The following is a 144,179-nucleotide window of genomic DNA, read 5'->3' as shown; positions in this document are numbered from 1 at the left end:
AGTGAGGGTTTGGAACAATGTATCAACTTCATAAAATGATCCACAGTCATCAGTAAAGATGCCAGGGCTAAACCTCTTTAACTACAGTGTCTGGGAAAGGATTTAAACTTCATGTAATACTGTGTGTTTTCTATCAAAAAACCACTTTGCTTGAATACTTTATTTAACTCTGTCCCCTGATTTCCTTGTCAACTGCCTGGAACTGGTCTTTCATTTACACACAGAGCTTACAAAAGGTCTGAATGTCAGAGTGTTCGACATAAGAGAGTAGGTTAGGGAACCCTGCAAGAGATATAGTAACTAATGTCTTCAAAATTTGGAGCTCTTCACAGTTGTGTAATCATTTATGTACCTAGAGTGACTATTACTAGCTGGAACATTGAATGGAGCAACAGGCCAGAGCACTAAGAATTGTTCTGTGTCCAAGGAATCAGATTCCTTCAGAAAACATTGCGTTCACAGATGGTATTTAGAAAGCAAATGGAGCCACTGCTCTGCTGCTTTTCCTGGGGCCTAATCCAAAGCCTGATCCATTGACTTCAATACACTTTGGATCAAGCCCTTGATCGAGACATTCTAGATTTTTGCACCAAAATCAAATGAATTGAATTTTACTGGACACCATTCCTAACTTTGCATGTTTAAAGGTTTGTATGACTGGACAAGGGGTTATAAGAATGAATGTGGACTGCACATACGATCCACTGGAGAATTAACCTCTCTTAGGGACGTCTTCACTACCCGCCGTATCGGCGGGTAGCAGTCGATTTATCCGGGATCGATATATCGCGTCTCGTTAAGACGCGATATATCAATCCCCGAACGCGCTCACCGTCGACTCCGGAACTCCACCAGAGCGAGCGGCGGTAGTGCAGTCGACGGGGGAGCTGCGGCCGTCGATCCCGCGCCGTCTGGACCCCAGGTAATTCGATCCAAGATACTTCGACTCCAGCTACGCTATTCGCGTAGCTGAAGTTGCGTATCTTGGATCGATCCCCCCCCCAGTGTAGACCAGCTCTTAGTTTCATCTATCCCCACCACTTCGCCTCTTCCCCCCCAACCTCCCAAACATTTGGATGCCGGATTCTTTTCCAAGAAATGCACTACTTTGCAACAGAAACAGAAGTCCAAGGGCCAAATTCTGCTGTGACTTAAATCGCTGTGGTTGGACAGGGCATAAATCAGGGAAGAATGTTGCCCAAATAATAAGGAATAAATCCTCCCTGTCCACAAAAATGTTTCAGCTAGAGATGGACTAAATTGGGCAGTGGCCCAGAGCTGTGCTTACTGAGATCTGATCCTTTTTAAAAATGGTTTCAGTTGGGGTCTATTTCTTGGTTCCCTGCTGTAAGTTATACTCTGGGGAGCAGGAATGGGAGTGGTGGGCCTCAGGATTTGAAGGGAACTCAGCTAAGGATCTCGCCCAATGTCTGTGAAGCATTGTGGGTATAGAACAGTAACGCCCACCGTTTCTGGTTACAAATTCCATCACTTTCAGTAAGTCCAAACTGAATGAGTACCTGTGATGGCGAGTCAGGGAAATGCAATGGAGCCACGTTTGTTTATTCGGGGCAGGCTTGTGGTTGATCCTGCTTTTTAGTAATGGCTGAAGAATGTAGGTTTGAGAGTGGTGGGTGGGGGAGTATTTCAATTCCTTTTCAATTAGATTTTTTTCTGGCAGGCTAGATGCTTCACACCTCTTGAGATTCCCCGTACACTCCAGGTACCTAACTGTAAACAGAAATACTCTGTAATAAAGACTCCCAGAGATGCACTCATGTAATAAGCAAATATTGATGTCGTAATTTAGCGCTGTGTCCCTGGGCTTCTCCTACAAGTGCTCTGGTTCCTGCCAGCAAAGATTTATTTTACGCCTACTAAGCTACTAAACTGTAATAATGACCATGTGGGTGATGCAGCTTTTAGTCAGGGATTTGGCTACCAGTACTTCTTACTCATACTGTATAGTGTCTTAGTCTGTTTTCTGTGCTTCCGTGCCTGGGACCAAACTGAGACACAGTGTAAGTCAGTATATCTTTATTGAGTTCATTGGAGTTGCACCAGCTTATACCAGGACTCAGTTTTACCCCTTGTCTACAGAGTTGGTCAAGGTCCAGTTGCTTAAAGATTGCATTGATTGTCTACTGATGTAAGCCAATGACCATTAATGTGGAGAAATATTAAACTTAAATGTACTTAACATTTGGTTCAGTTGAAACAATGTAGAAAATATGGCTAATTCTTAATCCTTTAGATATCAATTTCAGGCTGGGATTTTGGAAGGAGCCTGGATGAGTTAGGCACTCAAATCCCATTGGATTGGTACCTAATGGCTTAGGGTTTTTGAAAATCCCAGCCTCAAGCAGTTAACATTTTATTGCAAGTGTAGGAGACCCTTCCGTAGTGAAAATATAAGGGATATAATAAAATGACCTTTCCATTGACCTCGTGTCGAGTCCGGCTAGAGCTCTTTCACATGGCAAATACCAATGGGATTGGTTAGAATCTACCCCCTGCATGACAGATTTCCGCTCGTGTTGTACAGTATTGATTTTGCAGGTCTAGCTGAAGATGCCAGTGTAATGTGATAGTTTTATATTAAGGTTCCATTTATAAAGGGTTAATAAATGATTAACAGATATTACCAGCACATTACAGACATGAGGAGTATGTGTTGTAGATGGATATAAGCATATCAGAAGAAGTTGCTACTGATGGTTATAAGAAACCGATTCATCTGTTGGACTCAAACAATTAATCATTTATTCAGATATATTAATCATTTATTAACCTTTTATGAAATTTATAAATGGAACCATAATATATAGAGTCAGACCAATATTTCTGTACCTAAAGCCAGCAATAGATTTCCAGCTTTTTTTATTAGTAAATTACACTTCAGCAGCATTAGTGAAACCTGGGGCGAGGAGACTGTTGCAACGACATGTGGCTAGAAAGTTCTAACATTCTTAGTACTGGGAGTGGGGCAGCATGGTCCCCCCTGCTTCACACTGTAGCGTCCCCTTCATGTGCTACACACTGGGGGCTATTATGCTACAGTGTGTAGATACACAGAACTTAATGTTCTACTGTGAACCTCTGATAGCTCCATGGGGCCATGGATTTGGTAATGGTCCCTCTTCCTCCACATCAATCTCTGGAGTTGGTAATAATCTGGTTATGGCCTGACCCTTGGGACTGAGCAATTTCATTGATGTCTGTGTGTGTCAGCCACTGCAGGAAATACAGCATCTGGAACCGATTGGGCCGTCATTATGTGGTCATCCTACGCTGTGCTGCGGGCTGAAAGAGCTTCAGAACGCAGTGGGACATTTTTCTCAACGTTTATGAGATTATTTTAAAAAGACTCCATTGTGCCCTGGTGCAAATCCTGGGTAACCAGGCTGTGCATGGCAATCTCTCGCTGCCTGCATTGCTGAAGTACTGTACTAGGAACACTTCACTCGCCTGAAATCAGTAGCAGCTGCCGGTTGCACAGCCTCGGAAGGTCAGGCATGTTACTTACGTATCGATGACAGAGTAATCACCCCCAAGCGCTACACTGTGGCTGTTGTAAGAGATGGGGCCAGAGTCTGCACTACTCCGTGGTCCCTTTACACCACTCTGGGGAAAGGGGCCACAAAGTGGATTGAATCCCTCTATTGCAAAAGAGTTCTCTGCCCACATGTCATGGCGACTGTGCTGACTCCCTCGCAGGCCCTTCTGCAGGGGCATGCCAGGGAGTGGCTGGGGACAGGAGTGGAAGTGGTTAGTTGGACAGGGAAGGGAAAGGGACAGAGGTGTGGCTGAAGTGGCTCCATCAGAGCCAGTGTCAGTTAAAACAGTCTCAGGATTGCTCTGCTCTGGGGATCATTCAAGTCCCTGGCTGACTCCGGAATACAGTTGGCGTGCAGCCCCCTTGCTCCCCCAAATCCCTCTGAAATCAGTTTTGCATCAGCCCTGAATCACAGCCCTATGGTATTCTGATATCCTTCCTCCACAGGAAGTAGAGCAACAGTAGAACTATCCCCTGGTTGCTACAGGCCTCCTCACGGCTGTACATGTGTTTGTAATGTCTGCAGACACCACGCCTTCCCTGTGTGGGGAGAGCATATGTCAGAGCAACTAATTCACTGACCATGCTCTCAAGCCCCTTGGACAGTAGGATTGAGGGAGCAGCAATGGAGCATTGCTCTGCAACATGTGAGGAGCAGAGTACACAACTAATCAGTGGCTGGTTCAGTAACAAGCAATTCTGCTCCTTTTTGAAGCTTTCCCTAGCCTTTTTACTCTTATGTACACTCAGAGGCCTACAGCAGCATGAAACTTCAGTGGAGCTTGCAGATAAGGCTCTAGGGCTTACTGGTCACAAAGCTCGGTGCAGTGTTCATCTACAGGACACTCGAGAGGTTCAACAAACATTAAGGAAGTATTTTTACAATGAAGCTGGATTTAGATGTTGAAAGCTCGTGCTCTACCTACAGGGCCGGCTCTAGGATTTTGGCCGCCCCAAGCAAAAACAATTTTGGCCGCCCCTCCCCCCCCCGTTTTTTTCTTACCCCACCCCCGGCCCTGCCTCAACTCCGCCCCTTCCCCAAATCCCCAGCCCTGCCTCCTCCCCCCAGGCTCTCAAGCCTAGGAGGGAGGGAGGGAGGGGGAGACTCCGAGTGGCCGCGGCGCGCGTGCCGCTACTCCCCCTCCCTCCCAGGCTCTCAAACCTGGGAGGGAGCGGGAGCAGCGGCGCGCGAATCAGCTGTTTCGCGCGCTGCGGCCGCTCGGAGTCTCCCCCTCCCTCCCAGGTTTGAGAGCTTGGGAGGGAGGGCGAGTAGCGGCGCGCGAATCAGCTGTTTCGCGCGCCGTGGTGCGCGAGCGGCAGCAGCAGCGGAGGTGAGCTAGGGCGGCCGGGGCACATTTTTAGGGGCGGCAGGGGCGGCATTCTGGCGCCGGCCATGCCGCCCCTAAAAATTTGCCACCCCAAGCACCAGCTTCTTTTGCTGGTGCCTAGAGCCGGCCCTGTCTACCTAGTAACTTCATATCAAAGAATACAGCCTGTGCATAAGACACCGTCAAGCGAATACACCAAGGCTTTAACCTCAAAGGATATGCAGGCTGCATCTGCTGACGACCAGTTAATAAGAGGCTGACCACAAGCCACCCCTAGCAGCATGTTTCACAATACCAGTCTATAGGCCAGCTGATGAATGATTTAATTAGACTGTCATTGGGGAATGAAATGTTGACACTGTTGTGCAAGTCTCTACCTGCTCTAAGCTGGAAAGTAATTTCATTGAATTGACCATTGTCAGTGGTGAGTGTCAGTTAAGGGAGATACACATCCCTGTCTGTGGTAGAGTCCTCACTGCAGTGAGTCTAAATTCCAAACCCATTGTTGACTAACCATAGGGCAATTAATGTTAATATAGATAGATAGATTCCACAAACTACTCAGGCCTAAAGCAGAAACAAATCAAACTCCACTCTACTTTGATGCATTACACACACATACCACCCTTTTCACATGGAGCATGGCAAATTCAGACTGGAAATACACCTACCTGTCTTCTTAAAAAAAAAACAATGAGGAGTCCTTGTGGCACCGTAGAGATTCTATCTGCTACCCAAGATCCATAAACCTGGAAATCCTGGACGCCCCATCATCTCAGGCATTGGCGCCCTGACAGCAGGATTGTCTGGCTATGTAGACTCTCTCCTCTACCAGCCCTACGCTACCAGCACTCCTAGCTATCTTTGAGACACCACTGACTTCCTGAGGAAACTACAATCCATTCCATGGTGATCTTCCAGAAAACACCATCCTGGCCACTATGGATGTAGAAGCCCTCTGCACCAACATTCCACACAAAAATGGACTACAAGCCATCAGGAACAGTATCCCCGATAATGTCACGGCAAACCTGGTGGCTGAACTTTGTGACTTTGTCCTCACCCACAACTATTTCACATTTGGGGACAATGTATACCTTCAAGTCAGCGGCACTGCTGTGGGTACTCGCATGGCCCCACAGTATGCCAACATTTTTATGACTGACTTAGAACAATGCTTCCTCAGCTCTCGTCCCCTAACGCCCCTACTCTACTTGCGCTACATTGATGACATCTTCATCATCTGGACCCATAGAAAAGAAGCCCTTGAGGAATTCCACCATGATTTCAATAATTTCCATCCCACCATCAACCTCAGCCTGGATCAGTCCACACAAGAGATCCACTTCCTGGACACTACGGTGCTAATAAACAATAGGTCACATAAACGCCACCCTATACAGGTCTGTCTCATCTTACGCTGGGGTTACGTTCCGTGGTCAGCGCATAATGTGAAAACCACTTATAGTCAAAATTACATTGAGTGTAATGGCGGGCAGAATCGCCTGCACTACAGGAACAGTATTTAAATTGTTATTTTTCTCTCTTTTTTTGGTTTTTGTTTGGTTTTTGCCGACCGCATAAAGCTGAATTTGCGCATGTTAAATGCGCGTAAGATGCGACAGACCTGTACCGGAAACCTACTGACCGCTATACTTACCTACATGCCTCCAGCCTTCATCCAGACCACATCACACGATCCATTATCTACAGCCAAGCTCTAAGATACAACCGCATTTGCTCCAATCCCTCAGACAGAGACAAACACCTACAGGATCTCTATCAAACATTCTTAAAACTACAATACCCACCTGCAGAAGTGAAGAAACAGATTGACAGAGCCAGAAGAGTACCCAGAAGTCACCCACTACAGGACAGGCCCAACAAAGAAAGTAACAGAACGCCACTAGCCATCACCTTCAGCCCCCAACTAAAACCTCTCCAGCGCATCATCAAGGATCTACAACCTATCCTGAAGGACGATCCCTCATTCTCACAGATTTTGGGAGACAGGCCAGTCATCACTTACAGACGGCCCCCCAACCTGAAGCAAATACTCACCAGCAACCACACAACAAAACACTAACCCAGGAGTCTATCCTTGCAACAAAGCCCGATGCCAACTCTGTCCACATATTTATTCAGGGGACACCATCATAGGACCTAATCACATCAGCCACCCCATCAGAGACTCGTTCACCTGCACAACTACCAATGTAATGTATGCCATCATGTGCCAGCAATGCCCCTCTGCCATGTACATTGGCCAAATCGGACAGTCTCTACGCAAAAGAATAAATGGACATAAATCAGAAGTCAAGAATTATAACATTCAAAAACTAGTCGGAGAACACTTCGACCTCCCTGGTCACTCAATTACAGACCTAAAAGTCGCAATTCTTCCCTGTCCACACTGGCAAGGCACGTAGAGCGCTCTGACTCCACAGCTAGAGCACTCCTAGTACTCCACCTCGGCGAGAGGAATAACGTTTGCTGTGCCTTGGCTACAACGCCCGGGCGTCAGTGTGACTGAGGTGTTGCATTACTGCGCTCTGATCGGCCTCCAGAAACGTCCCATATTCCCCTTAAGTCAAGTGGCCACTTTGTCATTGTTTTGAACTCCTGTAGGAATGCGGAAATGCCCTTTCAAAGCTTCGTTTCTGACAGCCGGCATGCAAGCCATTACTGTGGAATGCTGTGTGTGAGAGAGAGAGGTGGGGGGGGGGGTCTGCTGCTGTCTGAACTTACAAGACAGCATGCTGACATGCTCTCAGCCCCCCACAAACCCACTCTCTCTCCCCCCACCAGGGCTGGCTCCAGGGTTTTGGCCGCCCCAAGCAGCCCCAAAAAAAAAAAAAAAAAGCCGCGATCGCAATCGCGATCTGTGGTGGCAATTCGGCGGAAGGTCCCTCACTCCGAGCGGGAGTGAGGTACCGTCCGCCGAATTACCGCCGAATAGCTGGACCTGCCGCCCCTCTCCGGAGCGGCCGCCCCAAGCACCTGCTTGCCAAGCTGGTGCCTGGAGTCGGCCCTGCCCCCCACATACACACAACACACTCCCTGTCACACTCCACCCTACCCCCCCCCATTTGAAAAGCACGTTGCAGTCACTTGCATGCTGGGATAGCTGCCCATAATGCACCGCTCCCAATGCCACTGCAAGTGCCGCAAATGTGGCCACGCCAGTGCGCTGTCAGCTGTCAGTGTGGACAGACTGCAGCGCTTTCCCTACTGCGCTCTACAAAGGTGGGTTTAACTCACAGCACTCTACATCTGCAAGTGTAGCCATGCCCTAAGGTGTCACAAGGACTCCTCGTTCTTTTTGCTGATACAGACTAACACGGCTACCACTCTGAGACCTGCTACCTGTCTTCTGCTGCTTGAGACATGAAAGGGAAAAATTAGTAATAAATAAAAAGGGTTTGAGCCTGCATAAACGAGTACCTGTTGGAGTGTGCGGAGCCCCTTGGAGCCAGATTTTTTTGTGATGGCCATGCCATATGCATAATGTTTTCACCCCAGGTGCACTGGTTATTCAATTAGCAACATTTTTTGAGGTAGCTTAACAAAGGAGAGACTTAAGGGACGTGGATACTGTCATTGTGGCATTTCCTGAGGTACCCAGGGTTGTAAGGCACCTCGCTACCACCTGTGCTTTGTGTGAGGAAGCCTTATCTGTGCCTGCTCCCCCTCTCCACTGGCCATGGGCAACACAAGCAGTCCCCTCTAGGCCTACATCGGCCCCGCTCTCTCTACAGGTTAGCATCTCCCTGGAGCATCCAGCCCCTGTTCCAACTGGACAGTCACCGTATTCATAGATTCCAAGGCCAGAAGGGACCATTGTGATCATCTCACCTGACCTCCTACATAACACAGGCCAGAGAACTTCCCTCAAATAAAACCTTGTCAGTGATGGAAAATCCTCCACAACCCTGGGGTGAAGGTTTGGGGCCAAGGGGATGCTTATTGCACTTCCCCTAGTGTACTGCTGCGTTGAGCCAAAGAAGAGGGATGCAGGTACAGAACTCAGCCAGACCTCTGCAAACTGACTTGAATTCAGTGTGAGATTTGTGCAAAGAGTCTCATTTGGTATTTTTTGCTAAATTTGGCTCCTCCATTCCTAAATTATAATCTGTTAAAGTGAAATAAATCAGATGGGAAGCTCCCCGTCTTTCATAGACTCTGCCTACTGTCCCAGATCTTATTCAGGTTGTATAATTCTAGTACATCACCTGAAATGCAGTATACCCTAGGGTATATCGGACAGGAAGCCCATTTGAACAAGCAAAATATTTCTCATTGTAGACAGAGAGCCAAAAACTGCTCTGATTTATAACCCAATGCTATTTCAATTAATTTGCCACTGGTATCATGGTAGAACTTGATTCCTATTCAGAGACACAAGAAAGGGAAAGCAATTCTGAGCTGAGGTCTATCTCTACAGTGTTATTCTGTAGCTTTGCAGTATATAGGGGTATGCCCCCCACCCTGAGATTTTTATGGGTAAAATATGCTGCCATCTGCCAAGATTAAACCTTGTAAATAGCACAAGAATCTGAACAGCAGCCTGATCTAATTTTCAGAATTACTACCTTCCAAGAAGACAAGTTTTAGGAATGTAATAGCCCACAATGAATAAAGTGATCCAGGAAGTGATTCAGTGTTTCTGCACTAACAAAGACTCCAATTCTGCACTAAGATCAGGCCCAAACTCAGAAGTTCATATAGGTATAATGATGAATTGTGGATGCTTAAACTGTAGGTCAATTCTTGAGTGAGGCAGATTCTGTAGGTTGCAACATTACTCTGCTTGTCTTCCTCTTTCAGAAAGACAAATAAACCCATGTGGTCTTCAAAGGGTGAGGGATTTTCCTTCGTATAAAGGGCATCTTGACAAGTGATATATCAGGTCTGCAACTCAGCAATAAATCTGTTATCAGGTTTAGAAACACGCTGCATTTGCAAGTCATGGAGTAAACACAGTTGTTAAAAACAGAAGATGTGTAGGAAGTTATAAAATCTACAGATCCAAACAAACATTAACCACCACAATGTCTCACTACCCCACACACACACACACAAAAAAAAGAAGAAGAAGAAGACAGAATCTACTCTATAGGGAAATGACGCACAGAACAATCTCTAAATCAGGAACACACCCTTGCAAGAACAGAGTTCTCCAACTGACAAGGGAACCGAAAAAATAAGATGAGGAAAAAGCCCTCAAACTTGCATTATCAGATCACAAGATATTTAGAATCCATCATAATATTACAGTGATATAATTTACAGTTAAACAGTTGAAATTCTAGCACTGTGTACAGGTATATACTGTTACAGTGCTGTGTGACAGTTCCCATGTCCTCATCAGTCATCACTTACTGTAGATCTGTAACATTGTATAAAAAAATACAACCGATCACACCAAGAATTTACATCAATTACCTGTTCCCAATGCAATTACTACAGCTAACAGTGGAGTGCACGTGAGAAACATTTGCATGTCTAACATGGTATATAGTTCTGTTATATGATTATTCCTTAAAATGCAGGAATTCACATATTAAACTACTGGTGACAGCCAGGAGGTAAAGAAAATGGAAAACAAATGTCATCAGACAAGCTCTCTTGCACTATTGTCTGGTATATATGATAGTTCAAAGTAATGTAACCACTGGACCTCTATAGGAAATACAATTTCCTTATAGAGTATTCTACTGTTTCTCAGTCTTAAAAGTATAAATTTTTGCCAACTGCTTGTACGTTTGACTCCTACACATTCTTTTGTAACTACTCAAGTGCCTGATAAACACTTGTGCCGGAAGAGTTCTGCAGGGAATACCCATTCGTTTACTGGAATGAGCCCTAGCACTGTGTCTACGTCGATCTTGGGGAGTTTCTCGGATTATGCTCTAATAAACTGTTTTCTCAGCTGCCATGAGCCACGTCGGGGTGTAAAGGAAAATTAATCCAGCCTTCTGCCACTTGACGGATGGGAGGGAGCAAAGCTGCCCCAAGCCTCCTAAAGATTACGGACTGTATTTGACCAGCTTTCTAAACAAGACTTTATTGGCATGCGCTATGTGACTTACATAACAATGTAAATGAGCAATTGCTTCCCTCTGGACCCTAGTGCAGAGAACAGCAAAGGAGCACAACAAGAGGTGTACAGGGGGCTCTAAAACAGCCAAAGGGAGGAAGCAATGGCTACATGCTTCAATCCCCACCTCCCTGTGAACTGCTGGAAATCCCTTCCTGGGAACAACTTGTCCTCGAGGATCTGCAAATATTGGATAGTGAGGCTGAGAAAAAAGGAACTGGATCTGGCTGCTGGGGTGGAGCTGGCTCTAAAAGGTGGATTGCAAAGCAGAAATCTGCATAGCAGTTAATGCTGCTCTTTGCATTTTGTAACTGCCACTCTGACTCTTGTTCTCCGAAACAGGGTAGTGATGGAGATGCCACTGAGCTGAGCCATGCAGTCAGGCCTGAGGTGCATGGCTAGCACATGACAAGGATCGTCTGGGATTTGAAGAAGTAAAAATCTATTACTTGCACAGGTTTTCTGGTTCCCCAGGGATGCATGGTCACTAGCTTATTCCTCCTGGATGGAGAATCCATTGGGCTTTCTGTGCTTTGATCCCTGCATGGTTTTACAGTCTGCTTTGTTTTTTGTCTTCTGATGGCTTTGAATGGAAAGGTAGAGTACTAGTAAAGTAGTTTAGTGTTATGTGAGGCTTGTAAAAACATCTATCGGTCCATTAATAGGAAAACGGAAAGATGTACATTGTTTGTTTATATTTACTGTGAAAATGGATTATAAATCTTAGCTTCCACACCCAGTTGCATTTCACAGATCACTACATTAAAGTCCAAAAGGGACCATCTAGTCTGGCCTCCTGTATAAACACAGACCACAGAACTTTTCCAGCTTCACCTTCCAGCCACTGGATCTCATTAGGCTTTTCTCTCCCATTATAAATCCCTCTAGCACAGGGGTTCCCAAACGGTGGTACCCTGGGGGTACACGAGACATCTCTGGGGAGAAATTATGTAATGGTGGATTTTATTATTTTATTTATTGTATTTTCATAATAGGCTACTCAGACAAAGCTTTAAAACTCTGTGGGAAAGTATCAGTGATGAGAAGGGTAGGAGTATGCGGGCAGCTGGTAAATCTGGAAGGGGGTACGCAATAAGAAAAGTTTGGGGACGTCTTCTCCCTGTGTAAGTACTTGTAGTCAGTGACCATGTTGTCTACTAACTTTCTGTTCAATAAACTAAGTAGATTAAGCTTACGTTTCAAATCGTAAGAGATGTTTTCCAGTCTTCTAATCAGATGTGTGTATCTCCTCTGAATGCTCTTCAATTTTTCAGCTGCTTGTTTAAAGTTTTAACACCAGAACTGGACACACTATGGCAGTAATGGTCTCACAAACGCCATATAATCAGGTAATACCACTTCCCTATTCCTATTTGATATTCCCCTGTTGTACACCCAAGGATCACATTAGCCATTTTAGCCACAGCATTGCACTCGAGTGGAAATTCCTATTCTATGGTTGTCTGCCATGACCCCCAAGTCCTTTTCAGGGTCACTGCTTTCCACAATACAGTCCTCCATCCTGTACATGTATCCTACGCTATTTGTTTCTAGATGTATGACCTTGCATGTAGCTATATTAAAATGCACATTAGTCAAGTGAGTCCACTTACCATCCAATTCAGATTTAACCTATCCTTATTTACCACTGCAATCTTTGGGTCATCTGGAAACTTCATCAGCAGTGATTTTATATTTTCTTCCAGATGATTGATAAAAATGGACAGAGAACTGGTCCCTCTGGAACCGCTCTAGAAAATCCCTGCCTAGCTGATGCCTCATTAACAATTTTCATCTGAGGAATCCTGAAGGACTGGGGTGTTTCTAGTTCTATTGGTTAATAAATTAACAATCACATATAAGTTATGATTAAGGCTAAGATTTTGTCATGGTTATTTTTAGTAAAAGTCACGGACAGGTCACGGGCAATAAACAAAAATTCATGGAAGCCGTGACCTGTCTGTGACTTTTGCTCCCATGGCAGCTGGAAGCTGCAGCATGACCATATTTCCCAAAGAGAAAATTGCACACCCCCAGCCGCTCGCGGGCGTCCCCCTCCCCCTGCATGAGGCTGTCACCCTTGGCTGGAACCCTGAGGAGGAATCAATTATGAAACACTTAGAGGAGAGGAAAGTGATCAGGTACAGTCAGCATGGAGTCACCAAGGGAAAGTCGTGCCTGACTAACCTAATTGCCTTCTATGATGAGATAACTGGCTCTGTGGATGAGGGGAAAGCAGTGGATGTGTTATTCCTTGACTTTAGCAACGCTTTTGATACGGTCTCCCACAGTATTCTTGCCGCCAAGTTAAAGAAGTATGGGCTGGATGAATGGACTGTAAGGTGGACAGAAAGCTGGCTAGATCGTCGGGCTCAATGGGTAGTGATCAATGGCTCCATGTCTAGTTGGCAGCCGGTTTCAAGCGGAGTGCCCCAAGGGTCGGTCCTGGGGCCGGTTTTGTTTAATATCTTTATTAATGATCTGGAGGATGGTGTGGACTGCACTCTCAGCAAGTTTGCAGATGACACTAAACTGGGAGGCGTGGTAGGTACGCTGGAGGGTAGCGATAGGATACAGAGGGACCTAGACAAATTAGAGGATTGGGCCAAAAAAAACCTGATGAGGTTCAACAAGGACAAGTGCAGAGTCCTGCACTTAGGACGGAAGAATCCTATGCACTGCTACAGACTAGGGACCGAATGGCTAGGCAGCAGTTCTGCAGAAAAGGACCTAGGGGTCACAGTGGATGAGAAGCTGGATATGAGTCAACAGTATGCTCTTGTTGCCAAGAAGGCTAATGGCATTTTGGGCTGTATAAGTAGGGGCATTGCCAGAAGATCGAGGAACGTGATAGTTCCCCTTTATTCGACATTGGTGAGGCCTCATCTGGAGTACTGTGTCCAGTTTTGGGCCCCACACTACAAGAAGGATGTGGAAAAATTGGAAAGAGTCCAGCAGAGGGCAACAAAAATGATTAGGGGTCTGGAGCACATGACTTATGAGGAGAGGCTGAGGGAACTGGGATTGTTTAGTCTCCAGAAGAGAAGAATGAGGGGGGATTTGATAGCTGCTTTCAACTACCTGAAGGGGGTGTACATATTGGGGTCCAGGAAGTGGGCGGGCGTAAGCCCGCCCACTGCTAAAGGGTCCCCCCCCAGCCTAAGGGGAGGACCCACAGGACCTAAAACCCAAATGATCACGGGGGACAACTAATGTAATAACAGGGACAGGAGTGCGATTAAAGGGTCAAAAAAAGGGAACCTGACGGGGACACCGAGCAGAGAACCCCGGACAGCGCCCACTGCTCCTCAAAGGTGTCAAGGGAGCCGGTGGACGCCGCCCAGAGGAACTCTGCCCGGATACGTGAACGGACAGAGGATCGGAAACAGGCCCCACAGTCACAGGAACCTCCATCGGCCAACCTCCTCTCCCTGGTTTTATAGATGGCCTGTTTAGCCAGGGCCAAGAGGAAGTTGACCAGGAGGTCCCGTGACTTTGTGGGGCCACGGATAGGGAGTGCATAAATGAGAAGGTGAGGGGAAAAGTGTAACCAAAAACGCAACATAATGTCGGTGAGGAGCCGGTGTAGGGGCTGCAACCTGGCACACTCTAAGTAAACGTGAGCCAGGGTCTCCCTCACGCCGCAGAAAGGACAGGTGTCAGGGACAGGGGTAAACCGCGCCAAGTACACGCCCGTGCTCACGGCCCCATGAAGGAGCCTGAAGGGGGTGTAGCAGGGTGGACACCTGCTCCTGCCTGGAAGGGCCTGAGATAGCCCAGGGAGCAGGCAGTGTGAAGGCTGAGCTGATTGGGGGAAGTGGCTGCAGCTGGGGCCACGCCCCAATCAGGCCTCAGCTGGCCCTATATAAGAGGCTGGGAGCCAGAAGCTCAGAGTCTCTCTCTGCGTTTAGGGAGAGAAGGGCCTGGCTGCAGGGAGCTAGACGCAGAGGTACCTGAGTGGAGCAGGGCTGGGGAAAGGCTGGGGAGCTCCAGCCTGGAAAGCCCCAGGCTGCGGCCTAGTATTAGGCCAACGGGTACTGGGGGTTGCAGAGGGCAGCCCAGGGCTAGTCCAAGGCAGCAGGCCCAAACCCCCTTTGCCAGTGATGAGTGGCCTATACTGCAGTCTGCCCCAGGGAGCGGGGGCTAGTTGGTGACTGGCAGTGGCCTAGTGCTGAGGCAAGGTGGGGATAGTGGGTGGGGGTTCCCCAGGGAGGTGAGACCCAGATCTGTGGGATACTGCCAGGGGGCAGCATCCCAGTAATAGGGGCACTGGGTCCTGGGAGGGACATGGGCGCCAGAAGAGGACAGGCGGATCACCGGCCTGCAGAGGGCGCTCCAGACGCTGGATTGAGCTAATTCCCCGAAGCAACCAGTAGGGGGTGCCGCAGGGGTGAGTCCGGACCTTTACAGGGGGTTCCAAAGAGGATGGAGCTCGGCTGTTCTCAGTGGTGGCAGATGACAGAACAAGGAGCAATGGTCTCAAGTTGCAGTGGGGGAGGTCTAGGTTGGATATTAGGAAACACTATTTCACTAGGAGGGTGGTGAAGCACTGGAATGCATTACCTAGGGAGGTGGTGGAATCTCCTTCCTTGGAGGTTTTTAAGGCCCGGCTTGACAAAGCCCTGGCTGGGATGATTTAGTTGGGAATTGGTCCTGCTTTGAGCAGGGGGTTGGACTAGATGACCTCCTGAGGTCCCTTCCAACCCTGATATTCTACGATTCTATGATCCTTAGGAGTCTGTCACCTGTCGCTGTAACCTTGCAGGGGGGCCTGTCGATGGAACCCTGCCAGGGCCCCACTGGCTGCCAGCTCCAGAATCCCGCAGCCCCTGGGGCTGAAGCGGAGAATGTCAGGGAGGTCTCTGGAAGTCACGGATTCCGGGACATAAACGTAGCCTTAGTTATTATAAATCTCTGGCTTATGCATATTATGTAAACTTTATTCAGCACTGCTCTGCTTTGAAAAAATCTGCTAGGGAATTAGTAATTTGCTTAATATACAGTGAGTTTGACGTGAAATGCACCCCTGTAATCATGCCTCTCACCACTACCAGAGCCCCTTCACCTGGCCAGTTGCAGTGTTGCAGGGGTTCTCTAGCGCCCCCTTTAGTTGTTCTGGTGCCACAATGGCCTATTGTTATATATGGCCTCGCCCTCTGGCCAGGTCACAGCCCAGTCTATTCCCCTTCCAAGGTTAATAGAAGAGTCCCAAATAGGAAACCTCAAAGTCTAATGGCTTTTGACTCCAGCCATCAGTCTCCATCGGGGACCCGTGAGACTTGGCCTCTTCTCCTCCTGATGCCTGTACCGTCCCTGTTGATCTGGGGAAGGGGGACCCAGGCCTGCCCTCTCCCCTGGGTTCTAGGCTAGATACCTGTTTAGGCAGCTAAGGATTGTTCTTTCAGTCCCTCCACCTTTTTTGTCTCTAGATTCTACTATATCACCTGGGATCTACAGGTCCTCACTACTACTTCTTTCCCAGCTACCTTGGTAGCCCCTCAAAGCTGCTCCCAGCCTCTCTCACTGCAGCATGGCTATGACAAGTAACTCCTCTATCATTTGCCTGGGGACTAGTCAGTCCTTCCCTCCTCCAAGCGGGAGTTCCCCCTCAGCCCTCTCTCTGGAGCTAGGGTTATGCCTTGGGTCTCTTTGCGGTAGATTAATCAGTCTTACCCTCCTCCAGACAGGGGTTCCCTCTCTCTGGAGCTGCGGTTGTGACTTAAGTCAGCTGCAAGGCTTTTGCCAACTCCCTTCAGCTGAGCTCCCTTTCAAATTAGCCTTCCATGAAGGCACAGGTGCTGGAACTAGGGGTGTAGGGAGGGCTGCTGCACCCCCTGGCTTGAAGTGGTTTCCATCATATGGGTTTACAGTTTGGTTCAATGGCTCTCAGCACCCCCACTGTACCAATTGTTCCAGGCCCCCTGCATGCAGGAGAGTTCTGCAGGTGAGCCTTCTCTCACCAATGTCTGCCTGCAATGAATGGGGAGGCAGCCTTTATGCTAGTCCTCTTCTCCTAAAACTCCTTCCCAGCTGGCTGGGTGAGAGGACCTTGCCCCACCCCTTCTGCAAGGCTTGGGGCCTCTTACATCTCCCTCAATATCTGTTGGATGCTTCCAAATCCGTAAGGGCCACGCCAGGTGGCAGGGTGGGCTGACCATTAGGTGCAACTGCTCTTGCTGGCAGATCACCCCATCATAACCCCTAAGGTAAGAGGACCATATATCTAAGTGGTTCATTTTGCCAAGTTAGACCCTCTTTTTAGTATTACTTCTTCCATTCAACTTTTAAACATTGTAAACTCTTTGGGGCAGGAACTGTCATTTTGTTCTCTGTTTGTCCAGTTCCTAGCACAATGGGCTCCTGGTCGACAACTGAGGTTCCTAGGCTATGATCATATAAATAATAATAATATGCTGGGCTCTGGAGTGGTGGAAGAGCAGGCTGAATACCCACTCTAAACTTTGAGTTTATGGGGGAGAGAGAAGAGATGATAGCCCCTAAGTAAAAAGGAAGAAACCATGCAGAATACCCTCTTAGCTTTTTAGCACTACTTATAAGTAACTAAGGGCTGAGAGCCTTGCAATAGAAAGAGAAGAGCTTGTGAAAAGTCAGAGAAGTGTTCTCCAATTCCCCAAGGCAGTGAAAACAGGAACAAAATATTCTGAAAGTCCAACCTCAGGAGCCAAACTCTGATCCAACACGGATGGAGCTGCATATTGTAGACAGGAGAGATTATAGTGCTATATAATTTCTTTCCTTATAATTCCTAGTATTTTTAGGGGCTGGGCACATATCCTCTATGTTTACATTCATTCAAGCAGATATGTACATAGCTATTGTGCAGAGACTGGCTTCTTTTGATAGCAGCAATGGGACCTTTTCACCCAAGCATTAGAGGCAGAATATGCTAAACCACACACTACTGAATTTTCTGAGCTATGTTATTGCATAATGAAGAAAACTGATGTAACTCAAGTTTATGGCGTTCAGTTTAACAAAGGAAATCTGTGTTTATTTTGCATGTTTATAAACCAAAGACTCCCATTTTTAATTCAGTTACAGAAATGTCAGCTGCAAAACTGACTAGGGAGCTTGTACGCAGACAGTCACACTTGTTGTGTGGAGGGAAAACCAAAGGCTGGCTGCTGCCATTGAGATCTAGGCCAAATTCCATTAACTTCAGTGGGAGCCGGAAATTGGCCACTCCCCACCACCGCACAGCCTGCCGCAATGGACTATGTGCTGGGGATATCCACGGAATCTGGAGGAAGGATTCCCACTGCTACGGCATGTACTTAACCCCTCAATCTGCAGTAGCCCATGTGGTTCCCATACAAGTACCTTCTGCAGGGGAGAGGAAATGCCAGTGGCGTAGCCAAAGGGGCACTGGCTCAGACCCTGGCCGCTCCCTTAAAAAAAATTAACTCCTCACCGAGCCATAATTTTTACAATGTAAAAATCTGCGTGCGCAAAGTCCAAGCGTGTACAATGGTCACCTTTAAAACAAATTGGTAGTTTTGCCTTATATCTCTACAAAATGATCTCACTATTTTCAGAGTCTCTCTCTCTAAGTTACCCTCCCCCCCCCGCGATATGCACCAGGAAATACTGCAAATACTAAGGTCACCTTCGCTATTTATGTAAGACAAAATTGGCAAACGTTGAACAATGATTATAAGAGCTCTCCGTCTCTGATGATCACTTTGTGAAAGAGAAAACTCTCTCTGCCAGGACAGACTGTATCTACACCAAGGAGAGTTGGTACAGACAGTTGTTAACAGCATGAGGTGACTAAAGCAGGAAATGGGAGGTTTTCAGAGTGATCAGGACACATCCATTTTCAGCTGAAAAAGACATCAGGCTATGAAAGAAAAGCAACACAACACACCCTTTGCCAGCTGTAGCCACACGGATAGTTTAGGCTGCTCCCATATGACAGAGCATTGGTGCCATTTGGCAGCAAAGCTCTTTAAAACTACGCAATGTGCAACAGTTTTCAATTTTATAATGAATTATGTAGCTCCAGAGAGAGAAATGATTAATGAAGCACCATACGCCCCACCCAGCACAGAAATGTCACATTACGCTAAGCTGTATTATTACTCTAAAACCATCTCTGGAAGTGCCACTGTAGCTTTGCTTATATCAGATAACAATGTCTTCTTACCTGGTCCTCTCCGCCTCAGTGTAGTCTTGCAATGGCGGATTAGCCACTGGGACAACGGGGCCCATGCTAAGGGGCCCTGGCCAACTGGGGGACCCTGGAAAAAATTTGCTGCCATTCAGCGCCCCCCACCCATCCCTGGCAGAAGCAGCAGGGTGGCAGGGGAAGCCCGTGTGCCCGACCCCATTCTCTGGCAGAAGCGCCGGACGGGTGGGAGAAGCCCCAGCATCCCAACCCTGGTCCCCCACAGAAGCGCAGGGGGTGGCGGGGGAAGCCCCAGCATCCAGACCCCCACTGTGGCCCTGGGACTGAAGGAGCTCTCTCTCCCCAGTGCACCCTGGAGCTGTGGGGCAGGGATGCAGCTTTTCCAGTCTTGGGGCTGCGGGGGGGGGGGGGAGGGGGAGAGGCAGAAAGGAGCAAAAGCATCTCTGGAGATATTTAAGAGTAGGTTAGATAAATATCTATCAGGAATGGTCTAGACAGTATTTGGTCCTGCCATGAGGGCAGGGGACTGGACTCGATGACCTCTTGAGGTCCCTTCCAGTCCTAGAATCTATGAATCTATGAAAAAAGGGGTTGTGGGGCTGCAGTGGGGGGGCGGAATGGGAGGGACCCTGGGTGGAACAGGGGTGGGCCCTGGGGAAGGGGCAGAAAGATCTGGGACTGTGGGCGGTGCCACAGGCAGAAGGGGAAGAATGGGGGTGGGGCCACAGGCAGAAGGGGTGAGGAGGGGCCCCCCACTTGCTCTGGCCCAGGGCCCCAGGAAACCTTAATCTGCCTTTGTCTCACTGACATACCAGGTATGTTTTTGTCACTATTTTCGACAATGCTGAGGATGTGATTAGTGATAGGTGTGAATGGTTCTTTACAGACCACATTAAATAAAAATGGCTACTGTTTGTGCTCTCTCTGTGCGAGCTAGTTAGGAACTTCTGGACTGAATGTCTTTTTCATCTGAACATACTGATTTGTTGAAAGCGGACTTTTCCGCAGGAACACAGCTCTTTGGATGAGGCTTTAATTGGAAATGTTTCTCAGGATGGATTTTGGGGAGAGGGAGGGAAGAGAGGAGGGAGAGAGACTACCCCAAACTAGCCAGGAGCCTGGTCAGTTATGGCACTCCGCTGGCTTGGGAGAGGTAAACCTAGGTCCAATCCCTGCTTTGCCTGAGTGGGCTTGAAATTGTGCCTCCTACATCCCAGGTCAGGGCCCTTACTACTGGGCTATTTCCCCCCACCCCCTCAAAGGGGTTCCGCACTGGAATGGAAATAAATAATCAAAATGTATTTCTTGGTTTCTAGCCAGCCCTAATCAGTCTCTATCTAAAAGCCGACAGAATTGAAGTAGACGCTATTGTCTTAAGCAAAGCTAAGCATGTGGAAAATTGCAACACTGAAAGAGTAAAAGTTAATTCTGGACTGTCCCTTTTGTGACACAGTGACTGGGTCATGTCTGGTGCGTCACAGACACTACCTCATGACTGACTACTCTGGGAGGAGTACTTTAACCCTACACCATGATTTCCAATGCACAGCAACCAAAGCTCAAATACATTTATGTGTTGCTAAGATACAGTATCTAGTGATTCTAATACGAATAGCATATAAAGCAGGACAACACACAGCAGAGCTTCACCTGAGTTAGCCAAATTGGAAAAAAATCAACAAACAGTTGAAGAAATCCTTAAGTTGTCTGTAGCCCACAGTGTGACCTTCACTTTATCTCCAGGGGCAAAACTTCTATTACTGGCGATGAGAATTACTCAGACACATGGAGCAGAATTGACCCTTTGGGTTAATTTACAACCCTACTGTGTTTGAGAGAGACCTAACTTCATTAAGGGGGTGCTGTACAGGTGAATATCTGATGTCTTTTTCCTGTCACCTCCCCTTTAATCTGGGTCGTCCTTGGCCATTCTGCAGGTAGAGAGAAAAGTACATGCACCATCTTTGCCCAGTTCAGTCATGGAGCAATATTAATATTGTTACTTCCAAGCCCACTTTCTGCTATTCTGAGAGTTCATTACATTATGTAAGACAGAAGCTGCTGTGCGATATGTAGTTCACGGCCTCTAGGGTCTTGCATCGCAACAACAGGTATTTAACCTCTTGTGGTTGCACCGTCGTCACGTGTGATGGAAGAGCCTGTTAAAGTGCAGCCTGCCCTGCTGTCCTTCACTTCTGGTTCTTTTAAGCATCTGATGCTGCTGCCTTCCAGAACATGGAACGTTCCTAGGATCGTTCCATGGGTGAGGGGGAAGGGCCTGAGAACAAAGTGCTGATTCCAGGGGTTCTACAGGAAGCAGGTCCCTTTGCCCTGATTCTGTGGCCCTTAGCCTGCCTTGTGGCTCCCTGACACCAGAGCTCTACTGACATCTTTCCTAGCCCTTGGTGTCCCTGGGATCTTCCTTTAAGGTGTTTCCCCAAGTGCAGAGGGGGCATGAAAGAGTTAATGCAACTTCAAGGCTCAATTCACTTTGACTCTCCCCCTGCCCTCCAGGCTGGGTGGGAGAGGATGTAAGTCTCTCCTGCCACTCCCCCGCCCACCCACAGGTCCCAAATCTTGCAGAGAGATCTCTGCTGGGGTATGGGTGGCAGGGAAAATGAAACCTGGGCAGCTGACCCCTCCGACTCTCCCATGTAGGAAGCAGGTATTGTATGTGGAGAAGAAGCTTTATTTATGTGATGCTGCGGGGGCAATTGGGCCCATGTTGTGAACTGGACTTGAGCAATAAATGACTCTGGTGTTACCAAGAAAAAAACTGGTTGTACAAAATGAAAAGTGAGTTCAGCAGTAAAACACTGTGAAATAACTTTCTACTGGGGCAGCAATTTACCACGATGAATTCTGTCGCTGTGTGATTCAGCTTAGAGGTGGTATTTATTTCTTCAGTCATAGGGTCGTCACCTTTTATCCATATTAGAATATATGGACAATATTTACATTCTATATTTCTCCTTAGCATGGTAGTACACTGTGTGAAATAGCTCAGGCTTGATTGAACCTCATGCTCCAGAAGTGTGTAGAGATGACTAAGGAAAGCCACTTCTGAAGCAGAAATTCCTTAATTTCTTCATCTTTCTAAAAGTGGTTGATGGCAGCAGTGGAGTGATGAGTTGGCATCCCGAAGCACACCTTGATGGGTTCACCCAGCAGTATAACCCATATAAAAAGAAAAAAATTAAAGGTAAGCCTTTACTGTAAATATACCCTAAATAAGCAAACTGCCATTTGAAATCCATTGTCAACAAGGTAATCCTCATTACATCACGCAGCTGCGGTACAGACGTTAGCTAACTCACTTCCTGCCCTCTGATGCTTCCCTGAACATAGCTGCATAGACATTGGTACCAACCTGAAAGCGCTCATATTCCCCAATCAGTTTTAATCAACTAATTTCTTAACAGATAACGTTTTTCTAGTGCTATCCCTGTATAAGTAATGAAAAATACTGCATCAAAGAGCCAAGAACTTCTGCTGTTCTTGCTTATCATTAAAGCCATTTTGTAGCAGAGTCCTGGGGTTGGGTTGGGACGGAGGGCTTGTTGGCAGGTCTGGTCAGGTCAGGTCGGACTTCAATAAGTCATTTTAAGGGTAAATTAAAGTCTGTCTTTCTTGAATATAATCAAAAGGATTAGAAGTCTCCTCCGCTTTATTCAAAACATTTCGGCTGCTACTTAAGAAAGAAGCAGATGAAAACAAACACTGCACAGTCTCTGGTTACAAGAAAAAACACTTAGGAGAATATCTGTTAACATGGCCAGTGAAGTAACTTCGCTCAGGGACTAAGGTTTTGGATCATGCCTGACGTTCCTGATAAGAATCCTACCCCACTGGCTGCGTCACACATTGCAACTATATTGTTGCTGAGGGTGTTGGGAATAGTTTCTTAGGGAGGATGCCCTGAAAAGAGGAAAAACTAGATGGAAGGGGAGAAAATGACCCCCAACAGCAGCAATTGTGGTTCAGTGTGTGTTTGAGCCTGGATTTGTATGGAAAGCAGAGCTCCACTATTACAGCCTGCTTTCACCAGCATGTTCTGCTATGAAAAGGTTAAGGAAAACTTAAAGGAAAGGCTGAAGATCCAGGCAGAAGCCATTTTTATGGGAATCAAAACTGCTGTCAAAACGGTTGTCAGTTTAAATAACAGTGCTGACATCCTTTACGCTGCAAGGGGAGGCTCTCAACCAATCAGTATGCACAGTCTGACTGCTCCTCCACAAAATCTAGCTCTGCTGAGTGAGGCAGTGATGTAGACACCACAGCTTCCTCCACAATTCGTTACTAGCTGTACATCTGGTGCCTACATTTATGTAACAAGCCTTTAAGTCTGGGCGATATCCTATCCTACTCCATGTAACAAATGGGATGCTCAAGCTAATACCATAAAGACCTGCTGCAAAATCAGTGATGACATCTAGCGATCTTTGATGTCCTACTTTAGACATGTTAAAGGGACCTGATTTTCAGAGGGTGAGTGTCCAGCGCTTCTGAGACTCAGGCACCATTAAGGCAATTTAAGTTGAGCACCTAAAAATGGAGACACCCAAAAATTACTAGTCACTTTGGTAAGCTCAGGCCAGGATGTCTGTCCCTGCTCTAGAGTCATAAAGACAGTGCTGGTAGGTGGAGTTCTCACTCCACTCCATACAGAACATACACATGCCTACTCCATTCTGCTGTGCAGCTCGGTAACACCAATAACAAAACATAAACTTTAGCCTTAAGTTTCTTCCTAAGCTGGGTTTCACTGCAGGTCCTTCCCTGCCCTGAGAAGGGATCGAGCCTATTTTATATCCTGGTTTGAGCTAAGTGAATCCACCTGCCAGCATGATGCAGCAAGAATTATACTCCACCTTCATGCAAGGTTCAAGTACCTGATGATAGAAGGACTCAAAAGATAAGCCATGCATCTCTATGCCAAACCCTAGATCCAGAAAGCATAACACCAAGTCAATGCTCCCTAACAGTCAGGAAAATGTAATCTGTGCACCCCATTCTCTTGGGGGCAGCCAGATTGATTCTGATGGACTCTTCCTGCATTCAGAATCCAGAAATAATTTAACAGCACTACTGCAAGTATTTACCAGGAAATACCGAGGAGAGAGATTGTATGCTTTTGTGGTTCTTAGACAGTTTTATTGCCTTCTTCCTGTAGCTGGATGGATTCTCTCCAGTCTTGTGAAACATACTCATCAGTCCAGATTTGCTGGATCTGCAATGGAAACTGATTGGTTAATAGTCAAGGGCTGGTCTTTCATATTTCTGTAGGCGTTTTGTCTCTTTCTGGTTATTGCTGAGCTGACTTTTGCACAGAGACCTCCAATATTATGCAAGACAGATAAGTTGTAATTATCTCTGGTATAGGGTTTCACAGCTATCATTTCCAAATATGACTTCCCTCCTCACTGTTACTTCCATCTGTGTTAGCTCAGTTCTATCTGTTACTGAGACTTATGTGATCCCATCTCACAGGCAATCTCTGAGTCAGATGTCTGTGTGCCTGGGGAGTGAGTAGCTAGAAAATAATTAGACTGTTTTACTTCTTGCTTTCAGTCCTTTCTGTAAAAAGAATGTTTAAGGAAATACCCCTAGACTGATCATGCGAAGTGACAACTTTCATTCAAGGGCCTCAAAGAACTTGATAAACAAAAATGAATTTTTACAACACCCCTATGGGTGAGATGAGTGTTAGCTCCATTTTATAGCTGGATACACTGATTGCAAACAGAGGCTAAGGCCCCAATCCTACAATAAGTGCCATGTGGGCAGACTTCCATTAATTGGGCACGGAGCTCATTGTATGATGATGGCCTATGATTTACCCAAGATTACATAGTATGTCAGAATCAGGAGTTCTTATATGAATCTAAGTTCTAAGAATCTACGTTCTTATATGGCCTCCATCACCCGAGTATCTGAGCACCTCGTTATCTTTAGTGTATTTATCCACACAACAACCCTGTGAGATGGCTCTGCCTTAGGAATTCCTAAGCAGAGAGCAGGCTTGATATATTAATTAACGCATGCTCCTTGATAAATTAGCTTGATTTGATTGTTTTAATGTCACTGTTTTAGGGTGCATTGGACAGGCCACTCAAAGCTTGTTCAGAATAGTTTGCAGAGAAGAAGCTTCAAGAGAAGCTAGAAACATTTGTGGGATTGTATTTCAGAACAGAGTTTTGGGGGTTTTTAATATTATAAAATCAGGTTAATCTTTGCACTTCCATGAATATTTATTGATCCCTATCGTGAACAACTTTTCTTATACTCCCTAGAAGTACAGTAGTCATCCTGCTGCTAACCACTGGGGGCACTGGTGAATGTAATGCACATGCTGTGACATTCTCTTGGAAAGTTTTATACTTGGATGACTAAAATCTATGGCAGGGTTTCTCAAACAGGGAACACTGCTTGTGTAGGGAAAGCCCCTGGCGGGCTTCCAGCAGCTCCCATTGGCCCAGAGCAGCGATCCGCGGCCAGTGGGAGCCGCGATCGGCTGGACCTGCGGACGGGGCTCACACCGGCCTGCCAGGGGCTTTCCCTACGCAAGCAGCGACCCCTGTTTGAGAAACCCTGATCTATGGGGTTAACAATTTAAATCTTTCCCTGAATGCACTTTACCTGTTTAGGCTCCCTTTATAGTGTATGTTACTTCTGATGTACCATTTTGTGGGAAAACTAGAAAGGGATTTTAAAGTAAATGAGTATACATCATTGCGAAATGATTTGGCAAAAGTTCTGAGGATTTATCTCACTTTCAAGAGTGAACAGCTGCTGGATAAAATTGACCAAGTTGTTTCTTTTCCTTATCAAAATAAATTCTATCTAGACCAGAAAAGCCTAACAAGTGACACGCACATACAGATATAAGACTAGTGTTGGATGAATAATGCAAAAAGTCAGGTTTCAGAGTAGCAGCCGTGTTAGTCTGTATCCACAAAAAGAACAGGAGTACTTGTGGCATGTTAGAGACTAACAAATTTATTTGAGCATAAGCTTTCGTGGGCTACAGCCCACTTCATCGGATCCGATGAAGTGGGCTACCGATGAAGTGGGCTGTAGCCCAAGAAAGCTTATGCTCAAATAAATTTGTTAGTCTCTAAGGTGCCACAGGTACTCCTGTTCTTAATGCAAAAAGTGAATCTCAAATAAACATGGCTAATTCACTCAGCTCTTATTAATTGGGGTCACACAATTCTCTAGTCAAGTAGCTGGATGTTGGCATTTGTTTGTGAATGCCCAAAGTAGCACAGATAATTATTATTCACTGGGAAAACTCAGACCAGAAAAGTGCATCATGTGTTCACTGTTCATTGTTCTCTTGTCCTAATAGTTGGTCAACAGGCAGTAATATTCAGGCAGCAGCGACACTACATACCATGAATGCTGAATAGCACATAGTGGAAATGGACTGTTTGCAAATCTATAGGCTGAAATAATGAATATGTTCATAGCAATCAAGATAGCTTTGTGAATGATTCGCAAACAATGGGGGACAGAGGGCTAAAGCTGATGGATAGTTTATTTGCAGCTAATTATCCTACCATTAAAAAGAACCCATCAATTTCATAGCTGATATGAAGAGTTCATCAGCTCTGTGTAGGAGAGGGGAAAAGGGACTTCACATCCATTCTCATCCACTTTAACCCAGAGGCTTTGCGGGGAGGGGTGTTTTTTTCCTCCAAGTGGGGGTAAAAAGGGATACCTGGTGTGGTTATGGATTACTGAGCATAATGGAGAACCACCAGATGTCTGACATAATTGAGTGTGATGTGGTCTACCTCTTCCGTTTCCAAATAAGCTATTCAGATTAAGCTATATTTCACGTAGAGTCAAAGTTTCAAAAGGGCCTACTTGACTTAAGTGCCTAAGTCACTTTTGACAGTGTGCCTTAAACTCCTAGGGGCCTAAAGTCTCATGCTAAGAGTTTAAGGGTTTGTCTACAACTACTGTAGCGCTGCTGCAGCACTTCAGGGTAGACTACCTATGCCGACTGGAGGGGTTCTCCCATCAGTGCAGGTTATCCATCTCTCTGAGAGGCAGTAGCTAGGTCGACAGAAGAATTCTTCTGGTAACCTAGTACTGTCTACACTGGGGGGTAGGTAGGCTTAACTACGCCACTCAGGGGTAGAGGAATTTTCACACCCCTGAGTGACATAGTTAAATTGACTTAATTTTCTAGTGTAGGTCAGGCCTAAGTCATTTTTAAAAATGGAACTTAGGCTCCTAAGTCATTTACGCTCTATTTTTAAAAGGTTACCCTAAGAGTAAGCTCAGACTATAAATTACCTCAGTTGCTCTTGGTCTCTAGAGACCATGTAGATCCAGTTTATTTGGCTAATGTTCTGTTACTATTTGGGCAAAGCTTAATGGTATTCAAAGAGCCATATTCTCCACAGCCTTGCAAGTGGTGTGGTCACTTATCTCTGTGACTGGGTAACTGTTCACTTTGCACAGGTGTATTGACTACACAAGGTAAAAGGCAGTGGTGAAATCTTATTTTGTTTCACAGCTTTAATGGTCAAGTCAAGGATGAACAACATGAAGGTTCAGAGTAAAACTATAGCTTCATTTCATATCATTGAGAGGAGGAGGAGGAATAACTGACTTTGATTTTCCTAGATTTTTTTCAATTTGTAAAATAACCTGAATAATGTTTTTAATCTTTCATGGAAGGTTATAAAAACTTTATTCATTTGAAGGAGCAGCACTCTTCGTTCTGTATCACATTTGTCTCTTGGAACGGCTCTAGTTTTCCCAACCTGTCTGAAAAACATACATTCAGGTAGCCTATAATAATCCAGTTATTAGTGAGGTGTTCTCAAAACTTCTCTTCACTTGAAATACGGGGCTGGCTCTTGGCATTAAACGTATGTGTTTAGAATAGATTTTGTGTACAAAGTGTTTGACAAAGCTTCTCTCTCTCTTCCCAAGCTTCTATAGAGGAAAGAGCGGCTGGGTGTGTGAGAGGAAGGAGAAGCTGAAGACTAGGGGATGTTATGTGGCCTTTTCTGGAGTGTGTATGTTGAGGTTTTTCTCCCTTTTCTGGTTTGTGGCTTGGGACACATTAGTTTTTGGTTGCTTAAGTTAATTTGTATTTTTAAAGTGTTAAACATTAGAACTTCTTGAGAAAGAATGATATAGTGGGTAGGGCATTGGATGGGGACTTGAGAGATCCAAGTTCATTTCTCAGCTCAGTCACAGACTTCCTGGGTGGCCTTGGGCAAGTCACTTAAGCTACCTTGTGCCTCGGTTTCCCTATCTGTAAAATGGGAATAATGCTTCTGTATGTCACTGGGGTGTTGTGAGAATAAAACTAATTCATCGCTGTGACGTGCTCAGATGCTATGGTGATGAAGGCCATATAAGTACCTAGAAAGTGTTTTAATTTATTTAGATTTGTAGAAAATATAAAAAGATACATAATAATAATAATAATAATATAATAGATCAAATGTACAGCCATCGTAGTTTATCAAACTCTGTGACAGAGAAAGACGGGTGCTCTAGTTTAGGCCCAAAATTTAGGGGAAGAGCTTTACAAAAATTATTAACGTGCATTATTATTAACATGTGCATTATTAACATGTTTTCACGAAATTAAAAAAATTTGTGAAAACAGTTTGTTTGTAAGTAACCAAACATCACAGCATTGTGCTACTGCATGAGACCTAGAAAGTGAAGTGGAGTAAAAACTAATGAAATTGGATTAGCTACTCACTACTTGTAAACAGTAGTCTGACTCTGACAGCCCACATTCAGTATAAGGGTATCTGTCTAGAAATTAAGCTGTAGTTACTCCTCTATGTCACCTTACTCACTGAGGATAAGGTGCATTATTGGACATGAATTCAAAAGTCATATTTTCAATATTTTATAGAAGTAGTTTGCCAGTATGGTCCTCAATATATTCTTGAATACTAAAATAGGCTCAAGAACTAAAAATGCACATGAATTCTTCGCTCCAGCTAAATTCAGCTTGACCCATTCCAAAAGCCTTAAATGTAGATTTCCATAGGAGTGTGATGCATATGACGCATGTATTACAGACAGATGGAAACCTGGATCATGCAGTACATGTATAGCATCATATACTTAATTTGTGCCAAAGTCTCTAAAACCAATTCAAATAGCAAACGGGAAGATGATGGTTTATACTCTTGGGATCAGAGCTGTGTCAAGCTGAGAAATGTAGTAATTGTACTGTGTTCCTTACTCCATATGGAGTAGAGATACATTAGTACTGACCATTGGAAGAGCACATTAGACTACGTACGAATAGGATTCTATTCCCAACAGATCTTCTACCCAAAATGTACCACCAGTGGAAAGCTCTAAAACACTATAGCTTACCTATGCCACAGGGACCAGTTTTCTGCCCATTTTTATCAATAATCTGGAAGAAAATATAAAATCACTGCTGATGAAGTTTGCAAATGACCAAAAGACTGGAGTGGTAAATAAGGATAGGTTCAATCTGGATTGCATGGTAGGTGGACTCACTTGAACAACATGCATTTTCATACAGCTAAATGAGGACTATATACATATGAGTATGTCTTTGTGTGGGCAAGAAAGATTTGTTTGGGAACAGCTATCAATGAGTGCAAGTCTGACTTTAAGGCTGCTCCAGTTCATTCAGAAGAGAGATGCTGGTGAGTACAAAGCCATGTTTCTGTAAAAGCCTCAGTATTTCCCATATGCTGTTTAAAGAAAACATTTGTAAGCCCTTAAATCTATCACTTCCAGGGAAGTTAGTGGGGAACTGTCTGGAACCCAGGAAATGTAGACACTTTGCACCTTTTTCCCCTAAATATTTTTCCATTTAAGAAGAAACTCTTGCTCTAGCTCTTTTCCTTGCCAGTAAAGCTTCCTATACACACAATGAAGTTTTATTCGGAAGTCATTTTACAGGAACAATAGCAGAGGCAAAAACAGTAAACACCTTGCCCCATTCTGACTAAGATTGTCAGGCTGAAAAATTTGGTGACTAGTAGCTAGGTATAGAATAGTGGAGTGGAGGGACACTGAAGGCTGTTACAAGCCCAGGTCTGCTCTATCACATCATAAGGATGGCATTCTTCCCTCTGAGTCAGTATTTGAACTAATGACCCAGTAGGCTGTCAGGAACACTGTCCCGCAGGAGGAGCTGGTGCCTTTCAGAGGAGACATAAAACAGAGGTCCTGATCCTCTTGCAGTTATTAAAGAGCCCATAGCATTTTTCAAAAGAATAAAGGTTTTAATCCAGGTTCTCTGGTCAAATAAGATTCAAGTGAACATAGCATTCTTCATGTCTTGTCCTGCGGCCATACCCTGTTTGCCTTATTCACACAAATAGTCCTACTGACACCTTCGGGAATACTTGTGTACATGTGGCCTCTAAACAGTTCAATAATGGCAGGGGGTGTGTGCTGTTAATCGGTTGCCACTTATAACTCTATTTATAATTTGAAATATTTCTGGAGTGCTTCTGGGTCCTTTGGGTTGAAAGGCACCATCAAAATATAAAGTCACTGGGCCAATGTCTCAGTTGTACCTGTGCAACCCCTTCGACACCAATACTGGTGCACAGGTGTAACTAATATCTTGTCTATGCAGCAAGTTCCAGTAGTACATCAAGCCACACTCCAGGACTTGTGCTGTGCTACAGTTACCCTGCAGCAATTTGGTGCACTCTAGGTTCACACCCTGGCTTTCCATACCGGAACTTGCTGCCTAGACAAGCCCTATGAGGAATCTGACCTATTAACATCTTTATAGGATGCTGTCTAGTTTAAATCCCATTTGACTAGATGATACAAACCCTACTAAGTATGCTTTGTCATCCACTAGCTTTTTAATTTATTTGAAATTTGTAAAATCAATAAAGATATGTCACATGGAAGGGTCTATGTGCACAGTGGAAGCATAGTAGCAGTGTCAGTTGTTGTAAAGGTAGCTATAAAACTTTGCCATGAATCTAGTTCACTTGAGATGCTCCTTAATTGCTCTAGCATATTGTTATATAAATCCCCGGAGTATGGGGTGTAGAAACACAAACAAGACCGTGTTCAGATTTTTTTGCCCTCCATGCAGATGTGCTCAGTTGTTGACAACCCTTGAGAAAATGCAGGTGGATTTACAATCCAGAAATCTGGAATTCATTTGTGGAAATGTTCAGCCTTTTTTTTTTTTTTTTTTTAATCCTTTGGCTCAGCTACAAGAACTCAAAGCAAATGGAGCTGAAATCTCAAAGTGAGGCGTGTGAAAGAGCTTCCTAGCCCTCCTCCACTGAAACGGTGAATGGATAGAAAAGTCAAACACGCTCTCAAAATAAAATATCTTCTCGTAGGATTTTCACTATAGTGCTTTCCAAATGTAAGAGACACAAATAAGCTGTTGAGCTGTACATATCAACAACAACTAACAACAGGCTGGCTCCTTTTGACTAGATTTTACAGTAACACATTCAACTGGGAGAGGGAGACGGGGTGTTAATTTATTCTCTGAAGAGTTGGAACTAGGTCAGTTTTCCCTACAATGTTCTTGGTCTGGTAAATTGTATGTCTTTAAACTCCCTACAAAAATGTAACCTCTGTGGAAAAATTTAACCTGTGCTGTTCAGGCTCCAGTCTGAAGCATGATGCTTTATCAGTCAATCGTGGCATCCTGGTTCGTAGCTTTGAATAAATTAAACATTATTTTTTTTTGTACTTGGGCTCCTTAGGGAATGGGCCCTGACTGAGAATAGACTGTAGTAACCCAATGGTGCGATTATGGGGGGAGTGTGTGAGGGAGGGGGACCGCAAAGAAGGACTGGGATGCAACTGCTTGGCAGCTGGACTGAAAAGGAATGACCTGTAGCCATTTTGAGGGGCATTGTAAGCTGCAGGCCTCTCTCCCCAGACCAGTAGGGTTGCCACATGTCGGTTTTCTCACAATTGTCCCTTTGAGGTAGTTGTCCAGGGAATTTGTAAGGGTGCTCAGTACATGCTGCCAGCTGTCCAGTTTTATGGGCTCAGGATCAGCCCAGATGTCCTGAGTTTTGTACCTCGGGGTAGCAACTCTATTGCCCAGCCCAGTGAGCATTGGCCTGTTAAACCCAGGGTTGTGAGTTCAATCCTTGAGGGGGCCATTTAGGGATCTGGGGCAAAAATCTGTCTGGAGATAGGTCCTACTTTGAGCAGGGGGTTGGACTAGATGACCTCCTGAGGTCCCTTCCAACCCTGATATTCTATGATTCAGGAAGGATTGACCCCACACCCAGAGCTTGGGTCAGGCCCCTTTTTCTCTCAGGGCTTCAGCTTTATTTCTTCCACATAAAAACTGGTTGCACAAATTCCACATCACTTGTTTCTTCCCCCTAACCTTGGGTCTTCTGCAGGGCTAGCTATTCCCTACACGGTCTCACTCTACAGGGCACTGGCCTCAGAGCCATCTACAAGTTGTGCTCTCTATACCCCACCCACCAGAAGAGGGCTTCCTGCCAGAGCCTACTCCTGACAGCTCTTTTCCAGTCCTCCTACAGGACATTTGCCTTGCCTGGGAGTCTCCCTGCTCCAGGGTCGGCCACAGGAATCAACCCACTTCCTGTAGCTCCCACCTTTGTCCCTGGGTCTCCTGCACAATCCTTCCTGTAGCTCTGTCCACCTAAGCGAGTTGCTGATTTATAACCACCTGATCCCTCGCTGATAAGTTTTAGCTAGGAGGTAGATAATAAGACACAGGCCCAACACTCCTCAGAGTGCCAGCCACTCTGTGCCAGCCATTAACAGGGTAGTACAAAATTGGAAGGGGACAGGTCTCTCAAGCAACAGGGGGCAAAAAAAAAAAAGTGGGCAACATATATTTTTAATGATGCAATACATGATGTGGTTTTGTTATAAAGGTTTTATCAGGATGGGTTGCATTGCTCATGAGTGGTGAAGTGATTCACACATACCCGGAATCCCCCGAATCCTTTAGGTCTCTGGCAAATCCAGGATTAACATTCCCAGAACTAGTTTCCTTACAAGTTACTTTGGCATTTTCAAAGGAGCTTGAGAGAGTTCAGGGAATTTCCCTGGATTTGGGGCACCCAACTTCCTTAGGCTCCCCACCGCCGCTGAGTAGTAATACTTAGCACTCTTCAACCAAAGATCAAGGGTGAGTAAGCCTCATGATCCCCATTCTTTAAGAGAGGCGGTAACTGAGCCATGAAGAGGTGAAGTGGCTTCTCCATGTCCCTCGATAAAGGCTTGTCTATGCCAGTGATCTCCAAAGTGGGGTGTGCGCACCCCAGGGGGTGTGCAAGAAGAACCTTGGGGGTGCATGGCAGGAGGAGCATTTTTTTTCTTTTTCTTCAGCGGTTCGGGCAGGAGTCCGAGCGGCTTTTTTTTTTTTTTTTTTTGCTTTGGCAAAAATGGTAGAGCCGGCGCGGCAGGGGGTGCATGCTCAAAATTTTTTTACTGATAGGGGTGCGCGATCAAAAAAGTTTGGAGACCACTGGTCTATGCTACAGAACAGAACCATTGCTGAGGACGGTTCACAGTGGTTGCAACTGAACTAGTGCTGAACACCGTTCAGCTCTGAGTGCAGACAAAGACCTGCCACATTCAGCACAGTTCCAGCTAAGCTTTAACCCAGTGTTTCTCAAATTGGGGTCGCCGCTTGTGTAGGGAAAGCTCCTGGCGGGCCAGGCCGGTTTGTTTACCTGCCCCATCCTCAGGTCCGGCCAATCACGGCTCCCACTGGCTGCGGTTTGCTGCTGCAGGCCAATGGGAGCTGCTGGAAGCGGTGGCCACCTGAGCGTTGGCCTGGAGCAGAGAACCGCGGCCAGTGGGAGCCGCGATTGGCCAGACCTGCGGACAGGGCAGGTAAACAAACCGGCCCGGCCCACCAGGGGCTTTCCCTACACAAGCGGCGACCCCAGTTTGAGAAACACTGCTTTAACCCCTTGCCAGCAACAGGTTTTAGTCTGTAGTGTAGACAAGGCCTCGCCTCCTGTTTCCCTAGTTTGTGTACCCGTCTCTGAGGCAACCTGTAAGCAACATGACTGATACACAACTCAACATTTTTTAAAAAACAAAACGTGGCATCATAGTAGATGGTAGCCCCTTCTTTTCTCAGAGCCCACTAAGTCATACTCCTAGCTGGGATTTCCTCTACTTTGACTCAGTTTATAAAACAAACAACGCCTTGTGGAAAACTCTGCAAAACATTCTGTTAAGAGACAGGCCAGCCTCTACATCATCCCTAGTCTGCTTTTCCACTCCCTTCATTTTTTCTTAGTAGGAGTATTGGCAGGACAAGCAATCTTTGTTTCTTAACTGTTCCTGGGCTCCTGTCGCTCATCGCCCTCCTGCATTCGTATAACCTTCTCATTTGGTTACCAGTGTCGCAGACAGGACAATGGCTTTGGGAGCAGATCTCATCCTGAGTCCGAAGCTATCCTTTTTGTCCTTTATTAACAACAAGCAACACACAACAACAACAACAACCCAACAGAAAATACACGAGGGAGAAGCAGCTTTGTTCCTAATTAGAATGTTTCCCAACATCTACCAGGAACATGTGGCATTTATAACACTTTACAGTGAAAATGGCATGCATTCATTTTACTCGATTTTACATGCTGGAAGAGTTTACATTTCATCACATTTTGGAGCAAGAAAATAGGTTGAAGTTGCTCATATTGGCCATTTCCATCCTTATGTTCAATACACACCTTCATCTGTGTAAACGTGATGTGATCCAGCCCTGTTCCAATGATATAACTGGAGCCTGAGATAGGTTCCTGAGTTGGATACCTTTTCCCTAATGAGCATGGATGGAGATTTTTTCCCTTGAGAACAGAGTTGGAGCCCTGATACAACATATCACCTAGGGGGAGACTTAAGCACAGGCTCCCCGGACAAAGTCACTACTCATGCAAACCAAATTACCAACAAATGCATTAAAAGATGATCGAGGCTAGCATGATTTTCACCTTCATCTGGACAGGGCCCTTTTCACCCTGTAAGTAGCTGAGACTAGACTTGCAGCTAACCACATTAGTGGCAGCAGGAGACCTGAACATGTGCAGCACCTGTATTCTCAATTGATAAACGTCTCTAAGAACCCAGGCCTCGGGTCCTGCTAAAGTCAAAGGGAACTGAGAGTGTTCAGGATCAGGCCCTACTATGCACTGACCGCTAAGGCACAGGTTGCTGATTGCAAACCATCAAATCCAATCTCGCTTTTGTAACAGTCCATAAATATGGATTTATCTGATCTGCCTTAAATGTCTGCCCATAATCACACTTAGACAGAAATGTACCAGACAACATAGTTTTGTTCTGCAAGGTAAATATTATACTTTAAACTTTTTTTTTTTTAATCTCTGGTCCTGCACACTTTTAGTGGTTTGGTTTTATTCAAGCTACAGACACAATTAAAAAGAACACAAGAAACCCTTGTCATTAAAACTGTGTTAATGTAATGTTAATGGTTTAGTGTGAACCTACAAATCAAGGAAACAGAGTAAAAGGTGAAACTACTTCAATTGATGCAATTGTCTGAGAAAAGCTCCAGGAAAGAAGATGGTCCCACATGACCTGCGTTACTTGGACATGAGGGGGTGAGTTAAAAACATCCTCTCAGGCCAGCATGGAATTTCCAGCTTTCAGTCAGTTTAAGTAAGTTGGTTTTAGTGGACTAAATTTTGTTGATGAGAGAGACATGCTTTGGTGCTTACACAGTGCTCTTCTTCAGGTCTGGGAAATGTGCTGGGGGCAGGCAGCCAGCAGCCCAGCAAACACGCACACGCAGAAGATGTAAACCGAAAGCAAAAGGAAAAAATCAACTGCAAGCAGCCTTTTAAGCTTTTTTTAGCAGGGTAATAATGCACAGAGAAGATAGATTGCGCAACCGAGCGCCAATCTCACTCTCTGGCAGGAAATTAACCCCCCCCCCCCAAACAAACAAACAAAAAAGCCATACCCCGGAAAAGCACCAAAAAAAAGCAACATGCAATATATAGATCCAAATAGGCAATTACAGACACAAAGAAGCCAAAATCTGTTTACTGTCGTTAGTGGGCTTGGCGACACCCGGGGTTGCCAGTCTGAGAAAACTAATGGTTCTATTAAATAACATCAGTGATTCATTTTCCCTTCTCTGCTGAATGAGCTGATAAAAGAACAAGATCACAAGCTGTTGTAGGGGAAACAAAACTTAAAGAAACGGCAGCAGATGGTACAGTTGAGCATATCTAATGCCAAACCTTAAGAAAATCCAAGTAAATATTTGACAGAGACAGGATCTGATAGTGGTTCAGACTAGATTTAGGTGGGAGCATGAGAACAAGGACTCTGACTGAAATGTGTATTCTAGAGGATTGTTACAATTAGTACCAGCAGACAGACTTTTCTTCCACTGAAACGACCATATTAAAACACCTGAGGTAGGCTTACACTGCTGTAGGTAACCTTCTGTTATGATTGGTAAAGGCATGATCCAAATCACATTGAACTCAATGGAAAGACACCCACTGACTTCAGTGGGCTCTGGATCAGGCCCTAATTTCCAGCTGTCTGTTTTGTTATGCAGGGCAAGTTGGATGAAGGGTCTGTTAGTGAGAAAGAGAATCCTTAGTATAATTAAGGCCTTGTCTACACTTAAATTAGATCGACCTACCTATTTTCCTCAGGACTGTGAAATGTAGTTAGGTCGACCTCACCCACAGTGCTAGGTTGACAGAAGAATTCTCCCGTTGAGCTAGCTCCCACCTCTTGGAGAGGTGGATTACCTACATCAGTGGAAAAAACCCTTCCATCCATGTAGGAAGCAGGTGCTATTCAGCATAGCTGCAGCGCTGTGTCTGTGCTGCTGTAGCACTTGTAGTGTAGACGAGCCCTTAGAAGTTACCAAACAACAGTGCCAGTAAAATCAGTACAGGACTAGATAAATGGCTTCACATATTCAAAACTTTGTTAACTAACAGTGAAGCACTTTCCATCAGCACAACTATTACAAAGCTAGGAATCCTTTAGTTAAGGAAACAGTACATCTAACACAACACATCCACATTCCCTCCCAAGGCAAAACTATGCCCATCCACAATCCACATATCCACTTTTTGCCCCCCAAAAAATGCCCCCTTATCTCTGACCATAGAATTTTTTCTTCAAGAATCTACTATTTTGGCAATACAATCTTTGAAATATCTTCTTCAAACAGTTTTTACTACACTTCTCATCTAATCCAGGCATTGCCAACACCTTTCAACTTCACATTGGCATGAATTGAATTTACTATTTGTTTCCTACTCAAAATATTTTCTCCTACTATTCTTATGTCCTATCACAGACACATAGGAATTGCAACACTGGATCAGATCCAAAAGCTACTTAGCCCAGTATCCTGTCTCCCACACTGGCCAGGAGCTTCAGAGGAAGGTGTAAGAGCCTGACAGTAAGCAGATGTGGAATAATCTGTCCCTCACATTAGGCCTTCTCCTGATCTCTAAGAGCCATAGCTGCTTTTAGCCCTGAAGCACAAGGTTTATTATCCCTTCCAAAAATGTGTTGTTTATTATCATTCTGGATATTCTTGATAACCATATCAATGTTCAGTCCCGCTTTGAATCTTGCTAAGTTCTTGGCCTCAATGACATCCTGTAGCAATGAGTGCCATAGTCTAATTACATAGTGTGTGAAAAAGTGTTCCCTTTCATCAGTTTTGAATTTTCTACTTTTTGTAATCTCATTGAAAGTCCCCATGCTTTTATGTTATGAGACGGCGATCTACCTTCTTTAGACCACTTTATATACATTTAACATGTCCCTTCTTCTTTAACTCTTTTCTAAGGGGAACAATACCAATCTTTTCAATCTCTCTTCATATGAGAATCTTTTCAGACCTTGATCATTCCAGTCACTCTTCTCTGAACCTCCTCTTAGGTCTGCATAATTTTGAGATGCAGTTGACCCCAGTACTGCACATAGTATCCAGATGAGGCTACACCATTAATTTATATATGGGCATTAAAGGCATTATCAGTAGTTCAAAACAGATATTTTTGAAAGTCGTCTATTTCCTAGAAGTCAGAATATTTTGAGGTCTTAGATGAGGATTTGATCGGAGTAAGTGGAAGTGCAGAATGTGCACACACTCGTGTGTTTGAGGGCTTGGTTAATTTGCAGATGTTTAAATGATGAAGGGGGTCAGGAGACTGGGTGAACACAAGGAGCACATAATGGGGAATTCTAGGGCAGGAAAATTCAGAAGACTAGCAGAACAAGCAGCAAGCTAGAATGAGGGGGTAGAAAGGGCCTCTAGTCATTGAGCCAGTGCTAGTGAGCTGAGGAACAAGGCTGTGAGGTGTGCCAGACAATGGGTTTCCAGTGAAGCTACAATCTCTGCTTTCCTTTTGAATTTCTGCCGTGAAACAACCACTCACCCTGGCCGCTCCTAGCAGGTCCCAGCATTAGGGTGGCATTGAGAAGTTAAGGAAAGGGGAAGGCTGGCAGTTAAAGTTACCTAGGAAGCAGAGATTGTGGGCCAGATAGATTTCCTTGTGTGATCGAGGCCTGCCTGGTGGAGGGTGGGGAGCCAATTATGGAGCCAATTATGGCTCCCTGAATCTGCGAGCCAGTTTGTGCCAGCCCTGGCTCTGATATCAAGTGAGAGCAGCCCTTAGGCTGCTCTAAAGTATGCCAATGGAGAATCAGCATAGTAACACTCTGCTCCTCCCCCACCCTCCTTTGACATGTCCCCTATCAGGTGGCAGGCCATGGGGGGAGGGTGGCAGGTGCAGGAACAGCTCTGAAGAGCACAAAGTTGGATAGCAAATGAGAAAAAGGTCTCCTGGATCTACTAGGGAGCCACTTATTCCCGCTATCCAATTTGCTGTGCCTCCAGGGAGCAGCCCAATTCAGAAGACAGCAGAATCAGGGAAACACCCAAGAAGATGATGGTATTTCTCTCATTTTCACAATTAATTGGCATTTAGATGAATACTACAATTAGATCTTATCATGCACATGCCAGACATGCTCACATGCCGCCGGAACATATTCATCCCTATCTTTCTGTACAGTAAGAGCAGTAAAAATGTTAAGGCACATGGCACCAGTGCATTGAATCAATATGTTTTCTTATTATCTCTCTCCTCATGTTTCTGTATGTTTTCCCCTTCATGCTGTGACACTTGTGCTGAAAGTTGATAGGAACATAGGACTTTCCATACCAGCGCAGGCTTCAGAGGAAAGTGCAAGAAACCGGGAAATGAAATAACTTGCCCATAAGGTACACTGCTTAACACCCCTCAAAGACTGGCTGATTGGACACTTAGGATCTGTCTATCCTGCAATTAAAAACCCATGGCTGGTCCATGCCAGCTGACTCGGGTTCAGGGGGCTAAGGCCAAGGGGCTGTTTAAATGCGGTGTAGACATTTGGGCTTGGTCTGGAGCCCAGACTCTAGGACCCTGGGAGGTTATGGTCCCAAAACTCAGGCTGCAGCTCAAGCCTGACCATCTACACCACAATTAAACAGCCTCTTAGCCCGAGCCCTGCGAGCCCAAATCAGCTGGCACGGGCCAAGTATAGGTTTTTAATTGCCCTTAGTGCCAGTCTATATAAGCAGTCTATCCAGTAACATCTTCATGTATCTAATATTTCCTGTGACAGCTTTCAGGTACTGGTTGAGTTCAGTTCTCTGATCACTTGTGGCTTTTTGGTGGGATGTGTGGATGAGGTATTTCATTTCCAGTCTCTATTTTACAAAAATCATGGCACAGTAGCTACAATGTAGAATGTACCAGCTTCAAGGACTACTGCTCTGTTCCGAGTCTGATTTTCTTTAAATTTGGAAATATCACTTAGGCATCATGGATGTCTGCCTTGAATGTAGAAGGGGAGATAATGGAGCCATGATATTTGCGTATATAATATGGAACAAGTTGCAACTTGATATTGAAGGTCACTAGAAATTCATGAGCAATAATTAAAAGAAAAACCCATAGATGTAGCTTCTGCGAGTCCAGAGTTTTGCTCCAAATAATGCTGTGTGTGTGTTCTGGAGAACATCAGCTTTGATTTCTAAAACTGGACATTTCTTGCCAGAGAGCTGTCTATAAACAAAACAAGCAGCAGCCAACACCAGAACAATGTTTTCTAGCCTCAAATGTGTTAATTTCAAAGTCCAGTTTAAAAACATTCAGTCGCTCGTATGGATAAAGAAAACTGGTGTAAGAATGGCATGGAACTAGAATGGACTGATACCAAAATAACAGGTGCGATTCACTGCCAGGCTGTGCTAGAAAAGTAGGCTGCAGTGGTACACAAGCCGCACTTCACTTTGCCTAGCAGCCTGGAGTGAACCAGCCCAGATGTGCTGGTTTGGCACATTTCCCAGGTGATCTCTGCCAGCAAGGCTGCTATGGAACCTTGGAAGGAGTTTCAAGATGCCCTTCCATGCACAAGTCAGAGGTGATGCTGTGACCCGTCCCCTGGTGTGAATGTCTACTTGGGTGCAGCTACTTTCCTTGTATGAATTAAGCCAGATATCTTTATACGTATCCAACAATTAATTTGTCCAAGCAATTCTTTCTCTGCTGATAAAATCCTCTAAGCCTGTGAAACTAAACTGTCTAGGAGAGAGTGTGAGAGTGTGTGTGTGTGTGCGCGCGCGCATTTGGCTTTTTTATTTCTCAGATTGGCATCTTCTCTCCAGTAAGTATGATGGGCTGGTGGCTCTGCTGACTGAAACAGGAGCTACAATTAACAATGGCCAGGAATCTCGGTCTCAGGTTCGCCTCCCTCTCCGTTCTATCACTGGGGGTTTGTGTTCCCAGATATGACTCAGACAGGATAAAGGTACAAGAAGATTTATTAATGGGTTGGCAAGGACTCCCCGGGTAACAAGGTGAGACAGATAATAAAACAAGGCAGTCTGTATCAATAGGGATCTATATATGAGGATCAAAATGACAATGACAGTACCATCTCTGGCAACTTGATTTGATGGTGTCTTCTCCTCTTCAGGATGGACGCAGAGTGACAGGACGGCCAGATTCCTCAGATGGAGACAGAACCTCCAGATGAACGTCTTCTCGGGTAAGATGGAAGTATTCAGATAATTAAATCCGTCCCCCTCCCTTTACTTGCGTTGTCGTGCATGGGGCAAGTGATCACTATATTCCCTGCTTAAGATGACCCTTGTGGGGTGAATGGCCTACCCTATTAGCCCTCAGCCACTTGCTCTGTCTCAAACAGACAGCAACAAGAGTCTGCCACTCAGGCGGGCTGCCCCGACCTACCCTGAGCACCGCCCTTACGTAGACATAGGGTTGATAGGCAGATTAGCCAATGACAGTAACCATCTCTTCCCACCTAAACACATAAAGGCACCAAATTTAGAGTGAGGAGGGGACAAGAAGGGCTTACAAAATAGTTGTCCTTTGGAGAATCCAAGGGTACGTCTATACTACCCGCCGGATCGGCGAGTAGTGTTTGATGTATCGGGGATCGATTTATCGCATCTCCTCTAGACGCGATAAATCGATCCCCGAATCGACGCCTGTACTCCACCTCGGCAGGAGGAGTAAGCGGAGTCGATGGGGGAGCCAGGGCGGTCGACTCGCCGCCTTGAGGACGGCCAGGTAAGTTGAACTAAGATACTTCAGCTACGCCAATAGCATAGCTGAAGTTGCGTATCTTAGTTCGAAATCCCCCCTTCCCCCAGTGTAGCCCAGACCCAAGATGGCCTTAGGATTTTTACCTCTACAGCTCCTCTGTCTTTTATTTATTTTCCTGTGAATTCAGTACTCATGAAATGTACTCAGTAGACAGCCCTGGGGACTTGATTTATCTCAGAACGTATATAGCATGGGGAGCAGGGATACAAATATCCATGTTGCTGTGTCAACACACCTCAACCCTAACTGGGAAGGACCACATAGAGAGCTGAGAAAATCCAATCAAAGTAAAAGATATTCTACCAAGTTCCACTCAAACTTCCCAAAAGTTTCACCCATTGTATTCTTTTTTCTGACCTTCCCCACTAACTTGTTTGAAGCTGCTATTACTATTAGAAGCACAATGTATTACCTTATGCTGCTCCATAGAAATTAGATCCAAAGAGTAAATGCTTTCAATAAGAGCTTAAAATTCTTAGTGTTTGAAAAAATACTAAAAATCGAATGTATAGGTTAGCAAATTGGTTCCCCCACCATCATTACAGCAGAGTGCATGGAATTCTCATTATGAAACTTCTGTTACAAAGCTGCCATTGATTAAAAGTCTAGTTACTGTATTCTTGTTCCCAGACAACTATCGGTTATGAAAACAGACTTAATACTATGCACTTTTTCATAACGCACACAGCCTTTAGTTTTTCCAAAAACAGCTGTTTAATGAAGGGGTGATGAATGCTGGCTAACTTTTCCTTGTAAATTATTATTGGTTCTGAAATTAAAGCTATAAAGTGGCATTATGTATCATTAAATACGTATTATCCCCTAAAACAAGTCCCAGGAAAGTACCATTTAACGCATGCATTACTGGCCCAAAAGAAACACCAGCCACAAACATGCTTTTCCTTCTTTGAGCTTGTTGGCCCAGTGCATCCAGAACCTGAGAAAAGTTGTACTGTTAAGAGTTCTAAGTTAGCTGCTAATTTTCTGCAGAACTCCAACATGGTGCTAGGGGAAAATGTTGAGGCCAGTCCGAGCTGCTTCCTCAGGCATGACTTGCAATGAAGTCAATGGGAATCATGCTTGAGTTAGGAATTCAGAATGTGGCCTTCCTTCTTACCCTTATAGCGGCAGGGAGCAAGTCCCAGGGAGCATATTACTTACACTGGTTTTGCATCAGCATAACTTCATTGACCTCACTGGAATGACTCCTGATTTACACCTGCTGTAAGTGAAATTGGAATCAGACCCTTCGGCCAACTAGCTCAAAAGTGTAACCTTTGATTTTGGGTGCATCTGTTTTTGAAGGCTTAAGCAGGAGATACCTGAGGGTTGGTTTTTCCTCAGATGAGCTGAGCACCCACATTCATTTGTAAATATTTGTCAGTGCCACTGGTCTCAAAGCCAAACCCACAAAGTGAGAGCCTCTCCTGCTGCGTTCCCATGCTGCAAGGCCAAACAGGGAAACTACAGCTGATAGCCAGCAAACAGGGCTACACCCTGTTTGACTTAGCAGGGTCAGCTGACTAGCAGCAGACTGCTGATTGGTCACCTCTTAGCATAAAGCTTCCTGTTCCCTCTGTGCCCCTTGCTTAGAAATTCATTAGTTGTTTAGACTCACAACTGATCAGCTCTTGGAGATCAGGTTCCTACTGCCTTGCTCTAGCTCTGGTTATTGACTCCAGCTTGACCCTTGGTGTGAGTCTGATTTGACTCTTGGGTTGGCTTCTGACTCTGGCTAGGCTGATCCCAGTGCTACTTTGGGCTCTAACTGTAAGGTCAGACTGTCTACATATGGGCTCTAACAATATTAATATATATTAGAAAGCATTAACACCCTTAGGCTTTTGATGGGAGGAATGAGTTGAAGAATCGGGGAGAGAGGCAGGCTACTATGAGTCAAGCCCAGGCTAAATAATATGGTACATAAATCTATGATGGCCATTTTGGTCTCTTAATGTTTGCATTTTGAGGTAAAAGATGCTTTCTTTGCGTTCCTCCTGATTTCCCCACTATTTCTACCCTCTTCTCCAATCTGTCCTTCCTTTCTTCACGTATATTGTTCTATAGTGGCTGAGATCCCACTAAAGCCAAGGGGAGTGGAGCATGATGATTGAGGATGCTTCATGCCCTTTAAATCTGGCAGTGATATTTAGCTGAATTGTTATTAAATCAGGAAATACAGAAATGTATGCCACATATGAGGACAAATCTGGTTATAGAATGTGAATTCTTGGAAATGTGTAAATAATTTATGGGGATAAATGACTAACAGTCTAAAATCTGTAATTAACAGAGTTTTATTACTTCATAACCCAGCTAAAATCACAGGAGTATTTGAGTTGGAAGGGACCCCTGTTTAGTAATCTAATCCACCCTTGTATCAGAGAAAGAGCACTTTCATTATCCCTAAGTGATCCCAAATAAGTGTGTCAAGTCTAGCCTTGAGTATCACCCGTGAGAGTGACTATAAAACCACCCTTAGCAGTTTGTTCTATTACCTAACCGCTCCTCTTAAATGTTTCCTAATATTTAGCGTAAATTTTCCCTTCTGTAGTTTACACCCATTAGTACTTGCTCTGCCCATGTTAACTAAGAGGAATGTTTTGTCCCTGTCTTCTCTAGATCATCCTTTTTTGTATTTATAGACAGTTGTTCATAGAGACATACAAGTAGGATGACTGGATGTCCCAATTTTATAGGGACAGTCCCAATATTTGTGACTTTGTCTGATATAGGTGCCTGTATTACCCCCTCTCCCCCTACTTGCTATCTGGTCACCCTAAATACAAGTCTCCTTTGGAGTTTGAACTGCATCATAACCAAGTATCTTCAGTCTTGCATCTGAAGAAGTGAGGTTCTTACCCACGAAAGCTTATGCTCCCAATACTTCTGTTAGTCTTAAAGGTGCCACAGGACCCTCTGTTGCTTTTTACAGATTCAGACTAACACGGCTACCCCTCTGATACTTCATAACCAAGTATGTGGGTCAATATCTGAATCTCTTCAATCTGAAAAATGGAGTCAGAAATCTTGGTTTTCTCAAAATGCTTCTGCTGCTTTCCTGGTCAGACCATAAATACTCCAAGAACAGCTTTTTTTTATGGTATCCAGGCACTTCTGGTCACAGCTTGAACCAGGGAGTACAAGGACCTGAAGCAATGAAATAAGCAAACTTTCTTGACCCTCAGAGTTCTAGTTCAAATTTGGTTTCAGTTTGATGGTTGGCAATAGTTATTCTGTCCAAACCTATTCACTATTGTGTCTACTTTAGACCTGGTGGCTTTGAACTCATTTAACTCTGGTCTGAATTTGGCCCTGGGTCTCTTCTCGGTTGTCTTTTATTTCCTTTTAGAGTAAAAATGCCTCATAAGCCTAAACTGACACAAGAGCCTCCTTAGGTTTTTCTTCCAGATGGTGGGAGACCCTGGCCACACCAAGTTGTTTGCTCTGTGTGGTTCATGGACAGGCCTCAGTTTTACTTCTTGCAAAGGGGCCCTGTCCTTTGCAGGTCTTCTTAAGTCCCTTCTGCTGGGGGATCAAAAGGAAAGATAAATGCCCCAGCACACCCAAGAATAACTTCTTGCTGGGGTCCCTCAAAGGGGATAAAGGCCAACAGTACAGCATCTGTGCAGTGGTTTTTGAGATGTCTCTCTGGCTGGGCTGCTGAATCACACTCACTCTGTCAGGCTTACCCTGGGCGTTCACTGCACTCCCCGAATGGTCTGGGTGGAGATCTGATGGGCCTTTCTCCCTGTGGCATCAGCAATTGCTTCAGCAGTTTCCTGCTTGGGGTGATCTCTCCCCTGACTGCAGTTTCCTACTTTTCAAAGGCCTCCTCCCTACCATACATGATTAACAGGGCCAGCAGGGTTGGGTCTAGCCCCACACAGAGTGCCTCTCTGGCACCTTCCTTGTCAGCGTGGGGGCTATACACAACCCCCTTAGCACTTTTGTTCTGTACAGTACTCTGAAATTCTCCAAACTTTTCTTTTTTTAAAAGGTGATATCCAGAACAGCACCCTGAATTGCTATACCTGGCTTGTTGAGTTCAAGGTACATTAAACTAGTTGTCATCTAGCTCAGGTTTGGACCATTCATCGATTTTAAGACCAGAAGGGACCATTATGATCATCTAGTCTGACCTCCTTAAAATCTGTATAGCCAAACCAAGCAGGCCCAACTGTAGGTACAACTAGTGCATTCTCTATACAGTCTTCCAAGTTAGTAATGAAATTTCCAAATGGTATTAGACACAGGGCAGACTGACAGCATCTCACTCAACACCTCTTCCCAACATGATGCTTAACCATTAATTACTCTGCCTCCATTTTTTAAAGCCCCTGTGCATCTAGTTTATAACAGTTCCAGCTCATTTTCATTTCTCTAATTTCCTCTTGGGAATGTCATATGGCGTCATATTGACTACCATGCTAAAGTAAAATACTTTATTCAGCCCACTTTTCTTATCCTCTAAGCTTGTCACCTATTGAAATCAGTTAATTTGGCACAACCAGACTTTTTTGACAAACTTACGTTGCCTGTTCATGGTACTCAGAGATGGAAAAGATCTACCATCAACATTATCACTATTTATATTACAATATGGCCTAATGACTCCAACTGTGATCAGGGCCCCATTGGGCAGCGTGGGAGGGGAAGATAGGCACAGAGAGGTGAAGTTGCCCAGGTCATGCAGCAGCTCAGTGACAGTTAGGATTTAAACCCAGGTTGCCTGATTGACTATTCAATGGACCATTCTGCCTCAGAAAAAAAAAATCTCTTTATTTTCCCCAAGTGTCACTTATTTACTTATTGCATTTCTCTGAGCATGGACAATGAAGATAGACTGTTTTACTTCCTGATTCTCATGGATCAGCTATATGCTCCATAAACTGTTTTTCTTTTCTTTCTTTTAATTTCATGACTGTTTAAAATTGTTTTCAAAGCCTAAATTTTGTCCTCAAACTGTCAGTGTCCCCCTTTAGTGAGACTTTGCAAAGCTGCTTTGAGTGTGTTTGACATTTTTTAAACTCTGGAAATAACAATTTCCAACTAAAAAAAAAAAAAATCAACATCACCATCCACACTGGAGTTGAAATTGAGAGCGTTTGAGGCACTTATTCCTTGTACCTAAACTTAAAATTTAAAAAGTGCAATCATGCTTTACAAAAATAAACACTGGAAAATTAATACTTAACGCTGAACTAGAGTATAATAAAAGAGATGCCTAATCCTTACCAAAAATTCCTAAAATATTTCTGATCCTAAATTTTAGGTCCGGTAAGTAGTTATGTTTTGGACTTTTACTATAGAAAATGTTGGGGGAGGGGGTTAATAAAAAAAGCTCACTTGTGTTCCTGTTTGTATTCTGCTAGACAGCAGAAATATATGTTGACTGACAGAGTGTGATCTTCTTACTCTGTGTTAAGAATTTTGCTCACTTGAATATCCTTATGAGAGATTTTTGTGATGTCCAAGGGACACAGCAATCGTATAATCATTCTCAAAATACCTCAGTACAATTATATAAAGCAGGGCACTCGCTGCAAAACTGAGCAGGCACAGTTCTGTTCTCCTCCTATAGACAAGGCTTCTTAAGATAAGAGATCAAAAGTTTCGTAAAAGCCAGTTAATGCTGGTGTGCCTATCCCAATGCCAGTCAAGCTACTCCAGATTTGTACTGTGAATGACGTACTGGCTAAGGACATGATCTGCCACAAAAACAACCACCATCATTTTAGTGCAGTGGCTCTCAGAGGCAGGTCTCTGGACCTCTTTCTTTTTCTGCAAAAAGAACAGGGGTACTTGTGGCACCTTAGAGACTAACAAATTTATTTGAGCATAAGCTTTCGTGGGCTACAGCCCACTTCTTCAGATGCTGTAGCCCACAAAAGCTTATGCTCAAATAAATTTGTTAGTCTCTAAGGTGCCACAAGTACTCCTGTTCTTTTTGCAGATACAGACTAACACGGCTGTTAGTCTGAAACCTTTCTTTTTCTGGTGGTCCACAAATCCCCCAAAAGAGAGTACACTACAGTACTGGTTAAGATAAGGAAAATAACTGAGAGTCTGAGCCGTGGTTCATAATTTCTTTCCTGTGAAGTGATCTGCAGGGGACCACTCATTGAATGAATTATTAAATTAACTATTTTGCTGCCCTTGGGAATAGGGTGACCAGATGTCCCGGTTTTATAGGGAGTCCCGATTTTTGGGTCTTTTTCTTATATAGACTCCTATTACCCCCCACCCCCGTCCCGATTTTTCACGCTTGCTGTCTGGTCACCCTACTTGGGAAGCTCTCTTCTAGCTGGCTGTTCTGGAAAGAGCCACGTGCCCTTACTACAATGTACCCATTTTAATCTCTCTCTCACACACACACACTCTCTCTCTCTCTCTCTGGGGTGTGTGTGTCTGTCTGTGCACGTAGGTCTCATGCAACATGCCCATCTCTCAAAGCGGGGAGTGCCCACTCGCAGTGCAAGCGCCGCCGTGCCCCTGACACTACCCCCCCCCCCAGCCCGCGGGGGAGGGGGTGCGGGCCGCGCTGGCCCCGGGACCGGCCCCCTGCCCTGCCCCCAGCCAATGAGCGGGGCGGGAGCCGGCCCGGCGGCGCTATAAGAGCCGGAGCCGCGGCTCCAGCCGGACTCGCCTCCCCGGGACCAGAGTTACGCTGCGCTGCGACCATGTGCGGTGAGTGACGGGCTCGCCTGCGCCCCCGGCTTCGCCCATCCCGCCCCTGGCCTGGCGTGGGGACCCCCCCGAAGCGGAGTCTAGGGGGGCCGAGCCCCGAGGGAGCCCTCGCCCCCTTTGGCGGGAGGAACCCCCACCGCCTTTCTTCAGAAGCCGGAAAACACGGGGGTGGCGCGTCTCCTTCCATCCTGCCCGGGGTCCTGGCGTTTGCAGGCGCCCCCTCTCCTGGCCTCAAGGCCCCCAGAAGGTGGAAGCCCCTGAAACGGGGGAAGGGGGCACCTCCGTGCCAGCCCGCACCCCAGCAAGGAGACGAGCGGATGCTTTTCTGTGCCCCTGGCACCGCCCCTTCGCCCTCCAGCTGAGCTGGGGCCAGAGGTGGCACCACTCCCAGGTGTTCGCCCCACGACCCCCAGAGCTTGCCGCTTTCATGGAGGATGCGGGGGGAGGGAGGCTAGGTGGCTGTTCTTGCCCCCCTGGCGGGGGGCTACAAGGTCCTTGGTGGCCACCGCGAATGGAAGTGAGGACAAAGCTTATCTGTAATCCTGTTACAAACTGTGTGTGTTGGGGGGCCGGGGGGGGGGGTAATTACATCTCCTCCTGGGAGACAGCAGGGGAGCAACTGCTGGGACAGGAGTGACTCTATTGTTAATTTGCAGGGTTGTTGTGTTGGTCCCAGAGACCAGGTGGGTGAGGGAATATCTGTTATTGGACCAGCTCCTGGTGGTGGAAGAGACAAGCTTTGGAGCTCCGCACACCCGAAGAAGAGCCCTGTGGAGCTCAACAGCTTGTCTCTTTCACCAACAGAAGCTGGTCCGATAAAAGATATTTCCTCACCCACCTTGTCTCTCTTATTTTTAATAGCATTAAAATTAGCCAGAACCCCTGCTGCAGTGTGAACAGGAATTCTAGCTATTTAAAAATACAGAAAATCCAGGCTTGATCCACAACTGTTCTTTCTGGGCTTCTTTATTTTGCAGAATTCTGGTCTTGATGCATCTGTTTTGTGGGGATGGTAAACCATGGATTTGGGAGGGTGTGACTGGTTTTAAACCAGGGGCGGGCAAACTTTTTGGCCTGAGGGCCGCATCGGGTTTTGGAAATTGTATGGCGGGCCGGTTAGGGGAGCCCAGACTCCTACCCCATCCAACCCCCCTGTTCCATGATGGGGGGGCCCCCCCTGTGCACCCCACCCCATCCACACATCCCCCCTCCCTGTCCCTGGACCCCCACCATCCCATCCAACCCCTCCTCTCATTCCTGACTGCCCCTCCCGGCACCCCTGCCCCATCCAACCACCCTTTCTCCCTGTCCCCTGACTGCCCCTGGAACCCTTGCCCCTGACTGCCCCCCGCCGCCCCATCCAACCCCCCCCTTCTTCCTGACTGCTCCTCTGGGACCCCTGCCCCCATTCAACCCCCTATTCTGCCCCAACCCCTATCCACACCCCTGTCCCTTGCTCATCACCCCAAACTCCCCTGCCCTCTATCCAACCCCCCCTGCTCCGTGCCCCCTACCGCGCTGCCTGGAGCACCGGTGGCTGGCAGTGCTAGAGCTGCGCTGCTCAACTGGAGCTGGGCCATGCCACCCCCATGCAACACAGAGACCGGGTCAGGCTGGGCTCTGTAGCTGCGCTGCCCCAGGAGCTCACAGCCCTGCGGCCCAGAGCATTGTGCCGGCGGCAGAGCGAGCGAGCTGAGGCTGTGGAGGAGGGGGGACAGCGGGGGAGGGGCCGGGGGTGCGCCCCCCGGGCCAGGAGTTTAGGGGCCAGGCAGAACGGTCCCGCGGGCCGGATGTGGCTCGCAGGCTGTAATTTGCCCACCCCTGCTTTAAACCATTTGTGCTTGTCATAGGTAGGGTGACCAGATAGCAAATGTGAAAAATCTGTACAGGGGGTGGGGGGTAATAGGAGCCTATATAAGAAAAAGATCCAAAAATCAGGACTGTCCCTATAAAATCGTGACATCTGGTCACCCTAGTCATAGGTAATGCCTCCCTCACCAGCTTCCCATCCTTAACTTCCTTTCTGACCCAATCAGATCTTTCTGTTCGTTTGTCCTCCCCCAGACTCCATCTTGTTGGCTTGCCTCCAAACATGTTTCATCACAACAGGCTTCAGGTGGTACACTTCAGTGGTTCTCTGTTTTTGGGTTACTGGGTGGCTCCACTATTAATCTTTGCTCTAGATCAGTGGTTTTCAGCCTTTGGCCCGCAAACTCTGGGGGTCTGCAGGCTATGTCTAAGATTTCCAAAGGGGTCTTAACCTCCATTTGAAATTTTTTAGGGGTCCACAAATGAACATTTGAAAACCACTGCTCTAGGTCCAAATGTCCACATTTTCAAATATATTGATTTCAATTACAACATAGACTACTAAATGTACAGTGCTCACTTTATTTTTGATTACAAATATTTGCACTGTAAAAAACAAAAGAAATAATATTTTTCAATTCACCTAATACAAGTACTGCAATCTCTTTATCATGAAAGTTGAATTTAGAAATGTAGAATTATGTAAAAAAACAAACAAACCCCTGCATTCAAAAATAAAACAATGTAAAACTTTAGAGCTTACAAGACCACTCAGTTCTACTTAAGCCAATCGCTCAGACAAACAAGTTTGGTTACAATTTGCAGGAGATAATGCTGCCCACTTCTTGTTTACAATATCACCTGAAAGTGTGAACAGGCATTCACATGGCACTGTTGTAGCAGGCGTCGCAAGATATTTATGTGCCAGATGTGGTAAAGATCCACATGTCCCTTCATGCTTCAACCATCATTCCAGAGGACATGCGTCCATGCTGATGAGTTCTGCTCGATAACAACCCAAAGCAATGTGGACCAACGCATGTTGATTTTTGTTATCGGAGTTGGATGCCACCAGCAGAAGGTTGTTTTTCTTTTTTGGTGGCTTGGGTTCTATAATTTGCACATTGTGGCGTTGCGCTTTTAAGACTTCTGAAAGCATGCTCCACACCTTCTCCCTCTTGGATTTGGAAGGCACTTCAGATTCTTAAACCTTGGGTCGAGTGCTGTAGCTATTATTAGAAATCTCACATTGGTACCTTCTTTGCGTTTTGTCAAATCTATGAAAGTGTTCTTAAAACGAACATGTGCTGGGTCATCATCCAAGACTGCTATAACATGAAATGCAGGTAAAACAGAACATGAGACATACAATTCTCCCACAAGGAGTTCAGTCACAAATTTAATTAACACTTTTTTTTTTAACGGGCATCATCAGCATGGAAGCATGGCCTCTGAAATGGCGGCCAAAGCATGAAGGGGCATATGAATGTTTAGCATATCTGGCACGTAAATACCTTGCAATGCTGCCTACAAAAGTGCCATGTGAACGCCTGTTCTCATTTTCAGGTGACATTGTAAATAAGAAGCAGGCAGCAGTATCTCCCATAAATGTAAACAAACTTGTTTGTCTTAGTGATTGAACAAGAAGTAGGACTGAGTGGACTTGTAGGCTCGGCAGTATTACATTGTTTTCTTTTTGAGTGCAGTTATGTAACACAGGTAGGTGGGGTTTTTTTTTTGTTTTTATTTTTTTTTTAAAGTTACACTTTCACAATAAAGAGGTTTCACTTCAGTACTTGTAAGAGATGAATTAAAAATACTATTGTTTATCATTTTTGCAGTGCAAATATTTGTAATAAAAAACAATATAAAGTGAGCAGTGTAAACTTTCTATTCTGTGTTGTAATAGAAATCAATATATTTGACAATGTAGAAAAAAATCCAAAAATATTTAATAAATTTAAATTGGTATTTTATATACAGTGTGATTAATCGCAATTATTATTTTTTTAGTTAATTGCGTGAATTAACTATGATTAATCGACAGCCCTAGTTAAAATTCTAGTGATAAGGCAGTTTGTAGTAGTTTTCACATGACTCCGTAGAGTTCTTCCATCAGCCTAGGTGCCACTTCTCAGAAAGGTGGATAACTACATCAACAGAAAAACCTCTTCTATCAATGTAAGAAGTGTCAACTCCACAGAGCTACTGTGCTGTTGTAGCCATTGAATTAGCCACGGCCATGTCTACGTTACAAGTTAACACACCTTTGCTTTCCTACTGAAGGCAAGGCCTTTGTTGGGTTGGCTATCATCTTAGAGACCATTGATTAGACCAGCTTTGAATGTGACTAGATTCTATGATGCTTCAAACAGTGACAGCAGCCTGTCTACACTAGGGCTCTTAATGCTGCTAATGCAGTACAGTTTAGTAACAGAGGGAATCTTTTTTTAAAACTTTTTTTTTAGATTAATGAGGCCCCTCAAAACTTGAGGAATTTGGTAAAGGTAAGGAGCCCCTTTGGGGGACAAGGAAAAGTGTGCTATTTACCTGTACTTTTTTGAAACTTTAAAAAGGTTCTTGGTGTGAGATTTGGGCTGAAGTTGAGTTTTACTGAGTCTCCCTTACTTTTATGCTCTGAATCAGAAATCAATGCTTTGTATTTTTGAAATGTCCAAAGAGATGTTCAAGCATCTAACTACTTTTTTAAGTTGCTTTCATCAAAACAAACTTAGAAGCTACCTTAATTAAAACAAAAAAACAAAGCAACCTAGGTGAGACAACCCTAGGTAAACAAACATGTCAGTTAGAAACATTCAGCTGAGAGACTGGAAATGACTTAATCCCAAGGTATGCAGGCTTTATTGATTGAGGAAATAAGGGAGTTAATCCTGCTAAAGCAGTTTAGTAAAACTTCTAATTAAGGGGTGGGGTATGACTCAGTATGAAATGGCAAGGGGAGTAACCGTCACGTATAGTGAGAGTGATGTGACTTTAATTGCACTGAGCCTTCTGCTATCACCAGCATTTGGGGACCAGATGTCTTCAGTGATGTAAAAATTAAAAAATGTTATAATGGAACTTCAGTCCCAAAATGCCATTGGGGGTGGGGAAAGGACAGGGAATCCTTGTTCTGGATGTGAGGCATCTGTAAAATGCCCAGAATAACATGTATGACCCCATTAGCTGTCACGTGTCCCTTAACACATACATGGCATGTTGAAGCTATTCTGTGAAACCTGGACACTTTCAACATTCTCTCTACAGTCAGCAGATATTTTAAAAGTATTAATAGTCCCTTTTTAAGGTTTATTCTCTCCTCCAGTGATTTAAATCTGGAAATATTCACTGTGGTACCTTCTTGTCTAATCTCTGGGGTGGGTGGGTGTCAGACACATACAGGCCAAAGATTTGCAATGTGGGTTCCTAAAATTTAAGTACCTAAATTGATCTACATAGAAACCTAAGCACCCTTTTCAGGTGACTAATCTGGAAAATTTTGGCCAGAGTTGGTGTTTGTGTAAATGGAAATGTTGTTGCATGAAAATAGTGTAGTAGTAGTAGGCATCTGTCAGTCTCAAGAGACATTGGTTGGTGCCCCTGAGAGGTAAAGGATTTACTCTGTTGGTTTTTATGGCAGCTGCGAACGTGGCTGAAGAGACCCACTTGAGAGAGAGAATCTCTGCCACATCTGTCACATTTGTGATGTTTCGACCCTATGAGGATGCAGTGTAAAAAGTGTTGACTCTATTTTAAGAAGATGATTTGGCTATTTAAATGTAAAATAATAAGCTCTCGTCCATTTAAAAGTGAAAAGTCCAAAAACTTTCTTTTCTCAGAGCTAAGTTTTTGGCACCAATAACACACTCGCATCAACTATTGAATAGACTTTAGTCTCTTGGGGGGCGGGGGGGGAGAAGTGCCTTTACTTTTGGTCAAATTCAAAGCATAGGCTGCCCCCATCTTGGTGAAGTCTTGCAATTACATAGAAAACCCTCAGAATCCTTTTTCTAACACATGACATGCAGTCTGTCAGGGAAAGCCAGAATTGCAGACTCTTGATGGGGGTTTAAGGAGAGCAAGATTAACTCTGCTCTTACTTAAACTTCTGAGTGGTATTTTGGTGTTTTGTTCGTCTAGTCCAGTGCAAAATGGCTTCTTTACAATCAGCTACAAGTAACTTGATCAAATCCGATAATTACAGTCATTACTACAGTTTATAACTGGCTTCATCTTCTGTGTGATGCAGTTACAACATGGTATTGAGGTCAAAGGAACAGTACTCTAGCAAAAGACAAAAGAATGACTTTGAACATTAACAGTTGGCTATAATATATCCGATTCTATCTTGTACCTCATATTTATATTCAAGGACAACATTTCATTTTTTAAGTTGTGCTAGTGAGGTGAGACCATCACTTTCAATGGCTTTACTTGATTTTTTTTGGGTATAATACTTAAGCTAAAATGTTTTAGCTTTTTCATTACATGTTCTGTTGGAAACTGCATCTATCTAACACTTTTTAATGGTATTCAGAGAGATCCGTTTCACAGGTCTCCTTTATATCGAGTAAAAATATTTGTCAAACCTGTAATTTGGTTCAGGTTCCAGTGGATGCTAGCTATTCAGAAAACACTATACTAAAATGCTGGTTATTTCTAATTGCGTGTTGCTCAATTCCTCTTTAAATCCAGCCAAAAGGATGATCTGTTCAGGGAAGAAAGTACACAAGGAGTGAATAAATTGTGAAATACAAGGAAATACTGTAGAGGTTTGGTTTTTGAGAATGAATTATTTCCCTGTACCCAAAGAATTTGTAATATATTCCTTGGCAGTCCAGGTGCAGCTATCACTTTCAGTGTAATGGCCTCTAGTGGCTTCTGAACCTCCTAGTTGACATATGTAGAAATATAGCTGAGTTCCCTAGAAACAAGGAGCCTTTAACAATTACAGCACACTGGTAGCATTGTAAAGGCAGTCCCAAAGGAAGCTTTTCCTGGAGCTCTGCATAGTCACAAAGACGCCACACTGAACATACAAGCCTGAGGTGTCTTTAAATACGTTGCGAAATCTGGCATAGAAAGCAGGGTTGGATCTGAAAAGGGCAGCATGTAGCAATGTTTTGGAATGATATTGAGAAATTTGTATTTAAGAATTCTGCTCTTGAGGCTGATGGCATGCACCAAACAACTGGAAATGGGTGTCTGAAAAAGCTGTCCAAAAATCCTCAGTTTAAGGAGGCTTTATATGTAATAAACTGTAGACATTACTTCCAAGAAATCCATTTAAGAATAACACTTGCTATGTGTTTAGATGCCTTTTTAAAAATTTTTAACTGTGTCAATGTTCTCTGCACATACTGCCACCTGGATATTAATAGGATGGGCATATTGGAAATGCCCAGGCTAAATAGATGTATGCAGTGCTGTTGTTGCTGTGTTGGTCCCAGGATATTAGAGAGAAGATGGGTGAGGTAATATCTTTTATTGGACCAACTTATGTTGGTGAGAGAGACTAAATAGGGATTTCTCTTCTGTAGCACAGAACTGTTCTTCTGAGGATATGCTATTCTGGATCAGTCTAATGAGCGCAATAGTTTATATGAGACTAAAAAGCTATCAGGCTAGTTATAATATCTGTGGTAGAAACTCTTTGAAGTTACTGGATTTACACTAACAATGAATTTGTCCCTAGATGTTCAACTATAATATCTTCACTACAACTTCCTTGCTTTTGGAGGACCACTGGGATATGTAAATTATGTTGTTGAGTTCTTAATACCTTTAATTGATGGAGTGAAGGTATTGAATCTTTAACAAATGCTTCTTGTATTCAAAATGTTAATTAGTCATTGCAGCTCTGTATTTGTTAATAAAAACAATACTTTCAAGTTTAACAGTCTCTTACTAGCTCAACTTTCACTCCTTTAGCTCTGTGGTGTCAGTTTCACTAGTTCTCTAGTCTGGATATGGTTTTCTGGAGTAGTCCGGAGCTAATTTATAATGTTAGTTAAGGCATTTTTTTTAACATCAAAACCTTCCAGGCTACCATTATAACAAAAATAGTCACGAGAATACTTTTGTCTTTTGCTTGTAGGTCACCTTAAAAAAACAACAAAAAAAACCCCAAAAAACCACCCCACACACCAAGAACTGAATATAGTTGCATTCCCTAAAGTGATCAGCAGTTACCTTTCAGTCTCATTAGGAACATTATGCTATTGCTCTGCTGCACTTACTCTTCTACACCCCAGCCTTCAGAAAATGACCTGACGCATCAAGAATTCCTTACTGTCTTAGTGGTGTCCCATTCCCCTGTTCTTCTTTCCCTTCCATTCAAGAAAAGAGATTTCAGCTTGTGCACTCTCTTCTCATTCTGTCTTTCTGTTTATGGAGCAGAGAGTTCAGTTCTTTTCTACAACAGATTGCTCTCTGCACAAGATGACCTCATAGACTTTAAAGTCAGAAGGGACCATCATGATCATCTAGTCTGACTTCCTGCACATCGCAGGCCACAGCACCTCACCCATCCACTCCTGTAATAGACCCCTAACCTCTGGCTGAGTTACTGATGTCCTCCAATCGTGATTTAAAGACTTCAAGTTACAGAAAATCCACCATTGACTCTAGTTTAAAGCAGCAAGTGACCCATGCTGCAGAGGAAGGTGAAAATTCCCCAGGGTCTCTGCCAATCTGACCTGGGGGGAAATTTCTTCCTGACCCCAAATATGGTGATCAGTTAGACCCTTAGCATGTCATCAAGACCTACCAGCCAGACACCTAGGAAAGAATTCACTGTAGTAACTCAGAGCCCTGAAGCATGTGGGATGACAAATAGGTCTATTGACTCTTTGTAGAGTCAGGGTTGGCAAGCAGGTTATGTTGAGGTAGCACAGAAGGAGAACTTCGGGGGTGTCTTCTTTGTCTCCTCACTTTTTTTTTTTTTTTGTCCTTCCTTTTTGATGTCTTTTCTTTCCTTTGTATTTGCTTCCCTAGTTTTCTCTCTCCCTGCTAAAATGACGGTTGCATACCATATAAAGTAGGAACTTTTCAAAAATAGATGACTGCTCAAAGTACCTATCCTATTTAATAAGCATTTTGGGCCCTGACTTTGATTATCAATGTCACCTTTCGTTGTACCCTAGTATTCAGATGTCTTAGTTTTAGATATGAAGTTGATCACAATACTCTCATTTTCAGCTGCAGTCATCATGAAGAGTTGGGAAGACACTCTTTTCAGCTCGATGTTCACTGCTGCTCCTAATTGGATATGCCTGTGAGGAGAATGAAAGGCTAAGCATTGCTTAGAACTGGTGCACTTGCTTAATGAACGTGAACACTGTATTTGGTTTGCAGCATTTAAAATGGTTGGATAAATTTCTCTTCCCATTTTAAAGCCCACTGGGAATGACTGTACCAAATATAGGAGACTTTATTGGGAAATGGGTTTTTTTTTTGTAATATTAATATTTTTGAATTCCATAAAGGATTTTAAATCAATTTCTGAAGGGATCCAAACTAAATATTTGATCTTTCTGTTCTGTCTCCCTTCCTCTCTCTTTGCTTTACAGGAATCTTTGCTTATCTGAACTACAGAGTACCTCGGACCCGGAAGGAGATATTTGAGACTCTGATAAAAGGGCTACAGAGATTAGAATACAGAGGCTATGACTCTGCAGGTATCTAAACTTGCTTGTTGTACAAATGAGCAGTTGTAAACAGGATTATGCTAACTGCTTATCTTTAAATTTAAGATAATATGGCTAATGCTTCTAATCAAAATTTAGCATCTTGATTTGCACAGTATTCTTTCAACCTGATTTTATACCATTGCCAGGAGAGGATCAAAATTTATCTTGACTATTAATCTGATCTTCAACTTTCCTTCACGGGCTGAAAACTTGATTTAATCAGGTGTTCATCTATAATTGAGGTGTAGATCATGTAATCAAAGCAAACAGGATAAGGGAGCATTGTCTAAACACTATATATAGGGTTGGGTTTTGGAGTTTTTTGGGTGGGGGTGGTATGTGTCTTGTTGAAGTGGCAGAGGGGGGAGATCAAGGAGGCTTATTTATGTCATTTTAATTTTAACTTGTTAATGTCACTAGGCAAAATCTAGCTGGGGGTCCTTATTTAGGCAAAACTCCTGTTGACGTCAGTGGGAATTTTGCCTGAATTGGGGATACAGGATTTGCCCTAATCTACAGGAGTCCAGTAATAGACTTCATGAGTTTCTCTTTGGAGGCTAATTTTGAAGTAGAGCCATGCCTTTGCATGTGCATGCCAGTCTCATCTCAGGTTGGACATTTCTTCTAGACTCTTAGACTTTAAGGCTAGAAGGGAACATCATGATCATCTAGTTAAACGCATTCTTAAGTAGCTGACACGTATGTCTTCTGAATTCTAGGTGTTGCCATTGATGGAAATAATAATGAAGATAAAGAAAGGTACATCAGACTAATCAAGAAAAGAGGAAAAGTGAAGGCACTAGATGAGGAGTTATACAGTAAGTTTAAGAATCCTTATGTTGGCTTTGTACGTATTGCTGGTATGATATCACCTTAGACATCACAAAAAGCTACTGCTGATCGCTGCGTTGTATAACAGGCATTAGATTGGAGTGAGTGGTCTGTGATCAACGACACTTGCTGTCACAAAGTAAATCAATCTTCATGCTCCAAGTGTAAAGCAGCAGTCTTCTTGTTAAAGTAAAGCTGCTGGAGGCCTCAATCCACTCTTCATTTTTGGGTGGCTAACATGCTCCTTGAAATATGAGCTTCCTCTTGCAAGCAATCATACACTTAATGTACATTCTGCAGCAGGCAAGGTAGAGCATGGACTGTTGTACAACAGAAGCTCTTATTAGCACTAAAGCAACTGGTTGTCTTCACAGCATCAGTTTTATATAACACTTCTGTAACCCACATGCCTCCTGGGTGTGGTGTTCTGTCCCATCTAGAGGCATTGAGACCACTTAGAGAGAAGAGATCAAATGAGTCTGCTCTACAGTCTTAGCTAACAGCCGGTTGGCTTTTAGCTCCTGTGGTAGAGGCTCATGCACTAAGCTCCAGAGGTCCCGGTTCAATCCTGCCCGCTGACGACTGGGTTCTGTCAGTGTTCCACTTCCATTTATGAAAAGCAGAAGTTGCATTTCAATATGTCTGAATTGTATCTTATAGTAATGTGAACTTTTTGGCTTAGTTCATAACTGGTAGGATTAGTTGAAAATGGTTCAACATTAGCAAATGAAGGTTTTAATCACAATAACTTGAACCATCCAAAGTTTAGTGTCATGAAAGTAAATATTTATGGGTTTTTTTGCCATCTTCCAACTGCTTTTTAATCTACTGAAATCTAAAAATGTTGGGGGACCAAATTCTATTAATCTTGCATTTGTGTGATTAAGATTAAATTTAAAGCTGTTAGTGAACTGATTTCCCTCTCTATAGAACAAGATGGCATGGACTTAAAGGCAGATTTTGAAACACATTTTGGAATTGCTCACACTCGCTGGGCAACCCATGGAGTGCCCAATGCAGTGAATAGTCACCCTCAGAGATCGGATAAAAGGAATGGTAGGTATTCCCTGTACCAATGTGGAATCCTATTTGAATTTGAAATGTCACCAAAGGCTTCAGAATACAGTAACTCCTCACTTAACGTTGTCCCGGTTAAGGTGGTTTCGTTGTTACGTTGCTGACCTATTAGGGAACAAGCTCCTTTAAAGTTGCGCACTGCTCCCTTATAACGTCATTTGGCAGCTGCCTGCTTTGTCCACTGTTTGCAGGATTCTCTGGAAGAGCAGCCCCTCCTTGTGGGGATTAGAACCGTGGGGGCCAGCAGCCCTCCCCCCCCATCAGCTCACCTTACAGGGAATTCAGAGATGTGACTCAGCAGCTGCCCAGCAGCAGTTCAGGTGTCCCTCCCCCCCACTGCTTCTGTTCCTGACCTGCCCTCTGCCTTGGAGCTGCTCCCCGGTGCTTCCTGCTTTCTGGGGGAGGGGGGGTGCTGATATCAGGATGTCTCCCTGCTCCTGCATGCCTCTCCCCCCCCCCCCCCGCACCTCCTCTCCACAAAGCAGAGGAGGGGACAGGGCTGAGGCAGGGCTGTCCCTAGCTATTCTGGGGCCCTACGCAGCCCCTGCCCACGGGGGATGTGTGTGGGGCCCCAGGCGTCGGTGGGAGGGGGGAGAAGGCTGGCTTGAGGGGTGGGGAAGGGGCGGAGCAGGGGTGGGGGCCCTGGGGAAGAGCCGGAGCAGGGGCTGGAGCAGCACGCAGCTGCACAGGACACCAGGAAATTTGGGGCACCAAATTTCCTGGTGCCCTACGCAGCTGCGTACTTTGTGTATGGATAAGGACGGCCCTGGGCTCAGGGACAGAAAGGAGGGAGCTTGCGGGAAACTGTTGCTTCCTGTCGGAACTGGCTGATCTGCTTAAAAGGGCAATGTACTTGAAGTGGGATCAGTGTACTTAAAGGGGCAATGCATGTCTCTCTCACTCATCCACGCACCCCCCAGCACTTTGGAAAGTCAACAGCTGTGCATGTGCTGTCAGGAGGAGGGAGTGGTGCACTCCAGCTGGATAGTGTGGGCTCATCATCATGTTCAGTTTTTGCAGGGAAGTGTTTGCAGCTACTGCCCTGCATCGATCCCTCCTGCCTCCGTCCATGCTGTCTGTAGAGTGTGAGGCTATTTTAACCCTTGAGGGCTCAGCCGAGTGCTAGTTCATCATTTAGCAGCAAGGCATTCCCTGGGGAATATCCACCTCTTACTCCACCACCTCAACCAAGCTTCACAATCATTCATTGCTGTGTACAGTATTAAACTGTTTGTTTAAAATTGTTTAAAACTTATACTGTATATGTATACAATGTCTTTTTGTCTGGCAAAATTTTTTCCCCTGGAACGTAACCCTCCCCCCCCCCCATTTCCATTAATTCTTATGGGGAAATTGGATTCGCTTAACATCGTTTCGCATAAAGTCGCATTTTTCAGGAACATAACTGCAATGTTAAGTGAGGAGTTACTGTACAGTGGATTACTATAAAACTGACTTGTGTGTAAATTTCAAATAGTCTGAACTCCGTTACCTTCTCAAACAGAAATTTCAACGAACAATTTTGTGGATTTTTCTGAACTTGGCAAAGCAGTAATTGCTCAAATAAAACATCCCTGCATCTAAGAGTCTCAAGCATGACACAAATTTCACTTAAACACAAGTGCAATAGAATCACTAACGATAAATATTTGCGTGTATCAAAATTTCAATACTACTAGGCATCTACTCAGACCTAATAATATAGAAATACATCTTATTGGGTCAGTCATCCTCGGTGTAACTACATTTCAAAGGGATTAGATTGAGGATGAATTTAGCCTGTTGGGGACTGTAAAATGCTTAAAAATAACTTTCGTAAAGAAGTTTGAGCAATCTATTAGTATGTCTGAATTCTGATTGGCTAGAAAAATTCTAAGGGCAGATCTACACTTAAAACGCTCCACCAGCACAGCTGCACTTCTCTAGCGCTTCAGTGGAGACGCTACTACACCAGCAGGAGAGCATCTTCCCTTAGCATAGTTAGTCCACCTTTGCAAGAAGTGGTAGCTGTGTTGATGGGAGAAGCCCTCCCATCCACATAGCGCTGTCTACACCATCAGTATAACTGTGTCGTTCAGTGAAAAATCCACACCCCTGAGCAATGCAGTGATGCCAATCTAAGTTTATAGTAAAAATAAATGTGTTAGTCTCTAAGGTGCCACAAGTGCTCCTGTTCTTTTTACGGATACAGACTAACCCGGCTGCTACTCTGAAACCTGTCACTAAGTTTATCGTGTAGATCCGGCCTAAGTAACTTACATTAGAAGCAGCTAGTACTCCAGGAAAAAAATCATCTCTTTGCTGATATGAGAATACTAGAATAGTTTAGCTGGTACTAAACAGATTCTTGTGTGGTGCCAAAAATTTTGATCAGCCCAAACTGAATATTCTCCTGACTATTGTTGTACATGAGTCTGCAGAGAGAGAGGTGGAAATTGTCCCTGTCTTGGCCTACTGGATTTAAAAATAGCCTACTGGATTTTTCTGGACTTGGGGTCAGATTTTCAAAAGAGCTCAACACCCATTTAGGCACCTAAAAATGGGAGGAGAATTGTTTGAAGTGGGTGGGGTAGATATCTTAAGTACACATCATAGGTGTAGCAATTTAAATTGTACCAGGAGCACCTACATGGTGTGGCCTGACATCCTAACAGTTCTAAACAAATAAGGACCAAATGCTCAAAAGTACACAGCCCCCAGCATACTAACCTCTGTTTAAAAATCTCGCTACTTATTATGGTGCCTAAATGGGAACTGAATTCTTTTGAAAATCTGGTGCCATAAAAAGTAATGGTTTTTATTTTTAAAGAAGTTACTTTATTTTTAAATCTTCCCTTACTGTAAATGGAGTTACCCTATTTGAAAACTTCTGTCCAAACAATAAAACACCCAAGTTTCAAGTGTCCAGCTGCATTAACACATTCTTTGGTTGAGACTACAGTATACGAATGGCCTAATGTCTCTTACATATGTAATGATTTTTGGATGGTGGATTTTTAATTGGTGTACAAGGGGTTTAATTATTGCTCAGTCTGGCTAAATTGCATATATTCTATTTAATATAATTGTTGATAAATATCTAACAAAACACTGTCCTTAATAAACTAGTTAATAAAGATTACTGTTAATATTTATATCTAGTTGCAATATTTAATCTCTGAAATTGAGTGTGAACTCTTTAGAAAGGGCAACAGACTTTTTTTTTTTTTTTTTTTTTGGAAAGAGACCACTCTCTTCCCTCGTGCCCCCCATAAGCCAATCAAGGTATTTCTCCCACTGGCTGGCTGGGAAGAGGAGAAAGGTATATCACCATATATTACATCTCTTATCTCATAGAACTGGAAGGGACTCTGAAAGGTCATTGAGTGTAGCCCCCTGCCTTCACTAGCAGGACCAAGTACTGATTTTGCCCCAGATCCCTAAGTGGCCCCCTCAAGGATTGAACTTACCACCCTAGGTTTAGCAGACTAATGCTCAAACCACTGAGCTATCCCTCCCCCCGGTTTACAGTTTCTGTTTTGGGAAGTGCTCCAATACTACTCTGGTGGTGACGGCTGTATAACTATCTCAATACTTAAGTCCTATAAGGTTGTATTTTAAAAAACAAAACTCCTAGGATTTTGTAGTTCACTCTGGGGGTGCTGTGATAAATCTTGATCTTAAAGCTCTGGAAGTAACTAATGTATTTTGTGGCTTTAAGCTTCTCACTTTTTAATTTTGTGTGTGGAGTTTTTAATTATTTTAATCTTCCCTTTAGAGTTTGTAGTTATCCATAATGGAATCATCACAAACTATAAGGACCTGAGGAAATTTCTGGTAAGTTTATGGCAGCTTGAATAATTCCAAAACTAGGAAATACAAGCAAACATGTACAGATTTCTCATGGCATTTGCATAGTGTGAATTAAAATGTGCAGCATTTCATTTAAAAACTGTATTGTAATGGAAGCTGCCTAATAAGGATAATACCCAGGAACTGATACAATGCACTGCATTTCTAGCCTTTTACATGGGATGACTGGTGTTATCTGCAAACCTCTTTGCACATTGTTGCTCATGTTCTACCCTGCTCTGTTATAGTTAAAGTCTCTTATCTAAATATTCCTTTGAAAATAATGCTATTATGTTTTGTTACATCTTTACACTTTGTTCAGTGATTTAAAAAAAGTATATACCAGCCCAATATGATCCTCTGTTTGAGATATGTATCTTTCTGATGAGACACACCAGTTAAAGGCACTTGTTGAGTTCCTGCCTGAGGAAGAAAACACTTATCTTGCCTTCAATCTATAACATTGCAGGAGACCAAAGGCTATGAGTTTGAATCTGAAACTGACACTGAAACCATCCCAAAGCTGGTCAAATACATGTATGATAACAGAGAGACTGAAGATATCAGCTTTTCAGCCTTGGTAGAGAGAGTTATTCAACAACTGGTAAGTGTGGGAATTCCATCTTTCTGTGTGAAGGGGGACTGTTCATGGTGCTATTCGAATATCTTCATGAATTTATTGAATCCACCACAGAATTAATTAAAAGATGCTGCAAATAACTTTTTTTTTTTTTAAACTTGTTTTAGTGGTTTTTATAGAGCAAGAAATTAGATTAAAACATTGGAAGCTTGAAAAACTTGGTAAATCTCAAACTTCGTTAGTATTTTAAAGCAGCAAGGGGAATGTTGCTGCTTTTTGCTAGACTGCTTTATTTTTAAAACGCTTTTGCTTATTGTGACATTCTGCAGGTGTCAAATAATAGCCGTCCTTTTTAACGGGCCTCTTTTGCAGAGAGCAGTGATCTCAAGTGCTACTGTGATTAATTTAAATACAGGTAGACTTGAATCACAGCAATGCTGAGTAACTTAGTCTAGTAAAAAACCTTGGTTCCTTATTTGGAGTTCAGTCTAATGTATGTATGCATGCTTTAACTGTTGGTTTAGAAATGGGAGCCTATTACTGTGTTTTGGGGAGCTAAATATTCTACTGTAGACCTAGAAATTGCAAACTTGCACCTTAAATACTGAAATTGACTGTGCCCCACCCCCCTCACCATTGAGTCCCCCGTTCTCCTCCTTGCAGCAACTCCCTAAGATTTTCTGCAATACTAGGGCAGCAATAAACAGGAGAGAAGGATAGGATCCACAGAGAGCTAGTTAGGGGACTGGTGAATCCATCTGCATAGACTGCTTACCCCCTTCTGTAGCTCCGTGGATTTTGCTTTTGAGCAGTTCCACACCCTGCCTATTTCATATTGTCCCTGAATGTGAGAGTCAGGAGATGGTCTTAATCTTGGTAACATGGGGCAGGAGTTTGCTCTTGCACAGTATGGTACTTTTCAACTTCAAAGCTAACAAACATTTTTATACAAGGCTGCTTCTGAGTGTGGTGTCTTAAAAAACAAATAAAAAAATGAAGCCCCATACTTGCACTTGATAGTAAGCAAACTAAGAAGTAGTAGGACCAGAACTTTGGCCTACAAACCTGGAAGTCATTCCATGTATATCCTGTAATGCATAACAAATTTGTATTACATTTCTAAATGTTACTGAAAATCTGTAGCTGTTAGTTTTTATTGACTCTTAAAGTTGTTCATGATGAGAATTGACAGCCTTTTGTGTGTATGGGGCGGAGGGAGAGGGGGAGTTCTCTTCCTCTAATCTTTCTGGCTGTTTGTAGAGTGCATGTTTGTCTGCCTTGCATTTATTCCACTACTTCCTGGCTGACCCCTTAAAGGGGGCAATTTGACTTCAGGAAAAGACTCCAGATAACCTTAAGAGCTAGACCCAAGAGGCTCCTCAGGAAGAGGAGGGCCCAGATTAATGCAAGATGTGACTCATTCACGTAACTTATTTGGGATTTTCCCTTTTTAATCATTTGTATGGTTTCCAGGAAGGTGCTTTCGCATTGGTTTTCAAGAGCATCCATTACCCAGGTGAAGCTGTTGCCACCAGGTTAGTGAAAATCCATTTTTTAAAAACCCATTTTCTTCATTTGTGGTGGTCTGTAATATAAAGTCTCTGATCCATAAAATATGGGAACAATCACTTCAGTATTTAACCATTTTATTTTCTAAGTAACTATCAAGATTCAATCAAATACAATTTGAAAACTGTTAGAAAAAAATGAAATATAAGGAAATTTGACTAATATTATGATGAAAATACTGCACCTGTGCATAACATCCTGTATGGTTCTTGAGCCGAGATAGATAATGGTTGCAAACTGCAACTCCATTCCCTCTGAACACTTCTTTAATTGAGATCATTAACTAGTCTTACTTTCTAAAACTACAGAATTCTAAAGGATTAAATTGTTTCACGAGTTTCGTTTTGAAAGTCTGTTATAAATGCAGCCTCGGTTGTTGAGGTAATAATTTTGTAAAACATGAATTAGCATTTTATAAACACAACTGAAAAGCCATCAGAACTTGACAAACAAGACTTATTCTTGATGCATGTAACTCAGTTATTTTAGAAGGAATTGCTATATATTGTATCAAGAGAAGAACTTACGGAGTCAGACACACCACATAGGATGGGCTATAGGTGTGGAATTTCCTAGGTATGCTGTAGAACAGTGGTGGGCAACTTGCAGGCTGCATGCGGCCCATCAGGGTAATCTGATTGCAGGCCGCAAGACATTTTGCTGATGTTGACCATCCGCAGGCATGGCCCCCCCCCCCCCACCATTCCCAGTCGCCGCAGTTCGCCGTTCCTGGCCAATGGGAGCTGCGGGAAGCAGCAGGCCACAGGGATGTGCTGTCCACTGCTTCCCACAGATCCCATTGGCTGGGAACAGCGAACCGCAGCCACTGGGAGCTGTGGGGGGCCATGCCTGTGGACCATCAACGTCGGCAAAATGTCTCACGGCCTGCAATCAGATTACTCTGATGGGCCGCAGATTGCCCATCACTGCTGTAGTGTCACTTGAAAAGCTCCGTTTACCTTCTGTATCCAAAGTGCTTTTAATGGGTATACTTGCTTTACTGTTTTATAAGACCAAAAAAGGCGAGAGGGCTTGTGCACTCTTCCTTTCTGAAGAAATACTGTGAATAGTATATTCATTCAAGCTGGCTAGAAACCATTGAGCTAAAATGTTACACAAACACTGATCTCTAGCTCTAGTCCAAGAGACAAAACTCATGATAGTATAGTACAGTACAACCCCGCCATAACGCGCCCCGCCGTAACGCGAAATCGCATATAACGCGATCATAAGTTGGCTCCCCATTAAGGCCTAATATTGTACTGTACCAGTGGTCCCCTAACGCCATGGCGCCCGCCGGGACATTGATGTGCCCCCACCTCGTGCCCAGCAGGGGAGAGAAGCTGCGGCCCCGCACCTGCAGGGACAGAGAACTCCGAGGCTGCGGGTGCCGGTGCTCTCTGTCCCTGGCAGGTGCGGGGCCGCGGCTCCTCTCCGGCTTGGAGAGGAGCTGCGGCCCCGCACCTGCCGGGGACAGAAAGCACCGGCGCCCGCAGCCCCGGAGAAGCCAGAGAGGAGCCGCGGCCCTGTGCCTGCCAGGGACAGAGAGCACCGGCGCCCGCAGCCTCGGAGTTCTCTGTCCCTGGCAGGCCCGGGGCCGCGGCTTCTCTCCCCTGCTGGGCATGAGGCACTAGGAGCACTAGGCGGTGCACATCAATGCACCGCGTTGGGGACCACTGACTTCAACTGACCGGCTTGAAACCCTGCTATACCGCGACCTCGCATTTATCGCGATGGAATTTTTTGGACCCCAAACATCGCGTTATAGCGGGGTTTCACTATATTTACAAACTCTGCTTTTATTTCTGAGTGGAAAAGCAACTTTCAGGAAAAAGCAAAGGCAAGTAATTCACAAAATGGTAATTCATGTTTTACACAACTGTTACCTCATTTGTCAAAGACTACTTTTTACAGTACAGCTATGTAGCCAACAGAAGCTGTGGCATGCCTTTTGCTATAGGCATTAAGATGAAAAAACTAATGTAAAAGTCTCCTCCATGTTTTGGAACACATACGCAAAATCCTATAACTGATGGCAAGCAGAATTTTCCATGCCAGTGTTTATCTGTATTCCTCATTTTAGTGTTCTCTGAAACTTGGTGCTTGCAGTAATATGTGGGAATTTTAAGAACTCAACATAGTTGCTTTTAATTTGAGAACGTCTCTTTAAACCTTGTGGATCTGTATGCTGACTCTTTTTAATTGAGGTTACAAAAAATGGACTGGTTTAAAGCGTAGTCTAGTGACTTAATGTGGTATATGATCCACCTGGCTCAGAAAAGTGATAGAATTCTTCTGCCTTGCCTCCTAACCTCACACAAGTCCATAGGCACAGTAATTAGGGTCCCGAGTTTGAGAGGAAGAAAGGCAAAACAAATCCCTAATTATACAATGATTATTGGGCTTACTGCTGTCTCATTTCAGAGGCAGAGTAAAGTATAACTTTATCTGTAGAAAAGAGCAGCTTCTTGAGTGTGTAGTATAAAGGGATCCAACTACTGCTTTAACGATTCGCTCATATACATTTCCATATGTGCTATGGAGGAGGAGAGCAGCCTAGATGATACAGTGAGGGCGATCTCCCAGCGGCACTTGGACCTCAGCAGCTGCAGGAAGGAGGCGGGGATGGGACCTCTAGGGCAGGAGAAGCCCTAGGCACCAGATACTGCACCAGCAGCAGCCATAGCTGCTGCATTGGCAGCCTGGGGATGTAACCATCTAAGATTATAGCATGCCTTCCCATAAGAGGGGTGGTTGTAGGTGGGGAAACTGTGAGTTACAGTTGCATCATTACCAATATATCCTGCCACAAGGGTGTGGTTGGAGCATCTGCCTCCCTATGGAATAGGAAGGGGTGTGGCCTTTCAACTCTGCAGATGTCTAGTTAATCAGAGAACCTACCCTGTATAAAGGACTTTCTAGCTAACTTGCTCATCATTGCATTCACAGGCGAGGGAGTCCTCTACTCATTGGAGTTCGCAGCAAATACAAGCTTTCCACTGAACAGATTCCTATCTTGTATAGGACATGTAAGTTATAACTAGCTTATCTGTTTGTTTTTCAAGATACATAACAAATACAGAGCAGGATTTTCTTTTAAACATAAATTAAGTCACATTAAGTCCTTTAGAAGAGAAGAGGTTAACTTCTGTACCTTAAAACCATCAACAGATGCTCAAAGTGAGTTCTTACCTGAAAATACCCAATTTTGTATTACTGTTATTTAATGTCCGTTTGAGAGTGGGGTTACTTAAATGCAGTGTCTCTCCTTGCTACCAGATAGTCTGGACAAAATACACGGTCCTACATTACACAGTGTATTCAACTCAAAATACTAAGAAATGCAGGTTTCCTCTTAGAAATGGTGATCATCACTTTTTTGTGATATCTTGAGCTGTGTAGTTCACAACCTATTTCAAACCACTTGGGTTCTGCATTTCAGATTGGTCTATATATTGGACTTCTCATTTTATTTAATCACTAGGCAACATTGAGAATGTGAAGAACATATGCAAGACCCGAATGAAAAGACTGGATAGTTCTACCTGCCTTCATGCTATTGGAGATAAAGCAGTAGAATTTTTCTTTGCTTCTGATGCAAGGTAACGAGCACTTGTATTTTTTTGGTTTGCCCTGTAGCAGTGACAAAGTCAGTTTTTGACACCTTATCTGTTGGTTCTCTGCTGTTCTTTTGTGAATTGGAGGTAGGCTGTTTTATCATGGAGATTTGGGAAGCCCAACTGGTAATTAGTCTACTTATTTGATAAGGATGGGAAAACTTATACCAGAGGTGGGAAAGAGCTTTTAGTAGAACACCACCAGTTTTTGAGCTGTATGCTAGTGATACTTGCCAATCTCTAGCCTTTCTGCCTCTGATGTAAAATATATCTAATGCAAGTAGTCAAAGCAAATTTAAGCAGCAACTACCAGCAAAGTATGTGTAGCTGGAATGGAGGGTAGCTTTGTTTTTTTTAATCATACTTCTGCTTCCCACTGAAACATTGTTCCAAATATAAATCTGTCTCCTCTATTTGCCTGTCTTTCTGTAGTGCTATCATTGAACACACCAACAGAGTAATTTTCCTAGAAGATGATGACATTGCAGCAGTGGCTGATGGGAAACTTTCTATCCATCGGCTAAAACGTTCAGCTAGTGATGACCCCTCTCGAGCCATCCAGACCTTGCAGATGGAATTGCAGCAAATCATGAAAGGTAAGTTGGAACATCTACAAATATAGTCTATTCAAAGGTGGACAGTCTTCCTGATATTGGAGTGTGGGGGATTTATACCCCAAGAAAACTACCATCTGATAATGTCATGACTTGCACCTGTTTCTAGCACTTGAAAGTCCTTCCTGGAAGCTGGCAATCCCAGGACATCTGACCAAAGGGAGGATAGGGAGTGCATGGTACTACCTGCCCCTGTAGATGACAATATCAAATTTGTGCCCTAGGTAGTTTTTAGTTTTTAATGTGTTCAGTACTCGTAAGCCTGGACTGATCTGACAAAGCTATAACACAACACCTCAGAACTTTGATTACAAAGAAACTATTTATTTCTGTTCAACTTCCTCCAAAACACATTTATTAGATTGTCCTTTTTAGGGAAAACTAATCCTGTTAAATGGAGCCAATGGCCTACTCTTCTTCCTTCCCCTATCCCTAAACCTCCATCCAGGCACAACTGAGATGAGATGTTACATTAACGCTTTGTCCAAACCAGCATGCTTCTACAGGTCATTCTGAAAGTTGACTCTGTAATTGAAATAACAAAAACAACTGAAACCTTCGTGTTTGTCTAAACAGGTAACTTCAGTGCATTCATGCAGAAGGAAATCTTTGAACAACCAGAATCTGTTGTCAATACCATGAGAGGCAGGATGAATTTTGCGACCAAAACAGGTAGCTTGGAATATTTAATTACTGAAGTTTTGTTGGCTTATAACAAACATTTAACACATTGGCTTAATAATAAAATCCCTGGCTGAAGTATACTTTTTTTTTTTTTTTTTTTTTTTTTTTTTTACTACAGTTCTGTTGGGTGGTCTGAAGGACCACTTGAAAGAAATCAGAAGATGCCGACGACTGATCATTATTGGCTGTGGGACCAGCTATCATGCTGCAGTAGCTGTACGTTCAACCTGCTCTAAAATATATGGAATACTTAGCTTTGTGATTTAGAGAACAGCTTTCTTTCTTAAGCCCTTGGTATGAGAGTCTGAAAATAGATGTCTTTCTTTCCCCTTTCCTCTGCATCTGACACATAGTGTTAAACACTTTTTTTTGTTTTAATGCAAATTTACTAGGATCTACCATGCCAGAAATTAAACTTCTGCTTCTTGATGTTACTTACTAAAACTGATCAGTAATTACAGCTGCCCTATCTTCTATAACAGGAATAAATAAAATCTTTCTTACTAAGTTTTGTAAATATACTCATCCTTGTTTTTCTCTCTCTCCCCCCCCACCCCCCCAAAACACAAAACTATAAAGTATTGATATGGATGGCAGTATTAACAAGTGTCTTGTGCTTATTGAATATAGACCCGACAGATGTTGGAAGAGTTGACAGAGCTGCCTGTGATGGTGGAACTTGCTAGTGACTTTCTGGATAGAAACACTCCTGTATTCAGGGATGATGTGTGCTTTTTTATAAGTCAGTCAGGTGAGTTGCCTTGACTGTTCATCCTTGTCTGAATAGAGGCATGTAGCAAAGTATTAAAAAAAAAATCCAATAAATAAAACTTATTTCTGTCTGAATGTCTTAATTTGAAGTAAAACAAGGGAGGATAATGATTAAAGGTACCAGAGCTCTATATTGGATGCAAATCTTGCTTTTCAAATCAGTGGCATGAATCAAAAGTAGAAACAGCTTGTGAATAATGCTTAAATGAGGTTTCAGTGTAAATGTTTTCACTCATGATTACAAACTTTTGTTGTTGTGCCCAACTGGATTCAATTGGTTAGAGCCTGAAGTAAGCTTGAATATGACAGATTTAAAGTTTCCCAGTGCTCTTGCTGTTCTGTGTTTAAATTTAAATGTCAAACTGTTTGTTCTATAGGAGAAACTGCAGATACGCTTATGGCCTTGCGGTATTGTAAGGATCGTGGGGCTCTGACGGTTGGCATTACAAACACCGTGGGAAGCTCAATATCCAGGGAGACTGACTGTGGTGTGCATATCAATGCAGGCCCTGAAATAGGAGTGGCAAGCACAAAGGTAACTCTGTTCACTGTGGCTTTTTATACCTTTCCTCTGTGAAATCCAATCAAAATGTTAATATATTGGTAGTTAAGATTTAGGTTGCATTAAGCAGTCAAGTCTGTAAGAGTTAATGTTCTGTTTTTGTCGGCAGGCTTACACCAGCCAGTTCATCTCTCTTGTAATGTTTGGCCTCATGATGTCCGAAGACAGAATTTCTTTGCAGACTAGGAGACAGGAGATCATCAGTGGGCTGCAAACGTTACCTGGTATATTTGAAGTTCATACTTTTTTACTATTCCACGTATTGGTGCATTAGAGCTCATTAGTGCACTGAGATTTTCCCTCATTCTGGAATATAATCCTTTGAAGTAAAGTGATGATATTAACTTGATTTCAAGTAGCACATCTGTCTCTGTATAATCTTTTCTCCCGCTACCTGACCTTTAAAATCCCATTCCAACTTAGTTTCTCTTTCCTATGGCTTCACGAAAGGTATGGATAATAAGGAAGACTGATGGTTGTGAAGCTGACATATACTCAGAGCTGTCATATAAATGGACACCAAATAAAGAAATTGGAAAACCAAGAAATGTCTTACTCTAAAATGTAAATTGTAGTGAATAACTTTTTTCGGATACAGGTTCCTTTTAAAGTAATTTTTCGAGTATTTACTATTTTGTTTAAATCAAGCCTATACAAAACAGGTTCCAGAAAGAATTATAAAAGTGTATTTAAAAATACTAAATGGATCATGTGGAAACTAGATCAAATAAGACATTTTAGAATCCAGTCGTCTGTCTAGCCTTCATAACTTCGCAGTTTTGTAAATAAGTTTAAATTCATACAATTGAGTCCATCTGTTACTGCTTCATTGAAACAGATTGAAATACTGTCAAGCTAGTAAACATGGAATAATGGCATTTATGCTACATTCTCTTTTATTATATGATCTGATAGAGATGATTAAAGAAGTCTTGTCCTTGGATGAGAAGATACATGACTTGGCCCTTGAACTGTACAAACAGAGATCGCTCTTGGTTATGGGGCGTGGCTATAACTATGCCACTTGCCTGGAAGGAGCATTGGTGGGTATGCTTTTGAAAACTTAAGGTCCTATTTACCTGTTTTGGTGGTTTATATTTAAAAAAAGAAAAAAGCTTGCTTCTTTTTCCTGTAATTACATTTTTGAATTAGACAGAATTAACTGTACCAGTTATTTTATCAACTTTTAATTCTTTCACTCCCCTTCCCATTGCTTTTTGTTCCATCTGCAAATGTAACTGTATACAGGCAAACATCATTTATAGCTATTTAAACTCCCAAAACATGTATATGGCTAAGGAAAAAATGTGTGAACCTTTTATGCTGCACCATCTTTGCAGTAAACCTCTCTCACTAGGACTATCAGATGATGCAGTATGTCTGGTCAGAAACGATCACCATTCGCCAAAGATTTGACTGATTCTAAAATATAAACCTGAGAACTGTCTCTAACTCTGGCCACTTTTAACACATCTTAATCTGTGTTGCAAATTTCTTTGACTAACCCTAGTCACTCCTACCCCATCTGGCTATTTTTTTTTTTTTTGCCCCAGTCAAAGACTCCCATTGACTTCTGTCAGACATAACTCATGAAATGACTACACCACTTTTATAGAAGTGGAAATTAAGATAATTTTGCCAAAAATAAGTTTGGGAATTAGTTTGTCTTAAGAGGAAATAAATCAATTTCTGAAAAGAGCACATTAAAATTAACCTGTTACCTTATTTCCATGTTTAAACAGCTGACATTCAGGTTTGTATCTGTTTTTGCCCTCTGAGGTTCTTACCTGTTTTGCCCTTAATGCTCTGGCATTTGCTTTCTAGAAAATCAAGGAGATCACGTACATGCACTCCGAAGGTATCCTGGCTGGTGAATTAAAGCATGGACCACTGGCCCTTGTAGATAAACATATGCCTGTTATCATGGTAATTATGAAGGATCCCTGCTTCACCAAGTGCCAGAATGCACTGCAACAGGTCATTGCTCGACAGGTAAGCCGTCTAGTGAGCACTGTATCATATGGAGAGATGTTCTGCATGTTGAAATATGACACTACTGATCACACTTCAGAAACAGAATGTGATGGTGATTTTGTCTAATCATCAAATCAGATGCATTTGCCATCTGATTATAATATAACATTAAAAGTTGACACCAGTGGTGAAGAGTGACTTGTAAAAATGCAGTTGGAATAATAATAAAGCTGTATATGGTGCTAAAGCCAAAATCTCGATTAAATTAAAAATACCACCATGTAAACAAGCACCTAGTTTCCTATAAAATAAACCTGCATTGACATTTTTCTTTCTATATGTTTGAGTAATGCTTTCAAAATATACTATAGGTATTTCAGAAACCAGCAACATACACCCCCCAAAAAGTTGTATGTCACCACTCTTCATTATTACATTTTATTTATAGGGTCGCCCAATTATTCTGTCTTCTAGAGAAGATACTGAAAGTTCAAAATTTGCATACAAAACTATTGAGCTGCCACACACAGTTGACTGTCTCCAAGGCGTCTTGAGTGTTATTCCCCTACAGCTGCTTTCATTCCACCTGGCTGTTCTTAGAGGATATGATGTAAGTGTCTTCTGTATTTTGGTACTGTAGTTAGAGAAACATGCTTGTGAACTTCCTCCTACCAGCCTAAAGAGAGGGGAATAGTTAATGTATGTTAACAAGGGAATAGCTGTGCTCTAGTTAATCAAGATAGAATTTCAGTACAAATCCCCTAACTTAAGCTGCTTTTAACTGGAGTATAAAAATTCCATTTTCAAGAGTGAAATTGAGCAAATGATCAGTCATTAGAGTGCAGACTTCTCTGTCTATTTTCAGGAAATATTTCCAGGGTAAGTGAAATTTATTTAAGGAGCATGTGCGATACATTTTTCATAAAAATTACTAAGAACATTGACCTCTGAATGGTGCCATTCTTGGAGAGTCTGTTCCAATGCCTGTCTTAAATTTTATCATATGATAGGGTGTTTATCATAGTAATGTATATATTCAAGGAGGGATGGATTGTAAGGCAGCTTTTGACTTTTGTGGATTTAAAATCTCAAACTTTTTTAAATCCATTTTCTTGTGCATTCACTGGTGTTAGGACAGATGGGCAGCAGAATTCATTGATACATGCATGTGTGCACGCAAATTGAATTAATTCAGCAAATGTAGAAGATTGCTTTAACTACCATATTCTGAAAATCTGTTGTTCATTCCAGGTGGACTTTCCAAGAAATCTGGCCAAATCTGTGACTGTGGAATAAACAACCCACAATAGTGTGATGAGTTTTTTTTTTTTGTTTTTTTTTCCCCCCCCACCAAAGTTCTAAATTTTACTCCTGTTTTTAATTGATAGTTACATGACGTTAAGTGGAATGATACCATTAACTGGAAAGTTTTGGGGACCGTTTTTAACTTGTTTTAAAAGCTTTTGATGTGCCTTGTACCCAAGTGCTTTTGCTTATGGCAAATGTTGTTCCTCTAAATCCTAAAAATTGCCAAAGAAGAGAAATCCTTGTTTACACAGGTATAATGAATGAACTTTTTTTACTACTGTGCAATATATATAATATATACAGCTCTGGTCAGAGTAACTGTGAACATTTTTGGCCAACACTACTTAACTAGTTTTAAAGACAAAGTATTTATAAGTTCAATTGTATAGCTTTTTAAATTATTTGTTTTTAGTATGTTGCTTATCTGTAGCATTGGTAATGCCCAGAATGTAAATTCTGAGCATGTAACATTTATTTGTGTACAGAGTCACTTTTTAAAAATTTTATCTTTGAACTGGAAATCTGTGGCCTTTGAGGGTTTCCCTTCCTCACCCTTTTTTCTCTTAGCTTTTCTGGATGCTTTCCACTGCACCTAATATTTCTTTGTTAATCATCTTTTTCCCCACCCCTCTTCTGTGGCTGAAAATTCCCAAAGACTCCTTCAGATTTATTTAACTAAAAGTTTACCTAAACCAGATCAACAGTTTGATTCATGTGCAGTCCCACCTTCATATGCATGGAATGTACTGTGCAACAAAATAAGGGAACTGGATATTTTCAAGTGGGTTACAATGCTTCTGTTAAAAGATTGTACAATCAAATTCCTATGCAATTAAAGAAAATAGAGAATGTAAACTCTTCTTGTGTGTGTGTGTGAAGTCTTTTTACCTGATTCTTTCCCCTTCCAAACTGGTGATGAAAGAAACAAATGAATATACAATAACTACTCTTCAGTACAATATCTGCTTTTCCAGCTTTAAGAAAATTTTATCTGCAATCTTTGAACCATCAGAATATTAAAACAATCACTACTTATTTGCAAGAATGAAAAATGAGTAAAGTGTTGTCCAAGGCTTCATTTTTAGAGAATAGTCTTGTGCTTAAGACCATGGACAGGATTTCAAAATCTGGGTTAAACTACGCTCCAGGCTTTCTGTGTGGCATTGGACAAGTCACCTAATCTCTCTCTGCTTCAGTGCCTTGTTCGGAAAAATTATGCCCATTTTACATTTTACCCTTTGTGTGTCTTGCCTAGTTAGACTGCAGACTCGTACTGTATGTATGTACAATACTTAGCACAATAGAGGCTTCAATCCAAGTTGAATTATTTCCTTGGATGTACATACACAGCTAAAGTAAGCTTAACTATTTGCAGTAATTAACTTGTACAAAAATACGGTCCAGCTCAGTGTCCTCTGATAAGTAGAGTAGGAGTAGAGAGGTTATTTTTACCTCTATTTGGCACTGCTGCTGGAGTGCTATGTTCAGTTTGGTGCCCACAATTCAAGAAGGATGTTGATAAATTGGAGAGAGTTCAGAGAAGAGTCATGAGAATGATTAAAGGATTAGAAAACATGTCTTTATGGTGATAAAGCTCTCTCAGTCGATCTCCTTATTTTAACAAAGAAAAGGTAAGGGGTAACTCGATTTAATCTAGACGTACCTACATGGGGAGGGGGAAATAATTAATAATGGGCTCTGCAGTCTAGTAGAGAAAGGTGTACATGATCCAATGGCTCAAAGTTGAAGCTAGACAAATTCAGACTGGAAATACGGCATACATTTTTGACAGTGAAGGTAATTAACCATTGGAACAATTTACCATGGGTCATGGTGGATTCTCCATTGCTGACAATGTTAGAAAAACATCCAATCTTGATCTTAAAGAGAAGCTCCAGGAATTATGTGAGGGACATTCTATGGCCCATGTTATACAGGCCAGACTAGATCATCACAATGGTCTCTTCTGGTCTTGGAATCTATGAGCTTTTCTAAAGTGCTTATCAATCTTCGGGTGCAGATATGTTGTAGCCCTCAAAGGAGACTAAATATTATATTCTCATTTGAACTACCAGCTGTTTGTATTGTGTCCTCCTTTGATATGGCTGAGTTAGACATTTCCCACAATTTTAAACAGGAAGCCATTTTTACTATTTATGGTCATAACATTTATGCCTTTCATGTGAAGAAAAAAATCTCACTTGCATTTGTAGCTTAAAACCTTTCAAAAATTTCCAGTGCCAACAAACGGTTATGTACATCTTTAAGCTAGGATCAACCAAACCTTGGTGTAAGAGTTGGTTTCCAGCTTTCCCTATTGGCAAGAATCTTGGAATACTTTTTTTTTCTTTTTTTTTTTCTTTTCTTCTTCTTGAGCAGGCATCACAGATCCTGAAAACGACACAGGGTGCAAGAAAATCCTCCTTGATGTTTGGGTATCATATCACACAGGAACACTGTTCTGTTTTGGTACAGAAATTCTCAGTGTCTCCTCAAATGTCCTGTTATCAAATACTCCCCTTTGTTCTGTACAGTTGGATAACTGCAATACTGTATCATGGGAACTCAAGCCCAGCTGCTGATCAGCTTCTACACTGAAGCATGTTAATATCAACGACAAATCCTATCCTATGTAGTCTCATTGATAGAATCCAGAAGTCCAGCTTTGAAGGATGACCTGATCTTCAGATATTGTGAAATATCTCTTTAAAATAGGCAGCGTACAGTAGAATCCATTTGTAGTGCACTACATCTGTAGTTAAACTTTCTTATAGCAAATATGAAAAATTGAGATTTTTTTGGTAATATAGAAAGTTGTACCTAATATTTTAATCATTTCTAATCTTAAACCAGGGTGGATAAAAATCAATGATTTTTGTTTTTTAATTCATAATCAGCTTTTTTTTTTTTTTAATAAAATGCTTTTTGAGGAAAAAACTAAGATACATTATAGCTCAAAGATACCTCATCATGGAATAGGGATTATTAATTCTACAGTATGAGACAATATATTCATGTAATGTTTAAGAAAAGCTTTGTAAATGATTTCCAATAGTTCATGGATTAGGGACCCAATTTTATGGGGTTCCACAGGCTTCTGTATAGATTATTTAGGTTAATCTTTCTATCTACCCAATGGGACTCAGTGCTCAGTATAGAAGATACCATCAGAGATGCTTAGTTTTGCAGTTCTCAAACTGGTTTTGTGTCTCCAGAGGTAACAGGTTTTTTAAAAAAGAAAATAATAATTTATAGAGATGAGAAATAACAGACCTCAACTCTATTGTCCCTCTGCAAATTTGTGTACAGAAAGTCAATCCCTTAACTCTCTAAAACTGCAAAGTTTCAAAAAGTTCAATGAATAGAAGATTGTTGGGGGCGGAATAGATCTGGCTAAGGAAAAAAAGGCTGGAGATAAATAGAAGCGAGGGACATATGCTTGTTTTGTTAAAATAGTATACGTTTGCTGTTGGGGAAAAAAAATCCAGAATACTTAACACTGTTGTTTTAGTTAAATAAAACAATTTAAATGTCTGTCTGGTGATGTTTGCCTCCTAATACAGCATGGCAAGAAACTCCTCCAACTATTAATGATTAACCTTTTGAATTAGAGAGAGTTCACCTCCCAATGACTTCATAAATATCTACTTAAATTACCTTTGGTAATTGAAATAACCAAACAATCATTCATTTTCTGATATAGCTGTAAAACTAATCTGAAAAGTTTTCAAAATAAATCATTGTTTAAAATGTATAGTGTGTACCTTCTAAAAATGAGACCTACATCTATCTCTGAGTTGCGAAAAATATGTATTAAGGTTATAACAACCAACAAGAATGTACTTTTATGTAGAAAACCATGATTAAATCAAGTCTTCCTGACTAGTGATTTAAATCAAATCCACCCTGTCTTAAACTATACATATTTGCCAAAATTTTGCATTTCACCTTTAACATTATGTAAACATAGTTGTGGACTAGCACTATTGAGCTATTATAAATCTCAAGGGAATGTGGTAATTGTAAGAGTGAAGTACTCTAATGGGTTGTCACATCAGAACATTCAAGAATTACCTTAATTCAAATTTTTGATTGTGATTTTAATGGCTCATGTACATTCTTGTCCAGAAAATATTTTTGTATATACATACAAGACATCTCCCTGTAGGGTTGCTTTTAAATAGAGATGTTTTAATACTTACACATTTTAATGGCTTGATAGTGATACAATAGCTTATTGTAGTCTGATGTCTGATGAAGTGGGTATTTACCCATGAAAGCTTATGCTCCAATACGTCTGTTAGTCTATAAGGTGCCACAGGACTCTTTGTCGCTTTTTACAGATCCAGACTTAAAAGCGACAAACACAGCTACCCCTCTACTTGTTGTAGTAGTTTCTGATAAATAGTTCTTAAGCAGGGTTTGTTTTACTTTTCAAAACTTTGACTTTCACTGTACTTCTTTTTTTTTTTTTTAAGGCATGGATGCCAATGGCATCCATGCCGAGAACAGAATTTTTTTGGCAGGTGGTGGAAAGGACCTCTTATGTTTATTGAGCAGCTAGCTTTCTTGTATTGCAAAAAGGTGCAGTATTAAGGCAAGTTGACAACTAGTCACATTAATTCAGGTGTTTAAAATGGTTTTTAAAATTACAGTGAGGGGAGACTAGGCAGAGGTGGAAATGATCACTAAGGAGACACCACCCATTAAGGGTAGATTGTGTCAATTTTTTTCCTTTTGGTCAGTAGCTGTTCTAAAAAGCAAGCAATCTTAAAGGTGAGGTGGGGAGGGAAGAAATGCAGAAGAGCAGGCTTGTAATGTAGATTTTTGTTGGGGGGGAGGGAAGAGAGGCCTAAATATTCCCCTCACTTACTTTGCTTTCAATGCTCAGTCATTGCTTACAATAAATACATAATGTGGCATTCTACACCAATGATACAGCTTACAACATCTATTCATAATTTTTTTAATGGGGGCAGAGCTGACCCCATGCTGACCTCCTCCCCCTTTTCTGTGGTAACTAAATATGGCTGCCATGTGTTACAAACAGGGCCGGCTCCAGCTTTTTTGCCGCCCCAAGTGATGAAGCAATAGAAATCAAAAAAATAAAGCCGATCGGCAGCACTTCGGCAGTAACTCAATCATGCCGCTTCATTCTTCTGCAGCAATTCGGCGGCAGGTCCTTTGCCCCCCTCTCTTCCTTTTCGGTGGCACTTTGGCGGCTGCTCAAAGAGGAAGAGAGGTACTGAGGGACCCACCGCCGAAGACCCGGACGTGCCGCCCCTTTCCATTGGCCGCCCCAAGCACCTGCTTCCTTCGCTGGTGCCTGGAGCCGGCCCTGGTTACAGAATTAACTGGAGAGGCTCTACAGTGGCAGAGTGATCACATCCCACCATCTCCTAAAAACATGGATGGAAAGTGACCACAGCATGTTGTGATGCATTGAGCACCAAGTGACATCCTGACAGGAGGGGATGGCATCATCTTGTGGGAATAGAAGGGTCTGCCATGACTTCACGTCATGGCACCATGGCAGTTTGTGGCAAAGGGTTGACATCACTGCCCTGGCAGTGGTGCTTTACCCTGAAGTGAGGGTGTCCAGCATCTCATGATGGCAGCGTGGGGTGAGGTGATATCACGCTGATTACATCACAATGAGGATGAGAATATAACATGGATTGATGACATCAGCACGAGGCGGCAGCGAGGTAACTGAAGCTAACCAACCTCCCCGCCTCTACTGCAGCAGCCCCCTGCGCCTCTTCTTCCTTATGTAGTGGCTAGCGGGTCCCGCCTCCACAGGCTGATTGGCTGTGGCCGGCAGGCACTGAGCGCTGATTGGGCAGCGTGGCTGCTCGTCAGCGGGTCCGGACCTGGCGCGGCCCGTGAGGGGGCCGCGACGAGAGGCCATTGTGGCGAGGGAGGCCTTGGGAGGTGGAGGAGTGAAGCCGCTACCGCGGGACCCAAGCGCCGAGCCGCAGGAGCAGACGGTGAGGGAGGGAAGGAGGAGAGGGCAGCGGGAGGCGGGAAAAGGGGAAACTGCGGCCGGGCGGTTTCTGTAGCCGGGCGGAATGGGGGGGAGGGGCGAGTCTCCAGGCCTTGGGGCCAGTTGTGTGGGGACTTGAGCCCGCCACCCCGTGCGGGTCCGGCTTGCCGAGCCCGCTCCCCTTAGCGCGAAGCTGTCCCCGGAAACTTTCCCGGTTGTCCCTCCTCCCCCGCTTTGCCCGGCGGGCTGTCGCTGGGGCTCGGCCCGAGGCGGTGCCCCTGGAGCTGCCCCGCAGAGGGCCGGGGCTGTGTTTTCGCCAAACGCCCCCCCACCCCCCGGTGCCGCAGTCTGTCAGAGCCCAGGCCCGCCGGCCGCGAGCTCCTGTCCTCGGTTCGCATCCTCCGTCCTGCTGCAGCAGAAACCGTCTCAGGTGAATGCCCGCCCGCCTCGGGGGTGCTCAGCCTCGTGCCGCCGGGGCGGGGGGGGGGGCGTTAGTAGCTGGATTGCAGGGTGCGGGGAAGGAATTTCCCCCCCCCCTCACCCCCACGGGTGTAATAAACTCTATGGGAAATTCATTGTTAATAGGCTTCCCCAGAGAACCCGAGCAGCGTTTATTGCCCAGTGACAGGTCGGGTACTTCAGGACTGTTCCCTGCACTGAGATGTTGGTCTAGTCGTCTTGCGTATGTGCATGGGCCCCCTGTTTTAAAAGGAGCCCGTCTTCTCGGGGCAACTGGTATACTATTGTCCGGGCGCCAGTCTGCGTTTCTGGACCATTAAATCGGTATAAAAGCCCCCTGCATCTTGAGCAGCATACATTGAGTATGACTGATCTGGAAAAAGGTGTCATCCCAAATCAATGGGCAGTGTTGCTCAAAGTGTAAAAATGTGATTAAAAATTGACCTATCAGCATGACTTTAGCTTTCTGTTTGCTGAACCAGAATAATTTCACAACCAAAAAAGATGTGTGGGTTTTTTTTTGTTTTTTTTTAAAGATACTCTCTTTAAATCTGATAAATCACTATGTGGCAGCATAATCTGTGGTATGGAAAAACAGCCCTGGGAAGCTTGTCACTGGCTGTACTGCTAAAATGTGCTTTAGAGGTAGCTGTTGACTAGCCTTTTGCTTGGAGAATGAGTACAATCACTGCAGCAGTCTAGAACAGAGGTGGGCAAACTATGGCCCATGATCCACATCTGGCCCGCGGGACCTTCCTGTCCGGCCCCTGAGCTCCTGCCCCAGGAGGCTAGCCCCCGGCCCCTCTCCCACTGTTCCCCCTCCCCCACAGCCTCAGCTCGCTCCTCTGCCGGCGCAGTGCTCTGTGCGGCGGGGCTGCGAGCTCCTGGGACAGCGCAGCTGCAGCCTGACCTGGTGCTATGAGCTGCACGGTGGCGTGGCTGGCTCCCGCCGGGCGGTGCAGCTGCCTATCCTGGTGCTCTGGGTGGCGCAGCTGTAGCGCCGCCAGCCACCAGTGCTCCAGGCAGCGCAGTAATGGGGCAGGGAGCGGGGGGGGGGGTTGGATAGAGGACAGGGGAGTTTGGGGTGGTGCTTGGGGCGGGGGTGTGGATAGGGGTTGGGGTGGTCAGAGGGTGGGGAACGGGGCAGGAGTCCCCTGGGGGGCAGTCAGGAAGGAGGGGGGGTGGATGGGGAGGCAGGGGTTCTGGGGGCGGTCAGGGGACAGGGAGAAGGGGTGGTTGGATGGGGCAGGGGTACCCTGGGGGCAGTCAGGAATGAGAGGAGGGGTTAGATGGGGTGGTGGGGGTTCCGGGGGCTGTCAAGGGACAGGGAACAGGGGGGAGGTGGATCGGGCAGGAGTCCCGGGCGGGCTGTCAGGGGGCGAGAAGCAGGAAGGATGGGATAGGGGGCGGGGGCAGGCCACGCCTGACTGTTTGGCGAGGCACAGCCTCTGCTAACCGGCCCTCCATGCAATTTTGGAAACCCGATGTGGCCCTCAGGCCAAAAAGTTTGCCCACCCCGGTCTAGAAGCTTTAGTTGCCAAACGTCTAATCTGAAGATACTTTGAATCTCTAGGAGTGTATACCATTTCATTCTAACTGCTTGACAATTATTGGTTTCTTGTATTTTATGTACATTACGTCTGTTTTGTTAGTAACTGTCATAACTACTAGATTTCAATAGTAGTTCAGCTGAATAGATTTCAACACTAGAAGGGATCATTACAATCATCTAGTCTGGTCTGACCTATTGCTATACAATATATACCAGCTGTGACAGAACTTTACCTTCAGAACTAAGATGCTGTCTCAACTTACTGCTTTTCAAGATCTAAATTCACTATCAAGGTTATTAGGTTAAAAACTGATTATCCTAAAAAGTCTAACATTCCAGAGTGTTCAGAGTCACGATCGGGGCCAGGAGCGGGTCTGCAGCCGGGCTGGGAGTGGGCCTGCGGCTGGTGTGCCACGAGCTGGAACTGCGGCCAGGAGCAGGGTGGGAGAGGGGCTGCGGGGGAGCGGGGGCTGAAGCTGGGGCAGCGGCCGGGAGCAGAGCCACGGGCAGGACTGGAACTGGGGGGCCGCGGTTGGGAATGGAGCCGGAGCCATGGCCGGGAGCTGGTGTCTGGGCCTGGGCTGGAGTAGAGCTGGGGGCAGAGCAGGTTGGGGACCACTGACCTACCAGTAAGGTACACGCTAGGTTTAAGTGCATTTATGGTACAAAAAATGATAGTTAAAAACAAAAAAGTGACACTGAAACTTTCCATATCTTGTTTCTGTGACTTCATCTTTTCATTTTATAAACTTACAAATTTTATCCTAACTACCAGTATTAGAATCTCAACCTGGGATTTAAAAATCAAGTTATGCTTCTTGAGATTCTTTGCCCTTCATTGCCAGCAATAAAGATTCTTCTATAAAATTGATGTTTATATTTTTGTTGAAGTGCCTTTCTCCAGACCTGTATTTAGAGTGAAATACTAACAGTAGTAACTTGGTATGTCTCTGAAATAAGCAGATGTGACTTGAAGATATACAGAGAATGGATCTGTTTAGTAAGAACATGCCACTTTTGAATAGTTACTCTCCTGACTGTAATTACACTTTAAATAGTGCATGTAAGCTAAAATGTATTCACAAGTTTACTGCATCTGACATGCTATATTAGCCTTGTGGATCTGGAACTTTTCTCGTGGTTGCAACTAGTTGGAAAACAAAATAACTTTCAGATTGGACCACCCAGTGTATGTAAGCTGCTTTTTTATGCACTATGTGCATATTTATCACTTTTGTATAATCCTTTTAAATTGGTAGTACATAATATTGATTCAAGAGATGTCAGTTTATGAAGATGTTGGTGAGATTATCATCACTGTCCATCTTACATAGTATGAATACCTTAGTTTTCTGTTTCTATATTGATCATAATTGTTTCACTAAATAAAATGAGGACACCAGTAACTGAAAACTTCTGTTTTTGAAATTGAATGTGATGCTAAATTCCAGTGGAGTCCTTTACTTTCCATACCAGTGTTGGGCCTACTGATACTGGTCTACAGTCAGGATGTACGGAATGTGCTTTGTATACCCATGACATATATGATAGGTCAAATAAACTATTGTCAGTTAAGAGACTGGTACCTGAGAGTCAAGAAATCGAGTTGACTGACAAAGTTGGTGGTCTCGAACCCTAATCAAACCAGTTTCCAACAGTCTGGAGTTCAGAGGGCGTTTATCCTGGCTTCTAAATCAGCTTAACTTTAGGATAGTTTTATACAGTCAAATTCTGTCAAAATGCCTTTTGAGCGTGTAGCTTCCTCCTTCCTTTAATGCTTCATCTTTAATGCTATCAGAAAAAAAGTGTTCTTAACTCAAGTTAGCTAACTCAAGGTAAAACCCTGGTAAATACAAGGCATTTTGTATTCTTCACATGAGTTAGCAGGTTGAGTTGAAGCCTGTGGGCAAGCCTAGTCTCTAACTTCACCTACTGATTTGTATGAAAACTACAAACTGCCTTTTCTCTACTAGAAATTTACCTCTAGTTATCAATACACCTTTTACTCCTGGGGGAATTCTGTGCCACTGTGCAATGCAGAATTTTGCAGAAATTAACATGTGTGCAGAATTTCCTTCCCCCCACAGAAATGGACTGCAGTGCTGCTAGCTGCCACTAGGGGCCACTGGACCCAGCAGAGCTCAACTCCACATAGAAGTCACTTCTGGGGGGAGGGAGAGGGAGCTAGAGGGTTCCTGGCAGCTGCAGTTCCCAGCATGCCCTTAGGGAAGGAGAGGGTGGTGCATCAGGCTGTTTCTCTTTCTGGATCCCTGGGCTCTTGGGGAAGGGGAAGGCAGGTGTCTGGGCTCTGGGGGGCCATGGCTGGGCTCTGGGGGGGAGAGGGTGCGGTTATCTGAGCCGGGGGGGCCCCGCGGCTGGGATCTGTGGGGGAGGGTGTGCAGATATCTGGGCTGGAGGGGCCCTGTGGCTGGGCTCTGGGGGGGAGGGGGTGCGGGTATCTGGGCAAGGAGAGCCTTGTGGCTGGGCTCTGAGGGGAGAGGGTGCGGTTATCTGAGCCGGGGGGGCCCCGTGGCTGGGATCTGGGGGGGAGGGTGTGCAGATATCTGGGCTGGGTGGGCCCTGTGGCTGGGTTCTGGAGGGGAGAGGAGGAGGTGCAGGTATCTGGGCTAGGGAGACCCTGTGGCTGGGCTTTGGGGGGAGGGGGTTTGGGTGTATTGGCTGGGGGGGCCATGGCTGGGCTCTGAGGGGTAGGAGTTGTGGGTGTCTGGCCCCCTGGCTGGGCTCAGGGGGAGTGGGGGCAGAGAAACAGGAACTGGGTTGTCTTAGGGGTTTCTTTAACTCTCTACTCCTGGGGGAATTTTTGTGTGTATCTGTATAGTTACAGACAAACTTGTTGACAGGTATTTTGAAATAAATTTGCAGAATTTTAAAAATATTGTGTGCAGAATTTTTAACTTTTTGGTGCAGAATGCCCCCAGGAGTAAGGACCTTTTTTTTTTTCCTAGTGAAGATAAGGCCTAAGGAGAGTCTGGCTCCTAATAGCTGCAAACTCTGGACCCTTTCCCCCTGTCATAGCCTTCTTATAGTGTGCTGGGAAATGGTCCCATCCCTGTTACCCAGACAGTTGCTGCAATTGGGACAAGTAGCTGTGATCTTTACTTTACTTTGGGGTTTAACCTTCTCCTTGTCCAGTGATCACTTTGCTCACCTCAGTTCTACTCAGCTAATTGGTCTCAGTGTATCCTCTAGTGGAATTGATCAGATGCTGCTTTCAAAAGTTATCACATCACAGACAGACAAATGAAAATATCAAAACCAGCAAAAATTATATACTCTGGGTTTCAATATATTTATCACATTTCTATAGCAATGTGGATGGCTCTGAGAGTAACCTTACTTCATGGAGACTGCCATATTTCCTGTGACGGAGAAAAATTTTCACAATGATTTCAACTGGAAAAGCACTCTACTTTTGCTGGTTTTATATAAATGTATTGTTTTATATACTTCTTTGTTTATAAAGAAAATATAAACAGTGGATTTAAACAATTGAAACCAAAAACTCCATATATACACAAACATTTAAAATACATGATGAAACATTCCCAAAACAATGCTTAAAAGGGAGTGCTTTTCTATTAAAACCAAAAGGAAAGTGATTATCTTCATTATCTGTTCTGTCAGCCTTACTGAATTAAGTATTTTAACAGTTTTAAGATGTTAAATACAATGTAAATTTTAAAAAAAGGCCAGTTCCAGTGGCTTTAAGTCTTGAAAAGATCGCTGAATTTTTCCTTTAATGTAGTTATTTGTCTCTATTTCTACAAATTATACTATTTAAGTTGCAGTGTCAAACACTTAGAAAATGCCAAATTTATGGTGGCCTGTGCAACCTTAATTTGATCTCCAGGTACATCCAGCCTGTTCACTGAATGAGAGGAAGGTTCTGTGGAAAAAATAGTGTGTAATAATGTAATTAAAGATCATAATGCATATGCACAAGGGAGCTGAATTAAGGTTTTATGGGCAACTGTAAATCTAGCATTTTTTAACTTTCACAGTGCTTGAAACTTTGCAACCTAAATAATGTTCTTTTAACATTTTTTGTATGTAATTTCCTAGGTGTGCTTTCTTAGAGAGATGTAAAACCAATTTTTTAATATGTACCGTTCTAACAACCCCCTCATCATGTATCAGGATCAGGGTTTAAACCCTCAGCACCACAGCACAGACTCATACCACTTCAGCTATAGGACTGTAGTTACATTGTAGTGGGGGAATGGGAAGATGGTACCATGTACTGTGTCTAGGAATGGTCAGGAACAGTCAGGCTTGCTTTTTGCCCCAGCTCATTCCTTATAGAGCCGCTGAGTCAGGGGGAGGAAAGGATTGTTGAAGAAGGTCAGTTTCCAGGTATTCCCCTGGACACACAGTGATAGAAAGACCAGGCTCTTTAGGGTGTCCAAATAATTGTTGGCAGGTTGCCAAAAATTTCTGAGGCACACAAGGGAAGTGATCATTTTAAACATATTGCAAGTCAGCTAAATCTACATGTCATGTGACTGATCAAAGAAAAGGCATGTCTGTGGCCTGAGGGGTTTCTCCTTATTGAGTATCAAAGACCTGTTGCAAACAATGGAGATGTTAATGATACTTGAATAAAATGTGTTAATTATCCTTTATAAGGGAAAGTGTTAGGCAACCTAAATATAAGGGAGGCTATCAGCTCCTCCTCTAATAGAAATAATGAAATTTAAACTTGTTTAGAGTCTAATATGATCAGAAAGACAGGTGCTGACAAATGTATCTGATCTACTTTGACTTTCCTTCATGACATCAGGTCATGGCAGTGAGGGGGTATGTGTGGAAGAAGGGTGTTTTGGGTTTCCCCTCCACCTTAGTAGTGTTTGTTTACTCAAAAGAAAGTAGATGCAGTCTTGTCACCCACTTCATTTTTTTCTCTTCAGTGTTAGCATGGAAATTGTGAAAAGGAAAAAAATGATGATTAAGCGGGCAGTGTTCCTTGTTACTGGCTATGTGTAAAATTCCGTCCTTATCCCTTTTATCCACATCACCAAACTCAAATGTTCTTAAAATCCATCCTCGCAATAACTGAACTTGTGCCATTACACTGGTTCCTGTTATCATTTAGTATCCTCTTTTAAATTTAATTTCTGACAATTTGAAGACTAATGCTATAATAGATTAAAACAATCAGCAGTCCTGTGGATTCCTCAGGAAGTTTCCCAGTATGTGTTGTTCTTTCTGAAAGTACTTTGAGCCCTAAAACTGTACCAAGAACGTCTAGATGTTTGCATTGTTATATGTGACACTTTGCTGCTGATTTATCTAAATTCTAGACACAATGGATTGTCAGATTTTGAAACCTATGTAGTGTTTACTGTTTACCTTTTTTGTAATTTGGCATCACTTTTCCTCAGCAGGCAGGGAATTGTCAGTAGCTGGCAAAGGAATGTGAACAAGATGGTGTCTTTTTGCCCTTGTGTGACAGTCTTGATTCTGGTTTTAAAATAAATTTAAAATCTCAAATATTTTCATGGAGAATACAGTAAACCTAGTCAGTATTATAGATAATACTAGGCCCATTATAACAAATACTGATTTAATTTGTGTGAATATAGGTGTATCTGAAAAAAACAATGAAATGTTTTCACTGTCTCTTATGTTAAGTGATTTTTGTTGTTTCTGAAAGGTGCCAGAATAATGAAAATGTCATCCAAAAGCTGATCATAGATGAGGCTTTTAATTAAAAAAAACAAAACAAAACAGTAACTTTTTTCATTGTCTGACCAACATCGTTGCTTATTGAGAGATTGTCTAATGACACTTCCTTCCCATTCAGGATCCTGTGGGCCACTTCTGTTCCCATTTCAAATTGTGTTATATTGCTATGGTAATTGCAGCAATTAGTTCACTAATATTAGTTTTCCATGTATGTATTTTAACTGTCTTCAGCTACTACATAGTATTAGAAACATGTATGAGAACTATCACCAGTCTGTTTTTCTTTTTGCAGGCTACCAGCAAAGAATTATGTGAATCACAGTTAAGGATATGTTGTGTTCAGGGGCGGCTCTAGGCACCAGCAAAGCAAGCAAGTGCTTGGGACAGCCCATTTGCAGGGGCGGCAGGGATCCAGCATGGGAGCTGAGAACCAATAGGGGGCCGTGGGAGCTGTAGTTCCTTGGTTAGCTCCCTGCCTATAGACCCAGCCTTGGAGCAGGGAAAGAACTACATTTCCCAGCATTCCCTTGGCCACTACCAACAGGAAAGAGGGGGAGGGAGTGAAGAAGCTGAGACCTCACGCTGCAGCCTGCTCTGAATGGAGAGCTGCACTGTGAGTAGGGATACCATATTTTAACATTCAAAAAATAGGACACTCCATGGGGAGGGAGGGTAGCCCCACCCTGCCACCATCCACTACCCCCCACAGAAACCCCAACCCATCCAACCCTCCTGCTCCCTGTCCCCTGATCATCCCCTTCCGGGACCCCTGCCCCAACTGCCCCCCAGGACTCCACCCCCTATCTAAGCCCCACTGGTCCTTGTCCCCTGATTGCCCTCTCCCGGGACCCCACGCCCATCTAAGTCTCCCTTCTCCTTGTCCCCAACTGCCCCCCTAGGACTCCACCCCCTACCTGTCCCCTGACAAACCCCTGGGACTCCCATGCCTATCCAACTGCTGCCTGTCCCCTGACTGCCCCCCCCAAACGCCTGACCCATCTAACCCCCCCTTTTCCTTGTCCCTTGACTGCCCCCCCGGAAGCCCCTACCCCTTCTCCAGCCCCCTTACCGTGCCACTCAGACCACTGCTGCATACATGCTGCCATGCTCCCCTGCGGAGGCACAGCCCCCCCCCCCCCCCAGCACCTGCCTTCCAGATTTGAACACCTCAAAATTCAGGAGTGCTCAAGCTCAGTTTGGGCGGCTGTTACTTCATTTCTCCCAAATCAAATATACTGATCCACTGTAACTTGCTATAGAAAAAATAGGATAAAATTGAGCAAGAAATGCTTCCCAGTGGTTATTAGGACTGGAATTGCTATTTTCAACAGCCATTGCCTTTTGTTTGTTTGTTTAAAAGGAAGACAGTGATATTGCATTGGCAAATTCCCCATAGAAAGAAAGAATGGAACAAAAGAATAATAAAGGCACCTCAACTTTTCATCATTTATGTAGGACAGTCTTATAATATGCATCCAGATATCCTCCAATCACACAAGCTGAAAATTGTTCCACTTTACTGCAGTTCTGTAACCATATGGGAACCAATCCTGTCGGTGTTCTGTGCACATCCAAAATTCCTGCTGAATGACCCGCCCTGGGAGCAAGTTACCAGTGATCCAGGGCTGCGGCGGAAGGAGGGTGCAGGGTGGGGGGGAGAGCCCAGGGCTGGGGTGGCAGGAGGTGTGTGTGTGGGGCAATGGTGGGGAGGTAGGGGGGAGCTCAGAGCTGGGGCGGCAGGGTGTGTGTGTGGGGGAGAGCCCAGGGCTGGGGCGGCAGGGGGGTGTGGGTGGGGGGGTGAGAGCCCAAAGCTGGGGCGGCAGGGGGGTGCGGGTGGTGGGGGAGAGCCCAGGGTTGGGGCAGCAGGGGGGTGCGGCGAGGAGCCCAGGGCTGGGACGGGGGCCAGCCAAAATTTTTTTGCTTGGGGCGGCATAAAACCTAGAGCTGGCCCTGGTTGTGTTGATTAGAAATTACATTGCAAATTCTTTGCCTCTCTTCCTTCTTTGTATGAGGCAAAGAGGTGACTGGTTGATTTAACTCTTGCAATCCTGCCAGTTAAGAATGAACTGTTCATATGGTGGAGAAAAAGGAGACTGGAATTTTACTGATCGTACCTGCCCTTAGACAGGTGTCTGCTGGTTATGTTTATATCTGTAGTAATAGGCAAATAAATATGTCATCGATTGACTAGAAATAATTGGTCCTCAAAAACAGAACTGGATGTGTTAAAACATGAGGACGTGGCTCTTCAAAAGACTTTTTTGATGCAGATTTATGTGAAAATTGGTGGCTTTAGAAAAAACAAACGTTCAAACCCAACTGGTAATTCTTTAACTATACACCTGTGCCATTGAACAGAATTTCTTAAAATGTCCAAAAGAAAATAGCCTTCTGAATGTATCACGTCAACCTTTAACTCATCAGTTTAGTAAATGAAACAGCCGAGACAATAGGTAACAACATGCGAGTTTAGAGAACGTTTTTTGACAAACGACAGTTATCTTTAGAATGTTGTTAGCAAGCACAGAAAGCAGTCCTTGAGACTGCTACTTTGAAGTAGTCAACATTGCACCGGCCTGTCCTATTCTTAAAAGTTGGGTCAACATAACTACGTTGGTCAGGAGTGTGTGTTTTCACATGCCTGACTGACATACCTATGCTGACCCTAACTTCCAGTGTAGATGCAGGTAGGGTTGATGGAAGAATGCTTCTGTCGACATAGCTGCCATTGCTCAGGGAGATGGTGTTCCTACACTGTGTAGGCTGCATCTACATACACCATTATGCTGACATAGCTATGTCAATGTAGCTATGCCAGCGTAGTCTACATAGTGTAGAAATAGTCTGTATAGTGTATTTACATCTTATTATAGACTCTCATGGATGCTGTATGAACCAAATTTGAAATGGCTGGTGAGGTACTGTCTGGTAAATGTTTTTTTTATTGTTTAGAGACTATTTTTGTGAAAATCTTCTCTTTATTTTTAAAGTGGTATGTTTTGGCTGTCTTCCCTTGTAACTTGATTAATTTAGTATTGGTACTTGAAATTTGTTGTACTGCACGTGTGGGACTTCTTTCCATGATTTATATGGTTATAGATTTATTTCTAGTTTAGCTCTTGGAATTTCTCAATATTTTATTCTCAACTGAACATGCATGGAATTTCTCTTTTGTAGAAAGATGGGTGAAAGGAGTAGGAGATCTTAATCTTTTTTGAAGGAAACTCCAGGATTTGTAGAACTACATAATGTGGCTTTTAAATAGCTCATTGACCATAGTAAAGTTTTTATTAGAACATTAAGTATCTGCAGTCTTGAATCTTGCAAAAGGTAGGGCCTTGTGGTATTGATCACAGTCAAAGAACCAAACCTGAAAAGCCAAAAGTTGTTGCTTTTTTTTCCCCCTTCAAATTTTATCTTAAAGGAAATCCTGTCCTCCAAATCACTTGCAACCCCTCCCAGCTTGGTACTGTCTGCAAACTTTATAAGTGTACTCTCTATGCCATTATCTAAATCATTAATGAAGATATTGACCAGAACGGACCTAGAACTGATCCCCGTGGGACCCCACTCGTTATGCCCTTCCAACATGACTGTGAACCACTGATAACTACTCTCTGGGAACACTTTACCAACCGGTTATGCACCCACCCTATAGCAGCTCCATCTAGGTTGTATTTTCCTAGTTTGTTTATGAGAAGGTCATGCTAGACAGTATCAAAAACCTTACTAAAGTTAAGATATAAGTCTACCATTATTGCTCTGATCATCTCATCCCTTCTCTTGAGTCCCTTTATTGGCTCTGTGCTTCTTTCTGCATAAATTTCAAACTCCTTGAACACACTTTTATGTCTTTTTGCAGTTCTGTTTCTGCCTGTTATCATGGCTTTTCCCATTGCTTGCCAGGCCACTCACTGTGCTCTGCCCTTTTGTGCTACTGACTTCCATACCTGTTATCTGCTCTTGAAATGCACAAAGAAATGTTGAATTTTGCCATGAGATTGCAGTCACATACAATAGTAATAGCGTAACAACTCCAGATGTAGGTTTTACATTCTCCCCCTTAAAGGTTGCTGGTTAAATCACAGTCCCATGGAATGTTAAATTCTGCCGTTTGAATCAGTAAAAGAAAGTTGCTTCTTGGGGTTATGAAGGAAACAGTTGCTCTATTTAGCAGTGATTTCATCCATAAAGATTTCTGTGTATCTTATTTTACAAGAACTGGTAACTGGATAAAGAATGCCTAATTTGTTTAAATCTGTGAAGAGTCCATTTATTTTTGCCATCTTACATATGTGTACATTATGTATTAATAATAAACCAAAGCACTAATAATTCCTGATGAAAAAAATCATTTAATAAATGGTATATGTATTGAAAAATTGTTATACAGAAAATATTGAAAAGATTTTAACGAATTTTCCTGTTTAGAATAAACAATTGTTCAATATCTCTTTTTGTGTTTAAAGATCTTGAAAACTGCCAGGTCCTTGGGGGGAAAAAGCTACATGACACTGCAACATGAGTGACAGTAAATGTGATAGTCAGTTTTACAGTGTTCAAGTCGCAGATTCCACATTCACTGTACTAAAACGGTACCAACAATTGAAGCCCATAGGATCTGGGGCTCAGGGCATTGTTTGGTGAGTAATGCAAACTTTATTTAAACACAAACAATTTTAAATACAAAGCAAACTGTGAACATACTCTTGGTATAATGAAAAGGTGAACTCTACATGTGCCAGAATATAAAATGTTGATTGTAATTAATACTTTTATCTCTTGCTACAGGGTTATGAACTAAGCAGGTTCTACAATACCTGCTTGCTGTAGTTTCTAGTATTGAATTTTTGTTTTAGGAAACAAAATTTAAATTCTTAGATATCTGCATAAGTTGTTAAAATGGGTAGCAAATTTCCTTCTCATTAACCATTTTATTTTTATTTCTAGTTCTTACATTCCCCATGTAGTTATGATATTACAGTGTAAGGTATGACAATGAGATGGTGAGAGATTCTGGGTTTTACTCGTTTCTTCATCCTGGCCCCCTTTTTCCCCCCCCTTTTATTCCCAATCACTCCTATCCATTTCTAGGAGCCATCAATGCAGTGCCTTGCCATTAACTGGCAGGATGAGGCAAATCAATGTCATTGTCACTCCATGGATTAACCAGAAAGGGATGCTGTGTGAGGGGTTGGGCTGGCCGTCTCTTCCTTCCTCAACTATGTGTCCAGCCTCCACTGCCCCAGGATGTGCGAATCGTTAGTCTGATCCTGAACCTTAGTCTCTTGTATGGCACCACAGCACTGGGCCAGCTTAAAGGTAAAACTTTTCAAATGTTTTTTAGACTGCAGCTATCAGCTCTACCCAGATTACCTGTCAGGCCCATATTTTATTGGGCAAAACTTATTTGGTACTAGCAGGAATGTGTAGGTAACTGTAAAAGGATATTAGTGGTCAAGGGGGCAGAAAGGCATCACCAAGAATACCCTGGTATTGAGTTAGAATAACAGCCTGTTACACTTTAAACGTACACATTTTTTTTTATATTTTTCTACCGTTATATATGTATGTGAAACCAATTTATTTAATCTCTCCCATTTTCAATTGTTGTGGATGTATCTGAAATGCCATTGTCATGCTATTAGGCAAGAAGTTTAAAAAAAAAAAATTAAAATGGAAACTTTTATTCTTCTTTGAAATTTGTGTGTTTGAGTGAGGCATGTGTAGTCACTACATGTTAGATACTAGTGATTATGTTTGTTTATTTGGTGTATGCAATCCTGTCGAGCCAAGCCAAGTTCTTATCAATGATGTTTAAGGCATGAAGACCTTCAGGAAATTGAGTCATTTAGCAATCCTCAACAATGTGTCATAGTTTGTGGCTGCCCACATTGACATAATGGACTGTCTCTAAAACAGGGATTAGGTAAACTTCAGTATAACATTTAAATTTTTTCAGATTAATGTATCTTTTTGTTAACTTTAATTTCTTTATATTAGTACCAGATGGCATGAGGAATTTAAGATGGAAATGACCACCATTTTTTTTCTAAATATGGTGCATTTCTGATCTGTCCCACTTCCCTGCTGCTACAAACCAGATTGCACCCTCAAGGTGAAGTCCATTGCTGAGGTCAGGCTGTAGGGTGGGAGGAGGGATGATCTGATTTAATGGTTTGGTTTGAGAATTCTGGATTGAAGAGGAAGGGGAGGAATACAAATCAGAGGTACACAATTTCTCATTTTCTTCTGAAAACTGTCTGCAAATTAAAGAAGCAGCCCCTAAAACTACATCTTGTAAAATATGTATGGAAACTTGCCAAAAATCAGCATTAATAATCCAGTGCTTTCAGTAAAAAGAATATGCTCCCCTAACTGTTGTACTTCCAGTTTGCTAGCTGGAAAGTTGTAGCTTCCAGGAAGTAGGGTTTTTTTGCTTTTTAAAAAAGGGTTTTTTTGGTTAATCATAAGGTTAATTTTAAAAAGACTTATTAGTCTGTCAAAATCCAGTTGAGCTCTGAATCATTGGTGGGGGGGATCCCCATTACTCAGTTCATCATTTTAGCTACAGGAGATTTGGAGTTAGTTATTTCCTTAACAATATGAGAATAGGAGCAATGAGAGTTGCCCATGTTTTACTAAGAACCAGTGTTAATACTGTTTTCCTTTTGGTTGATATTAATATGTGCATAAGAACATAAGAATGGCCGTACTGGGTCAGACCAAAGGTCCATCTAGCCCAGTATCCTGTCTACCGACAGTGGCCAATGCCAGGTGCCCCAGAGGGAGTGAACCTAACAGGTAACGATCAAGTGATCTCTCTCCTACCATCCATCTCCACTCTCTGACAAACAGAGGCTAGGAACACCATTCCTTACCCATCCTGGCTAATAGCCATTAATGGACTTAACCTCCATGAATTTATCCAGTTCTCTTTTAAACGCTGTTACAGTCTTAGCCTTCACAACCTCCTCAGGTAAAGGAGTTCCACAAGTTGACTGTGCGTTGTGTGAAGAAGAACTTCCTTTTATTTGTTTTAAACCTGCTGCCTATTAATTTCATTTGGTGACCCCTAGTTCTTGTATTATGGGAATAAGTAACTTTTCCTTATCTACTTTCTCCACATAACTCATAATTTTATATACCTCTATCATATCCCCCCTTAGTCTCCTCTTTTCCAAGCTGAAAAGTCCTAGCCTCTTTAATCTCTCCTCATATGGGACCCTCTCCAAACCCCTAATCATTTTAATTGCCCTTCTCTGAACCTTTTCTAGTGCTAGTATATCTTTTTTGAGATGAGGAGACCACATCTGTAGGCAGTATTCAAGATGTGGGCGTACCATCGATTTATATAAGGGCAATAATATATTCTCCGTCTTATTCTCTATCCCCTTTTTAATGATTCCTAACATCCTGTTTGCTTTTTTGACCGCGTCTGCACACTGCGTGGACACCTTCAGAGAACTATCCACGATGACTCCAAGATCTTTTTCCTGATTTGTTGTAGCTAAATTAGCCCCCATCATATTGTATGTATAGTTGGGGTTATTTTTTCCAATGTGCATTACTTTACATTTATCCACATTAAATTTCATTTGCCATTTTGTTGCCCAATCACTTAGTTTTGTGAGATCTTTTTGAAGTTCTTCACAGTCTGTTTTGGTCTTAACTATCTTGAGCAGTTTACTATCATCTGCAAACTTTGCCACCTTACTTTTTACCCCTTTCTCCAGATCATTTATGAATAAGTTGAATAGGATTGGTCCTAAGACTGCCCCTTGGGGAACACCACTAGTTACCCCACTCCATTCTGAGAATTTACCATTAATTCCTACCCTTTGTTCCCTGTCTTTTAACCAGTTCTCAATCCATGAAAGGACCTTCCCTTTTATCCCATGACAACTTAATTTACATAAGAGCCTTTGGAGAGGGACCTTGTCAAAGGCTTTCTGGAAATCTAAGTACACCATGTCCACTGGATCCCCCTTGTCCACATGTTTGTTGACACCTTCAAAGAACTCTAATAGATTAGTAAGACACGATTTCCCTTTAGAGAAACCATGTTGACTTTTGCCCAACAACTTATGTTCTTCTATGTGTTTGACAACTGTATTCTTTACTATTGTTTCGACTAATTTGCCCGGTACCAATGTTAGACTTACCGGTCTGTAATTGCCGGGATCACCTCTAGAGCCCTTTTTAAATATTGGTGTTACATTAGCTATCTTCCAGTCATTGGGTACAGAAGCCGATTTAAAGAACAGGTTACAAACCCTAGTTAATAGTTCCGCAATTTCACATTTGAATTCTTTCAGAACTCTTGGGTGAATGCCATCTGGTCCCAGTGACTTGTTAATGTTAAGTTTATCAATTAATTCCAAACCCTCCTCTCGTGACACTTCAATCTGTGACAGTTCCTCAGATTTGTCACCTACAAAAGCTGGCTCAGGTTTGGGAATCTCCCTAACATCCTCAGCCATGAAGACTGAAGCAAAGAATTCGTTTAGTTTCCCCGCAATGACTTTTTATCATCTTTAAGCGCTGCTTTTCTATCTCTATCATCGAGGGGCCCCGCTGGTTGTTTAGCAGGCTTCCTGCTTCTGATGTACTTAAAAAACATTTTGTTATTACCTTTTGAGTTTTTGGCTAGCCGTTCTTCAAACTCCTCTTTGGCTTTTCTTATTACATTTTTACACTTAATTTGGCAGTCTTTATGCTCCTTTCTATTTACCTCGCTAGGATTTGACTTCCACTTTTTAAAGGAAGTCTTTTTATCTCTTACTGCTTCTTTTACATGGTGGTTAAGCCATGGTGGCTCTTTTTTAGTTTTTTTACTGTGTTTCTTAATTTGGGGTATGCATTTAAGTTGGGCCTCTATTATGGTGTCTTTAAAAAGCGCCCATGCAGCTTGCAGGGATTTCACTTTAGTCACTGTACCTTTTAATTTCTGTTTAACTAACCCCCTCATTTTTGCATAGTTCCCCTTTTTGAAATTAAATGCCACAGTGTTGGGCTGTTGAGATGTTCTTCCCATGACAGGGATTTTAAATGTTATTATATTATGGTCACTATTTCCAAGCGGTCCTGTTATTATTACTTCTTGGACCAGCTCCTGCGCTCCACTCAGGACTAAATCTAGAGTTGCCTCTCCTCTTGTGGGTTCCCGTACCAGCTGCTCCAAGAAGCAGTCATTTAAAGTATCGAGAAATTTTGTCTCTGCATTTCGTCCTGAGGTGACATGTTCCCAGTCAATATGGGGATAATTGAAATCCCCCACTATTATTGAGTTCTTAATTTTGATAGCCTCTCTAATTTCCCTTAGCATTTCATCATCACTATCACTGTCCTGGTCAGGTGGTCGATAATAGATCCCTAATGTTATATTCTTATTAGAGCATGAAATTACTATCCATAGAGATTCTATGGAACATGTGGATTCACTTAAGGTTTTTACTTCATTTGATTCTACACTTTCTTTCACATATAGTGCCACTCCCCCTCCCCTGCACGACCTGTTCTGTCCTTCCGATATATTTTGTACCCTGGAATGATTGTGTCCCATTGATTGTCCTCAGTCCACCAGGTTTCTGTGATGCCTATTATATCAATGTCCTCCTTTATCACGAGGCACTCTAGTTCACCCATCGTATTATTTAGACTTCTACCATTTGTGTACAAGCACTTTAAAAACTTGTCACGGTTTATTTGTCTGCCCTTTTCTGATGTGTCAGATTCTTTATGTGAATGTTTCTCGTCTGATCTGGCCCTTACATTATCCTCTTCCGTCCTCTGCTCCTGACTAGAACCTAGAGAATCTCTATCAATAGACTCTCCTCTGAGAGAAGTCTCTGTCCGATCCACATGCTCCTCTGCAGCAGTCGGCTTTCCCCCATCTCCCAGTTTAAAAACTGCTCTACAACCTTTTTAATGTTTAGTGCCAGCAGTCTGGTTCCACTTGGGTTTAGGTGGAGCCCATCTCTCCTGTATAGGCTCACCCCATCCCAAAAGTTTCCCCAGTTCCTAATGAATCTAAACCCCTCCTCTCTACACCATCGTCTCATCCATGCATTGAGACTCTGAAGCTCTGCCTGCCTACCTGGCCCTGCGTGTGGCATTTCTGAGAATGCCACCATAGGGAAGAGACTGAAATCCAGGACCTCTAGCAGCCTAAATTTGGCCTCCAGAACGTCTCTCCTACCCTTCCCTATGTCCTTGATACCTACATGTACCACGACCACCGGCTCCTCCCCAGCACTACACATAAGTCTGTCTAGATGCCTCGAGAGATCCGCAACCTTTGCACCAGGCAGGCAAGTCACCATACGGTTCTCCTGGTTATCACAAACCCAGCTATCTATGTTTCTAATGATCAAATCTCCCATTACTAACACCTGCCTTTTCCTAGTAACCGGAGTTCCCTCCCCCGGAGAGGTAACCTCAGTGCAAGAGGATACCCCAACACCATCTGGAAGGAGGATCCCAACTATGGGAAGGTTTCCCTCTGCTCCCGTAGACTGCTCTGCTTCCCTGGGCCTTTCAGCCTCGTCAACAGCGCAGGGGCTGTCTGACCTGAGGTGGGACAATTCTACAGTGTCCTGGAAAGCCTCATCAACATACCTCTCTGCCTCCCTTAGCTCCTCCAGTTCTGCCACCCTGGCCTCCAAAGCCTGTACGCGGTCTCTGAGGGCCAGGAGCTCCTTACACCGCTTGCACACATACGCCACCCGCCCACAGGGCAGGTAATCATACATGCTACACTCGGTGCAATAAACTGGATAGCCCCTGCTCTGCTGCTGGGCTTCTGCCTGCATTGTCTCCTAGTTAATGAAGGGGTTGTTTAAAGCAAGAAGTTTTGACTGTAGTTTAGTTTATAGGTTTTAAAGCAAAAACTTCCCGCTCCCCTTCCAAACTCCCTTGCGAAACTCCCTGTTAGCAGCCCCAGTTTGCAAAGCTCCCTGGTCGCTTGCGCACTGCTTTATAAAGCCCTGGCCTGCTTGATAGCCCCGCCCACTGACTAAGGCTCAGCCAATTAACAGAGGCTTCTAGCTTTCAAACCTTCCTTTGAAGCTCACAGCTTCCAACTGCCAGCCACAGCACACGGTCCTTCAAACAAACAGCCAAACAAACAGACAGACAAACACATGGCACAGAAGTAACAAATTTGTTCTAATCTCTAATGTTGGTGTTTGCTGGTAGAGGGAGTCTTTTTTTAACCTCAAATACAAAATAAAGATTTTTGGAAGGAGCCCAAAGAACTTCCTTCAGAGAGTGTTTTAACTCTCCTCCCTTCCTGTTTAAGGGGACTAATCACATATCACCCTTTTATATTGTAGACAAAGTATAGAACTCAGGGTTTTCCACCAAGATTCTGTTTCTTTCTTAGTTTGTGACTATTAATGTATTTGAGCTTTTATGGTAAGTCTAAATCTACCAAAGTTTTACACACCCCTTTCAACACACTTTTTTCCCCCTTCATATTCTTCCCTTTCCTCTCCAAATGGCTCTTTCCTATCGGGGGCGGGGGGGTTGATGTAAATCATGATTTAAATCAATTTGATGTAAATCACTAGTCAGGAAGACTCTATTTAATCCTGGATTTCTACATAAAAGTGCATTCTTGTTTGTTGTTTTAACCTTGATACATATTCTTCACAACTCAGTTAGATGTAGGTTTCCTTTTTAGAAGGTACACACTATATATATTTTTAAAGTGATTTATTTTGAAAATTTTTCAGATTAGTTTTACATCTATATCAGAAAATGAATGATTGTTCGGTTATTTCATTTATCAAAGGTAATTGAAGCAGATATTATGAAGTCATTGGGAGGTGAACTATCTCCAATTCAACAGGTTAATCGTAAATATTTGGAGGATTTTCTTGCCATGCTGTATTAGGAGGAGAACATCACCAGACAGACATTTAAATTGTTTTATTTAACTAAAACAACCAACGTGATGTATTCTGGATTTTTTTCTTCAACAGCAAACATAATATTTTAACAAAACAAGCATATGAATTTTTGAATTTAGTTAAGCATTCAAGTTTTTTAAAATCAGGATTGTTTTTGTTAATTGTTTTTAACTAAAATAGTTAAATGATTTTTTTTTTTTTTTTTTAAACACAAAAGTTAAATTGACTGTCAGCCAGCTCAACATGAAAAACTTAAAATAACTCAGTCGTCTTCACCTTCGTTTTCCTGTTTGTTCATAATCTGGAAAAGAAAAACAAGCTTTCCTGCTTTTTCGGGTCCCAAACGATTTCTCAATTTGGAATGAATTAGTCCAAAGGAAGAAAATATTCTTTCTAACTGGCAGAAGAAGCTACTGCTGTTAAAAGTGATTATCACTTCAACAGTCTCTGAATCAAAGTGCTTAAGTGACTTCCACCAGTTCACTGGTGTGACTTACTTTAAAAAAATCATCAGCAAAGATATATTTCTTGAATGGTTCACCCTTAGCTCTGAAGTTTTATTATAGTTGGCATTATGGAGGGATGATTGCTGGATGTCCATGTCATAGCCAACTCCTCTTCTTCAGCAGTTAAGGTTTGACCCTGGGTACTGAGTATTGAGAATATTTGCAAGAAAATCAGCTGGAGATAGTGCTTGTCCCATTTGTTTTATTTAATGCTTGTAATTTAACTCTCTCATTGTATATTTATCTTTTTATGCTCTCACTCAGTTCCTTCCAAATTTCAACGGCGTCAGCAATAAAACAGCTATTTTCCTGCATTTTGTTCAAGGCTACAGAAATAGGCTTCACGGTACTCAGCATGTGTTCAACATTTCTCGTAAGCCCAATGTTGAGAACTTTGGCTGTGACAGTACCATCTATTTTTTTTTTTCCACAGTTTTGTTCACAAACAGTCATCAGATTAGGCCAGTTCTTGATATAGTGCTCAAAACAGTCCACTAATGAGTTCCATCGCATGTCTTGTGGGAGAGTTAGCTTGGTTCCTCCCACTTTTTTCAGAGCAGCTTCTGCAAAGTGGTTGTTATGGAAGTATTTTGCAATTACAGCAACATTAGTCTTTATTTCTGGAAGACTGAAGTCTTTGGCTAAGAGGTGCATCAAATGAGCACTGCAACCATATGTTATTAGCTTGGGATTCTCTTCGCTCTCTTCTAAATTTCTTCTAATCTTGGATACATTGTCTGTGACCAAGTTGCATACTAAACACTTGAATTTCCCCCCCCCCCCCCAGTTTGTTATAGCTTGTAGAGGAGTAGACCCACCCCTGCGGCGCCTCCTGCTGGTGACTTCCGGGAATTAGCTCGTTCCAGCTCCGGAGCGCCCTCTGCAGGCCGGTGATCCACCTGTCCTCTGGACCCAGTGCCCTTGTACCTGGGGTGCTGCTTCCTAGCAGTAACCCCTCAGTCTTAGGGTCTCCCCTCCCTGGGGAACCCCCACCCACTATTCCCACCTTGCCTCAGTATAAGGCTACTGCCAGTCATCGTCTAGCCCCACACCCTGGGGCAGACTGCAGTATCAGCCTACTCATCACTGGCAAGGTTGGTTTGGACCTGCTGCCTTTGCCTACCCCTGGGCTGCCCTCTGCAACCCCCAGTACCTTTTAGCCCAATGCTAGGCCGCAGCCTGGGGCTTTCCAGGCTGGAGCTCCCCAGCTCCTCTGCCTTTCCCCAGCCCTGCTCCACTCATGTACCCAGTTTCTAGCTTCCTGCAGCCAGGCCCTTCTCTCTCTGAGCGCAGGGAGAGACTGTGTCCTTGCTCCTGGCTCCCAGCCTTTATAGGGCCAGCTGGGCCCTGATTAGGGCATGGCCCAGCTGCGGCTGCTTCCTCCCAATCAGCCCAGGCGTCTTGCCCTTCCACAGCCCTCCTCTAGGGCTGTTTTAAACCCCTCCGGGCAGGAGCGGGTAACCACCCTGCTACACAGCTTTTACTCCTACTTCCTGTAAGTATTCTGCTGTGTGCGCATTTCCTGATGTATCAGTTGTTTCTATAAGGAAGACATTCCCTTCTTCTGTTGTCATACAAGCACATACAACAGGATCATTGTGGACATTGCTCCACCCATCAAGACTCAGGTTAACAATTTCACCCTCTAGACCTTTTGCATACTGCTCAATTTCTCTTTCATACACTTTATCCAGCAATTTGCCTGTGACGTCTGCTCTGTTGGGTGGACTGTATCCTGGTCTCAATGACTGAGTCATGTTAATGAAGTGTGGGTTCTCAATCATACGAAAAGGAGAGTTTGTTGCATAAACAAACCAGGCAATTTTTTCATCAATTATCTCTTTTTGTAATCTGCTGGTTCTTATCACAAACTTATCTATGGTTGTTTCTGGATGATGGAGATTTTTTTTTTCTTTTTGCTACAGGTGATCTACTGTGGCTATGTGACATACATGATGTGACTGAAACACTGTCATTGGCAGATAACTCTGAAACTATAGAAAATGATGGTGATCTTGAAGGTGGATAGTCTTCAGAATCCTGTATGTTGAGGATGGATTCTCCTAAACAAAATAAGTCAATGCAGTTATTTAATTATTATTACCATACTGCTCATTTAGTATTAATCACTGCATTCACTGACACTCAGTACTTCTTTAAAGGTGAAATTGTAAAAGGAAGATCTGCCCATTTCAGCTATTTATTTTTTTATCACAACTGCATCTAAAATGATAGTACCATCGAGTAACAACTATATTTTGTGCTCAAACATGAGAATTCAAGAATAGTCCAGAAGGAAGACAGGCAGTCCTTAAGAAAGAAGTATGAAATAAAAAAGTTTACCAACCTGAAGATCCTGCATGTTCAGACATGTTCCTTTCATCATCTTCAACGCAGCTTCCTCCTAAGAAGGAACACTTCTCATGATGTTGTTTCATTCTGGCAACCAGGCCTTGCATTTCTTTGTTGCATTGTTTGCATTTTGCATGCATGGCTGTCTTACCCACAGATAGAGGAACTTCATTAAAATATTCCCAAACTGGGTCTCTTATGGCCTGCTGCCATTATAGGTTTTCCCTTCTAGTGAGAGAATTGTATGGTAGATCTCAAATCAATTAAGGCTACACTCCGAAAGACCTCAAGACTTCTGGAATATGCTGCTCAAACAGTTTCACTTTTGTTTCTACTGTATATCCCTCCCTTCTCACATTTATCTCAAGACTTCTTCTTGTCCATATCTATTCTGCCCCCAACAATCTTCTATTCATTGAACTTTTTGAAACTTTGCACTTTCAGAGGGAGGTAAGGGATTGACCCTGTGTACACAAATTTGCAGAGGGACAGTAGGGTTGAGGTCTGTTATTTCTCACCTCCATATATTAATTATTTATTTAAAAACATTTTTGCTGTTAACAAGCATGTTACCTCTGGAGACACAAATCCACAGTTTGAGAACTGCAAAACTAAGCATCTCTGATGGTATCTTCTAGATTGAGCACTGAGTCCCATTGGGTAGATAGAAAGATTAACTTAAACAATCTATACACAAGCCTGTGGAACCCCATAAGATTGGGTCCCTAATCCATGAACTGTTGGAACTCATTTACAAAACTTTCCTTAAACATTACATGAATATATTGTCTCATACTATAGAATTAGAATGTATAATCCCTATTCCATGATGAGATATGAGCTATAATGTATCTTAATTAAAACTATCTTTAGATAGGTTTTTTTCTTCAAAAAGCATTTTATCAAAAAAATCTAATTTAAATAAAAAATCTGATTTAAAAAAAAAATGTTTTTTTTAATTGATTTTTATCCACCCTGTTTCCTATAGACTTTGATTTCTTTCCTGGCTCTCTTCTGTCTTCAAGCTCCCACCTCCCCCATGGACTCCCTAATTTTCCCTGTTTAGCTTCTTCCCTATTCCAAAAATATTCCTATATCAGGCTCCTTCAAGCAGACAAGCCATGATCTTGAGGATCCTGCTTTTTTTCATTTCTGAGATGTAGGCTGTGCCAATGTCTGTACTAGAGGAAACATTTCAAAATGACACATTGAATGTTTTTAAACAGTATTACAAAAAGAGATGGCATAGATATCTTAAGATTTAAACATATAGGTTCCTAAGATTAAACTGACTATGGGAGCCAAGTGATTTATTCTTGAAGAGATGCTTTACTGAGAGTAATCGCAAGGCATGTAATGCAATAACTTACTGTATATAGTTTCTTTCTTTCCAGTACCCTTCACAGACTAGTTGAGAGCAAAGGCACAGTGCCTAATTAATGGTGGAGATGAAAAGTCTATATTTGTAAAGGACAGATAGTTGACAAGAACTATTCTTGCCCAGTAATAATCAGAGCAACACAATAACAAATAGCACTTGACCTAAGGGTTTGTGTTGCTGCTTGTAAACTTTTTTGGAAAGGAGAGAAAAGAGTCAAAGTGGTGAAATTGGCAGTGTACAAATTAATTATAGCCCACTGTAGTTCAAATAGATATACTCTGTCTACTAAAAAAGAAATAACTTGGTTACCACAGCAATGAGCATTGTATAAATGCCTAGACCGAGAGATAGGTAAGAGTAGGGGCAGGGAGGAAGTTAAATCCTTGGCTCTTTCAGATGTGTATGTATTTTATATAAGGGCAGAAACTGGTATTTTGAATTTCTTGTGTATAGGGATGTAAATTAATAAAAGACAGGGTACATTTTGTTCAATCTGCCAAATGTCACTTCTTAAAATTATTGTATTTCCTGATGCAACTCTGATCATAATTATTAGTGATGTATTGTCTGTCACATGGTATTGTAAGTGCATTCTTAGTCTGCATTATGGTTTACTGTTCAAGCAGAATGCTATAGAAAACCACTATTGCTAGTGGTGAATGCCCTAAACGATCTTTCATCTGAATTAGAATTGTGAAGAATTCACACAGGTGGATGTTTTTAATCTCAAACATCTGTAAGAGAATCACTGTGTGATATAGGATGTTGGAAGAGTATCTCGTTCAGATGGAAGGAAACTTATTTAATAGACTTCCCATTATTAGCCCAGGTGATAAGGAAAATTAAGCAGATTTTGGCAAAATAAACCAACTCCTATAAAATGTTGTACTTGTAGCAGTTTTCATCTAGATGTCTGTCTTTTCCTTCCAATGACTCCTTCTAAAACTAGGTGTTTGAATTTAGAATGATAGGGAAATAAAAAGACTTCTTGCTCAGTGGTCTGAAAGGTTATATGATGCTTCTCACCATAAACAAATAATGAATTATAGCGCATTTGAAAATGAGTACTTGATTATGGTATAGGCCTTTTGGCTTTTTTTAAAAGTGTCCTTTTGTAATACTACTAAGTATTAGAGTTCTTGGTTTCCCTTACCATATTGCAGTTTCAAACTTGCTTTCATACTGGTTAAACAATCATAAAACCTTTTAATTCATTTCTTTCTGTTTGTAGCAGCCGACCAGGTTTCTTTCCTTAGGCTGTATGTACAGCATACACAACTTAATTTGAAATATGTTGTCAAGGCCCCTCCTGTAGATCAGCGAACATGGAATGGGTGAAAGTTGTGGCTACTGACTTGCTTGTATCCCTACCGAGAGAGTTTGTCAGATTTGTCACCTGATCTCTGTCTTCTGGAATAAAAATGAGGACTTTATTCCCTTTAAAATCATGCATGTATGCATTGCTGTTGGGGTAGTATATCTACTTGTGACTGAACTTGATACTCCTGGGGGAATTCGGTGCCAAAAAATTAAAAATCTGCAAAATTCTCTATATTTTGTCAAAATAACACACTATAATCATGCCAGTTTCAATTATTTTGGTAGTTTATTTAAAAATACCTGTCAGCAGCTATATCTGTAACAATACAGACAACAAAAATTTCCGCCCGGAGTAGAGTTAAAGAAACCCCTACACAAACCCAGTTCCTGTTTGTCTGCCCCACCCACACCCCTTGCCCCCTGGAGCCCAGCTGTGGGGCAGCCCCCAGACCAGACACCTGCATCCCCTCCCCCTCAGAGCCCAGGAATCCAGAGGGAGAAACTGTCTGTTGTTGGGTCCTGGGCTTGTACGGAGTTTCCTGCACACCGCCTCTTTCCTGCAGGGTGGACCGGGAACCACAGCTGTCTGGAACTCTCCAGTTCCCCCTCCCCCCTCGACAGTTTCTTCTATTTGCAAGCTGGGAAGTTGCGCTCTGCCGGGTCCAGTGGCCAGCAGCTCTGCAGTGCAAATTCTGCAGTGAAAAAGGAAATTCTGTGCAGATCATTAATTCTGTGCAAATTCTGCATTGCACACTGGTGCAGAATTCCCCCAAGAGTAATTTGAGAATCATCAACCACTGTTTCATCCAAGCACACTTGTTTATTAAGTATCAGAGGGGTAGCCATGTTAATCTGTATCCACAGAAACAATGAGAAGTCCAGTGGCACCTTAAAGAACAGATTTATTTGGGCATAAGGTTTCGTGGATAAAAAACCCACTTCTTCAGATAAATGGAGTGAAAATTACAGATACAGGCAAAACTATACTGGCACATGAAGAGAAGAGAGTTACCTTACAAGTGTAGAACCAGTGATGACAAGGCCAATTCAGTCAGGGTGGATGTGGTCCACTCCCAGTAACGCAAAACCTACTGACCGCTATACTTACCTACATGCCTCCAGCTTCCATCCAGGACACGTCACACGATCCACTATCTACAGCCAAGCCCTTAGATACAACTGCATTTGCTCCAATCCCTCAGACAGAGACAAATACCTACAAGATCTTTATCAAGCATTCTTAAAACTACTATACCCACCTGGGGAAGTGAGGAAACAGATTGACAGAGCGAGACAGGTCCTAGAAGTCACCTACTACAGGACTGGCCCAACAAGGAAAATAACACCACCACTGGCCATCCTGTACAGCCCCCACCTAAAACCTCTCTAGCACATCATCAACGATCTACAGCTTATCCTGGAAAACGATCCCTCACTCTCACAGACCTTGGGAGGCAGGCCAGTCCTCGCTTACAGACAGCCCCCCAAACCTGAAGCAAATACACCTCTACCCCGATATAACACGACCCGATATAACGCGAATTCGGATATAACGCGGTAAAGCAGCGGGGAGCCCCGGGCCCTTTAAAGCACCATCCAAGCCCCGCTGCTTTACCGCGTTATATCCAAATTCGTGTGGAGCCCCGGGCCGGAGCCTTTGGCCCTTTAAATCACTGCCCGAGCCCGGCTGCCGGAAATTTAAAGGGCCCGGTGCTCCGCGTAAGTCATGTGCCCCAGCCCCCTAATCATTTTCGTTGCCCTCTGCTGGACTCTCTCCAATTTGTCCATATACCTTCTGTAGTTGGGGGGCCAAAACTGGACACAATACTCCAGGTGTGGCCTCACCAGTGGATTCTGCTGCCGGAGGCGATTTAAAGGGCCTGGGGCTCCCCGCAGCGGCTGGAGCACCGGGCCCTTTAAATCACCGCCGGGGAAGCCGATCCAGTCCAGCACGGCCAGTACGCCATACTGGATCATACCCAATATAACGTGGTCTCATCTATAAGGTGGTGAGATTTTTTTGGCTCCCGAGGACCGCGTTATATCGGGGTAGAGGTGTACTCAACAGCAACTACACACCACACCACAGAAACACTAACCCAGGAACCAATCCCTGTAACAGACCCCGTTGCCTACTCTGTCCCCATATCTACTCTAGCGACATCATCATAGGACCCAACCACATCAGCCATACCATCAGGGGTTCATTCACCTGCACGTCTAATAATGTGATATATGCCATCATGTGCCAGCAATGCCCCTCTGCCATGGACATTGGCCAAACCGGACAGTCTCTATGTAAAAGAATAAATGGACACAAATCAGACCTCAGGAATGGTAACATACAAAAGCCAGTAGGAGAACACTTCAAGCTCCCTGGACATTCAATTTTAAAGTAGCTATCCTTCAACAAAAAAAAGTCAAAAACAGACTTCAAAGAGAAACCGCAGAGCTACAATTCATTTTCAAATTTAGCACCATTAATTTGGGCTTGAATAGGGACTGGGAGTGGCTGGCTCACTTCAAAAACAATTTTCCCTCTCTTGGTATTGACACCTCCTCATCAGTTATTGGGAGTGGACCACATCCACCCTGACTGAACTGGCCTTGTCAACACTGGTTCTCCACTTGTAAGGTAACTCCCTTCTTTTCATGTGCCAGTATATTTATGCCTGTATCTGTAATTTTCACTTTATGCATCTGAAGAAGTGGATTTTTTTACCCACAAAAGCTTATGCCCAAATAAATCTGTTAGTCTTTAAAGTGCCACCGGACTCCTACTCGTTTACTAAGAGAATTTGATATTTTGTACTGATTCACAGAGTTAATATGTATAGCACTTTCTACATACTAATACAGTGTTATCTTGATTGGGTAAATATTGAAAAATGTCCACTTATTCATGCTGGCTGGGCGAAAAATACTATTTTAAAAACATCTGTTCAGTTGCCTTCCTCCCCTTATGTATTCTATTTTACATATTCAAGCTTTGGCTCAGTGAACAATTGAAAATTACCTGATAATGGTGACTTCTTTAAACAAAGCAGTTATGTAAAATAGGTAACTGCTAATAGACTCTAAGTTTAGGTTAGAAATGTGTGTTAATTAGAATCTGGGCACATAATCATGTCACCTCTACTCTTGAACAGTACTGCTTTCCCTGTAGGAGAAGCAGTGATTTAATGTTGACAGAGTATGTTCTATTTTATTTCAGTATTGAAGCTACCAAAGGGAAGACTATTGTGCAGGAGTACAGTGATATTCTGGTGTTCTTCAGTCTACTGCTATGTGTGTCCTAAAGAGGAAGAAGTAAAGAGAAGCTGCTCACAAATAGCTTTAAAAATATTTGAAAAATATGTGGCAGAGCAGAACATCCATTGGCACTAACTGAGCAGCCAAAATAGAGCTTGGATCATATATGCTCAGAATTAGATACTTGTGGCTATTGAAAACAAATTTGAAACTCCCCTGCAAAACTTGCTCATATAAATGGAGGCAGAAGGTCACTAAGAAAAATTAAAGCTCTTGAGATAAAAGCAAATCTAGTTCCCTATCTTTTAACTGGAAACCTTTCTTCCTAAAATCGGTGAATCCTGTTATTCGGTCTGTGGGTTGGAGTGCCCTTCTCCCAATGAATCATAAAACTAGAGAATACTGAAGGACTCAATTAGTAACATTAATTAACTTATTTGTCATATTTTGCAAGCTTCAAATATGTCTTAAACTGCATACCTATAAGGTTCTCAGTGTCCAGAGCCTTGTTGTTAGCCGGGGAAGTGATGCACTAAGGTATTTGGATTTAAAGTGAAGACTTTAGTAGTGCATAGTTAATATTTGGAACAGAAGTGCATCTACCCTAAAAGTAGTGCCAGCAGCACTGTGTGAAAAACTCATTTCACCCAAATTAAGCATCAGAGAAACTTTTTATTTCAAGTAAGGTTAATACAACTTAAAGTTAGATTTTGCCCAAAACGCTGGTATTAGTGCCCCCTATCTTGGAGAAGGTACTATTGAAATTTTCAGTAAAAATGCAGAGGGCTTCTGTTTTATACTTCAGTCATCACTGGTAAAGGATATGCAGGTTCCGTTTTGTTTGTGTGTGAACAGAGCCGAGAAGAAATGAATATGACCAGGTTTGTGGATATGCATGGTTTCAAGCCTTGATTTCTTCTTGTTCTCCCAAAAGATTTGCACTTATGATGTTTCTTTCAAAATTTCAGTGCTGCATTTGATACAGTCCTTGGGATAAATGTTGCGGTAAAGAAGCTGAGTCGTCCTTTTCAGAACCAAACTCATGCAAAAAGAGCTTACAGGGAGCTTGTTCTTTTAAAATGTGTCAATCACAAAAACGTAAGTGTATTTTTCTTAAGAATTTAATTTATTTTCAAATAGTGCTCCTAATAGTGAACAAGAGTGCATAAAAGTAAGTCTTAATTATGGAAAGGTCAAAACTGGTTAAGTGTGGGTCAGAATTGGTAAATGATTGTAGATAGCAAAGACTATTATGAAAGTTTTGACTTTTCTCAAGTATTTGAAATGTAAAACAATGAAAGAGTGCTGGAACTTTGGTAACATATATTAATGTGTCTAATATTAAACAAGAAAATTTTTTAGGTAGACCCAATCTATATTTGGGTTTATGGGTGGAGTGGGTGCTTTGTTTCCTTTGAGGTGGGGAGGGGAATGAGGTTTTTGAATCAATGCAGCTGCATTAGTAGAACCTCCCAGTGTAGGTACTGCACCAGTGTAAAACTGGGTTGCTGCAATGCAGTTTATCCCAGTAAGTCATACTAGCACCAACGCTATCTTGCAGTGTTTCGGTGTGGGTTTGCACATCAGTGTAGTACACCATTGTAAGTTTCCCTGGTCTAAGCAAGAAGGCTTTTACTGGCCCCCATCTTTCAGTCTGTTTGTTCAAAAAACCAAACAAACAGAAAAACAAACCTAAACAAAAAAACAACCTGTGCTCAAGGGTAAACTTTGAGACAGAATCATAGTTTGACAGTACTTGCCTATTAGCAATAGTGAGATGGTACTATGCTGCTGCTGCTAGCTTATCTGAATAATATGGAAGATATGTTATGTTTTACTTGATTGAACTTGACAATGCTTTGAAAACATAAAGCATCATACTGGTGCAAGTACTAAGTATCCTAATTACAAGAATACCAGGATATGAATACCAGGATCATATTGTTATGAAACTTTTAAAGGATTTTGAGAACTATTTCCAGAAACATAAGGCATGTCTACACAGCAACTAGACACATGTGGGTGGTCCATGCCAGCTGACTTAGACTCATGGAGCTCCTGCTGCAGGGCTGTTTAATTGCTGTGTAGACTTCCGAGTTTAGGCTGCAGCCCAAGCTCTGGGACCCTTGCAGGGACTACACAGCAATGAAACATCTCTGCACCCCAAGCCCCGCAAGTCCAAGTCAGCTGGCATGGGCCAGCTCTGGGTTTTTCTTTGCTGTGTAGATATATCCATAGAGCAAACAGGTTGATGGGGCATCTCTGTCTGTATACTATTTGGAAGCCATTTTTCTAAGGATAGAAAATACTTGCTCACCACTTTTTCTCTCAAATATCAGAATTTTTGAGTGATAAAATACATCACCAAGCTATTATTCTAGGCACAACATTTTAGGTTTTATTTGATGTGTGGGTGGGAGGGGAAGTGGTTTCATGTAACTTAAATGTGACCTTTAAAAAATGTACAGGATCTCTGGTGATAGTTCAACACAGATGCTGCAGTACTGTACTTGTCCGTGTGAAATACGTTAGTAACAAACCAGTCTAGTTTCACTGTCGAAGTTGAGTGGCAAAGTAAATCAGCAGTGTAAAGAGAGAGAAACTGAGTTTTTGTATTTGTTTTAATAACCACATTGTCTTGCTCTTCATTTAGTGTGTAAAAATTCATATATTTAAGGTTTCTTCATGTTTTATTTTTCTTTATAGATAATTAGTTTGTTAAATGTATTCACACCACAGAAGTCATTGGAAGAATTTCAAGATGTGTAAGTACTGTAGTTCTTAAATTTTTCTTGGTAAACATTGTCCTGAATTTAGAGGCATATTCTATGCTTTCTTACAATTTTTCTGGCCATGAAAAAAATATGGTACTGAGGATAGAATCTCTGGCCTGTAATTAATCTTTAAATATTACAGTGAGCTCCTTGAGAAAATCTATAACTAAAGTTGTTGTGGTATGTGTGTAGTAATAGAAAATAATGGGAAAAGTAAAAGGAATACTTACCTTTTCATCAGCCCTCTGCCACCTTTACTGAGTGCACATGGATCTGTAATTATCACAGCTGTTTTCCTTTAGACAGAATGACAGTCAAATAAGTCAATTCAAGACCATAACTCAATGTGGATAACCTGACATGCTTTTCTGAGATCAAGCCCATCAGAATCACAATACCTCCATCCTTAATTACAAGCTGAATATATTTCTTAACCTAGATCTTGTATGTGGTGATAAGAGATCTGTCGAAGTATTCATGAGGCTCCAATCACTGTGATATGTAGGTGCTAATGTGTGTGTTGTTGCAGCTTTGGAATGGATTTATTTGATGAATGGCATAAAAAAGGGGTTGCACATTAACTTGGAAATTAATCACTGCTCTTTATTTCACAAAATGCTTTCCCTAATTTTGTTGATGTTAAGTCAGTACACAGTGAAAGGAAATCTCAATGTGACATGTTTATTTCTTCATCCTATCTGTAACTTCTGTGTAAATTTCATCTGTACCTAGGTTACATTAAGAGACACATCATCAACTACCAGTCCTGCTCTTAAATTTTGTTTGGTAGAATTGATGGTTTTAATGGATTTCCACTCTCTTGTGAGAGTATATGTTCATTTTTATTCAAACTTTTACTGTTTTTAGATCATTGTTTTAAACAAGTTTAAATTATGACATTCAATATTTTTGCCTTTTACTGACATTCCAACACTCATTTTTCAGTGACTTGCATGGGATCCTATTTAAAAATATGTTCTGCTGTTAGTTATAAAATACCTGAGATGAAAAAAAAAGTTATTTTTTTTATTCCTTATACTGTAGGTATTTGGTTATGGAACTGATGGATGCTAACTTGTGCCAGGTTATTCATATGGAGTTGGATCATGAAAGAATGTCCTACCTTCTCTACCAGATGTTGTGTGGTATCAAACATCTCCATTCAGCTGGTATCATCCACAGAGTAGGTAGTGTTTTGATAGTGACATTGACAAGTATCGGGGGTAGCCGTGTTAGTCTGTATCTACAAAAACAACAAGGAGTCTGGTGGCACCTTAAAGACTCCTTGTTGTTTTTATTGACAACAAGCATCTTTAAAGGTGGCATTTATATGAAATTTGTTTTTGCTGGTTATCTTGTAAATCAATATTCCATTTCATATTCATATTGTTAATAGTAATGTGAAAACCATATCTGGTTCAAGGACAGACAGACAGATATATGTGATAAATGAAACTCCAAAAACCAAACTAGTTCTGCAGATGGTAAAAGGGCATTTTCTGCAAATTTTTGTGTTAAATGAGACTAAATATAAATACAAATTAGGGAAAAATATAAAATACAAGATATTAATATTGATAGGTGATGGAATGTGAGTAAGGATGCTCCAAGAACCTTATGGTTAAAGCAAGGGAATAATTTGTATTAAAATGAAGTCTTTTAAACAATTATGTACGACAATAATATTAATACTCAAGGTAAAATCGTTAAATGGTTGCTCAAAATTTCAAAGCCCTGCACAGCTGACGTCCTGCCTTTCTGCAGCTCTGTTGGGCCTATTTGCTGTCCCAATCTGCATGACTGATCGTGCTCTTTTGTGGGTTCCAGTTCCTTTCATTCCTGCCTTTTAATTTCTTCCATGCAATCATGTGCCTGGAACTTCTTGCCTTCACCCTTTCCTCCTTCAAGTCCCTTGTTAAAACACAATAAAGAAAGTTTATAAACTCTAGAATGGAACACAAGATTCCCTAATCTCACTGTTTCTCTGCTGTCAACAAATATCTGTGAAACCCACTAGCAAAGTGTCCCATCCCTCTCTCGTGCTGGTCCACATAGAGAATGACAACTTACTGGTGGTATTGATTACTCCATTACCCCCATTGGTAGAGGTCTCAGCAGTAGAAATCTAAAGGCTCCAACCCTGCTGATGACCCATGTGGGTGACGGTATGATGTCACATGCTGGAATTTCTGTCTTTTCAGTTTAACTTCAAAACCTAAGAAATTATACACACGCTATAATGTTTTTTAGCATAGTTTAAGTTTGCAAAGTCAAGCACTCAAATGTTAGGAAATGGTTGAACTAAGATTGCCCGTGCAACCTTAATTTGGCTACACAATCCTCATTCATCCTCAGAGTAGGTCCATTCCGTGCACTGAATGAGGCAGGTCCTGGGGAAAATATAGTATGTGATCATGTAATTAAAGAATGATTCATAGTGCATATACACAAGAGGTCCTAATTAAGGTTGTGTGGGCAACCTTAATTATGTCATTTCCTGACTTTTGAGTGCTTGACTTTGCAATCTTAAGGCTCTTTCAAAGTATTTTTGTGTGCATGTAATTTGTACGCAAATTAACTAAAAGAATGCACGCAAGAAATGTATATTAAGCTGCTAATGTTCAATACAGTGTGGTAGCTTATATTGATTTTATGGAAGGTTATATGGTATCTTTCAGTATGTTGAGCCTTTCTGTTAACTGAAATAATTTTTCTTTAGGATTTGAAACCCAGCAATATAGTAGTAAAATCAGATTGTACACTCAAAATCCTTGATTTTGGACTGGCAAGAACAGCATGTACTAATTTTATGATGACGCCGTACGTAGTAACACGGTATTACAGAGCACCGGAGGTTATCCTAGGCATGGGATACAAAGAGAATGGTAAGTTGCAGTAATGAAGTATTAAACCTTTTCTCTAAAGTGCAACTCTCTCAGAAGAATCTCACTGGCAGGACACCTTTTGAGTTTTCTGTCTCTAATGCTAATGTAATTTATAACATGTTGTTGGGAATACTGAGATTTACAGAGTTAAATATTTGAGGAATAGCTGTTGTCCTGTTTCTTGTGCCTTTCTCTTTACCACTGCTCTCTTTATCCCTCTTTCCTTCCATTCTCACTTGCTTCACTCCACATATTTCTTCATTCCTATTACCGTTGTTCTATCCGCAAAAAAGAATGCATTGTTTATAAGACAATTATACTTATAGATTTAAAAAATCTAGCAGAACCACTATAGGAAATAATTAACTTGTTGTAAGGTGTCTTCTCTTTCCCCCTGTTTACCACCCCCACATTTGTTGCTTCATTTTCGTCATGTCTATTTAAGCTCTCTGGGCCAGGGAGTGTCTTTATACAATCCTAGGTCTATGTAGCACCTAAGACACTTTGGACACTGTATTTTTAATAATAATACATCTTAAATATCTTAAACAAAGCTTTCAGCAAGGACAATGTCCTTGAATTTCATTCCCTCGTCAAAAAAAGTTTTCAGATGATTGCTTGTGAGGCAGATGATACCCTGCATTCTACTCTAGACCTTCAGCTCAGTGCATTCCTTAGCCTGGATTAGCATTATATGGCCTGGGAGCATACCTTTTTTTGAGGTGTGGCTTTCTAACCTGAGAGTTCCACAGAATTTTCCGGAGTCAGCTGTTATGATGGTTCTGTCTGATACACAGGGGCCTTGACAGTACATTAATTGGTGTGGATCAAAAATGTTTAATATGCGTGTAGTAGAATGTGTCCTGAATTGGACAAGAACATTCTAAGTAACAGGAAGAATAATAAACTAATCTGTAAAACTGTAAATATGCAGTTTAAATTTTACAAATTAAAAAACTGTTTGTCGTAATTTAAAAAAATTCTTTAATCTTTTGTCCTTGTTGCACCTAACATATGATAGTGGATATCTGGTCTGTTGGGTGCATAATGGCAGAAATGGTCCTCCATAAGGTCCTGTTCCCAGGAAGAGATTGTATCCTTCTTCACAGTGGTTTCAGGGTTTGTAAAGTATGATAAAAATTTAAAAGTAATTGAAGGATTTAAGAACAGATCAGAAAAGCATTTTATAGAGTTAAAAAAAAAAAAAAAAAAAAAAACACGCAAGGCCTACCTCACAAAAACTGAATTACTGTCTAATAGCAAAACTTAGGAAAAAGCGAAGTCAGTGTTTGGTTTTCTGCATTCTTGTGGTTTTTATTGTAGATAGTAGGTTTATTTGTTTAGATTTTTTTAAGTTTTCCACTTTTGTTCATGACACTTCATAATTTGATCATTTCATTTTTACTTTCAGTTGATATCTGGTCAGTTGGGTGCATCATGGGAGAATTGGTGAAAGGTTGTGTGATATTCCAAGGCACTGATCGTATCCTTCCCTAGTCATCCTTGAATCCTTTTTCACATCCACCAAAGATGCACAATTATTTTTATCTATTTATGTATATAAAAGCATAAAAAAGAAAACAAAATATTTCACTACTATATTTTAATGGATCTATTGTAATGTTTGAAATTAGTGTCATTAACCAAATAGCTGAACTTCCTTTTTTTTCTCCTACTTACTTGACAACATTTAACATAGTTCTTACTGCTTGAACGCCTATTATTCATATTAACAACTTCACATTTTGCAGCTTTAAAAGGATATTGCTAGGTTAAAAAGCAAATTTCCTTGCCAGTGTTTCTAGTAATTAAATCGTTAAAACTGAAATCTTGAAAAATTTACTTTTCACAATTTATGCTGTTTGCTTCTAGCATTTCTGTATTTGCACAATGAAAATAATCCTACTCTCAATAGTTTCTTTTTTTTTTTTTGTATTTGTATAATAGCACACAGCAGTGCTGCAGAAGGGGGAATGTACATTTAAAAGTAAAGACCTTTTCTTTTAGATTTTTCTTTTAGATTCTTTTAGATTTTTTTAATTTTACGGAAACATTTCTGTTGGTCTTGGATTTTTCTAAGTTTGTTTTTACAAACTTGACATTTTGGTCTCTTAATTCGTTAAATACATATGGTTAAGATGGCTTAAACTATCTTTGCCAATAGATATATTGTACAAAAAATTATTAATTTAGTATATTTCAAAGCCTTTTCCTACAGGCAAAGTATAAAACATAGCTTAATTACTTGTTTCGAGTTTATAATATAAAAATTGGAAAGGAGACTACATTTCTCTCCATTTTAATTATTCTGAAAATGAAACACTGAAAAGTGAAAGGTTTTGTGGAACATCTAGTTCTGCATCAATAAATAAAATTTTATTTTCCCAGCTTTTTTATCTATATAAAGTAGATTCTGTGAAGGTATAACCTCTATAAAAAAACATAAACATGTAACAATAAAGGAATTTAAATCTGAATGCTAAATTCATGACACTAATCTTCAGCAGTTGATTAACATGCATTAATTTAACAGCACAAAATAATTAATACACAATTTTTTTCACCTCTTCTTCCCTTGTATATTTATTGTTTTATCCTTCAAAGCCTTCAGACCAACCTAACACAATTCTTCATGTATGTTGTATATCTTCTCACTTGCATGTTAACGTTGGTTATCCTGATTGCTGTCTTGATTTATTCATAAATTTATTCATAAATAAATCAAGGGAATTTTTTTCATACTTGTCAAATATGTATATAATGAATCAGTTTCCCTTCTGGAAGGGTAAATAAAGCTCCACCAATCTAGATTTAATGTAGCATATACTGTATAATGTAGCATATCTATATTGTAGGTGTTGCTGGTAGCTATGCTGATAGTTAATGTTGCCTAACATTTTCCATTCTAAGACTCTGTTTCTAGTTGCTTATAACTTTGTCAAACTTTAACCATTTGGGCTGAAAATTTCTATTTCAGGTGTCTGCCTCAGGTATATTTTTAAGTTTCAGCTAAAATGGTTCAGCAGTTTCATAGAATGAGGTTGGAGAAAAATACATTGTTTTTGCTCATATTAGATTCTTACAGCTGTTTCACTGAGAATCCCTAGCACCTCCATCCTTTGGTGCAGGCACTTGAACTCTGGCAGAGAGGGCTACTCTGTCAGGGATATGCCTTTGATTGTCTGCGTAAAAATCACCCACGTTTGGCCTCAGAAAATCATGGTTAACATATGCACAGTAGGCGTTTGTTAGAGGCTCGTGGCATTATTCTCCAAAGATTCTGCTTGTGCTGAGCATGCGCTACCTCTACATAGCTAGGTGCTGGCCAGACAGCATGCTCTATTTTAGCATTGCAGGGGTTGAGCAGGACTTTCCTTGCAGTTGCTCTTCCTAGTTGTTATGGTGCCAGGTACCAAAAAGGTACCTCTCTCTCTCTCTCTCTCTCTCTCTCTCTCTCTCTCTCCTATGCTGTCAATGCTCCCAGTTCCCAGGTAATGAGGGGGAGGAGGAAGCAACTTAATTCAAACACAGAATAGCGGGGAGCAGAGGAGGAAAACAGGGAGCAGAGTCCACCCAATATCTTCCTGGAAGTAATTATGACTTTAGAGGACTGGAATATTTCTCTAGATGTTAGGACTTAGGAAAACTCAATTCTCTGTTTATCTTCCTCCAGAGCTCATAGATCCACTATAGCTAGGTAAACTCACCATGTGTTAGAATCTACTAGGAGTGAAGTCTCATATCAGTAAGATAAGGACCACTTCTGCTCCAGAGGCTGCCATCTGCTTCTGTGGATGAAATCTGCCAGGCTGTTACATACCATCCTGTACACACCTTACATTACAAGTCAAGTTTCCGCCTAGTCTGTGTTTCAAATGCTACAAGGCATAACTTCTTAAACCCAGGTTTGAAGTGGCCCCTGTCCTAGAGCATAGCAAATGTTTGTTTCTACTTTCAACATTGGTGTGGTCCTTTGGAGAAATCCAGTTAAACACTCATTGGTCCTGTTCAGTTCTTTGTTAGGTTACTGTTGGTCATTAAATTTTCCTAAGACTGTTATTGACTAAAGAAAGAGAAGTAGGGATTATGAAAGATGGGGCTGAATGTGAAGTTTTATTCAGTTAACTGATTAACCCTAAGGGTATGTCTTCACTAGCAACGTTAAAGCGCTGCCGTGACAGCGCTTTAATGTGGCTGTATAGTCGCGGCACCAGCGCTGGGAGAGAGCTCTCCCAGCTCTATAAAATAACATCTCCATGAGAGGAATAGCTACCAGCGCTGGGAGCACAGTTCCTAACACTGGTGCACTGTCTACACTGGTACTCTACAGCGCTGAAACTTGCAGCGTTCGGGGGGTGTTTTTTCACACCCCTGAGCGAGAAAGTTGCAGCTCTGTAAAGTGCCAGTGTAGACAAGCCCTAACTGGTGATACTTTTGAGGAGAAACAACCCTTGAATGTAGTTTGGTGGAGCCCCTACCAGAAATCAGTCTTCCAGGTGGGAACAATATTTTTTGTGTGTGTTCAACAACTTTTTGTGTATGCACATTGTTTTAGCATGAGAGTTAACTTTTGTAATTTTTTATTTACCAGGCTTTTGATGTCAGTTTTCCATTTGAATGCATGGAACAAACAAATACATTATATTAGAATAATCTTTGCACTAGATGTCTATATTTTTAATATGCATCAGTGCATATCACAGGTATGAAAAGTTCTCAGTAGTGGCTGTATTTGTGGCAGACCAACTGAAATTTAAGCACTTCCAACAAAAATTTCTAAATAGAATTTTTTTTATGCAAAGGCATGCCATTTTGTTATACTCTCCCACTACATAAATAGGTATTCTAGAAAACTTTAGATGTGACATAACTAAACGTCTAACCTGTGAATGTTGACGGAGTTGGTGTTCAGCAATATGTAGTACTGCATTAGAATCCCAAATTCCTCTGATTCAGAAAATGATTAGGGATTCTGTCAATAAGAAGGTCTCCTCCAATGTCAGATCTTTGAGATAAACTGCCTTGCATAAATTAATTTACTTGCTGTCCAAGCATCTTCAGCCATATGTACCTTTTTAATAGATTGGATTGAATTCTCAAGAACTGCTTCACAGTCAGTGATGATAGAAATAATACAAGAATAATTTATCTGTACAGTTCTCTTCAGACATTGCTATGCTTTCTATTACATAGCATGTAATAAAACACTTAATAGAGCCACATTGCCGAATATTATCTGATCCCCAGACTGTATGGAGAAGACTAGATGCTTCAGTTCCTCTCCTCCTCTACTTTTTTCAATGTAAATAAGTAGAAAAATCATGGAATTTGTAGCGTAATCCCAATAAAATACAGTAATTGTGTGTTGTTTTCCTAACTACTCCCTAAGCATCCTCTTTATACAGTGACAAATTGAGATTCACATTCTTAACCAAAATGCTGTTTTAAAAGCCAGATAAATGAGACAGCTTGGCAGGCGAGGTGCACAGTTGTTATTTAGATAGTAAGAAGGGCAGGGGGAGAGTTGGGAAGATGCATCTTCCTAAGTGTGTGACCTCCTGTGAAGTTACATTTGAACTCTTAATAAGCTATGGTTATACTATAGCTTACGTCGACATAAGTTATGTCACCCAGGGGTGTAAATTAGCCACCCCCTTGAGCGACATAACTTATGCTGACTTAAGCACTGGTGTGAACAGCACTGTGTCTGCGGGAGAGCTTCTCCTGCCGACATAGCTGCGGCCACTTGTTGGGGGTGGATTAATTAAATTGATGGGAGAGCTCTCTCCTGCTGGCTTAGAGTGGCTACAAGCTGCGCCGCTGTAAACTCTCTGGTGTAGCCATAGCTTATGATTGAAGAACAGTCACTGTTCTCGTTAGGTATTACCATAATTGATAGTTAAAAACAAAACGCTTACATAGAAAATTCAGATTTGCCATTTTAGAAGCCATTATGATTCATTAGAGTTGGATTTTCATTCCATCTTCTCAGGAAACAGTTTTTAGATGAAAAATCACTATGATGCAGACTTTCTTAAGTAGAAAAGTTGTACAAAATTCTTCAGTCTGAATGTGATGCAGTTATTATTTGGTCAGGTTTGTCCTGATCTTTTTCCTGCCCTTTATTAACTTTATTTGTGAGGTGTTTTGTACATCTTAGGTCCAGAAGATTCAGCACCAGTCTTTCCTTTCTCTCGTCCCTGTCTCCATGAACAAAGTGCTTCATTATGGACACCAATCTCCAATCCTTTTGGATCCTGTCAATGCCACTTTTTAAAATGGCCAGTAGATTCTATTCAACGGAGATTTACACTTTATACATTGTGTAGTACTTTTAGTCCTTCCTACTATTGGGATTGGAAGTCTGATTTTTGGAAATTAAATTTGTTCTTTGCATGACCGCTCAGAATGCTGTGCTACTAGAACAATGTTACAATCCAGATTTGGCTCTTACAGTCCAGGTTTTCATTACTTTCAGTGCACACAAATGCTTTGTGGCACATTTCTATAAGCAGTATCTTACACAATGCAGATTTGAAATTTTTCAACTACTTTTCCTAAAGATAGCATCCAGATATTGATCAATGGAATAAAGTTATTGAACAGTTAGGAACACCATCAGCAGATTTTATGAAGAAACTACAGCCTACTGTGAGGAATTATGTAGAAAACAGACCGAAATATCCGGGTATCAAATTTGAAGAGCTCTTCCCAGACTGGATATTTCCATCGGAATCTGACCGTGACAAATTAAAAAGTAAGATATTTAGATATAAGAGGGGTCTTTCTAAATTGCTTCACTTGAAGTTTATACAGTATGCGCAGACAATGCAAACATGACACAATGCTGGTGTGATACAGTCTGATATCATCACACTACATTGCATTAGGAAGCAGGAGATTGAAAGCAGCAGCCTTGCTTTTTCCTGCATTGGTAGCACACCATGAAATGTCTTACTGCTGCCATTAAAATAGTTTGATTAAATATATACTTTCTATTCTCAAAGTTCCAGTCTATTAAGATACAGTCGATGGCTTGAATGTTTACTAAAAAAACATTTTTATGAAAGCCATTTTATAATGAAAATTGATCTTTCTTTCTCTAGTTGATATTGATATGCATGTGTAGTTCTCATGCTCATTTTAACTGCGTATTGATTAAATAGATTATTTTTTCTTAATTACTGGTATATTAGATATGCCTGTTGAATCTACCTCTTGGCCACGTGCAACTGCAATTATATTTAAAAAGCCACAGCAGCAGGCAGCTTAAATTTGTTATAACAATGTGATACCACATTGATATTGATATGGGGCTCAATCCCGCAAATACCTATTCTTAACTCCACTTGTGTGAGTAGTCGCGCTAAACCACCAAAAGAGAGAGATAAAATGCACCATAAGCAATAACTCTATCAAAAGGAATTAGTGACTTCATAAGTCACAAGAGCTAAAGCTTTCTTTTTACTATATTAATACCTATTTTTAAAATGTCAGGTTATGCTGTTATACTTGAAATATTATTTTAGTGCAAACCATGGCCTTGTACCGCAATGAGACTGTGTGCACAAGCAAAGTTACTTGGGTGTATTTGCAAGAGTGGGACCATGACTTGGATGGTATTAAATAATGTTTAATTTCAAACAATCTAACCTTAATTTTAAATATATGCAACAATATAATAAAAAGAAACTTTGTCTCATTTGGCTTTTGAAGATACTAGTTTCTCTCAGTAGAGTTAATACTTTCATACGTACAGCCAGATGTGTAGTTGTACTAGACACTTATTTCATCTTGGTGCATAATGTTCAAAGACTCTCACACAAGTTTTATAAGAGGCCTGTTTAATCTTGGTGCATTGTGAGACAAGGTTGAAGGCCAAGAGTCTACAGGTAACTAATAGAACTACTTGAATTATTAATTTGCTTAGGAATTTTTGTTGTGTATCTTTTTTGTTAGGATATATTCTACCATATGTTATTTTGTTACATTTTAGCATTTTAGCTTCTGAAACTTTGTTTGTTCTTTCCCACCCTCTTCTAGCAAGTCAAGCTAGAGATTTATTATCAAAAATGCTGGTAGTAGACCCAGACAAACGAATTTCTGTAGATGAAGCCTTACGACATCCATATATCACGGTCTGGTATGATCCAGCTGAAGCGGAAGCAGTAAGTGTACATAAAAAATTCTACTCAAAGTATCACTTTAATCTTCATATTCGAAACAGTAGTTTGTGGCTTGTGTCAGGTCAAGAGTAGATGTTGAATTCTCACTTTTCAGGCTAGCAAAGATTACATATGTAATCTTGAGAGGATAATAGCTTGAAGTGATTGAAGTACCACCTCCAAAACAGCCCAAGAAGTGGCATTACGGTTGGTTTGAAAACATCCCCTATAGCTGATTTCCTCTCCATAGAGATATAGTTGCCAGTGCAACAGTAATTTAGGCAGGTTTTTAATCCTACCAGCTTTAGGATAAAACCATTTAATTTTGTTGAGAATCCTTCAGGCCTCATGATTTCTTTAAACCTAATATCCAGTTTTCAGCTGACAAATCTAATTTTGGTACATCATTCCAGTAGCTTGATTAGTTTTGCAATTGAGACCATATAATTCTGAGGCACTTCTATAAAACAGATAAGATGGAGATATTGGCAAGGGACCCAGCCAGAGATTAGCAACTAAAAATAACATTTCACCTAGCTCTTTTTTGTTGTTGTTGACACCATGGTTAATTATACTAATTAAATGCTGCAGTTATATTTTAGATTTTATTTTCTTTGTAGCCTCCTCCTAAAATCTATGATGCACAGCTGGAAGAAAGAGAACATGCCATTGAAGAATGGAAAGGTAATAGCCAAAAATGACTGATTCCAGTGATGGTGGTAATTTATCAACCATCACTACTAAAGTAGTGTAACTCCTACACTGCATGGCTGATCAGAACCCACCAGATTAATTATACAATACTGTATGCAACAATGTGAAGATTAAAGACCCAACAAATCATAAAATGTCATATTATGAAGTTAATTATAGATTAGTATACAATACATTTGGAAAGCGAAGAAAGTAGTATATTTTGCTAAATGCAAGTTTTATTTGCATTTCTGGTATTTTGTTCGCTCTCTTTGTGGGTGGGTGGTGTGGTTTTTTGTTTGTTTTATGAAACCAGCCTTCTAAGGTAAGTGTTTGTTTATAATGGATCTCTAATACATTTTTCTTAATCAAGAGTTCTTCAAAACAGATACACCATCCGCCCTCCAAACCACAATGTTTAGTCTCAGATCTGTTCTAGTACAGGAGTCCTGCCTAGCAGAGTTGTGTATTTATAGTAAGACACTGTTTTCTTTATTGAGTAGCTTCTATGTTGGTAATTTGCACAAAAGATTAAAGGCATTGTGTGTTCTGGTAACAATTATGCCTTATTTATGGCGTTGTGTACATCACCTTGTGGTGAAACCAAGATATGAGGTATCCCTTACTCACTCAAGTAGTCTCGATCACACTAGCAGAATTAGTTTTACAAGTTAGGGCTACAGGATCAGGCCCATAATATTACCTTTAGAGAGAAGACCTTATAGATAAGTAATTTCCATCATGGTTATGAATGAAAATATTCCTATTGGTAAGAAAAAAGTGCTAAGGTTTTTCCAGTACAGGTGGTCTGACTATTATGTTTTTAGCTGACATACTTTTTTCTGACCTTTGTAAAAGTTTAATTTCAATGTAGTTCAGCCATACAGTAAGTTATTACAATGGGTTAACTATTATATTTCCTTTAATGTGTTTAGAGTATGTCTGTTAACTTTTTGGTAAATATTGAAACTGTTTTTAACTCTTCAAGTAAATTTGCAAAGTCCATTCATCATAACAGTTGTTTGTTCCATTGGGAAAGTGTACCTCTAAACAGTTTACAGCTACAACTTTAAAAGTGTAAAAGGAAATGGCTGAAAGCACTGTTTTTTGTAATATTATCTTTCCTTACCAACCCTTTTTCTTTTACTTAAGAATTAATATACAAAGAAGTAATGGATTGGGAAGAAAGAAGCAAGAATGGTGTGGTAAAAGATCAGCCCTCAGGTTAGTCATTGGTTTTAATAGTTTAATTTTTTCTGCAGCTCTGATACATGTTTGGTGAGATTCTCATATTACATGAATCAGAATCAACAATCCAGTTATGCCAGAAAGTTTTGGTGTCTAATGCTCTTGATCCTGATCAGTCTCCCAGATTCATAGTCAATTTGCCTTGCTATGAAGTGAGCTGCGGAAGCATGTGCTGCTCTTCTTCCTCCCTGACTGGAAGAGATAAAAATAATTGTTTTGGGTTTAATTGTTTATAAACCACTTCTTTCTAAGACATTCTCCCATCCTGTAGGTATAACCTGTGTCCTTGGTGCCCAGATGACAGAACAAGGAGCAATGGTCTCAAGTTGCAGTGGGGGAGGTCTAGGTTGTATATTAGGAAACACTATTTCACTAGGAGGGTGATGAAGCACTGGAATGCATTACCTAGGGAGGTGGTGGAATCTCCTTCCTTAGAGGTTTTTAAGGCCCGGCTTGACAAAGCCCTGGCTGGGATGATTTAGTTGAGAATTGGTCCTGCTTTGAGCAGGGGGTTGAACTAGATGACCTCCTGAGGTCCCTTCCAACCCTGATATTCTATGAGATGTATATTACCTTGCATTGGCTGTATTAAAAACGTTTAAAAGTGAAAATTCAGGGTGCCTCTGGCCTCTCCTAAACTGATAGCAGTATTATAGAACACAGTTTAGCGCATCTGTACTTCTCGAAGGTTTTAGTACAGTGGCTAGCATCTGCAATGGTTTTGTAATGGAAAAATGTCTAATGCACTGAAGAAACTTGCAGCAGTGTTTCAATCCCTTTATTCAGATGTTGGGGGGGAGGGGGAGGGTGGTTCTCGTCTTGGCCTTGTAACTTAGGTGGGTAGTAGTGATTTTGTTAGCAGAGTATAAAAATTGCAGAAGAACCTTTGCCCTGTTTCCTTTCTATATCAGTTTTTTCTCACTGTTATCCTTGTATTGGTCTGAGGAACTAATTTGTTTAATTGGGGTAGTGATTTGTCAGATCCTGAATCCCAAGCCAAAGCAAGTGCAGGTAAATCCTTTTTACTTAGTTTCCCATATTTATAAATAATAAAATAGTAATTTATTGTCCTTACCCCTTGCCTTAATAATTGATACTAGAAACAGCATATGTGAAAAGCAGGTAGACTTCAAATTTGACTGTATTCTTGATGTAAACCCATTGTGTCGTCGCTGTGTTTTTGCTGGGAAACAGCTTACTTTGCTCTTCCATTCTGGGTTAGAAAGAGTTTGCTTTATCTTACTCCTGTTTCTCAGCTGGATACATTATATAGATTTAAATTTACATGTAAATTCAGAAGCTAGTATTATGGCCTGCTCAAAAGGCTAAAATAGTCATATTCTGCACAGAGAACTCCAGTGAGGTACCTTACATGTTACAGTAAATATGTTCAGGGGAATGCCCCTGTTATCTTCTGTAAAGACCCACATTATTGGAGGTTTTATATTTAAGGAGTTCCAAAGGTATGAACCAGTTTTTATCTCATCTAGTAGCTGAAAGAAGCTGCCAGACCAAGTAAAAAATGTGCCGTGAACTGAAAAGTGAAATAAAGTATGTTGTGGAAAACAACTCTGCAGGCTCTACAAAATGTTATTCTTTAGAAACTTGCAAACTGTTTTGCAGGGATCCAATACTCTTCAGCTGACGGCACTGTAACTCAAGATGTCCTGCTGCAATGTTTAGATTTAATTTTTCTTTAGTTTTATAGTTTGTCACAACTTATTTATTTGTAGTACTAGTTGTCTCGTAATTCAATGACATTGGGATTATTCCTCTCTGTGTGTAACATTTTAATAACTGTATAATACAAGTATTATAGTGTTCGCTGGTATTCCAGTGATTCTTACTTTTCTTTTTTCCAGCCCAATTTTTAGATGAGTCCAACCTGATTCAGTATAACATTTCTTTACTGTAAAACTCTCAGACATAGTCATGAGGAGCTGTATAGGTTACAAGCCCTGAAATAGACTTTAACTTCTTGACTATTTTTGTCTAGTTTTTTATCTGTCATCAGTTTAAGTATATCATTGTGACGGGTTGGATCACAGAAGCCCCCTTGGGAACTGCCAACTGATGTGCCAAGACTACTTCTGCCCCTGCTTTCCCTGCCAGCTTGGGACTCCAGCACCCTGTCTTGTTGAGCCAGACACGCCACTCTGCTCCAACACAGACCCAGGGTCTGAACCACGCGTCCCAAAGCTGTAGACTTAACAGAAAGCAATTTAAGAAGTGTTCCTGTCTTTAACACTCAGATGCCCAACTTCCAATGGGGTCCAAACCCCAAATAAATCCGTTTTATCCTGTATAAAGCTTATATATAAATTGTTTGCTCTTTATAACGCTGATAGAGAGATATCCACAGCTGTTTGCCCCCCCAGATATTAATACATACTCTGGGTTAATTAATAAGTAAAGTGATTTTATTAAATACAGAAAGTAGGATTTAATGGTTCCAAGTAATAGCATACAGAACAAAGTGAATTACCAAGAAAAATAAAATAAAACACACAAGTCTAAGCCTAATACAGTAATAAAACTGAATACAGATAAAATCTCACCCTCAGAGATGTTTCAGTAAGTTTCTTTCGCAGACTGGATGCCTTCCTAGTCTGGGCGCAATCCTTGTTCCAGCTCAGGTGGTAGCTAGGGGATTTCTCATGACTGCAGTCCCCTTTGTTCTGTTCCACCCACTTGTATATCTTTTGCATAAGGCAGGAATCCTTTGTCCTCCTCTGGGTTCCCACCCCTCCTTTTCAATGGAAAAGCACCAGATTAAAGATGGATTCCAGTTCAGGTGACATGATCACATGTCACTGAAAGACTTCATTACCCACTTGCCAGCACACACGTCTACAGGAAGACTTACAAGTAAAACAGAGCCATCTACAGTCAATTGTCCTGGTTAATGGGAGCCATCAAGATTCCAAACCACCATTAATGGCCCTCACTTTGCATAATTACAATAGGCCCTCAGAGTTATATTTCATATTTCTAGTTTCAGATACAAGAATGATACATTCATACAAATAGGATGAACCCATTCAGTAGAGTATAAGCTTTGTAATGATACCTTACAAGAGACCTTTTGCATGAAGCATATTCCAGTTACATTATATTCACACTCATTAGCATATTTTCATAAATTCATATAGAGTGCAACGTCACAATCATATTTTAGGCATCTTATGCACATTTTTACTGCAGTTTAGAAATCTCAGACAGTGGCTTCTAATGTAGTCCCTTCCAACAAGAGATATCCGCTTTCCTTCCTCGAAGGTGTGGGTAGTGTGTAGAGGATCTCAGTTGCTCTCTGTGTGGACCTCACAGTCCTAAGTCTGGCTCTATTGCTGGAGCCTCCCAGTGTCTCCTGCTCCCTACAGGTTACTGTTGGCCATTTTATTCGATGCCTCCTAACTAACTCTGGAGTCTCCCCTGATACTTTACCACACAAGGTTCTCTACTCTGAGCGCATGCTGCTTCTTATATAGTCCTGGCATAGCCACATGACATCCCCCCCTTTCTGCCTGCAAGACCCATTGGTCTCTCTTGAGTACTAAATATCACAGAATGCATTCTCTTTAAACTACCAAGCCTTAGTAACCAGCATAGCAGCACTTCCCCTTAAAGAGGTTGCCATGTTTTCTGTTATGTGGCTGTAAAAATTAGTAATCCAATCTATTCTGGGAGGTGTTGGATACCTGTTGTATGCTTTGACTGTTCTGACTAGTGTTAAATTTTCTGATGTGAATAGGTAATGCAAAAAGCATTACTGTTAAGAGTGAAATGGAGATCTTCCCATCTTCTCAAGGAATAAAGTTACAAATTATTCAAACATAAAAACGACAAAATGAGATGTCAGAAGGGCATGGAACAATGTTTCCTGCTTTTTATAACACTACTGTGGAAATGTAAAACTGAAATCTGCTTATCAGACTTGTTTGCTCTTCTAATTTTGTTCAGTGATGAGCTGCTGGTATTTTTCTTTTTTTTTTAAACAGGTACAGTATTCTTTTTGGAGGAAAAAGGCACAGAGTGTTACATGTATTTTGCACAGATACGTGAGCTCAAATTTTGAGTTAACTTTGATAGTCCCTTAATAAATACAATAGTAAAGCATTGTGTACTCTGGAAAAGGAGATACTAAGAATCCTAAAGCATTATTATCTATATCTGCAATAATGTCTTGCCTCAGATTTTATTATGCTTGGTTTACTTAGCACAGATGCAGCAGTGAATAGCAACACCAGTCCTTCCCAGTCATCATCGATCAATGACATTTCATCCATGTCAACTGAGCAAACATTGGCTTCAGATACAGACAGCAGCCTTGATGCCTTGACAGGACCCCTTGAAGGATGCCGATGATCAGCCAGGATTGCAGACTTCACATTGGGAAAAAAACTCGTTTCCATTGGCCTGAATTGCTTGTAAGTTAATGGAACCAAGTAGAGAAACTCCATGTTCTGCATGTTCTACTAAAGTAATGCCTGTGTTTTTACTCAGTTGTAATAAGACTCCCTGCTTAATGTTATAGAATGAAAGCAAATCAATGTCTAAAGAAGAAAAAATTTCAGTTTAGACATTACTATGGGCTTTTTTTGTTTCAGCCTATTTCAGGTGAGCAGTTACAGTAGATGTGTACCAGATAACTCCTCCTGAGTGAGTTTATGGACCTTCTGTCTCATTCAGTAGACTTCTGTAACACACACATGGTCATTACATTTTTGCATAGAATTACCCTGTAGTGGGTGTTTTGAATGTATAGCGTCGGTATAATTTGCTTAAATATGATTACAGAAGTTTGCGCTATTTAACTCCAATATGTTGTATGTGAGTGTTACCTTACATATTGGAAATTATCAGTACTGTATTCAAGGGGCAATTGTTCTTCCACATAGCACTTTTTTTTTTTCTATTGAGCCCTTTCTTTCCTCACCTCCCAATAATTTTGTATATCTTCTTGTAGAAGAAACAAACGTGTGAACTTCATATAGCATAGCCATCATTTCATATTTTACCCATGAATGCGACTATGCTTCTCTGAATGTCTTCTTTCAGTTGTTTTAGTGGGAGGTAGAATGGGTTAGCTTGGTGAAGCAACATGTCTCTTTAAACGAGGTGAAGTGCTAAATTATTTCCTTATTTTCTGGCTAATACATTGTTTTGGTCCTTTTTTATCAATAAAAGCTTTTAGAAACGACCCTTTCCCTACTTTTTCTTTCAAGAACAAAAATTAGTCCTGTGGAGCTTCTCCCTTAGTCAGTTCTTGTGTCTCAATGCAAAAATCTGATAAAGTGCAGAGGCGATGGGGAGACTTGAAACCTAAGTGACCCCTGGAATAGTTGCACAATTTTTTTTCTAGTCTTGTTTATGGAACCATTCTACAATGTGAACACTTCTAAATTTTGATAGGCCTTTTGACTGATTTGACAAATTATATTCTTAAGTATTTCTTATATCCATAGAGCTCAGCTCTACTTCCAAATTAGACAAAATTCTTTCTTTATTAAAAAAGCGATCTGTCTACATTTTTTAACAAGGTACCACAGGAGAGGGAGGCTGTTTGCAGTGAAGCTCTTCTTCAGTTTTAATAGAAGCTTATCAATGCAGTTTTCAGATTTAAATAATACAGACATTGCCTCTTACATTGCACAGTATTTTGAATTATTAGAAAATGTGTGTGCAGTAGAATAGTGCTTAAGTTATCAAATATTATACAGTTGTGCGTTTGCAAACAGAAAAGCATGTTTGCTTTGGAACGCACAAGTGTAAGAAATGCTTTGCTAAAAGATCTTCGTGTGTGCACGTGTGTATGGTTAAACTATATAACTAAAATAGTAATGAAAAATGTCAAAGATGAGGCAAAACATTTTGCTTTCATAGTGGCACTATATTTAGCTGTTGATTTAGATACTGAAGTCTTGAACATTTAAAGAGAACTTGTACAACTTTCTCACTGAACCAGCAATTATGTTACTGACCTGAATTGTTCAGTATGCTGTTTGGGAAAGGAAAAATAATTGCCCATGATTTTGCATGCTCTTGGTTATGATCTGAAAGGTAGAAGTTTTTCTGTTAATGCAGTGTGTACCCATAAATGTTTTAAAATAGGTTAATTTGCTGTAGCTTTGAATTTATCAGAACAGAAAAATTTGACAAGAAAATTGGACAGAAGTATCTTACCTGATATAAGCTGTAGGAAGTAAATCTTTAGAGTTCACATCTAGCATCTTCGTTTTGATATTTTTTTTTTAACACAAGTACTGTTTTTGAGTTTTGCATTTTTGTTTTTTTAATTCAAAAAATACAGATATATTACTTATCATGTGTTTCTGGTGATATGTGCAAAATTTGTCTGGCTTATTTTGTCGTCAGAGCAAACCTTTGATAAAAATGCTTATTGTGTTCTTACACAATAGAATTGTGCATACTCTTTATCTCTGGGTGTTTGGAGGTGTTAATGTTCAAACACACCTAGCATATAGAATAAGCTCTGGTGATCTTAAACTATCTTGTGATTAGCTTCCACCCTATTCACTTCAGGAGGGAAAAAAATTTAAATCTCTCTCTCTCTCTTCTGGTGTGTTGATCCAAAAACTGCCTAGAGATAGCTTCACTTAACTAAGCCTATATGCAATCAGTGATGTAGGCCAAGACTTTCGAAAGTGACTAGTGATTTTTGGGTGCCTAACGTGAGGTACCTTTTAAGGAGCCTTATTTTCAAAGGATGGGGGCTCAGGACTTTGAGAATCAGGCCACTTTAAGGTATCTCAAGTTAAATACCCAGAATCACTAGTTATTTTTGAAAATCTTGGCTTTAATGTTTTCAAAGAACTTCGAAATAATAGGATGAAATGTGCAAAACGATGCAACCTACCATTAAGGTTCCCTAAGAGTTTCCCACTGTACCTGAGGCATAAAGGGCTGAAATCTCTATAGCAATTTATTGCATGTCACAATCCTGCTGCAGAGCAAATACAGTTAAGCTACCTTAGTAATAAAATAAATGATTTATTAATAAGATTTTGTCTGCCAGTCTTGGTCTGATCCTGTTCGTAAAAGTTCTTGCTGGATATTTTGAGATCCATGATTAACTTCTGGGAATGACCTCCTGGACTTGTCATTTTTCAAGATTATACAAAATCTTTGTTTAGCTTTAGGTAAATAAGCTAAAGTCTTCTCTGTTGTCATTCAGGAGCAACTTACCCCACTAGGTTTAGTCTGTTTGCCATGCCTCAACTGCATGTGTATAGTGGTCATCCTGTATTCTACTCATAATTGTCATAATTTTTTACATTATTATAAAAAGAATCATTTGAACTAGTAAGGGAGGTTTTTCTAATTTATAGCCTAGTCTTAAAAATGTACTCCTGGAATAAAAAGCAGTTGAGTTTTTTAAGTGACCATGTTTTCCCATAATCTTTATTATAGTAAAAGATTGATCGGATTTTTAACATTTGTTTTTAACAGAAGCAGCTTCCTGAAACTTCAGTTGTGACTGCAGAACTATAACTTTCTTGTTAACATGCATGAAAAATATAAAGTCTGCATATTATAAGTTGGATTTCAGTATGAAAAGAAACAGTTGTCTCGACTTTCAAGAAGTTGGATGTGCAGCTGTGTTCACAAAAATGGATGCAGAACAGTATGCCTACTTCTGTGTATTCTTGCACACACAAATTGGATATTTACATGTAGAAAATAGGCATGCACTCCATGCAGATTTTGAGCATACAGTTGCAGTCCTGACTATTTGCAAATTAAGCTGTGTCCAATTTACAAAATTGATTTTGCTGACACACAAGAACCCCATCTCTGATGTGAAAACTGACACTCACATGTGTAATCTTGACAATAGTTTAAATGTTTAGAAATGAACTATTCAGTCATTGCAATAGGATAATTTTTCTTTCAGGTGTAGATCATATATATCAGGGATTGGCAACCTTTGGCACGTGGCCCATTAGGGAAATGCGCTGGCGGGCCAGGACGGTTTGTTTACCTGCAGGGTCTGCAGGTTCTGCTGACCGCAGCTCCCACTGGCCATGGTCCGCCGTTCCAGGCCAATGGGCTGAGGGAAGCGGCATGGGCTGAGGGATGTGCTGGCCACTGCTTCCCGCAGCCCCCATTGGCCTGGAATGGCGAACCGCGGCCAGTGGGAGCTGCGATCGGCCGAACTTGCGGATGCTGCAAGTAACCAAACTGTCCTAGCCCGCCAGCAGATTTCCCTGATGGGCCGCGTGCCAAAAGGTTGCCGATTCCTGATATATATGAAGTGATACAATTGACCAATTTTCTGCACTTTGTGTTTAGCATTTGTAAATATTTGTTTTTTAAGTGTGTGTGTGTGTGTGTGTGTGTGTGTGTGTGTGTGTGTGTGTGTGTGTGTGTAAGTAAAAACAACCCAATTGATTCTATAAACATGAATGTTGACTTTCTGTATGACAAACTCTACATAGGTTAACACTGCTTCACGCACACAGACTTACGAAATGTTTAAAAATAAGTGATTAAACTTAGTTACAGTTCTTATACTTAACTGCTCACTTGAAAGGAGAAGGGGATAATGGTTAATATTCAGATAATTATATTTAAACATCACTTTAATTATGTAAACACTGAGTAACTGAATGGCATTGCAGAAATGGAGTGTGTTTTAAAAAGTTGATTTAATTTTATTTGTGCTCATATCACTTTTCCTCAAAAACATGACTAAACTAAGAAATCAACCATTTTGAAAGCTGAGTGAGAAGTCTATACAATGTGCTTTGAGGAAATACTTTGATATGAAAGATTTTCATTTTGTTAGGCTTAAAAAAAACCACTATGTCAAAATAAGGTTTGTCTGCACAGATCACATAAAATATACCAGTCTAACCACTGGAAATGCAAGCCTTTGAAGTTTGTTGTATCTTATTTCTGGTAAGGATTTAAACTTCTTTATCAAAGAGTACAAGCTAGATAAGCTCAGACTCAACTAGAAATTGTTGACTAGTTGGTTGTGAAGATATGAAAACCTGTTAGGGACCAGATTGTTTTTGGGGTGGTGGTGTTTTAAATCCTAAGAGCATGTGGGTGGGTATTCAAAATTATGTAGAAAATATGATTCCTCCTTCAATTTATTAATATTTTCTGAAGGAAAGCTTTTAGATGGACCTCTACCTAATACTAAATCAGTTTCCTTTTTGGATCTGGTTTTACTTGACTCTTGTCATAAACTTATGATTTTAGAAATAGGATGGGGTTTAGAACTTCAAAATACAACTTATATGTCCATTGTCCAAGAGTGGAGTGAGTGACCCATTTCAATACGGCAGAAGTGCACTGTACTGATTTGGCATGCATTGTAAATTCCTAGAAAATTCCTCAGGTGCTCAAGTGCAGACAAATCTTTACTGAACTTAATACCCAAGTTGGCAGATAGGTTCAGTCTCGCAGCAATATAGCTTGTATGGGGTGTTTCATTTGAATTGTGAAACTTAGAGTGGAAGTACTTTTAAGTGAAGAAACACTGAGCAGCCTTTGTCTGTAAATGCTACTTATATATAAAATTGATTCTATCAGGGCTTGATGCTAAACTTAGTGATACTGGGTACTTGGATCCAGATTCCTTCCTGGGATGTGCACTCTGTGGCTCCCGTTTTAAGTTAATGTGTTGTGTGCACTTGCATCCAAATGCAGAATTTGGACTTAAATTATGTTCCTATGGCTGATTCCCTGATGTTGGTTAGTTTCATTACTTCTCCATGAATGTCCTTGAGTTCATTTGATATTGGGGGTATGGCAGAAGTAAATATATTCTGGTTCATTATCTTATATATATTATTTTAAATTGTCCATCATGTAAGTTATAGTGATGTTCTAAATATGCAATATTACACAAATCTATCAAATCACTTATTCTTATGCCCACTTATGCATGCTGCAAACCTCTTGAGCTAAATTATGTTAATGTTTTAAGTAAGCAATCTTTTCTCTTAATATTTGTATTAGAGGTAAGTGGAGAGGCAGGCAACTAACCTTTGTATTTGTGTTCTCTAAAATGACAATATTTATTTTTGTAACTATAATTCTGCTTGTGGATTTCAATCCCACAAACTTGCTGTGTTGGTGTATAATCAGAACAAATATATTGAAAAAAATCAAATACAAAATCAAAACAGAAGATTCTCTTTTGGGCTCTGTTACTGAATATATGGTAAATTAGTTTGGTCCCAAAATTAAAAAGCAGAATATTGAAGATGTATTTAATATTTAAGATTTTACTCTGTTGTGCTGCTGCTTAATTTTTGAAAAGGTGCTTGCAGTTTTGCACAACAAAAAACCGTTTTGATTGCAGTGTTGAAGCACTTTAGGATTCTTCTAAACACCATCTTCACCTTCTGTTTTTATATTGTTTTGCATGTTAAAACTGTTTGTGTTGCAAATCTTGATGTTCCTCTTTGTGATCCTGTAGTTAAGGTTGAATCAGCATCATACTTTAAACATAAACCTATTTTCAGATATTTAAAAATTTGGGTTTACTTTTTTTTTAATAGGCTAAAACTTAATGCACTCTAAAATGTCAGTTAGAAGCATCATTTCCCCATATCTAAAATGGTTTGATTAGCAGCATGGTTGCCTGGCCGCTGGTTATATAGATATTATAGTTTCTTGGTTATAATAGCAGGATCAGCTAAGAACATTGGGTCCTTTATTGAAACCAGAGTCTATTAATGCATGCTATGCTTCAGAGGAGAGCTGTTGTTTTATGGTAATGTCCATACACCCTAATCAGGATTGAGGCTTTATTGCACTAGGTGCTGCACAAACACACACGCAGGCATAGTCCCTGCTCCAAAGAAATTATTCTGTGGCACTGATCCTTCCAGTGGGGAACGGGGCTTAGAGTATCATCAGCCAGGAACAATAATCAGCTAGAGCCTCATTTTTTGTTCTCACGTGCCCTGCTAAAGGCATAATAGCTGAAACATTGATGGTAATATTTATCGCTCTCCATGTTTATGAAAACAAAGCTAAAATTTTAGAGCTTTATAATAGCACACTGCATGTGCTCACTGCTATCTTCTAAGGAAAAAATTGGTAACTTAAAGGTCAAATGTGTGCAATATTTTTGTAAATTTCAGTTGCTTGATTGGTGCTAATTTTTTTAATGAAATTGGCAGATTAGCAATGTGGTTGTCACTTTTGATATATATATTTTTTCAAACGGCTGGCAGCTTAAATTTTAAACTGACTAATGTGCATGTTCAGCTTTTTGAAATAAAATTCAGAAAAATTCTTACAGTAGTTTACATTTCCATGATAGGTTAATGCCTCTTTGGAGCCATTAGTTTATTGGGTGAATAAAAAGCTTCTAAAAACAAAACTCTGTCAATACATAACTCTTTTTCAAAAGGCCAAAATTATATTACATATTGATAGAGCCAAAAGTGCTGTTCTAGTCTTTCATGTAAGAGATGTGTTTAAATAGAGACAAATAAATGCAAGGTTACTATAATATGATTTGTCCAGTACAATGATGCCTTTCTGGTCTCTAGATTAAATTACAAGGATTTTACTAGTTTCCATCTGAAATTTTGAGCAAAAAAGAAATGTATATCGAATGCAAGTACATTACAGTGATTTAACAGCTTTTAATACAAACTGTCAAGTCCAGGAAATTCAGTCAACAGTGTCACTGAATGAGTTGAAGATGAAATATTAGCCTAAACAGAATTTCCTGGATTTTCCTGATTTCAGTCACAAGCATAATGTGTTTATATTTATGAAATGGTTTGTGTTTGCTTAGTTTTAGCAGGTGTAATTTTTATGAGAATGTTCTGTATAAGGTATTTATGATATGGATGTTTAACATTTGCCTAATCACATTTTGAAACGTCTGTTCTCTAAGAATTTTTTCAAAAGTCTTCATTTGTGTTCACTCCCACCAAAATGTGTATGTTATAGGTTCTTCCTATGGGTTAACCAATTATCACAAAAAATAGCATCAAGCCCTAATAAATATCTTGTTCAGAGTTTATGGTCTTTATTTTAGTTACAGTATGGTATGTGATTTCAGAAGAGATGTGCTTTTAAGTCTAACTGTATAGATATATAAAGTGGCCTATTCTGCCTAATAAACTTGGCTTTGATTGCCATATTTCATTCTTGATGCTTGTGCAATAGGGAAATGTTCTGTGTAATGGCAGTGGCTATTTTGTCTCATGCTGGATTTTGATTTCAAGAAGATTAAAAGATATTTTTTACGGACCGCAGTCATTCCTTGTTTTCAGACTGATTTCAAGGAAGCTAGAATTTTCATAAGGAATGTTGTCAATAGCTAACTCTGACGTGCTAGCTATAGCCTCATCTAAAATTTAGTTTCCTGAGTTTTTTTCCCCCCCAAAAGTCTTATTTTAGAACATCAATACTAAAACCACTGTAAAATTTCAAATAAATATGTGAACTTAAAGTCTGTGAGAAGCCTGTTTCATTTACTGCAGCAGTGTTATCTTTTTGTCTTCAGTTTTCTTGCTTTGAAGTTACACATTTACTCTAGGGTGTTGCACTAGACAAATATACACTTCCAGTCATTTTGTAAGATAAAAATTCAGTTATTGTAAATTTCAGTTAACCAGTGGTTCTTAAAATGCAAAAATTAATAGTGTGAAACTCCAGTGAATGAGATTTAAAAAAAAAACTGCTTATAACTGATCAGGTGGTTTCGCAGTTTCTTTGAGAGTGTGTGACACAGTCTCTCAGCATAGTCTGTGTGATATGTAGATTGTAATGTAGGATGCTGATCAGGTGGTTTCGCAGTTTCTTTGAGAGTGTGTGACACAGTCTCTCAGCATAGTCTGTGTGATATGTAGATTGTAATGTAGGATGCTGATCAGGTGGTTTCGCAGTTTCTTTGAGAGTGTGTGACACAGTCTCTCAGCATAGTCTGTGTGATATGTAGATTGTAATGTTACAATCTACATATCACACAGACTATGCTGAGAGACTGTGTCACACACTCTCAAAGAAACTGCGAAACCACCTGCTTATAACTGTTTTCTCATGATTCACTGGAACAGCCTGACATAGTAAGAGCAATTGGATATTATTACCAGATGGAAAATATATAGTGAGAGACAGATTGTAGTTACTCCTGGGGGAATTCTGCGCCCAAAAAAATGCAAAATTCTGTGCCAAAAAATGCAAAATTCTGCATATTTTATTTGTCAGAAGAATGCAATATAATTTTGGTAATTTATTTAATCTACCATACAGGAAAAAAAAAATCACAAGAACTGTTCAGCAGTTCCTAAACACATTAAAGTTAAGTTACCAATACCCTGCATTCCAGTTACAATCCTGGATTTTCATTTAAATTACATTACTTTTATTTTGGTGTTTGGTGTTCTGTAAAGTTGAATGTCGTTTTAAATTGCTCAGACTTTCACACATGAAAGTCATAAAGTTTTGCTAATCATTGTCCTGCATTTTTTTTTTAAATGGATAAGTAAAATAGATCCTGAGCTGTAATCTAACCCCATTGTGCCTCTCTGGCATAGGAAAAAAAGCGAGAAAGCATATAGACCTTCCTAGCTGAGGATTCTGTTACTGTCATTTACAATAAGGCTCCTTTGCACCTCTCTGGCAAGGTAAAGGAGCCTTAATTGACTAAGAATGGGAACAATTAACTAACAATGGGAGCATTAGCAGCCTGCCAGCTTTGTTGTTAGATTTCTGCTCTGCCTCAGGGACAGAGCCCGTTTTACACAGCCTTACGCCTCCAAGCCCAGGAGTCATGTCTCTCACTTGCTCATACACAGGCATGCGCCCAGCCCCACCCCTTTAACATCTCTCCAGGGATGCACCCCCCCCCACCCCCACCCCCCCCACCCCCGATGATCTCTCTGCTGCCGGCTGCTCCCAGCAGACGTTCTCCGGCTGCGGGGGAAGGGGGGGGTGTTCCAAACAGATTTCTTTGCTTCCCCATTTTTTTTGCGGGGGAGCCAAGAAATCTGCGGAAGGTATGGATTCTGCGCCCCCGCAGAATTCCTCCAGGAGTATTGTAGTGCTGAGTTATCAGGTACTATTGACAGCATTGTCTGCACAGTCCTGTACTTAGAAAAATCCAAACCTTGGTACTATTCTGTTTAACTCCCCTCACAGTTTATAGATTTAAAAAACTGTTGCTTACTTACAAAAAATTTCAGATGATTCTCTTTTGACCATCTGACTAAAAAGTGAGCTCCTGTTTTGGTCTGTTTAATTGCATGAGAGAGCCATACAGCTGCTTTCAAAAACTTTACTCAACCACAATTATCTGCGCATGTAATTGTTCGTTTTGCACTGTCAACCTTGTAAAAGGTAGGGGAAAAGATTTTGTGGCTGACCTGGTAAGTTTTTGTGATAATTTTGCAAAGCTGTTATACACTGCAGTATAAGAAGGAAGGTTAAAATCCAGAATTGCTGCTACTTTCATGCTACTGAAGGTCTTGCTACTTTTTCTTGAGTTCCCTGATGTTAAATGAAGGATTAACGTAGCCACTTCTCTGGATGGATGGTTGTAGTTGGTTGTCTTGTCCAAACTAGAGTTTGAGTTTTATATAAAGAACTGAAATGCCTTACCAGATTGTGTGTCAATCTCTCTTGATTGGAAAAAAAATTAGTTTTTTCTCCTCTCTACAGGGTACTGCTTGCAACTATCTGGCTGAAGAGTTGGGAGAGCCAGATCCTTAGACCACCTGATATTTGATGGCAGGATATTTTTCAGGTTGCTGGTTCAGCTGCAGAAAGACATCTTGTTGCATGAACCAGAACAGAATAGAAGAAGATAGAGCAGCCTGGCTGTGTTTGCATGGGGGCATTTTACAAAGTATACTGAAATACGTTCCTTGTCTTACATCTTGCCTTGTCTGTTCCCCTTAAGTTCTTTGGAGACAGCGGTTCAGGTATAGAAGAGCGTGGAGAGAGGTGAAAACAAGATAGGAAGGATTCTTGAGGAAAGTGGGACTTCAGGAGGTAATGAGGCATTTGTTACACAAATGATCCAACCAAAGGAGCTGCATGTTGGAAGGTGCAAAACTGAGGGTGGGAGGAGAGGAAGAGTGAATTGGTTGGAGTAGAGCCCAGTTCAAAAATTCAGCGAGTTGTGCTATTCTATAAAGCCTTGAAATGAGTGTGAAATTACTTAATTTGCTATGGTAAAAGACTAGAAACCATGGATAGTATTTAAGAAGGATATTGGGTGATGTGGTCAGAGAGACTAGAGAGTGTGTGGAGTGGACTGGATCGCATACACCTTACTCACAAGTAAGGGTCTGTAAAACCTTGCTTCAGTGATTTAACAGTTTTGAGCACTGAGTGAAACAGCCTGCTTCACTCTGTGTACATACCAATGGATCATATAGAATGAGGCAGTGTTACAATCCGATGTTCTGCATTGGCACCTCATTCCTGATCTCAAACTTGTTCTTTCCTTTTCAGAGAACTAAGGTTTATTTACAGGACTGAGGCTTCATGAACTGGCCCAGGTTCAAAGACCGCCCAGACGATAGCTCATGCTCCGTCTCCAATGAAAAATGTTCCACAACCTTTCTTTTATTAAGAATATTTTTACTGGCACAGTCTCTCCCTTATGCCTTTATGAAGCGTGCTGACAACACAGACTTCCTTATTCAGTGCACATATTATCAAATCATATAACATGAGGCAGTACTTCTATGGAGTGCTGACTCATTCCATCTGCGCCTTCACAAATCATCCGGCATGTGTACCTATACATTAAAATAAAATGTGATCCAATGTACAGATACACAAAGTAAGGCTCCAGGATTTGTTTGTTTTTTGCCCTTATGACATGGTCAAGTCAAACCTGATTTTTTTTTTCCCCACTGTACCACCAAATATACACACATGGGGCTAATGTCCCTGTCAGATCTCAAGCTTCTACTGCCTCTAGCTGAAGTACAAGAGAAGCTTTTAACTAAGGCCTGGTCTACACTTTGGGGCTAAGTTGCTCTAAGTTACGCAATTCCAGCTACGTCACTAGCTTAGGTCGACTTATTGCGATGTCTACACCATGCTGGGTCGACGGGAGAAACTCTCCCATTGACTTACCTTACGCTTCTCTTTCCGGTGGAATACCAGAGTTGACGGGAGAATGATCTGCGGTCGATTTAGCGGGTCTTCACTAGACACACTAAATCAACCCCCAGTGGATCAATCACTGCAGCATCGATCCCCAGTAAGTGTAGAGATATACCCCTAAGTCACACTTCTGTTTTTCTTCCTCTTCCCATGGGAGAAGAGTACCTTTTCACTCCCAAACTGATGCACTGTATATGCTCAGGCTTTCAGAAATACGTGCCGTTGGACTGAACACAGAAAATTTCACCTTGAGAAGTAAGTTTTTGAGAAAGTTAGAAACTAAGACACTATATAATGGAAATTCTTGTGGCCTTTAACTACAGACATCACCATACACTGGGCATGTAACTGGGAATGTAGGTACCAATTCAGCAAAGCAGGTAGGTACATGCTGTAAATTTAGCACATGAATAATCCCAATTCTATTCAGCAAAACACTGAAGTGTGATTTAAAATTAAGTGCTTTGTTGAATACAGACCATAATGAGCAATTGGGGATTTGGTCGTCTTAAAATACTTATTTGTCCATCACAAATCTTTTTCCCATTGATTTGATCTGAACAGGGCATATATCACTTGAGAACTCATTATCTGAAAAATATCAAAGTAGCCTTAGTTTCTTTCCAAATAGGGTAGCTGGGGGCCAAATAGATTTTTTTTTTTTTAAATCAGGGAGGTTTATTTTACATAATTCATATGGGTAAGTTTCCTTTAAAAATATTGTCAGTGGTAAGTGATGTTCAAAAAGGGGGATTTTCTTTCTGTATACTCCTTATTTTTTTTGGCAAAAACCAGCTGGAATTTTACTTTCTTTCATTCTGAACAGAGAAAAACAATTGTCATACTGGTACTGAGGAGGAGGAGGAAAAATGCAACTAGCCGTAGGCACTGAAATGTGACTTGGAAATATGTCCCCCGGTTTTTATAAAAAAATGTCACTCAATTTTGTATTCTTCATGCCTTTTAGTATGAACTGGCAAACAGTGACCATAATTACATAATTTACTGATTGTATCCAATCATAACACAGGCCATCAGTTATCCCAGTGTTCAGCATATAAATTATGTTGTTTATTGTTCTGGTTTTGCTTCAGGAAAATGCAAGTTTTTAAACTCTCCTGTGACATGCATTTGAATTGACCTTGGTTGCTCATTAATTGGTGTTGATTCTAGTGACTGGAGAAACTATATTGGTAATTTAGAAGTACAACTGTAATAAGGCTATTTGGTTAGTTACTTTGTGGATGGGGAAATGGACAGACTGAAATATAATCATTTCTGCTTCGCACAGGTTCAAATAAAGATTTTTTTCTTCCACTGAGTGCTGAGGTGACTTTTATTAGTGTACTGTTCTCATTGCAGTTTTTGGATTGTCTTGAACAAATACAAGATTTTTATGTGAGCGGGCAAAAAAATGATATTGTTTAACATATAACTTTCAAAATGTGATTTACATTGTTGAAAATGAATAGTAGGCATTGCTAACTTGGTTTATTAAATACTGCAATTTTATTCCCTATTTGTATTAAAAGTTTAACGAAGATTAGTTTGTACTATTAAGCTTATTTTGCGGTTAGGAATCTAATTTCTGCATTGAAATGACAGTAACCATTTAATCAAATATCAACTCTTTTTTGCAAACTGGTCTAGTTAATTGATTTAAAAACTTTGAACAGTTTTCGCTCTGTCTTCTTCACATCATTTGTTAATTCCCCAAAGGTATCAAAAAACTCTTCCATTTCCCTCTGGAGCATTTCATTTCTTCTTTCTGCATCTTCCCGTGCCCTCTCTGCATTTCGCATTTTAATCTCCACCAGACTATACCACTTCCGTTGCTGACCCAGTTTTGAATGCAGACCCTTAATCTCCGATTGCAGCTCTTTGTTCCGCTGCTCCAGGCTGTTTGAAAGATAGACATTACAATTTATAGGGCTCTTTTTCCTGTCTCTGTTTCATGAGAAACCTAAATTTTTAAAAACCATTTGGTTTTAAGCATGTGATACTATAAATAGAAGTGTGTAGAGAGGCACTTGTTATCCCCAAAGCAAACTGCTAGGTCCCCCTTCAACATGTTGCTGATGCATTTCTCTCCCATCATCTTCATGATTTGTCCAGTTTCTGCAGCTCAGTGAGTTAATGTACCAAACCTGCTTACAAAATTGTCTTTCGTTTTCAAAGGTAAAGGCAATTCTCCATTTTATACTCATGCTGGTATACCTTGTATTGCAGTGTAAAAAGCAATTTTGTACATTTCCTGCACAAATACCCAGATGCTTTGACTTAGGTTGTGTGCAATTCCTCTAATATTAAGAGTTATGGAAGAGGGGGGCTATAAGTCAGTGTATAGTCTTCTCTTAGAACCTATATGCGGACCCACTCCCACAAACAAACAGTTGGATTTTACATCAGATTTCAGTGGAATCTCACAAGTGTTCAGGATCCTTGCACGCCCTCTGTATCT

General features: G+C 41.7%; 3 protein-coding genes across 3 annotated transcripts in view; 2 read left to right on the top strand and 1 right to left on the bottom strand.

The window, feature by feature from the left end:
• The first annotated feature begins 59,742 nt into the window (after positions 1-59,742).
• Positions 59,743-75,405, top strand: GFPT2 (glutamine-fructose-6-phosphate transaminase 2). Its single transcript, XM_065409565.1, has 16 exons — positions 59,743-59,868; positions 63,647-63,705; positions 64,190-64,324; positions 65,774-65,835; positions 68,819-68,898; positions 69,354-69,471; positions 69,919-70,082; positions 70,677-70,772; positions 70,903-71,000; positions 71,415-71,535; positions 71,933-72,090; positions 72,227-72,341; positions 73,033-73,160; positions 73,942-74,109; positions 74,540-74,701; positions 75,343-75,405. The coding sequence occupies exons 1-16, from the start codon at positions 59,754-59,756 to the stop codon at positions 75,385-75,387; spliced, it is 1,824 nt and encodes a 607-aa protein (XP_065265637.1). The 5' UTR covers positions 59,743-59,753; the 3' UTR covers positions 75,388-75,405.
• A 5,878-nt stretch (positions 75,406-81,283) lies between these two features.
• On the top strand, positions 81,284-129,989 carry MAPK9 (mitogen-activated protein kinase 9). Its single transcript, XM_065409618.1, has 12 exons — positions 81,284-81,389; positions 93,572-93,745; positions 110,797-110,926; positions 112,535-112,593; positions 113,647-113,785; positions 115,322-115,487; positions 116,899-116,970; positions 122,062-122,244; positions 123,531-123,655; positions 124,273-124,336; positions 125,498-125,569; positions 129,816-129,989. Exons 2-12 carry the CDS (start codon positions 93,624-93,626, stop codon positions 129,956-129,958), a joined length of 1,275 nt encoding a protein of 424 aa, XP_065265690.1. The 5' UTR covers positions 81,284-81,389; positions 93,572-93,623; the 3' UTR covers positions 129,959-129,989.
• A 13,067-nt stretch (positions 129,990-143,056) lies between these two features.
• Positions 143,057-144,179, bottom strand: part of LOC135883019 (rho GTPase-activating protein 24-like) — a 2,616-nt gene continuing 1,493 nt past the window's right edge. The window contains exon 2 of the mRNA XM_065410053.1: positions 143,057-143,617. Within this exon, the coding sequence (XP_065266125.1) occupies positions 143,365-143,617 (253 nt within the window). The 3' untranslated portion in view covers positions 143,057-143,364. The remainder of the gene's footprint in view (positions 143,618-144,179) is intronic.

This window comes from Emys orbicularis, chromosome 8 (assembly GCF_028017835.1).
Source record: "Emys orbicularis isolate rEmyOrb1 chromosome 8, rEmyOrb1.hap1, whole genome shotgun sequence".
Taxonomy (NCBI): Eukaryota; Metazoa; Chordata; order Testudines; family Emydidae; genus Emys; species Emys orbicularis.
The sequence above is the reverse complement of the archived record's forward strand: the minus strand, read 5'-3'. Positions and strand labels throughout refer to the sequence as shown.

What these genes read in the sequence shown, in the direction of transcription:
- GFPT2 (XM_065409565.1), top strand. Translation starts at nt 59,754, where the DNA reads ATGGACTTAAAGGCAGATTTTGAAACACATTTTGGAATTGCTCACACT. An exon ending in TCCTATCTTGTATAGGACAT is followed by an intron (nt 68,899 to 69,353) that starts GTAAGTTATAAC and finishes TTTAATCACTAG; the next exon opens with GCAACATTGAGAATGTGAAG. An exon ending in CTTTTTTATAAGTCAGTCAG is followed by an intron (nt 71,536 to 71,932) that starts GTGAGTTGCCTT and finishes TTTGTTCTATAG; the next exon opens with GAGAAACTGCAGATACGCTT.
- MAPK9 (XM_065409618.1), top strand. Translation starts at nt 93,624, where the DNA reads ATGAGTGACAGTAAATGTGATAGTCAGTTTTACAGTGTTCAAGTCGCA. An exon ending in AATGTGTCAATCACAAAAAC is followed by an intron (nt 110,927 to 112,534) that starts GTAAGTGTATTT and finishes TTTTCTTTATAG; the next exon opens with ATAATTAGTTTGTTAAATGT. An exon ending in ATCCAGCTGAAGCGGAAGCA is followed by an intron (nt 123,656 to 124,272) that starts GTAAGTGTACAT and finishes TTTTCTTTGTAG; the next exon opens with CCTCCTCCTAAAATCTATGA.